The sequence below is a fragment of the Rhinatrema bivittatum genome, chromosome 6 (genome assembly GCF_901001135.1).
Source record: "Rhinatrema bivittatum chromosome 6, aRhiBiv1.1, whole genome shotgun sequence".
Lineage (NCBI taxonomy): Eukaryota > Metazoa > Chordata > Amphibia > Gymnophiona > Rhinatrematidae > Rhinatrema > Rhinatrema bivittatum.
In genome coordinates, this window is record NC_042620.1 from 96504177 (window position 1) to 96648355 (window position 144179).

Here is a 144179-nt window from a genome sequence, read left to right on the forward strand (position 1 = left end):
GGGAGAGAAGAGAAACTACTGATCTACTGGGCAGTTCAAATACTTGGAGAAGGGGAGGTGGAATATGTTAACTGGGCAGCATAGGGATTATAAATAGGAGTAGCCTGGGAGCACACTACTGGTACTGCTCCTATCTACCCTGCACTACAACAAAAATAACAACAAGCAAAAAAATCCCTATATATATATATATATATATATATATATATATATATATATATTTATTATATATAGCACAATGTAGCAATATTAAATCAATAAGGTAAAAAAAAGTGTTCTCAAAAGTGATAATATCAAAAAGAACATAACAGTGACAAAACTTCCTAATAATTTCAACAATGAATTACACTAAAAATAATCTAATCATGTTTAGGGAAATTATGTTTAGGGATGATAAAATCAGTTCATAATTTACTACACTAAGCAGAAAACATTTTACTTGCCATGTGTATGCCACCATGCTTTGCAAGTGTATTTAATCACTAGTGGCAAAAAAAATCCTAATATTTTATGCATTAATCACCCATAACAAAACAAACATAAAGGGGTAGATTTTAAAAGGTTGTGCTCGATTCCAAGTGTGCATGCTACCCGGCGCACGCACATGGACACCCAATTTTATAACATGCATGCGCAGATGCACACGTTATAAAATCGGGGGTCAGCGCATGCAAGGGGGTGCACAATTCTGCGACTTGCGTATGCCGACGCCCGCGGCCTTCCAGCCCCCTAACCTAACCTCCCTTCCCCTTCCCCAAATCCTCACGCCCCCTAGCCTTATCCTAACCCCCCCCCCCCCGCAACCTTTATTTTACCTGTTGCGCGTATCGGCAGCCTGCCAGCAAGCGATCCTCTGACACAGCAGCAAATGCTGCTGTGCCAGAGGCCTCTGGCCCCACCCTGACCCTGAACCGCCCCTCCTCACCCCTTTTTCAAAGCCCCGGGACATACACGCGTCCTGGGGCTTTACACACATCGCCGGGCCATTCTAAAGTAGGCCTCGCATGCATAACCCCACCTACAAGCATAAATCCAATGGATTTACTCGCATAGGCTTTATAAAATCTACCCCAAATTGTGAAAAATACTGCACATGACTCAAACTTTGCTCAGCATCTACTATTAACAAATTGTTATAGGGCTTTATTTTCTAAGGCTATCGCAGGCTTGCGCTGTTAGCGCATGCCTGAGATAGCGAAGGTAGCGCATGCCTGCACTACCTACATCGGGGTAGAATCGGCCCCGGAAGAGGAGGAGTCAGGGCTTCACCGGGGCCGACTCTGCGAGGACGGCACAGACAGCGAAAAGGTAAGGAGCCTTTTTGCTGCCTATTTCGCGCCTATTTCGATGCCAGCAGCGATCGCACCGCGGAGGTGTGATCGCTGCCGGCTAGCGCAGGACCACCCCCCCATTTCGGCCCCCTGCCCCTCATTACCGCATTTTTCTAAAGTACCGCAATCCTGCGATACTTTAGAAAATGAGGCCTATAGTCCCAATAAAAGGACAGGCCTTAGTTTCGTTATTAAATATAGCTTCTTCAGGAATTGTGTATAGAGTAGAACTACTGAACTTCACCAATGTTCATAGCACTATCAAAAATCAATACTGTACAAACTGTATGCTTTAAAATTATCTTGCAATTTTCATGGCAGCTTAGATAACTGGCTTACTAGATTTTTAAGGTGTATAGCTGTGGTGGACGATTTGCTAAATAAGATCTTCATGGAATCTTGTATATGTAAATGTTCGCAAATATAACTTTGAAAATATATACTAAAATTATTTTAACTAGTATTAAGTTTCAAACTCACATACCTTATATGCTCATTCAACTTCTACTGGCTGTATGCAAGCCGGAATCCCTGACCACAAAGACACACTCCACGGTGGTAACTACAAGAACAAAATCTTAAGCATATCTGAATGAAACCCTAGTAAGTTATATAATGAAGGAATTTTTTGATAAAGCTGAGGCCATGTTCTTATCTATAAATATGAGTCATGTTTTACCAGAAAATATGGGGAAAAGGACTTGAATGGGGGGAGGGGGGTGATGGGAGATTGAGAAAGAAGCAATGGGGACTCACAGGTCCAGCTAGACAAGGTTAAGAAAAGCTACACAGTTTAGGGTTTTTCCAGGCATTTTTTAAGTTTCATACTGCAGAAATGTTCCTTAGTTTGAACTTCAATGTATATGGGTGTTCTGTTTTGTGATTGGTTCATTTTCTTGTCATTCATTCTGTAATTGGTGCTTGCCCGCTGACATCATTTTCAGCAGATTTATAATGGATGTCAGTGGGAAAGCATTGACATTTACTCAGTGTAATCACTGCAATAAGGACATCAGTTGAGGGAAGGTCCTGAGAAATCTGACAAACTTTGGTATCTAGCATTACCTGCAGAAGCTGCACCTAAAGCATTGGCATCAAGGGAGGGAGGCAACACTAACCTGCCCCCCCCCCCCCTGCCACTCAAAGGAAAAGCCAAAGGAAAATGGTTGAAAAAGAGATTTTTCCCCAAGCTGATCCTACAGTCCCTTCCAACAGTCAGGTGGTAGACCGGAAGCCTCCTGCCATGCATCAACAGCAGCAACCCAACATAGAGGAAATGGGATGATGTTCTGCATCACTGTTCTGGAGAAAGAGATAGGCAGCATTGAAAATAGTAAGTGCATCAGGAAAATGATTTCTCTGGATGACCAGCCCCTGCAGATAGTGGAGAACCTGGACTTTAAGCATCTGCTACATCTGTTAGCTCACAATTACAAAGCACCATCCAGGACTACATTCAGTAGGCAGGATGTCCCTACTCTATACAACCAGTGCTATAGTCGTACGCAGGCGCAGCTGGCTAAAGCAGTAGCGTGCTTTTCACCAGTGACATCTGTACCAGCATGACCACTATGCATGCTTTCCTCTCCCTGATGGCCTACCGGGGGGAGATGGCTGAGGGAGGTGCAGGCAGCATCTCTAGTGGTATTTTGTGACAGAGAGTGGTATAAATATGATAACTGTGATGGAGGATGGGTAGTAGCTCCAGTACCGTGCTCCCTTGTTTAGTGATATTAGATCTGGCACAGAACCCCTTTATGTCTCATGCTGGCAGGATTTTGCCATCCACAAAATTTGAACTCTAGGTAACTGCCTAATATGCCACATGGAAGCACTGGCCCTGCCCCTGCCATACAGACATGCGAGCAGGCTGCCCCAGCCCTAAACCATCATGAGTGAAATTGACAACTTTTATTACAGCTTTAATGGATAATTGCATAAGACATAGTTAAAACTAACAAGCCCAGTTGAACCCCCAGTTTCCAGCAGATTTTACAGTTCAAAGCTGCAATGAAGGAGCACCCACTTCTCTCTCCCATATGCCTCCCCCTGTGACAAATGAGATATGGGTGGGAGGAGGGATGCAGCAGAGCAGTGATGTAAGAGGCTGTGCCCAGATTCACCCGGGCCTCTTGTACTCCACTGCTGGTCCTGCGCCAGCCATGCAACTAGAGGCCACCCCACCCCAACTCATACAGCACCCTTCCTCATTCCAGGCCCCAGCCAGAAGCCCTCTTACGACATGGGTGGAAGCCATACTTTTCTACCCAGCCACATGACAGAGTGGCCTCTGGTCTTTATACTAGTAGAGCAGTTTCATCTCCTTTATCCATTTTATCCTTTTTCTACACTTCACTGAATCTCTACTTATTCCACCATATACTTTTTGAGATACAGTGACAGGAATGACACATAATACTCAAGGTATGGTTACACTATGGATTGAACAAGTGACAATTTGATATTTTCTGTTTTATTTTCCATTCCTTTTTGGATCATTCCTAATATTTTATTTGCTTTTTGGACTCCTGCCTCACACTGAGCTGAGGTTTTCAATGTATTGTCCACAAAGACTCCAATGTCTTTTTTGTGGGTGGTGACTCCTAATACAGAACCCAACATTTTGCAACTGTAATTGGGATTCCGTTTCCCTGTATGCAACACTTTGGAGTTTTCCCACATTAAATATTATCTGCCATTCAGTTGCCCAGTCTCCTAGTCTTGTAAGGTCCTTCAACAATTCCTCATAATCTGCTGCTGCCTTAACAACTTTTAATAATTTCTTGTCATCTGTAAATCTGATTATCTCACTTATTTTTCCCCCTTTCCAGATCATTTAATTTCCCTACCTTATAATTTCCCTACCTTATAATTAATATTCCTACATCATAAACACAATTCACTAATGCCTTAAGCACATTGACTGGCATTTACATTCTTTCGATTTAATCCCCTGCTTCTTTTCTATGCTCCAAGTTGTATTACTCCCTTGTTTTATTGTAACTGCATACCTTAGCCTTCTCTTGTTTAATGTTTTATTATTATTATTATTATTATTATTATTATTAATAAGATAAATATTAGTTTTTACCTTTTTTGTTACCTATCCACTTGTTAATTGTAAACCGACATGATGCGATATCTATTGTGAATGCCGGTATAGAAAAACTTAAAATAAATAAATAAAATAAATAAATTTATGAATATGCTAAACAGCATAGGTTCCAATACCGATTCCTCTAATGACCTTTCTGTATTTGGAAAACTCACCATATAGTCCTAACCTTTGTTTTCTGTCTTTTAACCAGTGACCAATCTACAGTAGGGCACTTCGTTCTATCCCATGATTTTATTTTTAATTTTCTCAGCAGTCTCTCATGGAGGACTTTGACAAATGTCTTCTGAAAATCCAATTACATGATATCAACTGGCATACCTTTAACTACATGACTATTTGCCACTTCAAAATATCTGTTAGATTTGAAAGGCAAGACTTTCATTTGCTAAAACCATGTTGACTCTTCCCATTAAATCATGTCTATCTATATGGCCAGTAATTTTGTTTCTAAGAATAGTTTCTATCATTTTGCCCTGCACAGATGTCAGACTCGCTGGTTCCCGTTTTTCTGGCTCACCCTTAGAGCCCTTTCTAGAAATTGCCATTACATTGGCCACTCTCCAATCTTCAAGCACTGTTGCTGTTTTAAATGACAGGTAGGGACCTTTGTTTTCAGCTTTTATTTTATTTTACCCTAAAATTTATCAGAGTTTACTACAATAAGAAAAAAAAAAAACAGGAAAAATCAGTGAAAAGAAATGACTAATCATTTTTTGAGGTAAATATTTTTTTTTCTTGTAATCAATACTGATAAATGCCTGAGAAAAAATATATAATAAAAACTGAAAATGATGGTCTCTAATGATAGGTTACAGATTACTAGTAATAGGCATGCAATTTCATGCTTGAGTTCTTTCAGGAGTCTGGTGTGGTTATAATCCATTACTAGTGATGTTACTCTTTCTTTCTTTCTTTTATTTATTTAAAATGCTTATAGACTGCTCTATCCTATGATCTAGACAGATCACAAACTAAAACATTCATAAAAAGTTTATAAAAATTCAGAAATAGTCATGGACTTTACATACATATTACAACTCCAGATCTTATTATTCTTTGTAAAATATGAAACCATATAGATCAGACAAGAATCACCTTTACTTCCTTATAGTTTGTCAATTTGATGCTTCATCTTCTATTAGCACAGAGATTTGCTTTAGTTGCTCAGAATCATCACCATCAAAACTGTTTCTGCTGTAGGTATTGTTCCCAATATCTTTCACGGGAAAGACCAAGGAAAAAAATGTATTCAGTTTTACTTTGTTTTGTTTGTTCTTCCTGAGCAGTACTTTACCACCTGGATCATCTAGTAGCCAAACTGATGTACTTAAAAATAGGTTTTTATTATTAGATTTAGACTTTATGGCAAGCCTCTTCTCAAATTCTCTCATGGCCTGTCTTACTACTGTGTTTACATCTAACTTGCCATTGCTTATGCTATTGGCTATTTTCTTCATTTGGGTCTGCTTTAGTTTCCATGTTCTGAAAGGTGCCTTTTTGTTTTTAACCGCCTCTTTAATCTCACCGTTAAACCATGCTGACAGCCATTTGATCTTCCTTTGGTCTTTTTTATTGCATGGAATACATTTTATCTGGCTATCCCCGGGGATTTTCCTCTTCGTGCTCCCGCGGCGCTCCGTGACCGTCCTGAGCGAAGGCCTGCGCAGTCGGCGCCCAGACCCACCAGGGTAAGGCCTCCAACACCGCTCTTACCTGCGCTGGGCCCGGGCTCGACCACGCGGCTTCCTGCTCCGTCTCCCGGCCGTCCCGACCGCCGAGAAGGTCCGCCCCCAGCGTGCTGCCAGCCAATCAGACGCGGCCCTGAGGCCCCTTAAAGGTGCCTGAAGCTCCGGGGATTTTCCTCTTCGTGCTCCCGCGGCGCTCCGTGACCGTCCTGAGCGAAGGCCTGCGCAGTCGGCGCCCAGACCCACCGGGGTAAGGCCTCCAACACCGCTCTTACCTGCGCTGGGCCCGGGCTCGACCACGCGGCTTCCTGCTCCGTCTCCCGGCCGTCCCGACCGCCGAGAAGGTCCGCCCACAGCGTGCTGCCAGCCAATCAGACGCGGCCCTGAGGCCCCTTAAAGGTGCCTGAAGCTCCGGGGATTTTCCTCTTCGTGCTCCCGCGGCGCTCCGTGACCGTCCTGAGCGAAGGCCTGCGCAGTCGGCGCCCAGACCCACCGGGGTAAGGCCTCCAACACCGCTCTTACCTGCGCTGGGCCCGGGCTCGACCACGCGGCTTCCTGCTCCGTCTCCCGGCCGTCCCGACCGCCGAGAAGGTCCGCCCCCAGCGTGCTGCCAGCCAATCAGACGCGGCCCTGAGGCCCCTTAAAGGTGCCTGAAGCTCCGGGGATTTTCCTCTTCATGCTCCCGCGGCGCTCCGTGACCGTCCTGAGCGAAGGCCTGCGCAGTCGGCGCCCAGACCCACCGGGGTAAGGCCTCCAACACCGCTCTTACCTGCGCTGGGCCCGGGCTCGACCACGCGGCTTCCTGCTCCGTCTCCCGGCTGTCCCGACCGCCGAGAAGGTCCGCCCCCAGCGTGCTGCCAGCCAATCAGACGCGGCCCTGAGGCCCCTTAAAGGTGCCTGAAGCTCCGGGGATTTTCCTCTTCATGCTCCCGCGGCGCTCTGTGACCGTCCTCAGCGAAGGCCTGTGCAGTCGGCGCCCAGACCCACCGGGGTAAGGCCTCCAACACCGCTCTTACCTGCGCTGGGCCCGGGCTCGACCATGCGGCTTCCTGCTCCGTCTCCCGGCCGTCCCGACCGCCGAGAAGGTCCGCCCCCAGCGTGCTGCAGCCAATCAGACGCGGCCCTGAGGCCCCTTAAAGGTACCTTCATCTCCGGCGCCGCGCGCCGAGCATCGCGCGCCGAAGGAGCGCGACAAAGGGGCCCGCCCCTTTGTGCGCCCCTTCGGGCAGCCCCTTCAGACCGCCCTGAAGGATCCCTGAGGACCCCTGAGGACCCTTGAGCCTCCAACTGGACTCGTTTCGTCGTACCACTGTCCTCTGCCCGAAGTACAGCTGTCTGTCTGCCAGCCCTCAGCCAGGACCCACTTGGACCCTGGAACACTGGAGTGAGTAGGCACCACTCCAAATAACGTATCTCCTCTTCCACAAGAGTTAGTTTCCAGCCCCCAGCCATCGGTCCACCCCCCCTCCCCTGCTATAGTAGCCAACCCTTCTCCTTCTCCCTGCTTAACTAGTAAAGTACGTACCGCATTGTACAACATTTTAGTACCACCTGTGCCTCTTAGCTCTGTATAAACTGCACTATTTATCTAGCACATTTCCCTCAACATACCTCCCAAGTTGCTCAACCCGCATCTGTACCATATGCATTATCTGTACTGTTTAATCCACGTTGTTTAATCTGCATTAACCCGCATTGTCTAAACTGCATTAATCTGTTTTGTTGGTATCCCACCTGTACCATCTGCACCTTCCGCACTGTTTTCTCCAACCTGCATCTAGTTGCTCTATTTAATCTGCACTGTTTAACCTGCATCTAGTTGCTCTATTTAATCTGCACTGTTTAACCTGCATCTAGTTGTTCTATTTAATCTGCACTGTTTAACCTGCATCAAATTGCTCCATTTAATCTGCACTGTTTAATCTGCATTGTGCTCTCCCCCCCAGCAACACACACTAACACCCTAATCCCCGTCCTCTATTCGCCTACTGCTACTCTGCTTCCTTCTTGCCCACCCCTCTCTCTCTCTCCTTTCACCCCCTCCATCTTCAACCACAATGACCACACAACAAATCCGCCGCATTCACCTCCCCCACAACAGATGCCCCCATTTCCTCCCCCTCCGACCACCCCCCTCTTACAAGTCCCTTCTCCCCATCCTCTCGACCCTCCTCAACCAATTTCTAGGACTCACTACCCTCTCTATCATCTTGTTCAATGCCCAATCACTCTCTAAAAAAACCCCCATTCTAAATGACCTCCTCACTGATGCCAACCCAGACGTCTGTGCGATCACGGAAACCTGGCTCAAAGAAACCAACATAGTCCTCTTGAACCAGCTACCGACCCACTCCTACGAATTCCTTTCCATTCCAAGACCTAAGAAAAAAGGAGGCGGCATCCTCCTAGCCTTCAAGAAGCACCTCAATCTCAAACTCACCCACTCCACCTCTCCCACCAAATTAGAAATTGGCCTCTTTAAGTCTCCCTCACTACAGATTTGTCTTATTTATGCCCCTCCTGGCTCCATTGAACGGGACCCCTCCCCCTTAATCGAATTCTTATCCACCAACATCAACACTGAAATTCCCTCCATCATCCTAGGAGATTTCAACCTCCATGTTGATGCCACCCCCCTTACCCCCTCTTGTGAGACACTCCTCACAGCACTCCAAGCAATAGGCCTCAGACAAATCATTGCCTCCCCCACCCACCAAGCTGGACACTCCCTGGACCTCATATTCGTCAACCACTACTTCCTACCTTCCCACCCCCCCCACCTGCTCTCCAGTACCCTGGTCAGACCACTTCCTCATAGAAGCCTTGCTTACCCTTAACTTCCCCACCACCCCTACCCACACAAACAACACAACCTTTACCTTTAGAAAATCCTGCTCAGGAGATGAACTAGCTCTTGCTATCTCCAACGTCTCTACTATCCTTGACTGCTCCACTCCAGAAACTGCCATCACATCCTGGTTCAGTACAACCCTAGAAATCGCTGACAAACTATGTCCCATCACCAGACGTAACCTACCCCAATCCACAAAAAACCATCAACCATGGTACACGACTGAATTAAGATCCTTAAAACATACCCTTAGGCAGCGGGAGAGAATCTGGCGTAAAGCCCCCTCACCCCAACTCGCCTCAAGCTACAAATCCGCCCTTCACCATTATAGAATAACCACCCTTAAAACTAAACGAGATTTCTATGCATCCAAGATCCACCAGTACATGTACAACCCTAAAGCCCTCTTCAATTATGTTGCCAACCTTACCAAGTCCTCCCAGCCCGCTATCCCCGAAAATGAAGCCTCCGCCAAAAGCGAAGAAATCGCCCAATATTTCCTCGCAAAAATCACTAACATCCTCCGTAGATTTCAACTCCCATCCCCTTCAATCCCCCTTTCCCCTCCGCTCCAACCTTCCCCCACCACACCCACCCTCCAAACCCTCGAACTGACTTCTTCCAAAGAAGTGGAATCTATCCTTAGAAAACTCAAACCTGCATCCCACCCTTCAGACACTATCCCTACAAAATCCCTCCTCTCCATCCCTAATTCGATATCCAAACCCATTGCAGACATTATAAACTCCTCCCTCTCTTCAGGCTCTGTCCCTGATGCCCTCAAACAAGCAATTGTTAAGCCCCTCCTAAAAAACCCAGCATTAGACCCCAAAGACCCCGCCAACTTTCGCCCCATCTCTAACCTGCCCTTCCTCTCCAAAATTATGGAAAAGATTGTGAACATCAACTTACAGAATATCTAGAAAACAACAATATACTACACCCAGCCCAATACGGCTTCCGTAAGTACCTCAACACCGAAACACTCCTGCTCTCCCTCACTGACCACTTGCTCATAGGCATGGACCAAGGCAACTGTTACCTCCTCGCCCTTCTCGATATCTCAGCTGCCTTTGACACCATCAATCACAACCTCCTCATCAACCGTTTGACCGAAATAGGCATCTCAGGCCTAGCCCTGCTATGGTTTAAATCCTATTTATCCAACAGAAAGTTTTCTGTCAAGATAGGAAACGCCAATTCCACACTCTACCCCCTGGCTCAAGGTGTCCCCCAAGGTTCCTCCCTCTCCTCTACCCTTTTCAATATATATCTTACACCCCTATGCCAGCTCCTCACCGAACTCGGTCTCAAATTCTACCTCTATGCAGATGACGTGCAAATCATCATTCCCATTCACAACTCTCTCTCAGACGCCCTCGCTTTCTGGAACACATGTCTTGCCAACATAAACGATTTCCTCACCAACATCCACCTCGCCCTAAACTCCGCTAAAACAGAGCTGCTCCTTATCTCTCCCCACCTCCCCCCTAAACCCTTGATCTCCAATGACCCAGCTTTCAATACTATAGTATCCCAACCTACTGTAAGAGACCTTGGGGTAATTCTCGATCAACAACTCAACCTAAAAAAACAGATCAACTCCATCCTCAAAGCAGGTTTCTTCAAGCTCAATATCCTGAAGAAGCTCAGACCCCTCCTCCACTATCATGATTTCCGTACTGTCGTCCAAGCTACCCTTTCCTCAAAGCTTGACTACTGTAATGCCCTCCTCCTCGGTCTACCCTCCTCCACTACCAAACCCTTACAATTGCTCCAAAATGCAATTGCCAGGGTTATCACCAACACTCGGAAAACCGATCATATCACCCCCATACTCAAAGAACTCCACTGGCTCCCCATCGCATCCCGTATTCTCTTTAAAGTCTTAACTATATTACACAAATCTATCCACTCTCACAACTCTAACTGGCTGGATGAACCCTTCTGCCCCATACATTCTGACCGACCTATTCGTTCTGTCAACATAGGTACCCTCTCCATTCCCCCTTTGAAAAAAGCCCACCTCTCCGCCACCAGAGATCGCGCACTATCCATTGCAGGCCCTAAACAATGGAACGCCCTCCCTACCACGCTCAGGCTTGAGCCATGTTACTCCAAGTTCAGAAAAAAACTTAAAACATGGCTCTTCCAACAAGCCTACCCTGTCTAATCTCCACCCTCCCTCATTGAACCTTTTGTATATAGACCCTTGGGCCCTTGTAAGTATATAGACCCTGTAAGCAACACGTTTAAGCCTGTATATCCAGACCTGTAAATAGCCTGTTACAGTTTTAATGCTTCTTTTTCATTGTCTCCTGCACTATGTATATTCCTCCCTGCTTCCCCTCCCTGTTGATTGTAATTTCAGCCTTTCAGTTACAATGTGAACCGGTATGATGTATGCTTACTAATGCCGGTATATAAAAGTTTTTAAATAAATAAAAATAAAATAAAGTGATATTTTAAACAATATCCATGCCTTATGCTGACTTAATTTTTGCAACTGGTCCTTGTAATTTATTAAAATAGATTTTTACTGTGTAGGGGTTCAGTGTTACAATGTTTGTGCACCTTAGTGTGGACTCATACAGAGAGCAGACTAGGTTAGACAGTGTATTAGAAATAGAGCACCAGGAGTGAACTGATGAAGCTTGCTGAGTGACTATATACATAAAGAAAGTAAGTCAAACTTTGTGCAAGAGGCATACACACAAGAATCCATACACTGTTATGTTGACTCTTTTACACAGAGAAAGCAGGAGGGTGTCTCTTTCACTGCAGTGAACATGCTGCAAGAAACAGATTGCCTCTCTGTATCTTTTCTGCAGTCACTGTAACAGTGTTAACTGTAGTGGTATTTTACCCTGATAATCCTCACTATAACCCTCTCACAGAGATTACAGACTTTTTCCTGCTGCTAGGTAGCACACACTAAACAATAGCTAGGCAGTGAGTGAATCTAACAGCATACTTTTCTTTCTCCTGTAAATTAATCTAAATAGTTTTTCATTAACTCAAATTTCAAGCAAGGAGCTTCAGAATCTCTACTTTTTCTGACTGAGATCCATCAGAAGAATAACTGAGATCAAAATGGTCACTGCTCATACTCTTCTTAATTTCCCCATAAAAAAAACACGTTGAAGTTATAATATACAGCTGACAGAATAGGCTGGATGGAAAAGCATTGAAAAATGATTAGGCTTCTCCTTTCTTATCCCATCCCTAACTAGCTCCTCTCTGTCTAGCTTGGACTACAAAAATGTATTGTTTTCTAGGGATGTGAATCGGGCTTCGGACGATTGAAAATATCGTCGATATTTTCAAAATCGTTAGAAATCGGGGGCTTCCCCAAAACGATAGGAAAACCCCACGATATTGATCGTGGGGGTTCCCTTATGATTTTGGGGGAGGGCGGGAAAAACGGCACACAAAAATAACCCCTAAACCCATCCCGACCCTTTAAAACTAACCCCTTAGCTTCCTCCACCCTCCCGATGCCCCCAAAAACATTTTACAGGTACCAGGTGGTCCAGTGGGGGTCCCGGGAGCGATCTCCCGCTCCGGGCTGCCCTCCCGCTCCCGGGCCGTCGGCTGTCACTAATCAAAATGGCGCAAATGGCCCTTTGCCCTTACCATGTGACCGGTAGCCCCTGTGACATAGTAAGGGCAAAGGCTATCGGCGCCATTTTGATTACTGGCAGCCGATGGCCCGAGTGCAGGAGATCATTCCCGGACCCCCGCTGGACCACCAGGGGCTTCTAGCAAGTCTTGGGGGACCCTCCTGACCCCCAAAAGGCTTGCCAAAAGTCCAGCGGGGGTCCGGGAGTGACCTCCTGCACTCGGACCATCGGCTCCCAGTATTCAAAATGGCACCGATAGCCTTTGCCCTTACTATGTTACAGGGGCTACCAGTGCCATTGTTCAGCCCCTGTCATATGGTAGGAGCACAAGATGGCACGAGCCATCCAGTGCTCCTACCATGTGACAGGGTCCAGCCAATGGCACGGATATCCTGTCACATGGTAAGGGCAAAGGGCCATCGGCGCCATTTTGATTAGTGGCAACCGACGGCCCGGGAGTGGGAGGACGGCCTGGAGCGGGAGATCACTCCCGGGACCCCCACTGGACCACCAGGTACCTGTAAAATGTTTGTTATGTTTTTTTTTTTTTGGGGGGGGGGGTCAGGAGGGTAGGGGAAGCTAAGGTGTTAGTTTTAAAGGGTCGGGTTGGTTTTTTTGTTTATCGGCTCAGGCGCAGCCAATAAACAAAACTGCGATCGGGCCTGATGCAAAAAAACACACATGTGAATCGGAACCGGAATCTGAACCGATTCCGGTTCTGATTCACATCTCTATTGTTTTCCTTCCCTCATAGATTTTAATAGGACTGAATCTAATGAGCAAACAAGGATTTGGATTTTTAAGGGGATCACAATCATTTACTTTGGTTGACTCAAACTGAATTGAAAATTGATTCATTTGTCTAATTTTTCTATTAGGATCTCAACAAATGCACATTCCTATCACAACCTAGAAATAATTTTTACCCTATGTCACCTTTGACTAATTGTTGGTCCTATACATATTATAAGAAATTAGAGATGTGCATTGTTCTTTAAGTTCATTTCTGCCTTCGTTTTCAGGCCTCCACAGAAAACTTTGGTTTTCCCGCAGTTACTTTTTTTTTTTTTTGTGGGCCCCCGATTTTCGGGTTAGCATGCACATCTCCTCGCGTACACATCTCCTCCACCCTTTCTGTGAAGAAACACTTCCTGACATTCAGAGTTTACCCCCCATGGAGCTTCATATTATGACTCCTTGTTCTCATTATATCTTTCAAGTGCAAGAGATTTTTTTTTAATTGTGAACCATTTATACCTTACATGTATGTGAAGGCCTGTTTCTTATCCCCTCTGCATCTTCTTTCTTCCAGTGTATAGATGATTAGGGCCTTTAACCTGTCCTTATAAGTCATTTATTTATTTATGTATTTATTTATTTAAAGTTTTTCTATACCGGCATTCGTGATACAATCACATCATGCCGTTTACAGATAACAGGGGGTGTAAAAAACAGAACATTGAACATGTGCATAGAACCGTAAAGTTACATTAAAACAAGGTTTATCTAACAGGGGGAGGAAAGAGAGTTCGATGAACTGAGCAATTTAAGATTAATTATTTACATTATATTACATAATTATTTTCATAAGTCATGTGATGGAATCCTACCACCATCTTGGTCTGAACCTCCTCCACTTTATTTTTGTGCCCCTTAAGATACGGGTACCAGAACTGAACACAGAACTACAGGTTGGGCCTCAGCAAGGATCTGTACAAGGGAATTATCACTTCTTTTTTCTTACTAGTTATCCCTCTTTCTATGCAGCCCAGCATTTGTCTGGCTTTTGAAATTGCCCTGTCAAACTGTTTTGCCATCTTCAGATCACTAGACATTATGATTCCTAATAGGGATGTGAATCGTGTCCTCGATCGTCTTAACGATCGATTTCGGCTGGGAGGGGGAGGGAATCGTATTGTTGCCGTTTGGGGGGGTAAAATATCGTGAAAAATCGTGAAAAATCGTGAAAAATCAAAAAAACGTAAAATCGCAAAACCGGCACATTAAAACCCCCTAAAACCCACCCCCGACCCTTTAAATTAAATCCCCCACCCAAATGACTTAAATAACCTGCGGGTCCAGCGGCGGTCCGGAACGGCAGCGGTCCGGAACGGGCTCCTGCTACTGAATCTTGTTGTCTTCAGCCGGCGCCATTTTCCAAAATGGCGCCGAAAAATGGCGGCAGCCATAGACGAACACGATTGGACGGCAGGAGGTCCTTCCGGACCCCCGCTGGACTTTTGGCAAGTCTTGTGGGGGTCAGGAGGCCCCCCCCCCAAGCTGGCCAAAAGTTCCTGGAGGTCCAGCGGGGGTCAGGGAGCGATTTCCCGCCGCGAATCGTTTTCGTACGGAAAATGGCGCCGGCAGGAGATCGACTGCAGGAGGTCGTTCAGCGAGGCGCCGGAACCCTCGCTGAACGACCTCCTGCAGTCGATCTCCTGCCGGCGCCATTTTCCGTACGAAAACGATTCGCGGCGGGAAATCGCTCCCTGACCCCCGCTGGACCTCCAGGAACTTTTGGCCAGCTTGGGGGGGGGGCCTCCTGACCCCCACAAGACTTGCCAAAAGTCCAGCGGGGGTCCAGAAGGACCTCCTGCCGTCCAATCGTGTTCGTCTATGGCCGCCGCCATTTTTCGGCGCCATTTTGGAAAATGGCGCCGGCTGAAGACAACAAGATTCAGTAGCAGGAGCCCGTTCCGGACCACTGCCGTTCCGGACCGCCGCTGGACCCGCAGGTTATTTAAGTCATTGGGGTGGGGGATTTAATTTAAAGGGTCGGGGGTGGGTTTTAGGGGGTTTTAGTGTGCCGGCTCACGATTCTAACGATTTATAACGATAAATCGTTAGAATCTCTATTCTATTGTGTTCCATAACGGTTTAAGACGATATTAAAATTATCGGACGATAATTTTAATCGTCCTAAAACGATTCACATCCCTAATTCCTAAGTCCCTCTCTTGCTCCGTACTTATCAGCTCTTCTCCCAATGCATACAGTTCCTTTGGGTTGCCTCTCCCCAGATGAATGACTGCATTTCTTTGCATTGAAGCTCAGCTGCCATGTTTCAAATCATTTCTTTAGCTTAAATAGATCACTTCTCATTCTCTCCTTCCGGTGTGTCTACCTTGTTGCAGATTTTAGTATTATCTACAAACAGACAGACTTTACCCACAATATCTTCTGTTATGTCACTCACATATATATTGAACAGCACTGGTCCCAACACTGATGCCTGTGGCACCCACTTAACACCTTCCTCTCTTCAGAGTAGTTTAGAGATGTGAATCGGAACCAGAATCGGTTCAGATTCCGGTTCCAATTCACATATGGGTTTTTTTTCATCGGGCCCAATCGCGGTTTGTTTATCGGCTGCGCCCGAGCCGATAAACAAAAAACCCACCCCGACCCTTTAGAACTAATACCTTAGCTTCCCCCACCCTCCCGACCCCCCAAAAAACTTTTTACAGGTACCTGGTGGTCCAGTGGGTGTCCCTAGAGCGATCTCCCGCTCCCGGGCTGTCGGCTGCCACTAATCAAAATGGCGCCGATGGCCCTTTGCCCTTACCATTTGACAGGATATCCATGCCATAGTCAAAGAAATCTATCAAATTTATCAGGCATGACTTCCCCCCTGGTGAATTCATGTTATCTCAGATCTAACAATCCTCTGGATTCCAGATAGTTTACTATCCTTCCTTTCAATAGTTTCTCCATTAATTTACCCACCACCGAGGTGAGGCTTACCAGCCTGTAGTTTCCCGCCATCTCTCTACTACCATTCACTGCTCTTCTCCAATCTTTTGGTACCATACCCAAATCTAGTGATCTATTAAACAGGCTATTTAGGGGTCTCACCAGCAAATCTCTGAGCTCTTTCAGCACCCTGGGGTAAATTTCATCCAGCCCTTTGGCTTTATCCACTTTTATCTTTCCTAGCATCTCCCAAATATCTTCTTCTGTAAATGGCTTGCTGTCTAGTGACAGTCTTGTTAATCAGCAGTGGTCCCTCTCCTGGGGTTTCTGTGGTGAACACTGAACTGAAGTATTTGTTTAATATATACGCCATTTCTGAGTCCTCTTCCACATTTTAAACCTTATCATCTCTTAATCTCAGAATGCCTCTTTGGACTTTTCTTTTTTCACTGATGTATCTGAAAAATGATTTGTTTCCTTGTATAATCTGTTTGTAAATCCTTTCCTCTGCTTGACTTTTTGCTTTCCTAATTTCTTTTTTGTTTCTTTTAGTGTTCTTCTATTTGGGATCTTTTGTATTTCTCGAATGCCATTTTCTTTATTTTTATATTATCGGCCACTTCCTTTGTGTACCAATTTGGCTTTTTCTTTCTTCTACTTTTGCTTACTTTATTACCATAAAGTTTTGTTGCATTTTTTGATTAAGTCTTTTATCTTTGCTCATTGTAGTTCCACCTCATTTATTTCCTCCCAATCTTTTAGCTCTGATTCTAGGTACTTTCCCATTTCAACAAAGTCTGTATTTTTGAAATTCAAAACTCTGGTCTTTGTGTGACTGATACTCCTCTTGTTAGCGATCTCAAACCATACCATCTTATGATCACTGTGCTTAGATGGGGTCCTACTCAAACATTTAATCTATTTTCTTCATTAGTGAACATAAAGTCCAGTATGACTCCCTCTCTAGAGGGTTCTTTTACCATTTGTTTGAAATGAACTCCTTGTAGGGTATTCACAATCTCTTTACTTCTGTTAGTTTCTGCAGAAAGGATTTCCCAGTCTACATCTGGCATGTTAAAGTCTTCAACAATCAGTATCTGTTTCTTCTTCCCTACTTTTTGGATGTCTCTAACAAGATCTTTGCCCAGTTCCTCTGATTGGTTGGGAGGTCTGTAGACCTCCTCAGTTAAAATGGGTGTACCATCTTCTTTTTTTAGGATTACCCACTGTGCTTCTTCTTTGCCCACCTTCCCATGCAATTCAGTAGCTTGAATATTGCTCAACATAGAGTGCTACTTCCCCGCTTTACTGCCTTATCTGTCTCTTCTTAATAAGTTATACCCTGGCATCATGTCCCCTGGTAACATGACCATGTCCTAATTATGCAAATCTGTGAACCAGAGATGCCATTGTGGCATATAGTTCTGGAATTTTCTTGCCCAGACTTCAAGAATTTATGCATATAGCCTTCCAATTGTTCTCATTTAAGTATTGCTCCCCTTGGCCTTATTTTGAGCAGTGTTTTGTGTTTACCTATTTCCTTCTGTTTTGGATTTGGATAAGGATATGGATTTAAATTTGGATATGGGGAGTGACTACCTAGAACTTTGCTGCAACCCCAATTAACTAATTTAAATGTCTGATGGCGTAGGATCTGAATTTGTCTCTTAGGATCCTTTTTCCTGTCACTAATAGATGCAGTCCATCTTTGGCATAGAGCAATACCTTGTACCCTGAGGACTGGCTTGCACCTAGGTAGTTAGGTTTTCAGGGTAGTCACAATTACTATGCATGAGACAGTCTGACATGCCCAGCTGACAATATCCCTTATTCATTAGCATGCATGTTCCTAGGGGATGAATAGAAAACCAGCATGCCTAGGTATGGCCCAAAGAGTGTCTTGAGAAGCACAGATATTAGGAGAGTAAATCATTAACAAGGCATTGTTAAAGTTTGTGGGTATGTGGACCCTTGGCCCGAGCTTTGAGTTGACACCACCTGTGAGGAGGAGCTCCACAAACACACCGTCCGGTGGCGAGGTCAGGCATGGCAGGGAGCTCTGGGTGAGACTGTGGAGAGATCCCGAGGAGTCAGGGAAATTCTCCAGTAGACAAGCAGGCTGAGGAAGTACCTGGAGTGAGGTCCCCGAGAGGGAAGGCGCCAAGTAGACAGCAGAGCGGGCAGGCATGAGGCTGGTATGCCGGAGGTATACCGGAGACACATCCCCAAGGGGCAGAGCTGTGGAGCAATGGTGATGCCACTGTAGTGACGTAGGCCAACCCGCGGAGCAAGGAAGCCCGAGTCAGGTCTCCGGTGATGATGTAGGTTGAAACCCGAGGAGTGGGGAGCACTGACAGTATGATAGAGAAGCACAGCCCTGAGGAGCGAAGTGCTGGCAGTCTTTAGTAGAATGTAAGCACAACCCCGAGGAGCGGGGAGACACGGACAGTCACAGTGTAGCACGAGAGCATGGCCCCGAGGAGTGGGACAGTGCTGAGAGTCTCTGGTATCGTATAAGGGCGCAGCCCTGAAGAGCGGGGAAGCGCCGACAGTCCAACACAGCACGTAGGTACAACCCCAAGGAGTGGGGAAGTTCAACAGTAAACTCCTGAGTGGAAAGGTGTTCCAGGGGGCAGCCCCGAGGAGTGGGGAGCTTTGCAGAGCAGGACTCCAGGAAGAGCAGGGCCAGCCCAAGAAGTGGGGGAAGCCAGGAAACAAGGTTCCCTTAGAGAGCAGCCACTGGCCCCCAAGGAGTGGGTACCAGACAGAGTCCAAGGTCCAACAGAGTCCAATAGCGTAGCCATAGGAACACAAGCTGTTTGATGATGTCATCAGATCAAGATACTTAAGCTCCACAAGATTCATGTTACTCCACAGCTATATGACTAGTGAAGTGGGGCACCATGGTCCCTCATGGAGGCTAAATCTAGTAATAGCATTCACTTACACATACCAGTATGGAGGTCCCATTACCAGCTACAGAGCATACTCAATGTTGTCTTTCTATTTCTTTCCTATAGATAGAGAACCTGAAGAAGAAGGCCCAGTGGCTGTGCCTCAAGAAGAAAAGGAGGTTCAATCAGCTGTGTGCCGATTAGGATAGGGCTTGTGGTAAGTGAGAGAGGGAGGTGGGAGAGGTGGAGAGGGAGAGTACCTAGTGAGGAAATCTCCCCTGCCAAACAAAAAACAGGGTGCCAACTTTACAATTGCAGACATTTATTATCAGTTCAGGTATTTTTTTGTTGTTTTATTTCACCTTCCCCAAATGTTCCAATAGTCAAGGAGGGACAGCCATCTGCCAAGCAAAGAGGTATGTAGCTCTCAGAAGTGTTACGCTTGGGCTGAGTTCAGGGGTAGTGAACACCACCCAAAAGGGTGGCTCCAGGTGGAGAGAGACAGGGATGGATGGAAACCGTGTCTGGGGCCCGGCTGGGTCAGGGCAGACAGCAAGTAGCAGTGTCTGGGTCCAGGCTGGGTCAGGGCAGGAGGCAGATAGCAGTGTCTAGGTTCAGGCTGGGTCAGGGCAGGCGGCAGATAGCAGTGTCTAGGTTCAGGCTGGATCAGGGCAGGCGGCAGATACCAGTGTATAGGTTCAGGCTGGATCAGGGCAGGCGGCAGATAGCAGTGTCTAGGTTCAGGCTGGATCAGGGCAGGCAGCAGATAGTGTCTAGGTTCAGGCTGGGTCAGGGCAGGAGGCAGATAGCAGTGTCTAGGTTCAGGCTGGGTCAGGGCAGGCGGCAGATAGCAGTGTCTAGGTTCAGGCTGGATCAGGGCAGGCGGCAGATACCAGTGTATAGGTTCAGGCTGGATCAGGGCAGGCGGCAGATACCAGTGTATAGGTTCAGGCTGGATCAGGGCAGGCAGCAGATAGTGTCTAGGTTCAGGCTGGGTCAGGGCAGGAGGCAGAGCAAGGCAGGTCAGAAGGCCTGTAGGCCACACACACACAGAAGGCCCGTAGGCCAGACACCGTAAGCGGGGCAAGGCAGGTCAGAAGGCCCGTAGGCCACACACACACAGAAGGCCCGTAGGCCACACACCGTAAGCGGGGCAAGGCAGGTCAGAAGGCCCGTAGGCCACACACACACAGAAGGCCCGTAGGCCACACACCGTAAGCGGGGCAAGGCAGTGTGCTGTGGCAATCAAAAAAACAAACAGAATGTTAGGAACTTTCAGGAAGGGAATAGTAAATAAAATGGAGGCTGTCATAATGCCTCTGTATCTCTCCATGGTGAGACTGCACCTTGAATACTGTGTGCAGTTCTGGTCACCACATCTCAAAAAGGGTATTGCTGCACTGGAGAAATTGCAGAGAAGGGCGACCAAAATGATAAGGGGAATGGAACGGCTTCCCTATGAGGAAAAGCTAAAGAAGTTAGGGCTGTTCAGTTTGGAGAAGAGACAACTAAGGGGGGATACGATAGAAGTCTACAAAATCATGAAAGGACTTGAATAAGTTAATGTAAATAGGTTATTTACTCTCTTAGATAATAGAAGGACAAGGGGGCACTCCATAAAGTTAGCAAATAGCTAATTTAAAACAAATCAAAGAAAATTCTTTGTCACTCAGCACTTAGTTAAGCTCTGGAATTTATTGCCAGAGGATGTGGTTACAGCATTTAGTTTAACTGGATTTAAAAAAGATTTGGATAATTTCCTAGTGGAAAAATCCATAAACTTCTATTATGGTAATTAATAGGGATGTGCATTCATTTGCAACGAATTAGGAAACAGAGACGGTATTTCCTATTTTGTCACATTTCGGGGGGGGGGGGGGGCGACAAAATGATAAGAAAACCCACAAAAGTTTGTGTGGTTTTCTTATCGTTTTCGGGGGTGGGGGGTGGGAAAAAGGGCACATTAAAAAAACCCAACCCAAATGCACCACAACCCTTCAAATTTAATTAATTGCAACTCCCCACCCTCCCATCCCCCCAAGACTTGCCCGATCCACAAATTTACATGGGTGACAAGGTCTGAGCTGGTTAATGTGGACCCATTTAAGGACATCTTCACCATCAGGATTTGTCTTAAGTTGAATAAGATATGTGACTGGTGAGACTTTATCCACAATGACAAAAGGTCCTTTCCAGATAGGCAAAAATGTGCTTTCTTTAGCTTTGTTTTTACTATAATTATAGTAAAAGACCTTGTCTCCAATTTGTACTCTTTATAGGTAGCTTATACATTATAATAGGCTTTTCTACCTTTGACCTTTGTCTCAAAATTCTTTTGGGCAAAGGCAAAAGTGTTTTGCAAATGTTCTTGCAGATGGGTAGCATATTCATGTGCAGTTGTGGCACTCGCCAATTAGCATCCTGTGTCCTGTAAAGCAAATGCATAGGTAAGGTCATTTCTCATTCTGTCATCATTTCAAATGGGGAGAACCCCGTAGTATGGTGTGGTGTGGCTCGGATAGCCATTAATACTAGGGGTAATTTGATATCCCAGTCCTTACCTGATGTGGACTCATACTGCTTTAGAATTCTGTTTATTTATGTATTTATTTATTTAAGGTTTTTATATACCGGCAATCATGAGAACATATCTTGCTGGTTTACATGAAACGGGAGTGCATTAAATACATCAAACTAGAACTCAGGTGACCGAAAGTACAGTTACAATTAACAAGGGTGGCAGAACTTGGTGAAGAGGAAGAAAAAGGAAAGAATAAATGGTTAAACGATATACAAGTCACATTACAAGTTATGTACAAATGGCATGATTAATGGCTGAATGTTTTGAGGAGTCCTTGGGTTGTGTCCTTGGATTGTGTCATTAAATTGTGTCTTGGAAAGCTTGCTTGAATAACCAAGTCTTAAGTCTTTTCCTAAAAGTTGGGAGGCAAGGTTCCAGTCTGAGATCTGTGGGCAATGAATTCCACAGAAGGGGGCCAGCTGTGGAGGTGGCGCGATCTCTTAGGGTAATGTGTCTAGTCGTTTTTGCAGGGGGAACTTGGAGTGTGCCTCTATAAACATCTCTGGTAGGTCTTGTCGAGTTGTATACTTGGAGAGGAAATTGAAGATCGAGGGAAGTGCATTGATGTATAGTTTTGAAAATGATACATATGGTTTTGTACATGATACGGAAGTATACGGGTAGCCAATGTAGCTCTTTCAGGATGGGAGATATGTGGTCTCTTTTTCTTGTGCCTGTTAGTAGTCGGGCTGCTGAATTTTGCACCATCTGTAATGGTTTGGAATAGGAAGAAGGCAGACCTAGCAATAGGGAGTTGCAATAGTCTAATTTTGAAAAAATGACTGCCTGGATGATCGTTCTGAAGTCTTGAGCATGGAAGAGAGGTCTTATCCTTTTCAAAACCTGGAGTTTATAGAAGCAGTCTTTGGTTGTTTTGTTGATGTGTGCCTTGAAGTTTAGCCGGTTGTCCAATAACACTCCTAAGTCTCTAACTTGTGCAGTAGGTAGGTTGGTGGGAAGAGTAATGTTAGGTGTATTGTTCTCGGGAGAGATGAGTAGGATTTCTGTCTTGGAGGAATTTAAGATGAGGTGAAGGCTGTTGAGAAGTTGTTTGATTTTTTGGTGGCATGATTCCCAGTAGTCAAGAGTTTTAGAGTATGTGTCTTTGACGGGGATGATGATTTGAATATCATCTGCGTATAGGAAGTACTTTAGATTGAGGTCAGTGAGAAGTTGGCAAAGAGGAAGCAGGTAAATATTGAATAGAGTCGGAGATAATGAAGAACCTTGTGGGACTCCTATGGCAGAGTCAAATCTTGAGGATTCCTTGTTTTGGAGTTTAACTTTGTAACCTCTGTTGTTGAGAAAGGTTTTGAACCAAGATAAGACGGTGCCGCAGATTCCTATGGACGATAACTGGTTTAAGAGGATGGTGTGGTTGACCGTGTCGAACGCTGCTGATAGGTCTAACAAGATCAATAGAAAAGAGTTTCCTTTGTCGAGGCCCAGTAAGATATGGTCTGTCAACGAAGTGAGGAGGGATTCTGTGCCTCGATTTTTACGGAAGCCGTGTTGTGGGATGAAGAGAAGATTGTTGTCTTCGATGAAATCTGAGAGTTGAGAGTTCACTAGTTTTTCCATGATCTTGGCGATGAATGGGAGGTTAGCTATGGGGCGGAAGTTGTTAGGGTCCTTCGGGTCTAGGTTGGGTTTCTTTAGGAGCGGTGAGATTGAGGCCATTTTAAGATCATCTGGGAAGGTTCCTTGGGCTAGAGAGCAGTTGATGATATTTTTCAATGAAGTGGCTATTGTGTCTGGAATAGCTAGAAGAAGTTTGGAGGGGATGTGGTCTGCAGGATGAGACGAAGGTTTCATTCTTCTCAGTATGGTTTGTATCTCCGTGGAAGAGACGGGTTCAAAGGTGTTTAAGCTGACGTTTTTGTGGGCAGGTTGTTGATATGTCTGGAGGTCGGCTGTATTGGAAGGCAGTTGTGTTAAGAGATTGGTGATTTTATTTTGGAAAAAATGATTTTCTGTGTTCTCTCCTCTTGTCCTGATGACTGGGGCTGATATGATATATGGAGCTTATTTTTCACACCCAACAGTTTCCAAATGCATTTCATTACCTGTCCAGTAAAATGTGGGCCTTGGTCTGAGTTGACTTTCATAGACAAACCCCAACTGAACACACGATTCAAGAGTAGGGTGGCTGTGGTCTCAGCAGTGTTGTTAGGGGCAGATATGCGCTCTACCCACTTAGTAAACAGGCAGGTCACAGTGATCATATATTTGTTACCTCTAAAGGATCTAACAACAGGCCCAACCCAATCTATTTAAATATCAGTCCAGGGCATGGTGATACCTCGGGTCCATAAGGGCGCTCTGTGTGCTGGTGAAGTGGGCTGGAACTTGCAGCAGGTAAGGCAACCTCTTGTGTATGATTACATGTGCGGCCAATATGCTACTTGTTTCAGCACATCATAAGTGATCTGATCACCACAGTGTCCTGCACATGGCTCATCAATGGCATGCTGTAGCATGATACCCCTATAGGACTGCAGGACTAACCATTGTGTGATTTCCTTTTTACTGGTCCTTATCAATAAGTCTTTTACTATCTGAAACTGATTTCTAGAAGCATAGAAGAGTCATAACTCCTCATCTGTTGACAATATGCTTTGGTGAGGGGATTCACATCAGGAGCCTGAATGAAGGCAAAGACCTTTCCCAGGGTAGGACCTCCTTTCTGGGCATTCACTAGGTCAAAGGCGGGTATTTCACTACACCATTCGGGTGTAGGAATAATGGCCTAGTGACTGTTTTCACTTCTACTGTGGGAGATTCCTTCATTTGTCAGAGCCTATCTGATTTATATATTTAAAGTTTTTACTATTCTGACATTCATTAGATACATCACATCGGTTTACATTAAAACATAACAATAGCAAAATTTGCTTTACAGAGAAAACAATGGAATTAAACAGTGAGCTGTTGTGGCACCCTCTGATGTGGCACCCTCCTTGACAAGTTCATCTGCAAGGTCATTGCCTGCCTTGTCAGTATCTGTGACTTTAGAATGACCTTTTACCTTTTTCCAGTAGACTGTAATTTATTTTTCTTGCACTAATTGATCAAAGGCTAGAATTAATTCTCAGTGTTTGATGGGCTTCCTTTTAGAATTCAGCATTTGATTTGCTTTCCAGTTAGGCAGATGTGTCATGAGATGTGTGTACCACTGATGTGACTGTATTTACAATTAAAGTATTTCATCAATATATATTGACCAGTGAATTATGTTTGCCACACATTAACTATGTTGCATGAAATTATGTCTGATATAGTCAGAATCTGTGCATATTACAATGGTCTATAATCCATGCTGTACAGCGGTTTGCACAGCTATCAGTGCTGAGGTGAGCTCTGCATACTGATTTGATTTGGATCCCAGAGCACAGCTGAGGGGACAACTGGGGTAATTCTCCTCCAAAGCTATTCCTATTCTGACTACTAATTTGTGGTCTCTATTCCTGTGGAATGCACAACCATCAACATAGGCTTTAGGGAAATGGTTGCACATTTTTTTGTCATAGGCGTAATGATGATGGGATTCTGTTATCTTGGTCTCAGGTTCTGAGATCAAATCCAGTTCTTCTTCAGCAGTGCAATTGTGTAATTCAGCTAAATTTTGAGCCACGACACTTTTATGTCCTTGAGCATATCACACTTCGAATGGCCAACCTTGAAGAGCGAGTGTCCAGGAAGTGATTTTGCTGCTGGAGACCTGACCAGCTTTGAATCAGTCGTTAGCTAGAAAATTTATGGACTGATGGCAAGTCTCTTCTATTAGTTTCTCTTCGTGCACATAGCTTTTAAAGTGTTGGAGTGCCCATACTGCAGTTAGCAGGGATTTCCCACAGTCTGAGTATTTCCTTTCCACTTCTCTCAGTGCTTTACTGGCATATGCAATTACCCATTGGTCAATATCATATTTCTGGTACAAGTTTAGCTCCTGCTGCCTACTTCTGGGCCAAAACATGATCAATCTCTTGCATGTGCTCCTGGAAGTTGGTACTCTTAATTAGGATGCCATCCATGTACACTAAGGTGCCCCTAGCATCTGCCTCAGGTAATGCTTTGTGCAGGAAACTGTTGAAGTCTGCTGGTGAGTTTAGATACCCAAAGGGAGTTCTGCTCCAGGTGTATTGTTTCTTCCCAAAAGAAAAAGCCAATTTATACTGATCTTTAGGTTCTACATGAACTGTCCATAACCCTGAGGCTAAATCAAGGCTGGTGAAATATTTGGCTCCCTGAATTCTGGTTAAATTCTGATCCAGGTAAGCCATGGGCCAAATGAAACTGTTAAAGGTACTATTACATTGTCTGATAATTCCTCTTTCTTCTAGGGTGTTTAAGATTTCTTGCACTGACTCATAGGAAGCTAGCAGTATTTTGTATTGGTGCATGAAAACTGGCTTGCTTTTGGGGTTTGTCGGCACTTCAGTAACATGTAAGTCAGTCAGACCGCAGTCATAGGCATCGATGGCAATGATATCTTTATATTTTATTCGCAATTCATTTAACTTATCTCTTTCTGCTGAGCTCTTATAAGCATCTGCTTCCATGAGCTGATTGTTTACCTTCTCCTCGAATTTGGGGAAGGGTTCATTCTGAGCTATCTCCACTCACTCTTCTATCTCCTCCAAGATGGAATGTGTCTGAACTGAGCTAACTGTTTGGACTCCTTCAGCCTGGACTTTGCCTGTCTCACTCTAGTCAAGTTCCCTTGACAGTAGGAGGCAGTTGTTTTCCAGCTGAACTTTGGAAGCTTGATCATCATATGGCCAAATAAACTGTAAGCTGATAAGGCCTTTAGGCAGCGTTTTGTAACACTCAGGTGGATCTTCTCCAAGGCCTACCTTGGGGTTCCCAGATAATTTGCTTATGAATGGCAGGTTTAGCTCTAAATCAGGGAAGGATTCACCAATTAAGAAACCTAGGGGTTCTTCGTCTCTCAGTGCAATTCAGCTCTGGCTGGAATTTGTCACTAACAGGTACAGTATTGTATCTGACACCTCCATACAAGGTGTAGCTCCCATAGACAATCCAGATTCTAAAAATCTGGTGTTTAGTGAGAAGAAAGCCAATATATCTAACATTTGTTGACCTTTGGCTATTCAGATTTTTAAGGGGATAATTTTGCACACTGCTAGGGATGTATACTTTCTCAGCGCTCACCACTTTGCATACTTGTGGGACTACTTGGCCAGACCTGAGTGATTTGGGAATGTCTGGGCTACGTACCAGATCACCTTCCCATCTGCTCCAAACAACATCATCCACTAGGTCTACATAGGCTCCCAGTCTGAGCCCAAATACATAGGTGAATCTAAACCTCTAATTATGGAGAAGTTGTGTTTGAAGGTCTTACTACCTGTCTTCAGCTCTAAGTTACACGCTCCCACTTGCAATTTAGTTTCATGACCAGGTAACTCTACAAGAGTGTTATGGTATTTTACTGCATCCAGTTCTATCTTACCTTTCACCTTATAGAAGAGAGACTCACTCATTAAGGAGTCCTCACTTCTGAGCATCAAGGGTACCTATATGTTTTGTATATTTGATAGCTGGACATACACTGAAATGGCATCTCCATTCCGGTGTATGTCAGTCAGCTTCCTGGAGTGTGCCAGGTGGGTGTGTTTGGTTACAGGTGTGCTTACCTTCAGAGCTCCTGAGTCAGTCAGCTCTGGTCAGCTGAAGGTGAGTTTTGGTTGAGGCAAATCTGCATTTGATTAGTGTCTAGGACAATGATGAGTATGGTCTCCTTTTTTAAGAGGATAACATTGCCATTATTATTTCCCCCTTCTTCAGGCTGTCTGTACTGAAGTACCAGTAGGGAGGGGTCTGCTGCTCTCTAGAAATTTATTCTGAGAGTAGTCTCTTTCTGCTCTATGGAGCAGGAACTAGGGAACTCCTTCCCCCTTTGAGCCACACTTCCATATGAGAGAGGGTACCTGACCTGAGTCCATATGACCTCATTTACATAATCAAGGATGGGGGACAGTCTCATGTGGAGTTCATTTCCAATTTGGAATTCCTCACCAGGGGTCTTGGTGATCAGAATTGGATGTGTAACTTTCATCTTCCCTATCTGAAGGGTGAGTCATGCTTTACCTCTGACTTCTACAGGCATTCCTCCATATGCCCCAAAGTCCACTTGGCATGGGACTACTCTTAGAGTGGACTTACTCTCTGAGGAAGCAAAGAGTCTATCAAACAAGTTCTAAGTGATCAGGGTGACCTCAGAACCCATATCTAGAAGCCCCTCCCAATTGAACACATTTTGTATTCTGATAGGGCTAGTGTAGCAGAATCCCTGAGGCTTTAATTTCCCTAAGAAATACTTATACTACCTGACAGAGTCTACAGCCAAAATGGATGCAGGACTCTCTTGTGACTGGATATCACCTGGTACTGTAGAGGTATGCACACTGAGGGTAAAGTCTATACTAGGTTCTCTCTATGTATATAATTACATCAACATAAGAGAACTCATGAATATAAACATATGGTATTTGTATAATTTACATTCTTTATTCATCAAATAACATATTAAAACAATCCTAACTAGACAAAAAATTACTATCTAGCGCAAACATACATACCTCACCCCACCATTCAGTCTCTCACTTTAAAACCACCCACCATAAATTGCACCAATCCCATGTGATACCAATAAAACCTAGGATTGGTACAATTTATGGTGGGTGGTTTTAAAGTGGGAGACTGAATGGTGGGGTGAGGTGTGTATGTTTGCGCTAGATAGTAATTTTTTGTCTAGTTAGGATTGTTTTAATATGTTATTTGATGAATAAAGAATGTAAATTATACAACTACCATATGTTTATATTCATGAGTTCTCTTATGTTGATGTAACTGTAGAGGTATGGGCATCTCTGGGTTTGAACAGGGAAGGCTCCTAGGCAATTATGATGGAGACCTAGGGAGGAAAGGTTAGTCATTGTGTGCTAGACTAAGACCCAGAAGTACTGGGCCTTCTTTTGGTATACTAGGCCTGGTGCCACTCTAGATTTCTCAGACTTTTTCTCTTTTTCCTGAGTAACTTTTTCTGGCAGAGCTGGCACACTGTGGCCTTGGTTGACGAGCTTCTGGATGATGGTTGTCAGCTCAGCCAGCTGATTCTCCATAGGAGGTCTCTGTTATATTTTTACTGTAGCTCTGGGTTATGCCTTCCTCTTTCCACTCCCACTGTTCTTTAAGGAGGTGTGGAGCCAGGGGTGTTTCCTGCATTTGCTGGGATATTTTGCTGCCTGCATGCTCTGCTTTGGAAAGTCAGGATTTGGCATTACATTACCTGTTTATGTTTTAATAATTGAACCATACTTTGGGACAGTTACAATTAGTACCTAGATTCTTTTAGATCAGATATCAACTCTTGATTTTCTTGCTCTAATTTTAAATTATCTTCTTTCAACTTTAAAATGCCTTTCTGCAGCTGAGAAAGATGACTTTGTGTCTCTGAAGAGAGATGTTTACTTTGCCTTTCTACCAAAAGCTGTTGGGCTAATATTCTACTTTCAGCCTTTATCAATTCAATCTCATTATGATGTGTCTCCTGAAGGGACAAGTTATGAAATTCAAACTGTTGGATTCTTTGATTCTTTTCCCTATTTTGACTATTAATCCCAGCTAATTGTATTTGTAGTTCTGTCAATTGATTTTTCAAAAACTTAATCTTTTTGTCTGACTGTTCTTCCTACATTTTAATAGCCCTTTCTAACTCCTAAATCCTATCTGATTTATCATCAGAAACCACCTTAGAGACTCTGTCTGTTTCTTCTTGCTACCTGACCCTTTCCTGCAATGCCAGGAGCTATTAAGGGTATCAAGTTAGTTTATCTAAATGAGGGTCTATAGGCTGGGCTTCAGCAACCTGCTTTTCCAAACATTTTATTTTTTCTGTTAACTCCATATTTTGTTTTGCCATTAGCTTATGATCTGCTTCTTGCAGGAAGCATTTTGGAATGATATGATCCATCTCTGCCCTCAGCTGGCTAATGTCTTTTTCCAATACCTGATTAGTTGCCTGTAGATGTGAGTTATTAATTTGCAGTGATTTTCTTAGTAGGTGCAAAGTGGTAGCATATTCATCTAATGTCTTAAGGATTAATTTAGATTCACTGACCAAGAACTGCAAGGTCATTATGTATAAATTAGTAACATTATCTAGCTGCAGATATGTATGTTTCAAATTCTCTCTTACTCCAGAGATCTGGAACAGTATATCTTTTTTAGGGAAAACTTGTGTGACCTTCACTAGCGTTTCATTTTATAGTTTTACTAAATCTACTTGTGCATCTGACAACATAACTGTGGATGGGCATGGTCTATCCCATCTCAGTGGAACCTCCAAATTGTAAGCAGGTTTAGGGGGTGAAGGGATCTGTCTGCTATAAGACACTGCAAGCTGCCCTTCCACCTTACTTGTGATCCTAAGTCAGGGAAAAGACAATGTGTATTCTCCTCAGAAACAGACTTTTATTTATCAGATTTGGCAGGACATAGCATTTAAGAAATAGCAACAATTCCTATGTCTAACATCCTAACAATTCCTATCTCTAACATCTGGGCCATTAAGCACCAGTTTTCCCTAAAGAAAGTTCTTTATCATGGGTGATAACAAAACATACCATAAACTTTAGCCTGCTTAAGATATTAATAATTGTGGCTAACTTACTTACCACTGATTCCAACTTCAGGTGATACCTCTGTTCACGTCTGAAGCAGGTTCCAGCTGGAGAGCTGGAGAATGTGGGCAGGGGATAGTAGGGGTGTGCATTCGTTTTCAACGCATATGTAAAACACAACTTATATTTTTAAAAGAGAAAAAAAAGGTTTGATGTGCAACGCATCGCGACTTCCAACTTATTCAACATAGCTATGTTGAATACGTTGAACCTAAATAAACACTTAAACCCCCCACCCTCCTGACCCCCCCCCCCCAAGACTTACCAAAACTCCCTGGTGGTCCAGCGGGGAGTCAGGAAGCCATCCCTGCATTCCTTTGCGATTTCCTCACGGCGCCGATAGCCTGTGTCACAGGGGCTGCCCGTGCCATTGGTCAGCCCCTGTCTCATGGTTATGGCACCATCTTGTGCTTCTACCACGTGACAGGTAGGTCATGTGGCAGGAGGTCGCTCCGGGACCCCTGCTGGACCCAACCGGAACTTTTGGCCAGCTTGGGGGGGCCTCCTGACCCCCGCTCCGGGACCCCCGCTGGACCCAACCGGAACTTTTGGCAAGCTTGGGGGGGCCGATGTCATGTGCTCCTCTGCGCCTCCGCTCCCGGACCCCCGTTGGACCCAACCTGAACTTTTGGCCAGCTTGGGGGGGTCAGGAGGCCCCCCCAAACTGGCCAAAAGTTCCGGTTGGGTCCAGCAGGGGTCCCGGAGCGACCTCCTGCCACATGACCTACCTGTCACATGGTAGGAGCACAAGATGGCACCGGTGACCATGTGACAGGGGCTGAGCAATAGCACGGGCAGCCCCTGTGACACAGGCTATCAGCGCCGTGAGGAAATTGCAAAGGAGTGCAGGGATGGCTTCCTGACTCCCCGCTGGACCACCAGGGAGTTTTGGTAAGTCTTGGGGGGGGGATTAAGGAGGGTGGGGGGGTTTAAATTTTTATTTAGGGAACCGGGAAAAGTATGGACAGATCCTCAACTTATGGAATTCTCCATAAGTCCATATTGAACGAAATTGACACCCCACGAAAACTTATCAACGATTCAACGAAAACGTTTTGTCTGCACATCCCTAGGGGATAGGCTTGATGCTAGCAGAGTGGGCAGAAGGCTAACTTCTGGCTCTGGTGCTTGCCTGCTGTCTGGGCTGGTTCTCACTCTTCTTTGTCTATGACTCCGTGTCACTCTCCACACCTGAGCCAGGGTCTTCTTTCTCTGATCACTTGGCCATACCTAGTCTTCTCCCTTCTCAATAGCAGGGAGGGCTGGTTTGCTTCTGGCCCCCCTTTCACTTTCAGGGACACCTCAGCACAGGTTCTAGCTCTCTGGGTTTTCTCCCTGGGTTTGCATTTAGGGTTTATGCCTCCTCTTCCTCTGGGGCTCTGTTGCTTGCCTCCCTTCTCCCTTTTGGATTCAGGGTTGCTCTCCCAGGGGTCTGTTACTCCCTTTTTTTCCTTTAGAGCTCTCCCTCCCAGGGGATCCTTTACTTCCTTTTTCTTTCTTTTCTCTTCCTTGCCCCCCAGTCTTATACTTCCCAGCTGATAAATATACATAAGCTCATGCATAACCTCGTGGTGGGTGGAGGATCTTTTGCTGCATTTCAGGTCTACCCCCCCCCCCCCCAATTACTTCAGGAGGGTTCCTGCCATGTTGTAGGTCCTTTTCCTCCCCCCATTTCTTTGGGGGGAAAACTACCATGTTGGTATGCCAAGCTGTATGTCAGAGTGTCAGCATTGTCTCAGGCTGCCCCCCCCTTTCTTCCAAGGGTGGGGGTCTTCATAACCTACTGCACTCTGCTTTGGCCAAACCATGACTCATGCTTAGGGCTTAAGTCATATTGTTTCTTCTGTCTTGTTTCTTTATTTGCCCAGGAACTGACAAACAGGACCATCTGATAAGGATATCCTTCAGTGTACCAAGACAAAGCCTCTTGTTTCCACTGATGCAATGCAGTTTAAAGTTCACCTGGGTAAAGTTCCTTCTCTTGCAGGTATGACAGCACATGGGCCTATCAGAATTTGGCCTGTACGTGGCTATTATAATTCATAATTGGTGCATCATTGGTTATCAGGAGATATTGCCCTACAGCATGACCCTTTTTAGGTGGTAAATTGTTGTTCTGGCTCTAATAGTTGGCATTACTTTCTCCTTGGACAGATGCAGTAACTGTGTCCAAGTCCTGTAAACTCTTTGTAAAAAGTACCTCTTTCTCCTTCTTTTCATTCTTCTTCTCCTCCTCTCTCTTTCTCTTCTGCGCCATATTGATCTGAATACCCATGCAGCTATTGTAATCATAATGTTGAAATGATACACCAAGAATGAATATCCCCTGAATAGCTATAGCTACAACACAGTCTCCTAGCCTCCTGTCCTGTCTAGTCCCTATGTAATACTTAAAGCACTAGCGCATATATGAAAATCTGATTCTCTGCCTTTCCCCTTTAAACCCGCATTCAATACCTGCTAGTCAGGTGTTATTACCCTAATAAGTTGCCCAGCCTCCATCAGTAAGTCCCAGTCTGCCACTGAAACACTCCTTCCCACTTCCTGCCCTGCTACTGCGTCCCCCGACCCAAAGCAACTAACCCATCCATGGAAAACACCCAAGCCAAAATGAAACTTTGCACTGCCTCATGTAAACCGGCAGTAGCAAATATATGTTCATGTGTGTGCCTGAATGCGCTGTCTCATAAGCACGCAGCCCTTATCATATATGTGAAATGCGCCCATTTTCAAAGTGTGCATGTTTGTATACACAAGCATATATACAAGGACAAATACCGCACACACAAAATAACATATCTGTGGGTCGGCAAGACATGCGCACATAACCCCTTGATTTTGTGCGTGCAGCCCTTTTAAAATTTGGCCATTAATAAATCAGGCCCTAAGTTTGTATCTGAGGCAATGGATGGTAAATTGACGTCCCAAACTCAAAAGGAGCTAATACAAGCTAACCTAGGCTCTGCAAGATCTCAGTCTATGGAACAATGATTGGAAACTTGAGTTCGACCCATTCCTTAGAAAGATGATTAGACTCTGGGCACATGATTTGCTTTCTTCTTACATATGTGTTGTAAATCTGCTAGGGAGTTAGCAATCTGTTGAGAATCTGCTAGGGAGTTAGCAAACTGTTAGGGTTCTCCGTGAGGAGATAGCAATCTGTTATATCTGTTAAGAAAGCTGAATGTTAGATGGGAGGAGCAATCTGAATGAATGGCTCCTAAGAAGGAGGAGTCAGCTATCTTATAGTGTCTCAGATTCTGTTATATTCCGCTATGCTGGGAATTAGCAATCTGTTATGAATCTGAGATAGTAGTGGTGAATCCCTGGGCCGGTGGCAGATGACCATGCCCCTGGGAGGATATCTCGAGAGGGACCACCGGCTAGGCTTGAGTATGGAGACAGACACACATTAGTTCTTTTATTAAACAGGTTTTGGAAACCACCAGAGTTGGCAGTAGTGAGCTGATATGCCCGGAAGGGCTGTAGTCCCTCAGGCACTGGAACCACAATCCAGGATGGCTGAGCTGTTGAGAACTGTAGAAAGTGAGTAGGTAGCATAGGCAAGGTTCATGAACAGAACTAGATGACAAAAACTCACATACGGTCTCAAGGAAGCTCAGGAACTGGAAAAGTTTAGGCCCTAGAGGAGCGAGTACCTGGTCCCAGGGAAAGCTCTGAGAGAGCGATGGTAACTCACAATTGTTTATAGCAGCGATAGCTTCCAGGCAGTAGAGAATCTTCAGAGTGTTTAGGAACATGGGCCCTCGAGGAGCGAGTACCGGTTCCTATCTGTAATCTGAAAGTAAAGAAAAGAGCGAGGTCCCTGAGGAGTGGGTACCTCTGGTAAATCCGAGAAGGCAGAGTAGCTTGGGAGAAAAGCCGAAGCAATCCCCTTGCTAACTCAGTTAGATAGTGAATTAGAGACCTTTAAATATTGGAAGCGGATGACATCATCTCAGGGGGACGCCCCTGAGGTTCGCTCCCTTGCTAGTACTTCAATCAGAGTGCGCGCGCGCAACCTAGGTCATCAAGCAACATGGCGGATCTGCAACGTCGAGCCGGTCCGGGGACGCCGGAGGGAGACGGCATTGAGACACCGCGGCAGCCAGCCATCCATCAGACCCTGAGGGAGTCGCCACAGAGGTAAAGAGAGCGGAGTGAGGGCAACAACATGCACCCATATCAGTTACCCATTTTCACATAACATGCTTCTCCATAGACATCAATTATAATGTATCTTTCTTTTAACTTTTTTTATATAATAAGTTTGGAAAGCAAAGTCTTAATATTTTAAACTACAGAAAGGAAGTTTCTCTAACCACCCAGGAAGACATTTAAAACTCATTTTTTAATTGATTTTATATGGAAATTAAATAAGGATTGTAATATTCATATTAATGCCAGAATTATTTCTTTGATAAATATTAATATAATTTGATTTTTATTTCTAAAAAGTAAACAAAAACTTTCATTGCAGTGGTTCGTCAACATAGATTTATTTTAAAGATAAAGTGATTAAATATATCTATGTATTCCTCAAATCAAACACTCTTTTATCATCTAGCCCTCTATACTGACAGGAAGTTTAATGAACTAAGCATTGATAAAAAAAACAACAACAATCAATATCATTGTCTTCATATACAGTAAATATTGCAATTTGTTTTTAGAAAATTAACTTGAGTTTTATAAGAAATGTAGGGGGTAAAATATTTGGTCACTGGCCAGATTGCAAAGTTAGCTGGATATTCAATAGTATGACCAGACTATTGAATATAGCTGACTCTCTTAAAAATAGTCAGGTTTATCCAGCAATCTTAAGAACTATTCTATGGCACAAACAGACAGGGTTATTCATCAATTTGCAATACGCCGTATCGCAAATCGCGTATGCAAATTTCACATTAATATTAAAATGGGCGGAGTGTGGGTGGGCTAAATGTAAAATAGGGCTGGTTAGTGCTGCCTGTACATTATCGCAGGTTTTTATTGTGGCAAATAACTGCACCTATTTTCTTGGCATTACAGATGCAGTACGGTATTATTGTGGTGCATATTGCATGTAAAAAATCCTCCAAATATAACACACATACCTACCAAGACTTCCTGGACCAATAAAAATGCCTGTTTTTACCAGGTCAACTCTACTAAAGCCATTTTGCCTGTGTCAAGTATACTTGTAGAGGCATTCATGATACCTTGCCAGGCTCACTACAGATGAGAACACGTGGAAGAAGAACAATGTGAACAACAGCCAAGGATACTTCCAAGACGTTTCATGAAAGTACCAGCACCGCAGTCAGAGGCTGTTAGGAGTTGATGGACTTGAAGAGAGGTTTCTATGCCTTTGCATATGTTCCAAATGTTATCATAGCTATCGACTGCACTCAGGTGGCCATCATTCCACCCCGTCAGAGGGAGAAGACATACAGCAACAGAAAGCTCTTCCACCTCATCAACGTAAGAGTAATCTCTGATGCTGGAATGCTCTTCCTGGATGTGGTGGCCAGGTACCCGGGAGCCACAGATGATTATTTTATACTTAGGCAATCAAGCCTCTTTGACAATTTTGAGTCTGGCCTGTATGGTGACAGTTGGCTTCTAGGTAAGACATACTTTTCTTTGTAAGTTACATGTCTGCCTATGTGTATGTGCATAATGGCACCAAAATGGTGGGTGGATGTGGGAGAGGACAGAATCAGTGTCCTGTCAAGTGCCTTGTACTCATGAATGGTGGCCATTTGCCCAGGCCATGCTTTTTTGACCCATGTTTCACAGGCTGACAAAATGAGTCAGGGCAAACAATGCATGTGACATAAAGATTGCTGAATGAGGAAGCACTATACACTTAGCATGTCTACATTATACAAAAGATCCCATTCATATCCTACCCTTGGAAGGTTTTACAATGACACTGGTTAATCTATAGCTTCACCCATCCATACTGCCAGCACAGCACCATCATGTCTGGGCCATTATTGATGCATCTGAAAGATTGTTGCACATTGTTTCTGAACAACCTGAAATACCGGTTCCACGACCATTATCTTGTGCATGTTGGTGGGTTGCCATATTCCCTATGTGTGGGCTTACTAATGGGTTTCTATGGAGGACAGAATCCACAGCTGCCAAATTCACATGCACAGCATGAGGTATGAATTTTGCTGCTAACACAGGTGTGTATCTGTGCAATACTGGCAGCCAGCTACACACTAGTAGCCTTTGCTGAGTTGGGAGGCATTTACTGCTCATGAAGAGATGAACTCCTTTACCCTACAGCTAGCCAGCACAAATATTGTCTAACAACATTATGAAAGGCATTTAGGGCATGCCAATCACCCTTTAAGGCTCAGCAAAGGTACAGGCTATGGTTTAGCAAGTCACATCTGCAAGGGACAATGCTATGATTCATGTGTTTGTTCTGTCATTGGTGCAGGAAATTCAGGGTATGGTTGCAGGCCCTGGCTTCTCACCCCCATTGCCATTCCCAACACTCCAGCAGAGATGAGGTACGACGAGACCTTATGTGCTACCCGCTGTGTCATAGAACACACCTTTGGACTTCTGAAAAGTCATTTTTGCTGTTTGCACAAGACGGGTGGAGCTTCAATGTATGCCCCACACAAAGTTGCAAGGATTGTGTTGCTTTGCTGTGTATTCTATATTCTGGTTGTATGCCATGGAATACCAATGACCGTACATTCCAATTTTCCCCAGGATCACCCATGTCTCCCTGCAGGAGCCCAGGAGAGCACACTGAGTGGCAGCCAGATTCGGCAAAACCTTATAGAAAGACACTTTGCCTGATAGGCCTCACCTACCAGTTCCCCTTCCAGGGAAGGTGTGCCAGAGGCCAGTTAGCTGCTCCTCTCCTCGCTATCCCTTTTCTTCCTCTCAGTGGTTGGCTGAATAGGACATTCTGTTGTCTAAACCATGTATGGCTATTCAGCATTCATCTTCACAATGCACCAGTACACTGTACTTGAAATACAGTATTGAAAGTAAACATTACAAGAAAGACATGTCACATCCACCATTTGTTGTGCCTGATAGTGATAGTAAAAGAGGCTTGTGTGGCATTAAAGTTTGTTGCCTGCCTAGTATGGTATCGCCTGAGAGCCATCACTAATGGACTGCATTCTACCACTCATATGTGAATGACATAGTGCCATAACTGTGCTGGTGGCCCACATTGACCAGATCTGGATAGCTACACCTATACAAATTCTGTTAAGCTCAAAGAGTACTGAAGGTGAACCACACATGGGAAAGTAACAGGTACACAGTTTAATCTTTGAGTGACAGAAAATAATGGGCCAGATTTTAATACCTATGTGCAGGCATAGATTTGTGCGTGCAACCCGGCATGCACAAATCTACGCCCGATTTTATAACATGCGTGCACATGTTATAAAATCTGGGGTCGGCACGCACAAGGAGGTGCACACTTGTGCAACTTGCGTATGCCGAGCCCCTAGGGGAGCCCCAATGGCTTTTCCTGTTCCCTCTGAGGCCGCTCCAAAATTTTTAAAGATGGCGCCAGCCATCCATTGCCCCTACCATGTGACCGGGCCGGCCAATGGCACCAATACCCCTATCACATGGTAAGGGCAAAGGGCCATCGGCGCCATTTTGATTAGTGGCAGCTGATGGTCTGAGAGCGGGAGATCGCTCCCGGGACCCCCGCTGGACCACCAGGTACTTTAGAAAAGTTTTGGGGGGTTGGGAGGGTAGGGGATTCTAAATAATGAGATTTACAGGGTCGGGGTGGGTTTGAGGGTTGTTTTTGTGTGCCCTTTCTTCCCATCCCCCTCCACCAAAATGATAAGAGAACCCCATGAAAATTTGGGGCTTTCCTATCGCTTTCAGGGACCCCCCGATATTTGACGATTTGGAAAATATCAGACGATATTTTCAATCATCAGAAAAACGATTCACATCCTAATCATTTATGTCATAAACAGCACAGAGATGATTACCATGAATTATTAGAATTGACCATGACCTTCCTCGGGGGTACTCCTCTAAAAGGAGTCTCATTTCACGTTCCTGGAGCTGTAAGCCATGCTCGGTGGATGGCAAAGGCTATTTATGCCTTTAAAATATCTTTCTTCCAAGATCAATTTAAACTGACCAAAAAAGAGAATGATTCAATCAGAAGAACATGCATTTTTCTTATCAGACTCTATTTACGAGCCTGGTTCCTAGCACCACTGTCTCTGAAAGCTCTGTATCTAGATTACAATTTTTACTGAAATTAATCTAGAAATTAGTAGTGCTGCTGTGAAAAAATTTGCAAACATTTTATTGTATCTAGACATCAAGCAAAAAATGGCTACTATAATGATAACTACAGAAGACAGTGATGCAGAAATTCAAATAAAATGATACATTGTTAGTAGTGTAGACCTCAACCGTTTTAAAGAAAAACACTTCTTTGATTTTATTTCTGCAGAATCAAAGATGTACTTCTCAAGAATTTCAATAAACATACATTTTCTAAAAAACTGCCCATCTAATTGGAAAGATGATGTCAACTTCCAACATGGGTTGGAAACACTGAAAAGCACTGTAGTAGTTAACGACGTGACAGAGAGAGAGGAGTGAATATCAGAATATTCTGACCAAGAATGAAAAATAAAAGCAATACATTGTGCAGATTGTTAGTAAACACAGAAAAAAGTACCCAGATGCTACCAATACTGGCCTAATGAAGCAGTAAAATCTGGTATCTTATTACATTTTTATTGTTATTATTTCCATTTTAGATGTTATTTTGTGAAGTATGTATTTTTATTTTGGTTTCAATTTTTGCTCAATATCTTGGCTAATTTTTATTTCATGTAAATTACTGTATGAAGAAAATAGTTATAAATAAAATTGTCTTTCAATTATACTTGACTATTATTTTCCCAAAGAAAGTTTGAAAATGAAATACAAACGTTTTAAATAAGAAATACTAATTTTCGATTAAATTTGAAACTTTGAGGTCTTTGGGGGTCACCTTAAAATAGTTCAATTGAGCTTAAATTTGACAACTTTTTCATATATTGGTGCAAGATTAGGGGTTGGGAGCAAAGAATTTCAAAAGTTGGAAAATAAGGGCCACCCTAATGCACATTATATAATGTGTTGGCCATGAAGGTAGTGAGCAGGTAACATACAGGTGCATCTAAGCAGGAGTAACCAAACGAAATGCTGTGCTAAGAAGGCAACAAGAGGCAATAATGAAGGTCCCCAGTAACAAGCTTTTTCTTTATCTCTGCCTGTCTTCCTTACCAGCAGACACACAGCTTTCATTTGGGGGGATTCTGTAAAATGTTCTCAGCTGAAAGCACTGTTTAACATTCCCTCGACCACGCATTTTCGATGTGCGTCCTCTACCTCTTATACAGTAAGGGGTCTGGCGCGTCAAAAACGCCCAGTCAACCTCCCCCAGAAACTAATAGTGCTCATCACATGCAAATGCATGTTGATGAGGCTATTAGTTATTCACCTGGGATACTGAAAGTAAAATGTGTGACCAATCTGCACCTTTTACCATTAGAAATTAATGCCTGCCCAATAGGGATGTGAATCGTTTTTCGACGATTAAAATTATCGTCCGATAATTTTAATATCGTCTTAAACCGTTATGGAACACAATACAATAGAGATTCTAACGATTTATCGTTATAAATCGTTAGAATCATGAGCCGGCACACTAAAACCCCCTAAAACCCACCCCCGACCCTTTAAATTAAATCTCCCACCCTCCCGAACCCCCCCCAAATGACTTAAATAACCTGGGTGTCCAGCGGCGGTCCGGAACGGCAGCGGTCCGGAACGGGCTCCTGCTATTGAATCTTGTTGTCTTCAGCCGGCGCCATTTTCCAAAATGGCGCCGAAAAATGGCGGCAGCCATAGAACAACACGATTCCACGGCAGGAGGTCCTTCCGGACCCCCGCTGGACTTTTGGCAAGTCTTGTGGTGGTCAGGAGGCCCCCCCCCAAGCTGGCCAAAAGTTCCTGGAGGTCCAGCGGGGGTCAGGGAGCGATTTCCCGCCGCGAATCGTTTTCGTACGGAAAATGGCGCCGGCAGGAGATCGACTGCAGGAGGTCGTTCAGCGAGGGTTCCGGCGCCTCGCTGAACGACCTCCTGCAGTCGATCTCCTGCCGGCGCCATTTTCCGTACGGAAAACGATTCGCGGCGGGAAATCGTTCCCTGACCCCCGCTGGACCTCCAGGAACTTTTGGCCAGCTTGGGGGGGGCCTCCTGACCCCCACAAGACTTGCCAAAAGTCCAGCGGGGGTCCGGAAGGACCTCCTGCCGTGGAATCGTGTTGTTCTATGGCCGCCGCCATTTTTCGGCGCCATTTTGGAAAATGGCGCCGGCTGAAGACAACAAGATTCAATAGCAGGAGCCCGTTCCGGACCGCTGCCGTTCCGGACCGCCGCTGGACACCCAGGTTATTTAAGTCATTTGGGGGGGGGTTCGGGAGGGTGGGAGATTTAATTTAAAGGGTCGGGGGTGGGTTTTAGGAGGTTTTAATGTGCCGGCTCACGATTTAACGATTTTTCACGATATTTTACCCCCCCAAACGGCAACAATACGATTCCCTCCCCCTCCCAGCCGAAATCGATCGTTAAGACGATCGAGGACACGATTCACATCTCTACTGCCCAAGGGCAAGCATTAATTTATGAGCAGCCCTAAAAAGTGTACGGAAAAGCAGAAAAAACAGTGATATTAAATCGGAGGAACCAAAAATGTAAAAAACAAAGATAAAAATTTAATTTAAAAAAATGTGCTGACTGGTCAGATTATTTTTAGCGGCATCCATTTTCTTAACTGATGGCTGTCAGTGGGTTTGGAAAAACCGCGCTCGGAAAATTGAGCATCAGTTTTTTTAACCCGCTGACAGCCACCTCTCCTGAGTTTCCAATAAAAAGGCACTAGGGGCGCACTATTGTCCCTAGCACCTCCCTTTTAGTGCAACCCCTCATTTAAATATAGGATTGCATGCCCAGGCAGGGCTCATGTGGGGAGAATAGGCACTCAACACAGAATGCCCTTTCTCCCACACTTCTTAATGAATTGGCCTGATTGTTATGCCATAGCCCATATGGTCTTGCAAGCTCGATCAATGCCCAGTTGGAATGAGGCAGGCCATTGTGGCCTGCACAGCCATGTGGAGAGCAAACTTTAAAACTTCGGTACCATAATCACTTAAACCACACAATGAAAGGACATAACCATAATTTTTTGTTTTCAAAACAGTGAGCACTTTATTAGCAAACACATGTAGTGCACTGTTTGAAATATAGACAATGTCTTAGGTAATCAAATTGTGCAAGGACTAGATAGCAAATAGTAAAAAACATTGAACATTTCATGAACAGCACATTCTGTGTACATATATACATTAACAGATTGAAATGGCATCATGACATGTTATCCTTTATGCACAATCATCCACAGCCAGGCTATTTTATAACATGCGTGCAAGTTAAAAAATGGCTGCTTATCTGGCCATGTACAAATGCACAAATTTGAAAATTGCTGTTCCTATGTACAAATATGAGTATTTTAAATTTAATTTGCCACTCTATTGGTAGCCAAAAAACAATAAGATGCAGTAATCTATGGTTGATAAGATTAAAGCATGTACCATGAATCAGAATTTATAATGACCATGCAAAGACTTTAGAGTTCACAGTAACCACAGTTTAAAGAAACCAGCCCTTGCCATCATTCTAATCTGATTTTGCATATGTAAATTCTTATACAAAATAACACCTAGACTTTTGCTTAAGCTACCACAAGAATCTCTAGATTCTCAAAAAAGAAGCAAGGTGGAACAAGGACTGTCTTTGACCTCTGTAAGAACATTATTTCAGGTTTTTTTTTTAAATTAAATGCAAGCTTGTTATGTAACAACATTATTTTATAGCAGACAGTCAAATAGACACTTTATTAAAGGTAGTAGTCCATGTAGATAAGAAAGGTACAAAAAACTATATATCATCTCCATAAGGTCTGTATCCAGTACAGAGCCCAGTCAATAGTCTTCAGATTGGATTCATGAAAATTTTAAACAAAATGGCAGTTAAGACCAAGCTCTGTAGGTTGCCTCTTATCAAAATATCCCAAATAAAGATCTTAGAACCAACATGCACCCTATGTGTTCTTTCAATGATTTAAGATTAAAACCAATCAATGACCACCTCAGATATACCACACTCCCTCAAACGATACAGCAAAATTTGGTAATTGAGAGTATCAAAGGCAGTGGAAATATCGAGAAACAATAATACATAACTTTGGCCGCTGTTAAATCCTCTTCTGAAAATATCAAGATAAACACAGTGCTTCAGTACTCAAATATTTTCTAAATCCAAATTGAAACTAATTGAGAACCTGATAGGCCTGCATAAAATTGTCCAGCTGTTTCAACACATACATTCACATTCACTTGAGATTCATTAATTATATACTACTTCTTCAGATTTAAACCTACACTGTATCAGTGACTACAGATTAACATTAAAGATTCACAAATTCTTTCAGACTTAAAATTAATGCTAGTCAGCAGATGATATATGATGCCTGTTTCCTCAGTGATCTGCTTACAATTTCTCATAAAGAAGCTTTTACCAACTTCGCTATAATTAGAGGATACATTTCAAACAACTGCACGTGGCAGCATATATGCACGAATATGGTTGCGAGCACATCTATGCTGATATTTTATAACCTGCACATATGATACACATGCATATTACAAAATATGCATATCTCTACCCCGCAACATACACCCGTATGGAGGCTTAGGAGTAAATACATGCAATGCATTAAAACAGCTTATAACAATGCATTGAACATGAGTACTTTTCCTACCTATTTTTAAAATATACGCATATATATTTTTAGCACAAAAAATAAAGTAGAACTTACACGCATATATCCAAATATACACACATAAGTCTTTTTTAAAACATATGCGTGTCAAGGAAATTACCAGTTTTACCAATTGGTCCACTAGTTGGCCTGGTTTTTCTCTATGTCATCAAGACCCTTTAGGTTATTCAGCCTGAATTCACACACCCCCCCCCCCCCCCCACCCCAGTTCACTAGACCTCCTAACTGTTAGTACTCCACAATAAACCCATTTAATGTAACACTGGGCAACAATGAAAGTGTTACTGACCTAAAAAGGTCCTATTCTGTAGTATCTTGATGTGCTGAACACAAATATGACCATGAAAAGTTTTTATTGGCTCTCGTTTTGAAGATATTTAATATAGTTCACTTTCTATGTTTAGTCATGTAAATTTATCCAGTAGGACTGTAAATAAGCCTAGAAAGATGTAATATTGCATCATATTGCATAATACCATCATGTACACATCATCCAGAGTTTATTACATCATTTTCTGATGCAATGCAGTTCTACTGCCATGCTGCTGCTGAGTAAGCTGACGTCAGCAGTGTACTATATGAAGCCCAGTCAGAAAGGGTGAGCATTTGAAATATTCATGCTGGCTGACTACTGCTGGACACTCCACAGAGATGCTCCCGAACAGGTGTACAAGAGACAAGCAAAGAAATCTAAGACGTAGCCTATGACTTCATTTTTCAAATGGTATTAACCGTAGGTCTCCTACTATTAGCATACAATTCAAGATATAATTATATTATTGCATATTACAAAAAAACTAGAGCCAATTTTGCATTTTCACAGTCACATTCATGTTTAGCACATGGAAATGTATAAGAATTGACTAATTTCATTTCACTAACATGACTTTTGTGAAAATTTGTTGCCCAGTGAGCTATTGGCATACAGTTCACGATGTAATTATATTATTGCATATTAGAAAAAAACTAGAGCCAATTTTGCATTTTCACAGTCACATTCGTGTTTAGCACATGGAAATGTATAAAAATTGACTAATTTCATTTCCATAACATGACTTTTGTGAAAATTTATTGCCCAGTGTAACTTATGAAAGATAATTAGCAGGGGTAAAATTATATGAGTTAGGGGGTCATTTATCAAAGGCTTATCGCATGCAATATGGCTGTATTGCATGTGACATCATGAAAATTAGGGGGAGGGGGGAGTCAGGGTGGGGAGGGGAGGAGTTGGGATGGGGAGGGGGCAGAGTCAGCGGTGTCTTCGCTGCCAGCGATAATATTACTAACATAAAAGGTGGTGCTATTCTGTGTGAAAGCCGGCAGCCAGCATACCACCATGGTGTGAAGACTGTGGGTTTTCACAGGCTCCCCCCTTCGCCCTCCCACCCCCCTTTTTCGCAGAATTCATCATCAGTGGGTTTGGAAAAACTGCGCTCGGAAAATTGAGCATCAATACAGGAGTTAGTAAAACTACCTGAAAAATTCACATAAAAGGTGTAGTTATTCGGCGCAAAACTGGCGGCGATAAGGAATCTTACCTTTCGCCGCCAGCGATGTGTCCGCAGTGTCGGCCCTGGTGCCGCCCTGATTCCTCCTCTTCCTGGGCTGACTCTGCCCCGACTCCGCCCCAAGCTAGCTATCGCACGCAAAAAATCCCTTTTCATGTGCGAAGCATTAGAAAAAGGCCCCCTCAGTCTGTCTCCTAAAATTTTGGAAAAAAAACCTTCAGATCACAATTTAACAGGGAAATCAGTTGGTAAGAGGCAGGGGATAGTGGGTCTTTACCCACCTTAACCTACACCAAAATAAATGCTGTATTAAAGCCCAGTGGGAATTGATCATCCTTAAGAGCTCTCAGGAAAAAAATCTCCATAGGGGCTGCCACTTGTTGACTCATGATCTTATAGAAATCATACAAAAACCATCATACTCTGGTGTCTTGCAAGATTTGCTAAATTTAATAACTTGTATAAGTTCAAACAATTATATTGGCATATTCAAATATTCTAATTGTTGTTCTGAGAGAGAGGGAATTTATAAATCTTGATGGAATATTTTTCCTTCATTACTACCCCATTCTATCTTCTCAATACAGGAGTTAGTAAAACTACCTGAAAAATTCACATATGTCCACACTTTTTGACACTATTTTGCCTTTATTATTTTTAATCTTTTCAATATATATCTTCCCTTTACACACTTTCACCATAATTGCTAAAAATTTACCTGCTTTATTCCCAAAATGGAAGAAATTATACTCCGATTTCCTCAGCATGTGTTATGCTCTTTGATGTAGTACCATATTCAAACTCTCACAAATACTCATAGTCCTCCTCATGTTTTTTAAATCTTTCTGCACCCATCTAGCTTTTGCCAATTTCAGTTTCTCTTCTAACTGTAGGATCAACCTTTTTTTTCTGCTTATTCCGAGCAATCAAATAAGAGATTATATTTCCTCTAAGTACTACCTTACAGGTTCCCCAAAAGAGAGTGGGAAGTTGCTTATGTTGGGAATTATGGGTTTCAAACTCCTTCCATTTCTTGCAGAGGAAAGATTGAAAATCTGGATCTTCTTTCAGATGGCTTGGGAATCTCCACAATCACTCTCTGGGACTGACATCTTCCAATTGAAAGTCAAACCATAACATGGAAATAAGAAATAACTGGTAAACCTATATCCGCTCTTGATACATTGGCAAAGACATTTTGGGATACTAGTATTTAATCAATCCTAAAGAAGAGCTGCGTGCTCTAGAGAGGTGAGTGAAATCTTTGACTTCTGGATATAAAATCTACTATACACACATGAGATGAAGTTCAGTACAAAGGTAGTCATCTCCTTACCCCTCATTTTCTTATGACCTCTAACCTCTGAAGATTTATCCAACAAAGGATCACTCACACAGTTGTAATCTCCAGCCATGACCAAGAGGTCTTGGGTATTAACTAAGAGAATACTTACCAGATGATTAAAGAAACTATGAGCGTACTCGAGGGTCATACAAATTACAAATTATAGATTCTTGTCCATTTAATTTACCAATGAAAATGACAAATCTCCCATCTGGGTCTTGTATCACCTCTGTTTCCTGTACATGTAAATTCTTATTTATTAATATAGCCACCACAGCTTTTTTTGCCTACCACACCCATTCTCTTTTAAGCCTGGAACTCTCTATCACAGTAAGGTGGGTTTCCTGTAGGCAAGCAACTGTAGTATGATTGCTACTCAGTGTATGAAAAACGTTTTTCCTCTTTATGGGTGACCCCAACCCATTAACATTCCAAGAGATCATTTGTAAGTCCTTACTCATTTCATTGGTATAATGGTAATATATAAATGGTACCCATATAGATCTTAAGCGGGACACCCAGCCTTGCCCCGCTTTTGCACCCACTATACAATGGATATGACAGTATGCTTCCAACAGATTTTAAAACTACCTAATCCACTAGTGTTAAATATTTTGAAGAATATCCCACCCATTCCAGCCCTTTTATCCCTTCTCACCCCTTTGAATTCCCATCCTTCTCATTCCCTAGTAACCCTTCCCTTTTATCCTGTTAACCACGTCCTTTAAAATCCCGCTCATTTCCTTACTTTTTTGGTTTTCTAACTTATATTCCATCCATAGCAGAAGTAAAGTTACATGCAGAGGACCCCAGTGCGCACCTGTGTGCATAATTAATTATGCATACATCTATTGGTCTCACATGACACTCTCATGCCCTGCCCTTTTTTTGGACTTTTCATTTGTGTGCATCCCAGGAGATATTTTCATACAAGGGCAGCTTTTAAAATCTGCTTGGTGTGTGCTAGCCTGACATATTTGCCTATCTCCCAGTTTTGGAGCATGCCAGGCTTTTAAAATTCACCTTTACATATTCCAGTTCCCAACCCTAATTCACCTTTATATATTCTAGCTCCCAACCCCAAATGCTTCAGAATAGATGCTACAAAGCCTAATGCAGATCATTCCCCTGTGCAGATAGCTTGAACCGGATGCTAATTTCTTGTGGAGACAACATATGGTTTGCTGCTTATCTATTGGAAGGAAGATAAGGGATGTGAAACCTATAATTTAGTGTGTTGTTGTAATATAGTCTCTTTTAACCCAGGAAGCCATGACTGCCAGTCTCTGGGAAAAGGGTGGTGGGAAACAGTAATACACACTCATGAACACAAAGTACCATAGAGACCAAATGTGGGATATAATGGGCTGCAGCTTTATTACAATAAACAGTGAACAACAAATTTCATACCCAAGCCATAACATAGAAAAGCTATCCCAGAGCATCCTTCTCTGTGCAGGCAGCATGTTATCACCAGCCCTGGCCCACCACAAACAAGTAAGGCTGTGTCCAATGACTAGGGACTCTTAGGCCAATGACTATAGACTCACCAGGACTCTGTGCATGGCCCTTTTCAAGTTGCTCCAGAACAAGTCTTGTCCCATATCTGAAAGATGCACCCCGTCGCTATGAAAATGGATCTGCCAGGACTCTGTGCATAGCCCTTTTCAAGTTGATTCCAATCAAATCCTGTCCCATATCTGAAAGATGCACCCTGTTGTTATGAAACAGCTCCAAGTAATCCATGTCATCATGTGTCATGTGCATGCCACCCCAGAGCTCAACAAATGTACCAACTTGTTTGTTTTGTTTCTTCATCCAACATGCCCAGAGTGGCAAGTTGAACAATGGTAATGTGAGATGATCTGTGACCAGGTCAAGTGCAAGGCATCCAGGACAAGATGACAATGATATCACTCCTCATATTGTCCAAGAGCAAGTGTCCGAGTGTGGTTTCCAAATCATTGCCTCCAAGGTGTCTTACTAATACCTCTGGATTGTCAAATCTAGTCAACTGTGTCTTATCAGGGGACCAGTTGAACCCAAGAAATGCCCTTCTGAACCAGCCATCGCACTATGCCATCTCTTGGTGTAACATCCAGCTGTTAGCCGAAGGAATACCCCTTTGCACACTACTCTGCTAAAATACAAAAGAGTGTCCTGTGATCCATATCAATTGATGCCACCGGTGAGAGCCTGAAGGACATAAGATATTAACAACATTGTCGCAGGGGAAAAGGGGAACTACTGCTATTATGATCCATATGTCCCTGTTAAGGTCTACATAGGAATGTGGGAATCTGTCCACCTGCCTGATATAGGATAGGTACACCAGGGAGCGTTATCTGCTGATACGCTGGATGGTGGTGCCTGGAAATCCAGATGCTGCTGCTCTGGAGGCCACTCTGATTCAGAAAGAGTGAGACAGAACTGCTCCGACTTCAGCTCAACCACATCCAGGGCATGCTTGAAGATGGCGTGACTGGTACTTGCACCTGATAATGCACTGCATTGGCCACCAGGCATGTAAGCAGACCCAGAACTTGGGCTAACGCAACCGATTGCCCAGTTGCCCCCAGCCAATCTGATCGGTCTTTGATCTCATTATCCTGATAATGAGCTTTCCCTCTGTGACTGAAATGTCACAAGCTTGAAGACTGAAGTGGTTGTGTTTGACACTGGCCGCAGAAACCAGCTTGCTCATGTGACACATGGCAAAGAATGCAATTCCAAAGGTGGTTCGGAACAAGGTTAGCTCAAGGTGGTCCATAATGACTGAAGGTAAGCAGAACCAAAGAGCAATGTTTGCCCAACCTTGGGTTGGGCAAACATTGAGTCTTAACATAGCCTGCCAAATTGGTTTGGACTGTGCCTCAGAAGCACCACACCACATGGCCTGTGTGATGTATTCCATCATCTTGTGTGAAAGATGGAGGTCCTCAGGCAGGGCGAAGGTGTCCAAGAAGTCCTGGACATCATTGTATCCTCTCAGATATACTTGCCAGGAGGATAGTACGATTGACAGACCAGCAGGTTGAATGCATCCTGGCTCCAATGCTCCATAGGTGCAGGGGGATCAGCATCGCCTGTTCCTCAGCGTCCAGAGCGAGTTTCTGAAAATCTTCCCACTTAGAATGAGAAAGATAATCAGCAATCTCGTTACAAATGCCGGGAACGTGCCTCACCCACGCCAACATGTTTAACTGTAAGCACCTCAGAACCATAAGATTCAAATTCATCTTGCAGACTGCCAGTTGATTACGTGTACTACTGCTTGGTTGTCACAGCAGAATATCAACCTGCTGTTCTCAACTGTTCATGCCAAAGGTGGAGCGCTACCACAATCGGGAAGAGTTCCAGAAAGGTGATACTAGCCATTATCCCTGATCCCATCCAATTGCTTGGCCATATCTCAGCATACCAGATTCCTTGAAAGTAGAGTCCGAAGTCAATACCCCCAAGATGTTGGAGAACAGCTGCAGATCAAATCTGGAAACTAGAGGGGATAGCCACACCACCGAGACATTGAATTCAGCCAGAATTTCTCTCAGACTGTGAGATCCTCATGTAACAGGTAGGTAACTCACAAGTGGAGGAACTTCATTACTGTCAAGGAATCATTAATCAATCGGTGTAGGAATGCCTGCTCCATTGGGATGACCCAGTAGGCAAAGGCCAGGCTACCTATTAGTGACTGTACTGTGGCCAAGTCACCTTCAGACTGAAACAATGAGAATCACAGGAGTGGGCACTCCTTGTTGAGCGCCTGTTCTCCCAACACATGCCCAGCTACCTCTCCTGGACATGTGAATATTTAAATGAGGAGTCACACTAATAAGGAGGTGCTAGGGACAATAGCTGGTCCCTAGTGCCTTCTTATTAGTGTAGAGGTGGCTGTCAGCGGGTTCTGACAATGATGCTCAATTTTACCAGCATTGGCTTTCACTCACCACACAATTAAGCTCTGGAATTTGTTGCCAGAGGATGTGGTTAGTGAAGTTAGTGTATTTGGGTTCAAAAAAGGTTTGGATAAGTTCTTGGAGGAGAAGTCCATTAACTGCTATTAATCAAGTTTACTTAAGGAATAGCCACTGCTATTAATTGCATAGGTAGCATGGGATCTTCTTGGTGTTTGGGTACTTGCCAGTTTCTTGTGGCCTGGTTTGGCCTCTGTTGGAAACAGGATGTTGGACTTGATGGACACTTGGTCTGACCCAGCATGGCAATTTCTTATGTTCTTTTGTTCTTAACCTGCTGACAGCTACGAGTTAGAAAAATGGACGCCGGTAAAATTGAGCGTCTGTTTTTCTAACCTGCTGACCGGCGGGCAGATTTTTTTTTTTTTAATTTTTGGTTCCTTCAACTTAATATCCTGTTTGGGACAGAAGGAGCTTCATGCCACTTGTGATTCTTGTGTGACCCTTCTGCCTATCTATGCCCTTCCATCAGGCTGAAAATGTCAACATACTGGCAATGGACCACCCCTTCCACAACTGACAGTTGACTGGAGGAGTCTCCATCCCTGCTGCTGAAGTGACCCCTTTAGACTCACCTTTGGAAGTCACCAGTGCTGCAGATTGTACCCTAGGGGAGAGAGCCAGACTCACATCTGTGGTATTCTGCAGGTTCAGGTGGCTTGGGACACAGATGCTCTCAACAAAGCACAGGTTGGGACTAGAAGAGAGGAAACCAATATCGTGGGCTCCTGTGTCTCTGACATGTTTTTGCCTATGGTCTGCAGGCATGTAATGTAATCAGACTTCCACTGGCTGTTACCAGGAGTAATACTGGTTGCCAATGCGGTTGGGCCAAATCAACATTTCAGCTCAGTATTGATGCATTGGCTGGGAATTGACACATGCTCACCATGCTCACCAGTAAACCACCACTGATGGTGCCTGCTACAAACTTGGAGGCTCTGTGTATGGCCACATGGGCCATGGTGGAGGGACTGCCTCTGCGGCCCTATGGCCTGGGACATGTGGGCCATACGGGAATGCAGGGAAGCTGTACGGCTGGGCTTCCCCAGCTGCAAGCCATGCTGCTCCCAAGGGTGTGAAACCACATGGGTGACTGGCTGCTTGTTCCATTTCCCAACCCACTGGCTGGAGAGCCGGCACACAAGGCATGAGGATACATCCATCCCCAGCAGGCAAACTACCCCTTGGCTGCCTGGTTCCCATCCCCTACGCTGCACTACCACTCACTGGCTCACTGGCTTGGCTGCTGGCTCCACAGGACAGGACTGGGGGTCTCTGCCTGGCTCTTCCCTGGGATGTCTTCTGGGTCCCTGACCCTGAGCCCCCCCCAGGGGCTACTGGTCAGCAGAGTACCTGGATATTCCTCCTCAGGTGGTACTGGGCCCTCTGGATCCCCCCGTGTGACTGGATGATGGATAGGAGCTCTAGCCCTGTGACCGCATCCGCATGTCATGGCTGGTACGGTATAGTGAATCCTTACAGCCCCTTGGGGAGAGCCAATATGGAGCCCAGCATAGTATCCCCCAAGGGGATTATTAAAGAGCTGGCCGGATCTCCACTGCAGCTCGAGTTGGGCTGACTTGGGGACCTGTAGCAGGGTGACCTTCTGGGTCACAAGGAACACTCTCTGGCTGGCTAATTATAACCACTTCATTCCTGCCATTGAGTGGGGAATGTTGTAATACTATTGCAGCCTTTTCCTCTTTGTTTTATTTTTTTCATTTTAAATTTTGGGTGGATTCAAACCTCATATGTATAAGGCAGCTGTTTTGAGCTGCTTCTGCCTGGGGATCTTTCCAGAGCAGTAGGGACCTTTCCTTTGAGAGGCAGCCATGCAGGGGATAGGAAGCAAAAGGAGCCTGGGCTCTGCTCCAGCCAGGTAATTCCCCCCTGCATGGCTGCCTCTGCCCCTTGGGATGGCCCAGAACTTCAAATCACCCAATGAGCCATCCCAAGATGCTTGGCCTTGCCTCACCCCGACTGAGTATCCTCGCCGACCTCCCCTTCTTCCCCCGCTTTTGCCTGTGGATTCCGCAGCGAAGGGCCGTGCATGCCCACGATGGCGGGGGAGGGGTGAGGGCAGCGTTGGCATACTGGCCGCGTCAACGTACTGGCGGATGTCACATGTCAGGTAACAGCATCACTCTATGTGTTGGGAGAGAATTCATCCCCCGCCCCCTCAACTCTGAGCACGCGTGGTGCCGGGTTATCGGCTGTGTCCGTGAACGCCACAGCACTGCACCTTTATCTCATTACTGTTCTATACATAAGAATGTTACTAGCATTAGTTTTGTTTTTACTCTAATATTTATTATATGCACATATACTATAGTCTCTGATGTTTTTCCTGTGCCACTTATTATATATTTTTGTACTGAAATCCTGTTTTATAAAATAAACTTTTCTACTGATCTCCTGTGCTTATGCTATCTGCTTCCCCACACAATTTACTTCTGGGAAACTGCCCATTTCAGCCAGCTCTCTCTCCAGAATAGGAACTTGAAAATGGAAATACCCCCATGTAGTTATCTCATTTTGGGGTTTCAGATGGCCCTAAGGCTGGTGCCCTGAGGTCATTGCAATTTTGCTTTACACATATATGCTATATGACCATATAACAAAATGGTGCTCTCCTCAGAACCTGTTGGTTCTTTGCTCTAATAAAGGGCCTCAGGTCTGGCAAATAGAGGAAGTACTGACAGAAGAACCACGGACTCCTACTTGTCATCTTGGGTCCTGTGCTGTTTCTCCCAGGTTCATTCTCTTCAGGAACATGATGGGATTCACAGATGGCAGGATGGTGTCTTTCAGTGGTGGGATGAGGACCCAGATTGGGGTAGCCACTAGAAGTGGTAGCAGGAGGATGGGGTCTGTGGTTCTACCATCTCATAGATGGGGAGGGAGATGAAAGCAATAGGATGGAGTCAAAGATGGCACTTCCTTCCAGACTGAGGCAATCTCCATTGGCAATGGAATGACATCCACAACTTATAGCAGAGGCACATCCATTCAGAAATCCAAGCCTGCAGATACTGAACTGGTGGCCACACTAACTCTCACTCTCTTCTGGCATCCTGCACTGATTTAAGTATGCATGCAAGGCTACTTTGCTAGGAGTATATGACTGCCCATACACACCATGTATATGTATGGATGGTCACAGCCTTAACAATGATACTCTCAGTTTTTGTGAAATACACCTAAAAAGGGGGATTCTTGAGAAAATTTACTGGAAAAACATTTAAATGAGATTTACACATTCAAAGGTGAATTTTAAAAGCTCAGCACATGCTTCAGTTAGGGGATGTGTGTACAAGTCTGACTTATGCATGCTGACCAAATTTTCAAAGTCCTGAGATGCACATACATCATCCACTGTACTCACATCTCACTCAGATGCTTTCACCATAAAGTAACTAGTAAGAGGCAAACAAACAAATCAGGGAAATAAATGAAAACCATGCTTATTCTTATGCTCAGCTTTATGTTTAGTACTGTTCAAATATGACCCAATTGAAAATGACTTTATCCTTTTCAGATCAAAGTCATTTTCATTGGGGGTAGGTACCAGGCCTTTGTTCCATCTTCTTCCTTGATTAGTGAATTTTCAAGGAAGCTATCATGCTTACGAATGGATGGATAGACTGATAGACTGAAACAGGCTTTAAGCATATATTTTAGTTGTTGAAATACACTAAACATTTTACTAAAATATATTTCCAAGACCATAAGTAAAAGCAATAAAAACCATTAAAAGCCTCATAAACATCTTGCAAAATCTATACACCCTGAAACCTTGGAGTTTGCCTTGTGAAACTGTGAGATATTTCTTTCACACAAATTTTAAATTTGGTGTGATTAAAAATGCTATTTCTGTCATGCAAATATACAGTTTTCCAATCTTTATTTTGATACCTTGCCTGTTCCTTAAATATCTGATTTTAAAAAGCATTTACATGCTTAAAACTGGGTTTTACGTGTGTAAATGCACTTTAATCAAGTAAATGGGCTTTTGAAAATTGCTACAATATATGCCATTGAATTGTCCATAAGATTTACTCACCTTAAGTGCACTTTACTCAAAGTGCTCTTGAGAACTGCTTAGGTAGTACAGTATGTTACATTTACTTGTGTAACTCATTTGAAAATCACCTCCTGTATTTTTACCTATATTTTCATATATTTTTAACTGTTTAGAATTAGAATGAGTAAAAAAAAAATAGTGATGCTTCCAAACAACTCATTTTTAGTAGCCTAATGAATTTGTTTTCTGTAGAAATTTACAGCTTTTCAATTAGTGATTATTCTTATGTTTTCCCAGAAGTAGGAGGAATAGAATCTACATGTATAAAGCAGTTCATATACTTTGTAAGTTACTCTACAAAACCAGTAAAACATGTTTCTCATATCATTGATACAAAACTATTGGAGGCTTATGGGAACAAAGATTGACTGTAAATGATTATTTGCATCTACTGTGCTTTAGGGATTTTTCTACCCATTTTATATTTGTCTGGGACTTTAATATTTGCATAACTTGGAGCTGTTTTATAGTACATTAGTCAATGTGACTGTTTATATGGTGCTTATTCCAAACTGCAGGCTAAGCATTCTGAGAGGGCAGGGACAAATTCACTCAGCAAAAAAATAAATTCATTGAAAAACACACACAATCTGCTCTGCGTTGTCTTCTTGATTCAGGACACTACCAATAGACTTATTAAAAAAGTCAATCTTTTTAAAGCCAATATGTAGGTAACAGTGAGAGATTCGTCTAGAATATATGCAGTTGACATACATGGATTGAAAATTCCTGAGATCTTATGGTGTACTATAATATTGTAAATGTTTTAAATTAATTCAGAAACGGTATACAGTTGAAGGTATCTGTACTTGTTCTGTGGAAGCAATATTTAAACTATAAGGCATCCTTCCAAAGGTGGTTGTTTTTTTTCTAAAACCAAAGAAAGTGACAATTTCAAGGATGGCTAAGACTGATTTGTTTCCTCAGTTGAAACTGCTGTAATCCCTCTTGAACTAGAGAAAATATATTGAACTTTGATAGCTGAAATAATAATAGTCTAGCTCAGACATGATTATAAAGGAAGTAAATGTAATTGGGATAAGGTTTTGATGTACCTGAAAAAGTTATTTGTCTAATTTCGTATACTGTATTACTAGAGGAAGGATAACTGAATATTCAAAGCATTACTTTAACAGAAAAAACTGGGATAGGGAATAAAGCATGTCATGGTAACTCCCTTCAGAAATCCATGTGTGTAGCATGCTACATGCTATGAATGTGTACAATGCTGCATGAATACATTTCTGTAGAAATATATTACTGTAATATATTATAATGTTTCAGACACATGCCCTACTTCCCTTATGAAAATGCTGGAATAGTTCAATTATAATATGCCTTACTGCAAACAATACTTTATAAAACTCAATAGTATGGTGATTTCAGGTAGTAATGGCATGAATCTTCTGTTCTACATTACACTTTCAAATGGAGCAAAGGCAGACACTATCTACATGGCCCTCATAGTAGTTAAGTATTTAAATCTCTACAGGAGGTGAGGTGTTAGTGGTGGTTTTGGGTTTAGGGGCCAGTTTCGCATGTACAAACAGCACAATACACCTTGGTGAAGATTTGACATAATTTGGAGTGAGGAAAGTCTCACAAAGATGAAATTTTGTACTATGTTTTCTCACCCTAGCTTGATGGACTCTATAACAGGGTACCATCATGCTAGGGTGAGAGAACATAGTACGGTGCAATATGTCCCCTTATTTTACTAATTCCCACCCAAAACTCCTCTCGATCCTGCCCCCCAACAATTTGCATTTGCGCCATGTGCTACAACTCTTTTTGCATGCGTTATGCGTTAATGCATTATCATATGTGTTAACGCCATAACACATTTTGAAGAATGATGTGGATAGCCAGATAAACGTATCTGGCTAACATTTGAGATATATTCAATAGTGCAGTCACACTAAATTTTAGCTGGATATGTTCCAAGTACCCAAATATTCATTTAGCTGTATAACTAGTGAATTATCTGGCTAAATGCTTCTGAATATGGAACTCTATAAGGATATCAACTGAATAAGGTTCAAATTCAAGAAAATAAAAAAAAATGAAATACTACAATCTTGTTAATTATTCTTGAAATCTTATTTTGACTTTTTGAAAAGATATAATTTGGAAAATAGTGTCTGATGACATCCAAAATGCTTTGTGATATGAAAGACAGAAGCTAGTGCTGCCAAACTTCCACTTTACATCACTCCCTCGAAAATTACTAGGTCTACTCTTTTAGTGTCATTTGATTTCAAAGATGATCTGGACTCTGTTATGCAAACTTACTGTTAGAAAAATTCTGAAATGATTATGGGTCAGAGAATTTGAGTTTTTCCTGACGTCACTAAAGTTATGCAAGATAGAAGGAAGTCTTTCTTGACTATGAGACAAGAAATTAGAGCTCTGAGGGCTACTTTTTATCTTTGTAATCCTTGTTAATGTCTTGTCTCACATGCACAAGTTAATTATGATTTTTATGAACCAAAAGAGCTTTGTGTTTTTCTTGATTTAAGAAGTTTTTCTGGTCCTGTAAGTCCTGGATTGACAAGTGGAGGGAATTTGGCTGAGAGTGTTACATGAGATCTCCAGACCGTTAGTTATTACTTGTTTTACAATTTCTACTTGATATTTCTTCTTCCTTGGTTTGCTGAAGTGTTCCTCCCCACCTTAAACTGTTTGGTGGGCTATAGATTCAATATTTCTTTTCTTATTTCCTTGATATTATGTTTCCTATATAATTTTTCTTGAGTCATAATAATGCTGTTGCAAGATTTTTCCTCTCTTTTTGTAGAAATTAAAATTTATAAATAATGGGGTAAATTTTAAAAGATGTGCGCGTGTGGCATGTATTTTAAAAGATGTGCGCGGGTGGCATGTATTTTAAAAAGTTTGTGCATATGTGCACGAACTATGCAAAATACACACATGTTTTGCTCACGAGTTGTGTGCGTCCATTGTGCGCAGCGCGCATATTTGTGCGCGCTGTAGCGCACGCTGCTATGCACACATATTTGTGCATGCCCTGCATTCGTGCATGCCCGTCCGCACGTCGACGCAAGGGTGGACTTCCTGCACCTCCACTGCATGTGAAATGGCTGGCAGGGGCAGGCAGCCAAACCTCACCCCCAGGGATGTAGCTCTGCTAGCGTCCCATGTGATGGAAAAAGAAAACCTGCTATTCCCCATCAGGGATCGCAGAACCCATTACCGAAGGCTGAGACGGGCCTGGAGGGAGTTGCAAGCCAGATTCAACCAACTAGCTTCCCACCCCCTTGGAGTAAGTAGACAGTCTTTACAGTTATGTAATTTACTGCAGATGGGGGCACTGTGGGAGCGTGAAGGTCAGGTTAGGCCTGGGAGGAGGAAAGGGAGTGAGAATCAGAGTGTTATAGTATAGGGTTATGGATGGGGAGTGTAATGTAAATCCCAAAGATTATTTGCATTGCTTATTTGCTCCATGTATCATGATTCTTCATGGTTGCAAAATGTAGTTATAGCACTCATTGTCACATACCAGTATGCAAGTCCTATTAGCACCTACGGAGTACACTCATGGCACTCTTTCCATTTTTTCCAATAGATAGAGAACCTGATGAAGAAGGCCCAGTGGCTGTGCCTAAAGAAGAAGAGGTGGCTGGAGTGGCTGCGGGCGGAGTGGGCTGGTGGTAAGTGATCCTGGTGGTAAGTGATCCTTCTATGCTATTCTATGCTAATGAAATGTTCTTACATGTTTTTCCATATGAATGTACAGTTTATTCTGACCCCTCCTTTTGTTTAACTTTTTAGATCCTGCTCATTGAAGGAATTATTTCTGGATGCCCCTTTTTACATATCTTAGTTAACTAGACCCAAATATGGTATAAATATGGTATAAAAAAATTTGCAAGTAATTAAAAGTATATGAAAAAATGTTCCACTTCTGGGACGTTGGTACCTAAAAGGTCAAAATGCTGCAGAACCTGAACAGGAACAGGAAAGGCCAGGCCCAGCTCCTTCACCAGAACCAGCTGCAGCTCTTCCGGGGGGAGGGAGATGGATTCTCCACCCCCCCCCCCCCCCACGAGGCAATATTGCAGGCAGCAGACACCTCCAAATGAAGAGGCACACCCCGGGCCTTTCCCTAGCCTCCCCCACATAGCGCATCCTCCCCATTTTGCCTGGGGACTTAGGAATGCAGGGACACACACATGGGCCAGCCTTTGCTGCCCAGGAAGGCATACACAGACCCCTTGTTCCTCTACATCCTCCCTCACGTCAGCAGCACCTGAGCCTCTGAGTAGGTGGGAGTTTTGTGCTTTCATGAGGGGGTATGAGAGGAGCTGAGTGGCGTGCATGCCTTCCAGGAGAGGATGGTCAGGAACATGGATGAGATCTTCATGGCTGTACAGCTGCTGGGCGCAGCTGTAAGGGCCCTGGGTGTTCTCATCCACATGTCCTGACCATCCTCCCTTGTCCCTGCCTCCCTAACTCCCTGTTTTTTTTCTGTAAATAGTTTTGCTTCCTAATTTTCCCCTTCCCATCCTTTATTTTTAAGAAGAAAAGTACATATTCTTAAAAGATTTAACAATTTTTGAAAAATGTTGTAATAAAAAAGATTGCTATTTTAAACAGCTGTGTTTATTTTAGATACAAGCAGGGTGGTTGAAGGGAGGGGGTAATGGATGGAAGGGGAGGAGTCATGGAAGGGGAGGGGTCATGGAATGGATGGGTGGGGATCACGGATGAAAGAGAGGGTCATGGAAGGGGGTCATGGATGGAAGTGTGGCTCAGGTAAGGGGGAAGGAGGTCATGGAATGGATGGGTGGGTCATGGAAGGGTGTGGAGCTCCTGGAAGGGGGGTTATGGATGGAGGGTGTTGGTAGGGGGTGGGAATGAAGGAAGAGGGGTGAAGGGGTGTACAGCTATAAAAAATACCATGCACAAAGAAAATGAGTGGTTTCTTTTATGGTAACACTTCAACAAATTGTCCAATGGTCAAGGAGGAACAACCAGCTGGCAAGCCAAGGAGGTGTGGCAGAGTCAGCATCATCAGCGTTGCAATGAAGATTGGCAGCAGCATCACCAGCTACTAGAGATGGATGGCCGGCGCCATCTTTAAAAATGGCGCGGGCCATCCAGTGCTCCTACCATGTGACAGGGGTCGGCCAATGGCACGGATACCCTGTCACATGGTAAGGGCAAAGGGCCATCGGTGCCATTTTGATTAGTGGCAGTCGATGGCCCGAGAGCAGGAGATGGCTCCTGGGACCCCCACTGGACCAGCAGGTACTTGTAAAAGGTTTTGGGGGGGTTCAGGAGGGTGGGGGAAGCTAAGGGAACAGTTTTAAAGGGTTGGGGTGGGTTTAGGGATTGTTTTGGTGTGCCGTTTTTCCCGCCCTCCCCCAAAACGATAAGAGATCCCCAGGAACAAAATTGTGGGGTTCTCTTATCGGGGGCCCCCGATTTCTGACGATTTTGAAAATATCGTCCAATATTTTCAATCGTCCGAAGCCCGATTCACATCCCTACCAGTTACACATACAGCTGTGATGTCCAACTACATGGACATGCAACACATATAGAAAAATACATTATTTCTTTACAGCTATGGGCCGCAGAGAGGCATTCAGAGCTGTGTAGCAGAAACATTTTTTGGTTATATTTTGGTTAATGTGTTTATTTATTTTACACATTGTAACTGTAATACGGCTAACAGAGGAAACATTAAACACTCACAGGGGGTACTTGTAGTGTACATATGAATCATTAAGAACATATGGTGAAGGAGGAAATGCTGAGGGACAGAATACCATTGTACTTACCAGCCCTATACCTTTTCCTAGACAGAATGCTGTTGTGCTTCTCCCATGGCTGGAGCCATGGGAGGCGCTTACCTGTGTAGCCCAGAGGCTGTAGAAGCCGGGGACTTGCCTGCTTCTTCCCCAATGCCGGGTGTTCCCGCGGCCCGGCCGCCATATTGCCGGCATGGCAGGAGCCGTACCAGGACTCTCAGCAGGAGGCCGCAGACATTCCCTGTTCCCTCTGGGGGAAGGCGCCCTCACCCCCGTTCTGTTCTGCAGCAGAGAATCCGCTCCCGAAGGCCTTCCTGCGGCTTGAATGCCACCGTTCCCACGACGAGGCCTGCTCTGAGGCCTAACTCCTCCTCCTGCAGGGCAGCAGCAGGCTCACTGCAGTCCAAGGTCCTGGACCCTCTTCCTGCTCCTCCTAGGGGACAGGCCCACAACTCTCTTCCCTTCTTATAGGGTTAAGCGGAGGTGGGGCCCTCCTGGCTCTCCTGTGGACTACTCACTGGGCGTAGTCCTCTTCTGGTACAAAAGGCTCCTGCTGTCAGTACCAACTTGCCTTCTCAAGGAGTTAGTCCTGGAACTAGTCCTCCTGGAGTCAGTTCTCCTTAGGACTCTCGTCTTCCAGCTTCTCAAGGCTTTCCATTCCATGTGAGATCCCGTGTCTTCGTCTAGATGTTCCAAGTTCCTTGATGTTCCTGTTCCAAGTTCCTTGATGTTCCAAGGTCCATGATGTTCCAAATTCCTTGATGTTCCAAGTTCCTGTTCCAAGCTCTGTGATGTTCCAAGTTTTTCAATTCTCATATGGCTCCACAGTCCTGTCCCTGCGTGGTTCATGACCAACCCAGTGGAGTTGTATGGGGTGCTCAGTGGCCGAGTGTTCCATGACCATCCCTGCTGGGGTGTGTAGGGCACTCAGTGGGATTCCAGTGGTTGTCGCCAAGGAACCTCCATGTCTCTGATCTCCTCAGCAGTGCAAGTCTCCGAGACCTTGTTTTAATCCTGAACCTGACTCTGAAGCAGAACTCTGCACTCTCTCCTGGTTCAGAGTTCCTTGTGTAACATACCTCTAGGAACTAGGGCAGAGAAATGTTGAATCATCATTGTGACATGAAAAGACTGACAATAGAGTGCTGTCTCTTTAAGAGCTGAGGGGGGGGAAAGGAGATTCAAAATTTGATTGTATTGAGCGTGTGCGAACAAATCACTGCTCAGCTTGAACAGAGTTCCTGCCCTGCTCTGAACTAAGAAATATTATCTGTGCTGATTAAGGTGAGCAGCCCTCTATAATTGTATTCATGTGTAATGTATTTTTGTTAGTTAACATTGTTTTGAGATGTATTGAAGTTGTTTTTTACTTTACCTAAAGAGATGTATAAAAATTTGATTGTATTGAGCGTGTGCGAACAGATCACTGCTCAGCTTGAACAGAGTTCCTGCCCTGCTCTGAACTAATAAATATTATCTGTGCTGATTAAGAGATTTATAAAAATTGGATTGTCTGAGCGTGTGCAAACAGATCACTGCTCAGCTTGAACAGAGTTCCTGCCCTGCTCTGAATTAATAAATATTATCTGTGCTGATTAAGGTTCTCTTTTCTGGAACCCTGCTGTGGACGACTTGGGAGTAGTTGAACTGTGCCCTGTCAGGATTTGAAGCTCTTCTTTCGGATAGAGGCTGCTGTATTGTGGATTTGGCAGTTGAAGCAGCAGTACTGATGCCCTCTTCAGCTCTAAATTCAAATGGACACACAGTAGGATACAATCTGGGACTTTGCTTGTTCAGAGACTGCTTAAGGTCGGGTGCTATATCACATGCTGATTCTGGTTGAAATACTTAACATGAGTTATGACAAAGTTGAGTTTTCTCTTGTACTATATACATGTGTTTATATGACAAATGCAGATGCTTAGGAAGTGAACAGATTTATTTCAGTCATTCATTCCAGTAAAGATAAAACTGTTACTCACTAAAGAGCGTGTGGATTCATTTCTGATACTGGGTTGGGAATCAAAGTGCAGGTTTCAGACACAAGAAGTCATAAAGAAAATTGAACTTCAAGGGTTACAACAAATTCTGGCGCATCAACGTGGGGCAGTGTTTTTTTTTTTCTCTTCTCTCTGTCTGACCTGCTACTGAGCGACCCAGCATCAATAGTGAAGTGAGCACAGTATTCTCTTTGTTTCTTTCTCATACAAAATGGAGTATTGCAAGTACTATGATTGTATTCCTGATAGATCTGTTATTCTGAGTTCTGTAAATCCTGAAATATCTTTAGCAAGTGTAGAAGATGCCTTAAGCCCAGCGGGTGTAGTTACAAAATTGAAACGTTTAAGAACTGAGTCATCTGATCAAGTTTTGTGTGAGTTTGAAGAACCGCTTTCTATAATTATTTTAGAAAGAATGAGCTTAAAAGGGGAACTGGACAGTCAGTGGATAATTTTACCTGTCTTAGATGAGACAGTATCAGAACAGGATGTTGAGTCAATGTCCCCTGAAGCATGCACTGACCCACTAGTGAGTGACATACTTTTAGATATGACAGATCGACTTCAAGAAGAATTAGCATATATAGCTGACAGTCATAAAATCAATATTCAAGATCTGAGAAAAAGAACATCTGCTCTCATGATTGAGAGTTTGGGGTCACAAGAAAAAGAAACACGAGATATAGATCAATCACCCCAGAGTATATTGCAGACTCCAGTTAAAAGCCGAAAAAGAGTCCCCAAGTGCTTGGATGCTATGCTAACCCAAAATCCTGTGGCAGTCAATTCTTCTCAATATTCCATTCCACCAATTTCTATTCCTGCGGATGTTTCAAAGGTTATAGTGGAGCATGTGATCAAAACTCCTAAGGAAAAGGGCGCAGAGTTGAATCATACGTACTACAAAATTAAAGTCTTCTCTGGAAATGTCCCTAAACCTAGTAATGAAGGAGACTATGAAACTTGGCATATTCAAATTAAGCAATTACTGCAGGATCCAGATCTCACTGCAGGTGCAAAAAAAAAGGAAATTAATTGAAAGTCTCCTTCCTCCAGCTTTAAATATTGTCTCTTACATAGATAAAAGCGCCACAGCAGAGCAGTGTTTAGAGGAACTGGAGAAGGCATATGGCAGTGTAACTAATGGAGAGGAATTATTTTTTCAATTTATTGAAACTTTCCAGAATGGCAAAGAAAAATCTTCAGACTATTTGAGAAGGCTTCAGGTCCTGTTACAGAAAGTCGTGGAGCGGGGAATTTTCTTTGGGCTCGCCCCAGACAGGCAGTTACTACAACAGTTTGTACGTGGGTGCTGGGAGGAGACCCTGATTACCAGACTGCAATTGAGGGACTTATTAGAGAGCCAGTCGAAGAAACTGCCACAGTACTCGGAGCTGCTATTTAAAATCAGAACGATTGAGGAAGAAAGAAACATGAAAGAATCTAGGAGGATACGTCAATTGGGAGTTACCCAGATTAAACCTGTAAGCAGGACTTACCTAGCAAATGACATAAGCATTGCTCAACATATGACACCAGAGGCAAGTGAGTTTAAGGTGGGATCTGAGTTGGGAACATTTTCAGGAGAAGATAATGTTTTGCTCGCCCCATTGATCACTCATTGTAGAGCTGCCAATTCAGAAATAGTAAATAGCCCTGTTGCAAACAGCATGATGCGAAGAAACTCTTGGGTAGAGAAGATGCCTCAAAAAGGGAGGCATCATCCCAAGATACTTTCATTTTGCTATAACTGTGGAGAGAATGGACACATGATGGGAGAATGCATCAATTCTGTAAATGCTGCTCTAGTCCAACAGAAATTGCGGGAAAAATTTGAAAAAAAAAAAATACCCAGCATTAGGCAGGTTTCAAATACTCCTTTAAACTAAAAAGGTGCTTTTGCGAGGGGCAGACAAAGGCACCAAATACAATTCAGATAAGTCCCAAAAGAAAAATATCCAGTGATCATATCCCACCATGTCCTCTACCAGATGATGTTTTGAAACGCCTCGTGGGAAAGGTTTGTTCTGCAACCGCTTATTTGGATGGTGTGCAGTGCCCTTGCTTAGTGGACACTGGCTCTCAAGTGACGTGCATAACACAAACCTTCTATGAAGACTATTTATCACATCGGAAGCTATACCCGCTAGAAGACTTACTTTGTGTTATGGGTGCAGGAGGTCAACCTGTTCCTTATCTGGGGTATATTGAAGTTGAAGTACAGTTTCCCAAGGAGGCCTGTGGAAGTGGGAACAAATATTCTGTCCTTGCTCTAGTCTGTCCCGATCAAAAGAACAAACCCCTGCCTTTAATAGTGGGAACAAATATTCTCAGACATCTAATACATGACTGTAAAGAACTGGCTGGCCCAAATTACCTTAAGGAGTTAGCCATGGACAAAAATTGGGTAACTACATATCAGACCTATGTTTCTCATCAAAGTTCCAATCAAAGAGTTACTAGGCCAATGATGGCTAGATTGACCAGCACCAGACCAATAGTGTTCGAAAGGGATGAAGCGAAGGAAGTGGAATGCATTCTGAGAATGCCCAGACATGGTCAGAGTTTGTCCATATTGCTTGAGGCTTCAGAAAATTATCCTCTACCCGGAGGCTTACTAGTACAACCTCAACTCATCCGAACTGGCAGTAAGTCGCACACAAAGGCTAGGGTGCTATTGAAGAATATATCGGATTGTAGCATCAGTTTGCCTCCTAGAAGGACATTGGGTGTAGGTGAGCCAGTCGATATAGTGAGGACCATGAACGTTACAGGCTCGACCTATAAGGATGGTGCTAAACTAGAATCTATTGGAGAGGGTAACATGGAGTCTGAGAAGGTGTCGCTAGACTTCGGAGATTCTCCAATATCTGAAGAGTTTAAACAGCATATAGAAAAGAGAATTAATCAAGAGGCAAAAGGAGCATTTTCCTGTCATGACCTTGATATTGGATGTATTCCAGGAATAATGCATAAAATCACCCTGTTGGATCCAACTCCATTTAAAGAGCGCACACGTCATGTATCCCCAGCTGACTTTGAGGATCTCAGGCAGCACCTGAAGGAGCTATTAGCCACAGGAGTGATTGAGGAGTCTGTTAGCCCTGTGGTATTGGTTAGAAAGAAGAATGGTACCTTGAGGATGGTTGTTGATTATCGTAAATTGAACAACATAACCAGAAAAGACTCCTATCCGTTGCCTCGAATTGAGGAGACATTCACTCTCCTATCAGGTAGCAAGTGGTTCTCAGTACTAGATCTCAAGAGTGGGTACTATCAGATTGAGGTAGAAGAAATGGATAGGCCTAAAACTGCATTCACCACGCCCTTTGGAAACTGGCAGTTTAAGAGAATGGCTCAAGGACTGACAAATGCTCCAGCAAGTTTTCAAAGAATGATAGAGAAAGTAATGACTGATATTAATCTACATGAAGTTGTGGCCTTCTTGGATGATCTTATAATATTCTCGGACACACTGGAAGAGCATGAGGACCGATTGATGAGGGTGTTACAACGACTGTTGAAATGTGGATTGAAGCTCTCTCCATCTAAATGTAAATTCTTTCAGAAGTCAGTGAAATATTTGGGTCATCATATTTCAGAAAAGGGGGTGCTCCCCGATGAAGAGAAAATTTCAGCCATTACTAAGTGGCCACAACCTAAAAACATTAGAGAGCTGCAATCTTTTCTAGGATTTGCGGGCTATTACCGAAGATTCGTGAATCAATACTCACGCTTGGTGAAGCCGCTCAGTAATCTGTTGGTGGGACTAACAAACAGTCGAAAGGATAGGAAAGAAGCCCGGATTCAAAGTCAGCAGCTATTGGGTACGCGGTGGACCTCAGAATGTCAGAAAGCATTCGAAATTATAAAGGAAAAACTCACGGTTGCCCCTGTGTTGGCTTTCGCAAATTGGAAGCTACCTTATGTATTACACACTGATGCCAGCACTACAGGGCTAGGCGCTGCACTTTACCAAATTCAAGAAGGAAAACTGCGAGTGATTTCATATGCCAGTCGTGGGCTCACTAAAAGTGAACGGAATTACCCTATCCACAAATTGGAATTTTTAGCCCTTAAATGGGCAGTTTGTGAAAAATTTCATGATTATCTATATGGTGCAGAGTTTAAAGTAGTGACAGATAATAACCCTCTGACGTACGTCCTGACGACTGCTAAACTGGATGCCACAGGTCATCGATGGTTAGCATCCCTCTCCCTGTACAACTTTGACATCGGATACAAATCTGGTAAAGCCAATATAGATGCTGACGGGTTGTCTAGGAGACCACATGATCCTGAAGAAGATGATGAAGAATTTTTGAAATATGAGGAGAGGGTTGCCAAGATGCTATCTCGTGTGAAGACAGATCTAGAAGGAATGGACACTCTATCTAAGGTAATATGTAAGGCGGCATTCCAGAAGCATGATGTCTCTATTTTGACACATATTTCAGAAGATTCGGGAGACTACGACACTCCCATTACACCTCATTCTACTTCCAAGTTTGAGTGCAGCCCTGGTGCCTTGGTGGAAATCTTACCTGCAGGAGGAGATGCTGTTCCAGATGATTTTGATGACCCGGACCTGTGGCCTGGACAACCCACCCTACCTGGGTTTACCTTGGGTGACTGGAGAGTGTTCCAGAGGGAAGATCCATGTTTATCCCGAGTCATAATGATGCTGGAGAGAGGTGAGAAATTTGAAGATCGAGACAGGAATCGGGAGCATCCAGAATTGCGATTATTCTTCAGAGAATGGCAAAAACTATGTCTTCAAGAGGGAGTACTTTTCAGAAAAGTGATGAGGAGTGGAGGACCACACCAACAACTTGTGATTCCAAGAAAATATCGTCAGAGAGCTCTGGAGGGGGTACATGATGAAACTGGCCATCTGGGTTGTGAACGGACCTTGGACTTAGCACGTGCACGTTTTTATTGGCCGAGAATGGCACATGGGGTAGAGCAATGGGTGAAGACATGCGAAAGATGTGTGCGGAGAAAAGCTAGAGCAGAAAAAGCAGCCCCCTTGGTAAATATAAAAGCTTACGCCCCCATGGAGCTAGTTTGCATTGACTTCCTTACCTTAGAGCCTGACGACAAGGATACACGAAATGTTTTGGTAGTCACGGATCACTTTACTAAGTATGCTCAGGCATATCCCACTAGAGATCAGACTGCAAGAACTGTTGCTGTTACCCTGTGGGAGAATTTCATCTGCCACTATGGATTTCCAAAACGAATCCATAGTGACCAAGGAGCCAATTTTGAATCTGAACTCATTTCAGAGCTATGTAGAATAGCAGGCACTAAATCCAGAACCACTCCATATCACCCTCGAGGAAATCCAGTAGAACGCTTCAATAGAACCTTAATAGAAATGTTGGGTACATTAGAGGATAAGCGTAAGGAACATTGGAGAAAATATGTTCGGCCACTAGTACATGCCTATAATTGTACTCGGAATGACAGTACTGGAATTTCTCCGTTTTTTCTCATGTTTGGAAGAGAACCTCGACTTCCAATAGACTTATGCTTCGGCATCAGTCCAGTGGGTCATAACGCTAAAACTCATCACCAATATGTACGAGAGTTACGTCAGAGGTTGAAGTATGCATACGAGCTGGCTACTCAGGAAGCTGAGAAACATCAACTAGCCAACAAACGCAGATGGGATGCGAAAGTAATGCCATCCTCAGTGGAAGAGGGTGATAGAGTATTGGTCAAGAATGTGAAGTTGAGGGGCAAGCACAAATTGGCTGATCGGTGGGAGTCTTCAGTGTATATTGTGGTAAAACAAATTGAAGGTATACCAGTCTATGTGGTGAAGCCAGAAACAGGGGATGGACCCGAAAGGACGTTACACAGGGATCTACTGCGCCCCTGTGGATTTATTTCTGGAAGAGAAGAGGCTGATATTCACTGTGAACCATTCAATAGTACCAAGCAATTGATGAAAAAGCAGAAGGAGGATGCTGAGGATAGTATGGATGGCTTTATCATGGAGAGCGGAAGTTCAGATCCAGCTGAACTGGAAGAGAGTCCAATTACTGGTGAAATTCAGTCAAATGGAACATTAAATCCTAATGCGGAGGAGTTTCATCCAGAGTCATGGGAAGAGGATCCTGTGGAAGTTAGTATACCAGTAAATCATAACAATTCATGCGATTTGAACAGCTCAGTCAATGAAGAACAGCGTGCATCCTCCTCGGGGAAGAGGAAAACTCTTGATGAATCAATGACCAAAATAGGACTTCTACCGTTACCTCAAAGATCGCAGAGACCAAGGAGACTGCCTAGTAGATTCGATGACTTTGAAGTGCAATTGCCCAAGGGGTTGCACAGCCACAACATATTGAGACAGTCATATTCAAGGAATCCATTGGAGACGTGTATATCCATGCAGCAACTAAGTAGTATGATGCAAGAGATATTGAGCAAACAAACAGAGTTAATATATAAGCTGTGGACATAAATACCTGCCGGGGACGTCAGGTTTTAGGAGGGGACCATGTAACATACCTCTAGGAACTAGGGCAGAGAAATGTTGAATCATCATTGTGACATGAAAAGACTGACAATAGAGTGCTGTCTCTTTAAGAGCTGAGGGGGGGGGAAAGGAGATTCAAAATTTGATTGTATTGAGCGTGTGCGAACAGATCACTGCTCAGCTTGAACAGAGTTCCTGCCCTGCTCTGAACTAATAAATATTATCTGTGCTGATTAAGGTGAGCAGCCCTCTATAATTGTATTCATGTGTAATGTATTTATGTTAGTTAACATTGTTTTGAGATGTATTGAAGTTGTTTTTTACTTTACCTAAAGAGATGTATAAAAATTTGATTGTATTGAGCGTGTGCGAACAGATCACTGCTCAGCTTGAACAGAGTTCCTGCCCTGCTCTGAACTAATAAATATTATCTGTGCTGATTAAGAGATTTATAAAAATTGGATTGTCTGAGCGTGTGCAAACAGATCACTGCTCAGCTTGAACAGAGTTCCTGCCCTGCTCTGAATTAATAAATATTATCTGTGCTGATTAAGGTTCTCTTTTCTGGAACCCTGCTGTGGACGACTTGGGAGTAGTTGAACTGTGCCCTGTCAGGATTTGAAGCTCTTCTTTCGGATAGAGGCTGCTGTATTGTGGATTTGGCAGTTGAAGCAGCAGTACTGACGCCCTCTTCAGCTCTAAATTCAAATGGACACACAGTAGGATACAATCTGGGACTTTGCTTGTTCAGAGACTGCTTAAGGTCGGGTGCTATATCACATGCTGATTCTGGTTGAAATACTTAACATGAGTTATGACAAAGTTGAGTTTTCTCTTGTACTATATACATGTGTTTATATGACAAATGCAGATGCTTAGGAAGTGAACAGATTTATTTCAGTCATTCATTCCAGTAAAGATAAAACTGTTACTCACTAAAGAGCGTGTGGATTCATTTCTGATACTGGGTTGGGAATCAAAGTGCAGGTTTCAGACACAAGAAGTCATAAAGAAAATTGAACTTCAAGGGTTACACTTGTACTTGCTCATCTTTTAAAGTCTGAGTCTTCCTAGCACTCAGAGTCCTTCCAAATCCTCGTCTGAGTCCTTGTCTCATCGCTTCTTCAGTTACAGTCCTCGTCTCATCGATCTTCAATTCAATTCCTCATCTTGTCGCCTGTGTCCTTCCCAGACTTTGGACTTGTCTCATCGCAGAGGCACACACCACTTATCCCATGCTGGGGAGCATCCCCTAGTGATCCCTTCCAACACAGCACAACAAATGCCTACTCTGCAGTATTATACAGACCATGAAGACATGTATAGGGGGCAGGCATAGGCCAAAATATATCAGCAAATCACAGACTCTTCAAATATCACAGCACGTACATAGTCATTTATAGAAATGGAGAACTCATTGTTACCTATCAATTTACTATTCTTTCATATCCACATTTTTCATTTTGTACACCCCATCCACATGCTCATATTGTTTAGGACACAAAAGACAAATGTGGTTTTGTTACCTCACCACTTTTATAGAGCTTCAGATCACTCTTTAGGTTGCCAGTTGTGAAAATGTCACAAATTTGTTTTTATACAGCTCATAAAGTGAAATTAAGAGATGGTCTTTCTTTCCCTAGGCCAGTCACCTCTGGCATTCCCCAAGGCTTGGCATTATCATCTATGTTGTTCAACATTTATTTAAATCCTTTATTTCACTTGTTGAGTATGATTGGTTAATAAAAAGCAAAATCAGGACAATATTGTGCCCCTTAAGCCAATTGACTCCAAGCAGCTTTTCAGTTTTGCATGATTATAATTTATCAAATGTAGCAGACACATTAAGAAGAGCTAGAATCACTGAGTTCCCTTTGTCAAATAAACAGGGGAAAAATCAGCTACTGAGATTGTCTCCGTGCTCTGCCCTACTCTAAATCTGCTTTGGAAAGTACCTAAACATTGATACTCTTCTCAGAAATCCTGCAGTTTTCAAAACACATTTTTTTTTCACTATTTTGGTGAGATAAAGAAGGTTGGAAATAGGTCTATGATTTCCAGGATCGAGTGGGTCAAATTTGTTGCTAGAAGGTGTAATCAAGGCATTTATTTATATTCTTTGGGAAACTCAAAACCACTTTTGGTGTACATGGAGAATATATGTGGATGATATGCAACTTTTTGAACCTACTAAATTAGACAATTTCATAGAAATTGTCTAATTCGGCATGGTTTGGGCAGCAAAAAATGAACAGAATTTTTCCAAAATTTCAGAAAAATTCATAGTTCATATTAGCGCACAGTAGCGGGAGTTAGCGCATGCTAACTCCTGTTATCGTGCACTAACCATGGTTAGCGAGCGCTAACACAAAAATTGGGAGCCTAAGAAAAAAAAATCCCGAACTGCGGGAAAAATGAAATTTCCCACGGCGGCCCAAAAACAAAGCCCAAACCGAAAAAAAATCCCCCCAAATGCACATCTCTACCTACTGGTTCTTCATATTAACCAATTGCATTTGGACAATTGAAATGTGGATGCATTACAATAGACTAATACAAAAGACTAATGTTAAACCTTACAAATACTGATGTATTTTGGGTCAATCATGACCAGATTCTTCTTATTTACAAAACCTTCAAATAAAAAATTATGTTTGCCTCTTTCCACTCAGGTACAAGATTTTGGTTTCCTTTGATTTTATATTGACTTTCAAGACACAAATTAGAGCAATGCAGAAACCTGGGTTTCATAAGCTATATTTAGTACAGGGGCTTAAATATATTCTCTCAGCTACTGATTTCACATCATTGTGCAAGCCTTGGTATCCATAGATTATTATAATTTGTTCTATGATGGTTTACCAAAAAGCCAACTACGGGCACTCCAGCTGCTTCAGAATTCAGTTGCCCTTTGATAACAGGCTGCTGCCAGAATGAGCACATTTCTCCATGGTTAATAGAACTATATTGGCTACCAGTGTCTTTTGGTTCACAGTTTAAACTGTTAATGATGATTTTTAAGGCACTCAGAAACAATGGTCTTGTATATCTGAAAGAACGTCTTCAGCTTTCAACCCTGTATGCTCATTATAGTCAAGTGATAAATCTCTATTCTGTATCCCCTCTTATAAGACCTGTCAACTCCAGAGTACCTGTAACTAAGCTTTCTCTATTATTGCCCCTAAATTATGGAACATGATCCCTTAGGCCATTAAGGAAGAAACTAACCTGAAAACATTCCAGAAAAAAAAGTGTAAACACATTTGCTCACATTAGCTTATCCCTCTGTATAATTTTTTTAGATGCAGTGATTCTATTACATATAGTAATTTATGGACAGCAGTTTAATTTTGGTGTCAGTATAATTGTATAATAGTTTTAATTGTGTCATTGTTTTTGTTGAGATTTTTGTTTCATATGCTTATTGTGTCTTGTCTAGAAAAAAATGACTATGTTTAATTGTAGTCTGCTTAGAAAAACATTTATTGTGCAAGCAGAATATAAATTCTCTAGCTTGATTGGAAAAAGTATTTTTTCATGCAATGCACAATTTGTTTTAATTCTACTTCCTGTTAATTTCATGGAGTATCTTATAGTCTTAATACTATTTTAAAGGGTAAATAACTGTTCCCTATGTATCTTTTCCACCCCTTTCATGATTTTTTAAACCTCTATTATTCTTCCTCTCAGACTTCCCTTCTCCAAGCTTAAGATCCCTAATCAACTTAGCCTTTTTTTCATAAAAGAGCTGTTCCATCCTCCCTATCATTTTTGTCTCTCTTCTCTGTAACTTTTCTAATTCTGCTATAACGTTTTTGAAATGTCGCAATCAAAACTGCATGCAATCTCGAGGTACAGTTTTTCTATAGATCTGTATAAAGACATTATAATAGTCTCAGTTTTATTTAAAATTCCTTTCCAAATAATTTCAAATATTTTATTTGCTTTCTTGACTGTCTCCATGCACTGAGCTTAATATTTCAATGTACTCTCTGCAATAACTCTAAAATCCTTTTTCTGGGTGGTAACTCACAATAAGGAACCCATCACCCACTGAGTACCTAAAATGAAGACTACTTTTCTTTTTGAGCATCAGTTTGCAATTTAGCCATATTAAATTTCATCTACTATTTAGATGCCCAGCCCATCAGTCTTGCAAGGTCTTTCTTCAGTTCCTCACAGTCCACATTCACTTTAACTATTTTGAATATTTTCATATCAATTGAAAATTTGATCACTTCATTTGTTACTTCCATTTCCAGATTGTTAATGAATAAGTTAAACAATATTGCCTATAGAGATGTACAAAGACAAGACTTTTGTTTCAGTTCATGTATTTGTTTAAATAGATTACAATCATTCATTTGGTTTATTTCAGATGAAAATAAATGTTATTTGTTCTATTCATTCATTTCCCTTTAAAGTTAAATAGGGGAAAGGAATGCAGCCTTCTTTTAGCTCCCAAATTGGTGATTTCTAAATATTTCTATTGAAACTTGTAGATAGATATCATCAGAAAGGTAAAGAGCACTCCAATACAGCAAAACCATGTCAATGTGGACAGAAAGTGGCATGAATAGCGCAAGGAAACTGAAATGGTAGATACTAGTTGGAATATATTTGAAATGACTTCCTCTATTGAAATTGAACCTCTCATTAACAAATTAAATATAGCTAAAAATCCACTAGACCAAATTCCCATAACTACGTTAATTAAAACAATAGCAAACACAATTGCAAAACCTATTACAACCATAATTAATCAATCTTTGACAGAAGGAATCTACCCTGACATATTAAAGAATTCCTTCGTTAAACCCATACTAAAAATTCCTAAACTTGACGCAACACAAGCAGATAGTTATAGACCAATATCAAATCTTCCTTTTATTGCAAAATTATTAGAGAAGGTTGTACAAAAACAATTAGATAATTACTTAGAGTCCAATGATATTTTATTTCCAAACCAATTTGTTTTTAGAAAAAATTTTAACACTGAATCTCTTTTAATTTCTTTATCCGATACCATTTTAAGAGGTTTTGACTCTGGCCAAAAATATTTTTTGGTATTATTAGATTTATCGGCAGCTTTTGATACCGTTGATCATCTCATCTTAACCACCCGTCTTAGAGAAATAGGAATACAAAGTACAGTTTTGAATTGGTTTATATCCTTTTTAAACAATCGAAGCTTCCAAGTACAAATAAAAAACAAACTATCTAAGAAACAATCATTAGAAACTGGAGTACCGCAAGGTTCTACCCTTTCTGCTACATTGTTCAATATTTACATTTTACCTGTTTGTCATTTTTTGTCAGGTTTAGGACTTAATTTTTATGTTTATGCAGATGACATACAATTCCTTGTACCAATTAATAATTCCATAAGCCAAGCGTTAGAAACAGTATAAATGTATCTTAATATGATTAATCAACTACTTATACCTTTAAAACTGATTTTAAACACCAGTAAAACAGAAATATTATTATTGGAATGGAAATCTAAACAAATGAATTTACAACCCATTCAAATCAAAAACAATATAAAAATAGAAATAAGTACCTCTGTTAGAGACTTAGGGATAATGCTAGATACAGAATTAGGTATGAAAAAACACATTGCAAAAAAAATAAAAGAAGGATATTTCAAATTACTCATTCTTAGAAGGCTTAAACCACTATTAGCACCGAGAGATTTTAGGACAGTCTTAAACTCATTAATATTATCAAATATAGACTATTGCAATGCGCTGTTTCGTCTCCCTAACAGCACCATGAGACCTCTGCAAGTCCTGCAAAATGCAGCGGCATGTGTTCTTACGGGTACAAAGAAATTTGAACATATTACTCCAGTCCTGATTTCGCTATACTGGCTTCCTGTATTATTCCGCACACAATATAAGGTAGCATGTATTCTGCATAAAATAATATATGGCGATAATACTGAGTGGCTTAATTATTCTATACGCTTGCATGTTCCGCAAAGGGACTTAAGATCTAGTAATAAAGGACTTCTAACCGTCCCAACAATTAAGTTGGCGAGACTCAGCAAAGTTCAAGACAGAGCTGTATCAGTTGCTGGCCCCAAGTTATGGAATACATTGCCGGCTGACCTAAGATTACAAGTAGACATAAAAAATTTAAAGTAGACCTAAAGACATGGCTTTTTAAATGCGCTTATGCAGAAGCACGAGAAGTTAAGATCTAGCTACATTTACTGTTTTGATATTCAGCTAATTTAGTATTTATTGTTTTATGAATTGCATTTAGTTAATTTTAGTACATTAATGTCTTAGGAATTATATATATGTTAATTTTAAGGTTATAGGTATATTTTATTGCTAGATTTAATAGTTTTTAGTACAAATTGTATTCATTGTATTAAAATAGATTGTATGTGAAAGAACTTCTTTTTGACTGATGTAATAGTATATAAAACCGAAATAAACTATAAACTATAAACAGATTCCAAAATCTAGCAATATATGTCAAATGAAGGAATCCCATGTGTTACACATAATAAAAAAATATTTTTTAATAATCTAATCAAACATTTAAATATTTATTAAACAAACATGAATTTTTACAATTGCATAGCACAGAGGCTACACTGTGGTATATAACTACACATGCAATTAAAATGGATACTGATCTAACTAATTAATATCATTTATTAAATGACAATACACATAACAGTACTCATTAACTGAAAATCTGAAGAAATTACTTATATTCATTAAATGACAATATACATGCAATGTGAAGTATAGAGTACACTTAGGCATAAGAACCACAAAGGTCTGAAAAAGACCAAACAAATTACCTACTACATTTGAAAGTGGTACTTGACATACGTTGTTGCAAATATAAATTGAAGGTATCTTTGTGTTTGTTACAAAGTTTAGATAAAAAGCTAGTTCTGTGTAACAAAGTATCAGATAGATGTATCTATAAGCTTTGAGCACACAAACTAATGAAAATGGACTATTCCAAAGGGTTTGATGTTATAAAGGACTTGTTTAACAAAGTGACCAACCAATCACATCAAATCATTTGCTCTCCCATCAGATTATGAAGTCTGGGATTAGATTATTAAAAATGATTTTTTAATATATGTATCACATGGGATTCCTTCATTTGATATATATGAAAAGCCCAAGGATCCATAAATAGGCAAAATGATACTAGCTGTGGCAGTAGTTCTCCAAGACACTGTGAGAGGAGAAAAGCAGCAGCAGGAGTAACCAGAATACCTCGTGGATCCAAAACAAGGGCAAAAGGCACCAACAACTGTGACATGAACCAAAAGGCAGCACAAGAAGGGCAAAATGCACCAAATAAGGCATGACTAACTAAATGCACCATGAAAAGGAACAAAATACTAAAAATGGCAGGAAAAGCCCTTGACCTATAGAGAGTCAAAGCAGCTAATAGTGTGATGATGACCCCAAAGCACCATGAGAGTTGCAAAGTAGTCATCTATAGTATCAGGAATACCCCAAGGTTCCAAATGAGGGGCAAAGGGAACCAACGATATTGGTATAAAACCCTAGGCAGAGAGAAGCCAGAGCAAATCCATGGAGGCCTGATATAATTTCCATATGATATCATTTGAGGAAAGGGCTGGCAGTACAGGCTTGGAGTTGATTATTCCCATTGCTGTGGTATAATCTCAGCCTTGTTAATATCATCTGTCTTCTCCACCTCCTCACTGGAGCCTAAGATATTACTGATCAGAGATCCCAAATTCTCTTCAGCCACTAGCTGATCAATATCCTGTGATTCAGGGAATACAGGACACAATTCTTCTTCTGAATTAATTTTTGTAAATATTTCCTTCATTACCTGGGAAGTGATAATCATGGAGGAGTATGCTGATGGTTTTGGGTGTTATACTTCTTTTGCCTCTGTCCTTGACTCTGCCCTCTTAATGTCAGCCTCCTATGGCTTTCCCTAAACTTAAAATAGACCTTTTTAGCCAGAGAAATGCTCCAAAGTAAGAGCGAGAGAAGCAGGCAGTTGTGACACATGTTCTTTAAATTTAAATTTTTTTACAGCTTGAGCTAGCTTTTATTCCTGCATTTCTGTGGCTAAAAAAGTATATTTTAGGGCAGGACTTGTTTTCTTCTGTTTGTGCTTCTGACAGGCTCAACTGGTTCTGCAGGATCATGAAATCCTCTCCAGTTTGTTCATAGTGGCATGGTAGAATTGGAAGTGATTACTGGGATTTTTCATGTCACAATAGACCTTATTAATATACTGTAACACTCACCAATACCACTCTAATATTGGATAAGTGACTATCACATACAAACACAATCAAGTTGACAGATTGAATTAATTTCAGTGCTTAGCAAGCACTGCCAAGCAGAGATAGCAGCTTGCCAGTGACACAAACCTGATGTTTGGCTGTCCCTTACAGTGTATGCAAAATGTCTGTCACTTTTGCACACATGCAAATACACAGTGTATATGTTTTCCCTGCTGACTGACTTCTTTTGCACATACAAGAAATTGAGATAGATAAGAACCTAACAAGGCTCCAGTGAACAGATAGAAGGTAGTGTCTCTTTCTCTCACAGTCAAGCTGAAACAGAACAGTGTGCTTGGCTTAGCACACCATTTAACATGAGATTGGCTGCACATTTCCCACCGGTGTCTATTACCCCTTATACTGTAAAGGGTAATAGCACGTGAAAAATATGCATCCAACCCCCCCAAAACTAATAGCACTCATCACATGCAAATGCATGTTGATGACCCTATTAGTTAGTCGACTTGAATACTAAAAGTAAATGTGTGGCCAAGCCACATATTTTATTCTCAGAAATTAATGCCTGCCAAGGGCAAGCATTAAGTTTGAAACAACCCTGAAAAGTGTATAGAAAAGCAGAAAATTCTGCTTTTCTGTACACCCACTGACTTAATATCCCAGTGATATTAAGTTGGAGGAACCAAAAATTAAAAAAAAAATCTGCCCACCGGTCAGTGGGTTAAAAAATGGACACTCAATTTTGCTGACATCCACTTTCCAAACCTGTGGTTGTCAGCGGGTTGTAAAACTGACACCAGTAAAATTGAGCATCAGTTGTTGGACCTGCTGACAGCTGCCTCTTCTGCTAATAAGGAGGTGCTAGGGACATGCTATTTTCCCTAGCACCTCCCTATTAGCACCCAGCCTCATTTAAATACAGAATTGCATACTCAAGAGAGGTGCCTGGGTGTGCATCAGGAGAATGGGTACTCAACTTGGAGTGCCAGCTCTCCCACACCTTTTATTGAATCAGCCTGAGTGAGAGCACTGCAGCAGTGCCAGTAAAGATAACAAAAATCCCTTCACCAAAAATCTTCGCTTTCCTTTTCAAGAACTTTTCTAAACCTTTTCTTTCACTCAAAGAGAACTTCTAAAAAGATGGAATTCCCTGGTGAAATCAAACAGAGAAAATGGAGTATTTTTGCATATGCTCAGACTTTTCAGTGTGAGAACATCAATGTCATTTAATCCAGCTGCCAGCTACAGGCTAGTTAAAAAAAATTGCTTCTCCTTGCTTGGTCATCCATCCTGTCTACTTACCTACTTCTCCTGTCTCAGCTCCATCTAGAATATTACCTCACTGGTATTGCTTAGGGGTGTGCATTCATTTTGAACTTAAATGTAAAACGCAACTTTTTTTTTTTTAACTTAAAAAATTGATGAGGCGAAAACGATCGGATTTCCAACTTATTCAACATAGCTATGTTGAATACGTTGGAAATCACGATTGTTGATCCAAAATAAAAATTTAAACCCCTCACCCTCCTTAATCCCCCCCCAAGACTTACCACAACTCCCTGGTGATCCAGCAGGGAGTCAGGACGCCATTCCTGAACTCCTTTGCGAGGAGCACGTGACGTCGGCGCCACGTCGGAGTGACGCAGCATCACGTGATTCCCCGCGGGTTCCCTCTGGGACCCTCGTTGGGCCCAAAAGGAACTTTTGGCCAGCTTGGGGGGGCCTCCTGACCCACCCAAGCTGGCCAAAAGTTCCTTTTGGGCCCAACGAGGGTCCCGGAGGGAACCCGCGGGGAATCACGTGACGCCGCGTCACTCCGACGTGGCGCCGACGTCACGTGATTCCCCACGGGTTCCCTCCGGGACCCTCGTTGGGCCCAAAAAGAACTTTTGGCCAGCTTGGGGGGGGTCAGGAGGCCCCCCCAAGCTGGCCAAAAGTAACTTTTGGGCCCAACAAGGGTCCCGGAGCGAACCCACGGGGAATCACGTGACGCCGCGTCACTCCGACGTGGCGCCGACGTCACGTGCTCCTCGCAAAGGAGTTCAGGAATGGCGTCCTGACTCCCCGCTGGATCACCAGGGAGTTGTGGTAAGTCTTGGGGGGGGGGGATTAAGGAGGGTGAGGGGTTTAAATTTTTATTTGCACGTATGGACATAGACTCAACTTATGGAATTCTCCATATGTCCATATTGACCGCAAATGGGACCCCCTTTCGACTTATAGACTTATGAACTTAAACTTTTGCTCTGCACATCCCTAGTATTGCTTGGTTATTATGGTTACCTTCCGGAGAAAACCACCAGTCTTGCTGCTACAGTTTTACATGGGCGATAGACTTGAATGGGAAATATAAGATGATAACTTTCAAAGGGGCGGTGGGCACACATTGATGTGTGTGTGTCGGTGCATCCCAGGGAAGCGACTATTTTATAATATGCATGCAATACATCCATATGTTATAAAATAGCCTGGGCGGGCATAAACGGTAACTTTTAAACAGATGTGTGGGCGTATATGTATGTGCGTATGCCAGCTCACATCCAGATATGCATCCACTTTATAACATGCACACACCTATGTGTGTATATTATAAAACCAGCAGTACGCATGTACATGTATTCATAATTTTATATGAGTGTGTGCAAATGCTGGCTCTGCTGAATAAGTTGGGAGATTTTATTACATATCCGTGCTGATGCAATTACCAGTTTCCCCAGTCTGTTCCCAGTTCACCCAGGTAAAGGCTAAGACTTCCTAACTCCCTAATTAACCTGTCTCCCTTTTACCCTTTTAGCCCCAGCCCTTCAAATCTCAGTAACTAGCCTCAGTTTTTTTAATTATACTAGCTATACACTATCCATACCAGAAGTAAAGATACATGGATAAAGACCCCAACATGCATTTGTGCGCATAAATAGTTATGCACTGTTTTAATGATAAAATCTGGGAATACCCATGCCCTGCCAGACTACACCCACACCCCACCTTTTTATCACAAAACATTTTTGTGCATGTACCAGGAGATCTCTCAACTTTGGTACACGCAGAGCTTTTAAAATTTACCCCATATGCATGTACCCTATTTCGCAACTAGAAATGCACAGCTGAGCACATTCATGTATGAACCACGCAAGTGGGGCAATTTATAACTGGCACACATCCATACCATGACAAGTTTCACCAGTTCGTCCAACAGTTCACCCAGTGTAGATCTAGGTCTTCAAACTCTCCTGGTTTAATAGCCTCCCCCCCCCCCCCCCCCCCCCAGTTATCAAAGACCCTTAAACCCCTAGGGGATGTTTTTTGTTTTTGTTTTTTTAAATTATTCCTTCTCCTTAGCAGAAGTAAAGTTATGCAGCACTGGACCTGGGCATGCACCCAGGTGTACAAGTATTTGTATGCACATCCCTTGGTTCCAACTCAGAACACCTACACCCTGCCCAAACCATGCAAAAACCGCACCCCTTTTTGAATTGGAGTGAGATATTTGTGCATTGGAAGATGCTCATATGTAGACAGTTGTTAAAATCTGCTGAGTGTATGCATGTCCTACATACACACGTATCTTCCAATTTTGGCATGCGTCGGGCTTTTAAAATTCACCTCTAAGTGTAACAGGGTGTCATTCTGCCCCCTGTAGCTGTGTTTGCCCTTAATGGAATGGCGATCGTGACCTCAACAAGTCATCCTGCCAGAAGTGTGAGTCAAGGTCTCTATCCAGACCTTGCCCCTATGTGTGATGTCAGTATATTATAAGTGTGTTAGTGCAGTGTACCACTCCCCATTGGGAGGATTCTATGGTTTGACAAAACTCCTGTGTCTGTGTGACATAGAAGGAGTGGAGAATCAGCCTTATTTCAGGGATGAGAGAGCAGGTTTTTCTCCAAATGGAGGTGCCTGAGGGGCCTTATTCCTTAATAGGGATGGCCTGGGGAGTGAGGAGAGGACTGTAAGCACTGGGATCCTATAGGAGTGCAGGAGAAGGATTGGAGGAGAGTAGTTCCTGGATGTTCAGAAGATTGGAGTTTTAAAGAGGGTCCTAAAGAGCTGGAGATTAGTATACTAGAAGATGTCAGAGGTTGGACAGTCTTCCTGGGAAAGTATGGCAGAGTGAGTTGGGAACTCTAAATAGAAGAAGATTGCCCTGGAGGTTTGGTGGATGGGTGGACTGGGAGGTACCAGAAGAAGAGCAGCCTGCCTGAGAAAGTTCACCAGAGTCAGAGACTGGTTCAGCTACAATCAGCCCAAGACTTAAAGGAGAGAGAAGGATCATGGAGAAAAGATTTCAGCTACCAAACAAGTACTCAGATGACCTAGGATGGAAAGGGGTATCTGTCCCAAACAACTAACCTATGTTGGGGGAAAAAGTATGAAGTGACAAATGAGACTATTTATTTTTTGTGACACTTTTTCTGAATTGAGTTACAGTGTGGGTCTGTACTTTTTGCTTCCTATCTTTTTACCAGTTAAGAACCCATAATAAATCATTGTCTTCTATCTGATGACTTTTTAATTTCCTCAGGAGTCCCTCATGAAGAATTTTGTTAAATACTTTCTGAAAATCCAAATATACTATATCAACTGAAAAGAAGTGAAAACAAACAAAAATAACATTTGGGTTGCACATCCCTATTACAGAATACTAGTAGAAGGATTGTAGTTTTGTATGTGTAGGATATGATCAAATTTGCAATGAAGCAATTGTGCAAAGTTGTTAAAACAACTACAGATTTTGAGGTACTGCATAGGGATCCTGTGAGACTAGAAGACTGGGCAACTGAATGGCAGATGACATTTAATGTGGAAAAGTGCAAAGCAATGCACATGGAGAAAATTAATCCCAGCTACAGGTGTACAATGCTGGGTTCTGTATTGTGAGTCACCACCTATGGAATCCTTGAGGACAATACATTGAAATTCTTAGCTCACTGGTAGATTTGAAAACCTAAGTGTGCCAAAGCTGGGAGATAATGCACGACTTGGCTTGGCATGCGGGTATGTGCGTATCTCCCACTACATGTACAAATCACAAATATCCAAAAAGGGGAAGGCATGGGTGGGGTCTGAATGGGGCATGGCCAGATCATGGCTGGGCTGAGTCTGTAAAATGAAGTCAGCGTGTAAGTATTTATGCACACAAGGGTATGCCGTGTTCCCCTACCGTGTAAATTTACTTCTGCTATGGACAGCATGTAAGTAATGGAACAAAAAAATCTAGGCTGGTTTTAAGGATCGATGCTAATAGGATAAAAGGGAGGAAAATTAGCTAGGGAGTTTAGCAAGTCCTCTCCTTTAGTGGGGAGAACTGGAAACAAACTGGAGAAACAGGTAATTGCATCGGCACACGTATCTACTAAAATTCCCTTCACTTATGTGCTCAAGTCACCATTTGCGCACAGATGCTTGTGTCAATATAAAATTCTGCACACATGTACACATGTATAGCCAATTTTATAACGTGCAAGAACATGCATATATATGCACGTATGTTATAAAATCACCTCGTCCCTGTTCACTTTTGGCATATGTGCATACATGTGGGTCTGAAAATTTAGCTCTTGGTGAGCAGTGGTCATAAAAAAATCAAATAGAATGTTAAGTATGATCCTAAAGGGAATGGATAATAAAGCAGAAAATGTCCTAATGCCTCTCTATCAAGTTATGATGTGACCACACCTTGAGCATTGCATGTAGTTCTGGTCATCCCATCTCAAAAAAGACATAGCAGAACTAGAACAGGTGAAAAGGAAGGCAACAGAAATGATAAAGGGGATGGAATTGCTCTCCTATGATGAAATGCTACCTAGACTAGGACTCTTCAGGTTAGAAGAAAGATAGCTGAGAGGTGACATGATAGAAGTTTACAAAATCATGAGAGAGGTGGAACAGGTAAATAAAGGTTATTTTCCGTTTCAAAAAATACTAAAACAAGGGGCATGCTATGAAATTAACAACCAGCAGATACAAAACAAATCTTAGACCTTTTTCACTCAGCGCACAATCAACTGTGAAATCTGTTATCAAAGGATGTGGTCAACGTGACTAGCATAGCAGGGTTTAAAAGATGTTTGACAACTTCCTGGAGGCAAAGTTCATAACACATTATTAGCCAGGTATTTATTTATTTAATTGTTTATTTAAAACATGTATTATTTGGGGGTGCTGGGGAGCAACATCAAAGTGGGTGCTGATTTGGTTGCTCTTGAGCTTCCTATTAATATTCATCTTTCTCACCATTTTGCTGCTCTTTTCATCTCTGGTTCTTGGGCCGTGTTATTGGAATGGTATGGAGTCATGGTTACATCAAAATCAGCGAGTTTCAATCTCCTGTCACAGTTTCAGCATAATGCTAAATGGGCCTAGCAAGATCCTACATCTCCCTCCAAATAGTGCCTGACAAAAATACAGATATGTCACTACAGTCTATAATGACGGAGATTCTACAAGTTAAAGAGCTGGGTCAAAGAAAATACTATGACCATGGGGGAAATTAAGTCTGAATTGATAGCCCTTAAGTATGATCTTCCCATGCTGAAAGATAAGATGGAGTGGCTGGAGGCTAAGATGGCAGTTAACTCTGAATGCTTTGCTAATCTAAAGTGGCAGGCTGAAAAGATCTCCTTACTAGAATGAAGCTTAGAGGACCTCATTAATAGATGTCAATGAAATAATATTTAGATCCTTGGGATACCAGTGAGAACAGAAGGTTCAGTAACCCATTTGAGAACAAGAGGGCTCATAGGTTCCCATCGTATGAGCCGATGGGCTAGTTTCCGTTTCTGATCAAAGTTCTTCAGTGCTCTCAGGCCTTATTGATCCTGCAATGAGCCCGCTTATGCATGCCATTTCAATTTGAGGGGAGGAAGATTAATATCCTTTTGGATTTGAACAAATCTACTGTGCTGTGCAGAAAGCAATTCCTAGCGCTTTATGGACATCTTAAGGCTTTAAATGCATGCTATGGGCTATTTTATACATATGAGAGTAATTATAAACAATATGAACAAAATCTTGAGGATCCTGCTCTGCTTCAGGAGTTTTTGTCAAAGTTGACAGCAAGAAATGGAGGCAAAATGAGATGCTCTAAATGGATGTCTTTACCTTTTCTCCCATAGTTTGTGCTGTGTGCCTATTTGGCAAGACTGATCCATGGGAAGAACTGTATATGCATGTTTTTTCTTTCTCTCTCTTCTTTTCAGAGCAGGTATACCTTGGAGAGTGGGTATCCCAGACTTTTCGACTTTCACTTGTGGATCTGCATGGCCAAGTCTTACTCAAACATTAGCTTAGATTTTGCAGACTATAAACTAATTTGCTTATTATGTCCTATATTGTTAGACTTTTATTTTTGTCTTTCTTAGGTTGGGGAACTAGATGGATGTAAGGGTGTGCAAGCATATCATATGTTGATTTAGCAATGGGTGGTTGGTTTGTATTGTTCTGCGCTCTGTATAATGGATGTTGCTCATTGTTCATAAAGTTTGTTTTGAAGATGCGGCTTCTGCGGGAATATGGTGTTGTATATGTTTTCGATCTTCCAATTTGCGATTTGGTGAGGAGACAGGGTTCCCTAGCCTAACTGGGTTGAAAACCTCAACAGAAATTATTGTTTAATGCATAATTAGGTTCAAGTATGATTTAAATTTTAATGATTTGAATGAAATTATCTCTGATATATGATTATTTCATCCTAAAGTTTTACTTATGAATTAAGACAGATTGAAATCATTCTTCTGAAATAACCAAGTAAACTGTAACCATGAAAAGAAAAAGTTAAGATGCACCTATTTGAAATTATTTATCCTTTGTTAATGACTAACTTCATATTACAAAGCAATAATATAAATTATTCTTGAGACATTTTTACAGATTATTACAGATAATGTTCTGATGCTCTTCTAATCTGAAGTCACCTCCAAACTAAAGTTCAAGATACTAGCCTGGGAGAACACAGATGAAATGGCCAACTATTGGACTTTGATATGAACTGTTTGATATTTTTTATTAAAATAAAGAAAAGAATAGAATGAGTTCTTCTTTTAACATTGAAATGACTTGACTTTATTAATTAAGAGGTTATTTATCAAATCATGTTAGGATATTATCACAGGCGTTAGGGCCCTGATGCCCATGATAACGCCATAACACCTGCGATAAATAACACAACGCAAGATGTGTATGCATATGTAAATATTTTTCCCAAGTGGGTGGAGTAAATTAAAATGAGGGGTGTTTAACATTATGTGCGATAGTGTAATGCATGCTATTGTGGGTTTTAATGCTGGAAATGACGACATCTTTTTCCCTGGTTCAAAAAAATGAGATTTGTACAATGTATTCTCAGCCTAGTTTGATGCACTCTCTACCTAGTAGGGATGTGCAGACCAAAAGTTTAAGTTCATAAGTCCATAAGTCGAAACGGGGTCCCATTTGCGGTCAATATGGACATATGGAGAATTCCATAAGTTGAGTCTATGTCCATATGTGCAAATAAAAATTTAAACCCCTCACCCGCCTTAATCCCGCCCCCCCCCCCCAAGACTTACCAAAACTCCCTGGTGGTCCAGCGGGGTCAGGACGCCATTCCTGAACTCCTTTGCAAGGAGCACGTGACGTCGGCGTCACGTCGGAGTGACGCGGCGTCAAGTGATTCCCCTCAGGTTCGCTCCAGGACCCCTCATTGGGCCCAAAAGGAACTTTTGGCCAGCTTGCAGGGGCCTCCTGACCCCCCCAAGCTGGCAAAAAGTGCCTTTTGGGCCCAACGAGGGGTCCGGGAGCGAACCCGAGGGGAATCACGTGACGTCGGCGTGACGTGATTCCCCTCGGGTTCACTCCGGGACCCCTCGTTGGGCCCAAAAGGAACTTTTGGCCAGCTTGGGGGGGCCTCCTGACCCCCCCAAGCTGGCCAAAAGTGCATTCTGGGCCCATTGAGGGTTCCGGGAGCGAACCCAAGGGGAATCACGTGACGTCGGCGTCACGTCGGAGTGACGTGGTGTCACGTGATTCCCCTCGGGTTCGCTCCGGGACCCTCGCTGGGCTCAAAAGGAACTTTTGGCCAGCTTGGGGGGGCATCCTGACCCCCCCAGCTGGCCAAAAGTGCCTTTTGGGCCCAACGAGGGTTCCGGGAGCGAACCCGAGGGGAATCACGTGACGTCGGAGTGACGCGGCGTCACGTGATTCCCCTTGGGTTCGCTCCGGGACCCCTCGTTGGGCTCAAAAAGCACTTTTGGCCAGCTTGGAGGGGCCTCCTGACCCCCCAAACTGGCCAAAAGTGCCTTTTGGGCCCAATGAGGGGTCCAGGAGCGAACCCGAGGGGAATCACGTGACGTCGGCGTCACGGTGGAGTGACGCGGCGTCACGTGATTCCCCTCGGGTTCGCTCTGGGACCCCTCGTTGGGCTCAAAAGGAACTTTTGGCCAGCTTGGGGGGGCCTCCTGCTTCAGCATGAATGTATGAGCTTTATCATAAATATCAATTTCCTGAATCTTGCTGGTTAATCACCAGCAAATTCACTGGATTATCTAGACTGGAAATTCTGCGTCTTCTGAAGATTATATCAAGCTAAACACTTTGTAAATGCTATTGCATTTCATTTATTCTAGGTTTTTTTTTTTTTGGTTTTTTTTTTTTGCTAGGAGAGGTCATAGTAGTCTGTAAAGAAATACATATTAGACCCCAAGGGGAATCGCGTGACACGGCGTCACGTGATTCCCCTTGGGTTCGCTCCGGGACCCCTCGTTGGGCTCAAAAAGCACTTTTGGCCAGCTTGGGGGAGCCTCCTGACCCCCCCAAGCTGGCCAAAAGTGCCTTTTGGGCCCAACGAGGGTTCCAGGAGTGAACCCGAGGGGAATCACGTGACGTCGGCGTTACGTTGGAGTGACGCGGCGTCACGTGATTCCCCTCGGGTTCGCTCCTGGACCCCTCGTTGGGCCCAAAAGGCACTTTTGGCCAGCTTGGAGGGGCCTCCTGACCCCACCAAGCTGGCCAAAAGTGCCTTTTGAGCCCAACGAGGGGTCCGGGAGCGAACCCGAGGGGAATCACGTGACGTCGGCGTGACGTTGGAGTGACGCGGCATCACATGATTCCCCTCGGGTTCGCTCCCGACCCCTCGTTGGGCCCAAAAGGCACTTTTGGCCAGCATGGGGGGGTCAGGAGGCCCCCCCCATGCTGGCCAAAAGTGCCGTTTGGGTCCAACGAGGGGTCCGGGAGCGGAACCGCGATGGACCACGTGACGTCGGAGTGACGCGGACGTCACGTGATTCCCCACGCGTCCGCTCCCGGACCCTCACGGAACTTTTGGCTAGCTTGGGGAGTTTTGGTAAGTCTTGGGGGGGGGGGGATTAAGGAGGGTGAGGGGTTTAAATTTTTATTTAGATCAACAATCGCGATTTCCAACGTATTCAACATAGCTATGTTGAATAAGTTGGAAATCCGATCATTTACGCCTCATCATTTTTTTAAGTTAAAAAAAAAAAAAAAGTTGCGTTTTCCATTTAAGTTCAAAACGAATGCACACCCCTACTACCTAGCTGCTATCAAGCTAGGTTGAGAGTACAATGAACAAATCTCATCTTTGTATACCTTTCATCATTTCAAATCACATAAAAATTTTTACTGATGGTAACTGTGCGGTTCATACCTCTGACTGTGCATGTAAACTGCCCCCCAAAACCTAGCACATCACCAAAACCTCTCCCCGAGTTACTAGTTGCCTCTCTTATAGTGGTATAAATAATTAACTTATATGAGAGCCTTATAGAGAGTCTCTCTTTATCTCTTTCTCTCTCCAATGTGCCATGAAGTGGACTATTTTATATTAGAATAACAAACGATTTATAGCTTCATGTATTCCTGTTACAATTTTCTACTTAAGCTAACATATATTTAAGATTTTTTTCATACCCAAATCACAGAATTCCCAAATTATCTTTCGGTCTGATTTTAAGGTGGAAATTTCCCAAAAGGCCTTGATAAATAATATTAATTTTTGTTTAACATATTGAAGTTATTTAGGCCTGGATTTTCCAACGTTGCAAGCATCTCTGAATTAGGCGTTAATGGGGGGGGGGCAAAGCGGGGGGCGGGCCTGCGAAAGCCAGCAGTGATCGCACCTCCGCAGTGCGATCGCTGCTGGCTTTCGCCACTGTGAAAGGTGGTGCTATTGGTCGCGCTACTGGCGGTGATAAGGGTTCTTACCTTTTCGCCGTCGGCGAAGTTTCCGCAGTGTTTGCCCCGACACCGCCCTGACTCGTCCTCTTCCGCTGCCGCCCCAATTTAGCTATCGCATGCGAAAAGTCTCTTTTCGCGTGCAAAATCAATAGAAAACAACTTACTGCAAATACAGACGAGATCTATTGTAAATGAGGTCATTGACTCTGTATTTTTGTGATTGCAACCTCAGAGCAAGCTAAGCTGTGTCCCTAGGCATGTTGAGAAACCAGTGGTTTTGGAGCCAAATGCTGCATTATATGCCAGTCTTAATGCTGTGAAAAATATACCTGGATCATCATACGGTGAAGAGGGCAGCAAAGAAATGCAAGCATTTGTTATAGTACCACATTTTACTTTAGAATTGATGATATTTTTAAAAACAAAATGAGACCGTTTTGGAATTGTTTTTTTTTACTGAAGAAAACAGACTAAAATAATTATGATAACAAGATTAAATTGCATGAATAATTAAAATGACTGTATTAATTGTGATTACTACTACTACTACTAATTGTGTACTAATTCAGAGTAATTAACTTTTGAAAACTGCTAAGTAAAACATGCTTAAAATGTATTTCTCAAAATTAAGTCAAAGAAAAATGGAATAATTTGTTTGGATTTTGATATGAATTGTACAGAGAGTACAAGAGGGAGCACTGTAAAAGCAAAAGGTTTTAGTGTATCACTTTGTTCAATTCAATGTAAAAGGTTCATTACCTAGTCCTTTTATAAATGCTATTTCTTACATAAAACCATATGTATTAGTTGTTGCAAAACTTGATCCCTGCACTAGATAAAACACTGAAGTATTAAGCAAGCCTTAGATAGGCATAATACCACTATGCCAAAGTTGAAGAATTAATTATGTGTGGTAGAAAATAGATATAATGTTAGTTATCCTTGTTTGTGAAGAAAGTGTGCTACACTGGTATGTAACTGTGATGAGTACCTGGGTCATGCTGACCTGTTAATTTAAAAAAACAAAAATTACAGAATCCACTGATGCCAGGAAACAACCAATGTAGACAATTAATAAACTATTCCTGAAGAGAATATAGGGTGGGAAGCTCACCGAGACCTCATATATCGCATACCCTGTGTCAGGGTTTAATGAGAGCTTATAGTGGTGCAAGCTTCTTGCACCACTATAAGCTCTCATTAAACCCTGACACAGGGTATGCGATATATGAGGTCTCGGTGAGCTTCCCACCCTATATTCTCTTCAGGAATAGTTTATTAATTGACCTGTTAATTTAGCCATGATTTAGAATGAGATGATGAAACAGAATGTTAGAAGTGAAATTATGATTAGCTCATCTGAAATTTTTTTTAACCATGATTTTGTAATAGATAGAGCACATATAAGCTTGGTTGTATGCATTAGCTTTTCAAAAGTACCCTGAATGTACTTCTTATGTAATATTACATTGAATAAAAATAGATACTTATACTGTTTTAATGACTTGCCTATTTCTATTTTGGGGTAACAGAGGGAAATTGATTTTAAATTCTACAATTGATGAGTATTGTTACCACATTTTCACAAGTGTCAGGCTACAAGGTCTAAGTCAGAGGCATTGCCCTTATTTTGAGTCACAGTGCTAGCTAATTTAGAGGAATTTCCTTTCTCTGGTTTTCTCATGATATCATGGGTACTATTGAATGGAACATTGATTATCTGTTGTCCATTGTCCCCTATATAGTTATCCTGGTGAGGTCACTTACAGACCATCCAAATGGTGATTGCTCAAAAAATAATCTATGTTTTTAGCATGCTCCCTTTGCTGGTGGATCTTTGGGTCTAAAAGAAGCTGGAAAGAATTTTAGTTAAGTTGTTTTGGAATGGTAAGCCCCCCAGAATAACACTCCTTAAGCTCAAACAGCTTAAGGACTCTGGTGGAGTTAATTTTCCTGACTTTAAAGCCTATATTAGGGTGCTTATTATGTACCAGGGTAGTATGTAGTTTCAGGAGCAGGCCAATGAGCAGTAGGGATGTGAATCGTTTTTTCACGATTTAAAATATCGTCCGATATATTTTAAATCATCAAAAATCGTTAGAGGCGATATTTAATAGGAATTCCCCCGATTTATCATCAAAAATCGTAAATCGGGGGAAGGGGGAGGGGAAGGGGGAGGGCGGGAAAACTGGCACACTAAAACATCCCTAAAACCCACCCCGACCCTTTAAAATAAATCCCCCACCCTCCCGAACCCCCCCAAAATGTCTTAAATTACCTGGGGTCCAGTGGGGGGGGGGGGAGGGTCCTGTTGTGATCTTCCACTCTCGGGCGTCGGGCGTGTTGATAGAAAATGGCGCCGGCGCCATTTTGGTTCCTGTTCTCCCACGACACGAGCGTAGGAGATCGCTCCCGGACACTCGCTGGACCCCCAGGGACTTTTGGCCAGCTTGGGGGTGCCTCCTGACCCCCACAAGACTTGCCAAAAGTCCAGCGGGGGTCCGGGAATGACCTCCTGCACTCGAATCGTGTTGCCGTACGGCTGGCGCCATTTTGCTGTACGGCATTATGGCCGGCCATTTTAAGCAAAATGGCGCCGGAACTTTTGGCCAGCTTGGGGGGGCCTCCTGACCTCCCCAAGCTGGCCAAAAGTTCCGTTTGTGTCCAAGGAGGGGTCCGGGAGCGGAACCGCGGTGGACCACGTGATGGCCGCGTCACTCCGACGTGACGCAGATGTCACGTGCTCCTCGCAAAGGAATAGAATAATGGCTTCCTGACTCCCCGCTGGACCACCAGGGAGTTTTGGTAAGTCTTGGGGGGGATTAAGGAGGGTGAGGGGTTTAAATTTTTATTTAGGATCAACGATCGCGATTTCCAACGTATTCAACATAGCTATTTTGAATGTTGGAAATCCGATCGTTTTCGCCTCATCACTTTTTTAAGTTAAAAAAAAAAAAAGTAGCGTTTTACATATAAGTTCAAAACGAATGCACACCCCTACTATATACCTCTCTGTCTGTTTCAGCTCCTCCATGTCTGCCACTCTAGAAATTAGACTCATTCTCTGAGAGTCAGGATCTCTTTGCATCAGATGCACACATACAGGCCCGGATTTTAAAAAGGTTACGCGCGTAAATTCTATTGTATGTAATAGTTTGATGAATCCTGGCCTAAGATATATTTAGATGGTCAGATCATGCCCTTATTTGGCTAGACATGCTTTTCAGTAACTATGACATGGGACGTAAGCTTAATGAGTCTTTATTAGCAGATGATGACTTTGTAAATTAACAGACACCACTGGAGAGTTTTTAGCAATCAGTGATGTGGAAGACACCACCAGTGGTTGTGTGAGAGAGCCTAAAAATCTTCACACAAGGACATTTAATCACTAGAGCTTCTTATCTGAAAAAGAAAAAAGAAAAATATAGACTAACTCAGGTAATACAGTCAACGGTCTAGAGCTCAAACATCAGAGTACTGGGTCTAGTAGGATATTAACGCAATTAACCAAAGCTAGGAATGACCTTAAACACTTGGAGCTAAACAATATTGCATACCTAGCTTGATGTTACTCAGGTAGAGAGTCCATCAAGCTAGGTTGAGAGAACATTGTACAAATCTCATCTTTGTGTGAGTTTCCTCACTCCAAAGGACATCAAATCTTCACAAGAGTGTACTGTTCGGTTTGTACGTCTCACTCTGAATGTCAAAGTGGCCCCTATCCCCTACACTACTACCTAAACCTCACCTCCAGTTACTAAGTGGGCCTCCTATAGAGATATAAATACCTAACTACTAAAAGGACCTTATAGCTAGGTTTTCTCTCTTTCTCTTTCTCTCTCTCTCTCAAAATACTGAAAACACTATTTGTGAAAAGATTGCAAAGTGTGATATAGCCATATTGCATACCTTAATGAAAAAGGTGTAGTTATCTCTGGCATTAAAATTGTGTAATATGGCATTTCAAAGCCAGCTCACTTGGACAGAAATCCCACCCCAAACTCCTCCCCCTTTTCCAAATTAGCATTGCACCATGTGTTATGGTGCTTTTCACATGCGTTAAGGCATTTTTTGCATGCAAAAAGCCCATAATGCGGCTTGGAAAATAACCCTATTAACTAACCTTTTGTCCACTATTAAGTAATCAATCTTAGAATAAGTGTTGTGTGGGGTAGATTAAAAAGTATAAATCCTAGAGGAGGGAAAGCTAGTCCTCCATACATCAACTAAATTCCAATCTTCCATTAGGCTTTCAATTTTACCCTATGTGGTTCAGCTGAGGGAGTCCCTCCCTGAGATGTGTCTAAAGTTGGTACTCTGGCTAAGTTAAAATCCCCTCCAAGAATAAGGTGATCATCCACATTTTCTATGAGATCCTTCTAGGTTTTAGCAAAAAACTCCCCTGGCCTCTATTGGGAGAATATATATTAACAAAGGTATAACATGATCCACTAACCACTATTTTCAAAATTATATATCTCCCCAGTGGATCTCTTGTACAACCTTTGAATTAAAAAATAAGGTTGTTATCAATGAGAATGCTCACACCCATATATTTTGCCTGTTTGGAAAACAGTGTAAAGAAATGCTGAGGATATCTGTGGGATTTCATCAAATATTCATAAAATCATTTCAGGTGTTTCTTGCACAAATACTATGGAGGCTTTAAGAACCTCCAGCCTCTTATTTAGGAGTTGCCTCTTATGAAGTATAACAGAGAACAATGCTGCTTTTGTATATGCCACATATTAAAATCCATATACCTCATGGAATATATGTTAGAGAACTAAGTAACATCAGTATTAAGACATTTATTTATTTATTTATTTTTAATTTTTATATACCGACATTCTTACATCCGATGTAAATCATACCGGTTTACATTAAACAGAATAGTAGGAAATAAATTTCCATAGTCTAATACAATGAACATTTCTAATTAAAATTGTTAACAAGTGAAAATAAAAGATAAAGAATTGGAATAAAGGTTAAATAACAGAAAAATATAAAAGATATTTTTTTTTTAGAAGCACAAGGGTTGCACGAAGGGGTGCACAAAGGGGAGAGCCCCTTTGTCGCGCCCCTTCGGCGAGCGACGCACAGCACGAGGCGCCTGATGGTGAGGCACTCTTCAACCGTCGCCAGAGCTCCCAGTGACGTCAGGGGGGGGGGCGTGGTCACACATCGTATCACAATCATTCATTTCACTCACCTCCTGCTGTTAGTTCCATATCTTTTTTCCCCCTGCCATTCAGTTTGATGTTCAGTTCTCGCGGGGGCCCAGGATGGAGGGTGGTCTCCCCGCTCGCCGGCGCCTGATGGTGAGGCGCTCTTCAACCGTCGCCGGAGCTCCCAGTGATGTCAGGGGGGAGCGTGGTCACACATCACATCACAGTCATTCATTTCCCTCACCTCCTGCTGTTAGTTCCATATCTTTTTTCCCCCTGCCATTCAGTTTGATGTTCAGTTCTCACGGGGGCCCAGGATGGAGGGTGGCCTCCCCGCTCGCCGGCGCCTGACATAACATGTATAAACCTCAAAAAATAATGGTAGTGACTCAAACATATCACATACATATAGGGATGTGAATCGTTTTTTAACGATTACAATTATCGTCCGATAATTGTAATATCGTCTTAAATCGTTATAGAACACGATACAATAGAAATTCTAACGATTTATCGTTAAAAATCGTTAAATCGTGTTAGTGCGCACTAACGGGAGTTAGTGCGCACTAACTCCGAGTTAGTGCGCACTAACGGGAGTTAGTGCGCACTAACTGAAAATGATACAAATTGACACTTTCCAGGTCAGTAAAGGTCAGTTAGGAATGAATATGTGTTCCTATTGGCTGGCTGCCCTCTTATTTATTGATGTTAACCAGGTTCCCACTGAGGTGATGGTTGGGGGGATGGGAAATGGAAATGGAAACTCAGGAACACTAACAGAAAATGATACAAATTATTGACACTATCCAGGTCAGTAAAGGTCAGTTAGGAATGAATATGTATTCCTATTGGCTGGCTGCCCTCTTATCTATTGATGTTACCAAGGTTCCAACTGAAGTGATGGTTGGGGGGATGGGAAATGAAAACTGTTGGTAGTATCAGGAATAGGGCACTGTGTGCAGGAAGATCACAACACTCCTGGTATTAATAGGGATAGGGCACTGTGTGCAGGAAGATCACAACACCCCTGGTGCCAGGGTTAGGGCACTGTGTGCAGGAAGATCACAACACCCCTGGTGCCAGGGTTAGGGCACTGTGTGCAGGAAGATCACAACACCCCTGGTGCCAGGGTTAGGGCACTGTGTGCAGGAAGATCACAACACCCCTGGTATTAATAGGGATAGGGCACTGTGTGCAGGAAGATCACAACACCCCTGGTGCCAGGGTTAGGGCACTGTGTGCAGGAAGATCACAACACCCCTGGTGCCAGGGTTAGGGCACTGTGTGCAGGAAGATCACAACACTCCTGGTATTAATAGGGATAGGGCACTGTGTGCAGGAAGATCACAACACCCCTGGTGCCAGGGTTAGGGCACTGTGTGCAGGAAGATCACAACACCCCTGGTATTAATAGGGATAGGGCACTGTGTGCAGGAAGATCACAACACCCCTGGTGCCAGGGTTAGGGCACTGTGTGCAGGAAGATCACAACACTCCTGGTATTAATAGGGATAGGGCACTGTGTGCAGGAAGATCACAACACCCCTGGTGCCAGGTTAGGGCACTGTGTGCAGGAAGATCACAACACCCCTGGTGCCAGGGTTAGGGCACTGTGTGCAGGAAGATCACAACACCCCTGGTGCCAGGGTTAGGGCACTGTGTGCAGGAAGATCACAACACCACTGGTATTAATAGGGATAGGGCACTGTGTGCAGGAAGATCACAACACCCCTGGTGCCAGGGTTAGGGCACTGTGTGCAGGAAGATCACAACACCCCTGGTGCCAGGGTTAGGGCACTGTGTGCAGGAAGATCACAACACTCCTGGTATTAATAGGGATAGGGCACTGTGTGCAGGAAGATCACAACACCCCTGGTGCCAGGGTTAGGGCACTGTGTGCAGGAAGATCACAACACCCCTGGTATTAATAGGGATAGGGCACTGTGTGCAGGAAGATCACAACACCCCTGGTGCCAGGGTTAGGGCACTGTGTGCAGGAAGATCACAACACTCCTGGTATTAATAGGGATAGGGCACTGTGTGCAGGAAGATCACAACACCCCTGGTGCCAGGGTTAGGGCACTGTGTGCAGGAAGATCACAACACTCCTGTTATTAGTAGGGATAGGGCACTGTGTGCAGGAAGATCACAACACCCCTGGTGCCAGGGTTAGGGCACTGTGTGCAGGAAGATCACAACACTCCTGGTATTAATAGGGATAGGGCACTGTGTGCAGGAAGATCACAATACCCCTGGTATCAGGGTTAAGGCACAAGTTCTAGTCACATTAACTGATCACATTACTTGTTTTGTCAAGCTACCAACTGTTTCCATTTCCCATCCCCCATATACTGTCAGTGGGAAGCTTGGTAACATGAATAAATAAGAGGGCAGCCAATAGGAATACATATTCATTCCTAAACTGACCTTAACTGACCTGAAAAGTGTCAAATTGTATCATTTTCAGTTAGTGCACACTAACTCCCAGTTAGTGCGCACTAACTCGAGTTAGTGCGCACTAATCGGAAAAAACGATTTTTAAACAATTTTTTAACTAAAAAATCGTGCCTAACACGATTTTCTTGACCTACCACATGATTTCTATCGTTAAGACGATATGGAAAACGATTCACATCTCTAATACCTAACTTTCTTCTCATAATCCCCTAACCCTCCCGCCCTACCCATGACCCAAATAGATTTGCTAGCCTCTCCATGCAGATCATCTTCTCTATCTGGAGGAAGTAACTTCAGCAGGATGATGGATACCTTCTCTACCTAAGAAAAGCTCAAATAAAAATTAAGTTCCAAACAATCTGAATCAAGTTAAGAGAAAATAACAATATTAAGCCATCTTTGACTTTTCACTCTTTTGAGTTTACAAAGGAAGCAATTTAAACCAGAAAGCAAAAATTTGCCTAATACTTTAGCTTGTGCCACAATGCAAACACTAGCAGAAGAACTGAGCCCCCAGGTATACCAAAAGGGTTCATGGAATTACAGAATCATACCAGCTAAGCTAATGCAGTCAGTAGAGTCATGTCTGTTCCTTGGAGGAAGAGGATCTCCCTAAATGCCTCCAAAGCTGCCTACTGCCTTTACCAATGTATTGCCATTTAGGAAGATCTTTGACATGCAATACATGAGCTGCTGCTTGTGATCATTGAGTGCCAGAAAATTCATGCTTTCTGAGTGTTGTGACTACTTGTTACATAGAGAGCATTTTGGTAGAAACTCCATCAGATGGAGATCCAAGATGGTGCCATAAGCAGAGGTCGCAGTTGAATCGGCCTTCTTTAGGTTGCTTGTTGCCTTGTTCCTTTATGCCTCATACCAAGAGGAAGGGAAGGATTTGGCTGGAATCCTCTGCACCAGCCTTGTCTATACCCTTCCAGCCTACTATAGAGGGTTTTTTTTGCTCCAAGAAGCATGTCAACTCCGGGAGGGAGGTCCGCGGAGTCGCCAGGTGAAGAACACACCTTAGCGCTCTAGGATATAAAAACATCTTTGAGCCCTGGAGCACCCGAAATCACCTCTCCCCTGTCCCGTAGTACTAGCCAACCCCAGAGCTGGCCCCCACAGCAGATGGAAATTGAGGTGGGAGCGATAGCAGAGGCAGGGATTGGATTATGTGCTGTGAGTGTGCATGATGAAGGCATTACGGATTTGGAAATAAGATCAAAGGAGGTGAAGGCCGCCATGGAGAAGCAGGCCAATCCAGACCCGAGTGCTGTATGTTCCATCTAAATGAGGGAAGGGGACCCAACCAACGAAACTGCAAGGATTTCAGAGGTTTGTCGAGGAAGTGGGGTAAGCACAAACCTCAATTTGAAATTGGTTAAACCACAGGAGATAACTCTTGAAACTGTTTGGAATGCATTAGTTATACTGGAAAAATCGATTTCCTCTTTGACTTTGGCCTTAACAAATTCTCAGAGAAGTATTCAAGAGATTGAGTCTTTAGTAAAACAACATGAAGTTAAGATTACAGATTTGGACACAAAAATTGCATCAATACAAGAAGTTCAAACAAATCTGGTACAATCTGAAATGGTTACCTCAAAGAAATTGGAAAATATGGAGAACTCTCAGAGATACCTGAATCTTAGAGTAATAAATTTTCCGCATGTGAGATTGGTCTCCTTTTAGAGATCAATTAAAAAAATATATGACAGAGGTTCTTCAAGTTCCGCCTGAAGCGATTCCTTCAATATCAAAAATTTACTTTGTATCAAATACAGCACTAGCTAACCTGCCTCTAAGTGTGAGTACAGATCTTACAGCATTCCTGGAGACATCTATGGATGAGCAAATAGACTTCCGAGGAACAATTTTGATATATTTTGTATTTCCTGTAGATAGAGACACTATTTTGAAACTTTGTGCAAACAATATCTTGTTTTGAAAATTGTACAGTGCAGATGGTGGTATCAATTTAAAAGAATATTTATCTCCATCGACTTTACCAGAGATGAAGAAGTTTGCCATTGGAACACTGACTAAAACAACTTTGGATGTGTTTGGTATATAGGGCTGGATTTTAAGAGGTCCGCACGGGCGTACATTTGTGCGCACAACCCAGCGTGCACAAATATATGCCCGATTTTATAACATGTGCACCCAGCCGCACGCATGTTATAAAATCCAGGGTCAGTGCATGCAAGGGGGTGCACAATTGTGCAACTTGCGTGCGCCGAGCTGCGCAGCCTTCCTCCGTTCCTTCCTTTCCTTCCGCCCCCCCATCTTCCCCTCCCTTCCCCTACCTAACATGCCCCCCAGACCTACTTAAACCCCCCTTACTTTTCTTATAAGTTGTGCCTGCCTCCGGGCAGGCGTAGGTTGCACGCGCCGGCTGCCGGCCAGCCTGCGATCCCACCACTGTGCCTGGAGGCTCCGGCCCCACCCCAGGACCGCCCCATCCCACCCCACCCACATCCCGCCTCTTTTTTCTAGCACCGGAACATACGCGCATCCCGGGGCTTGTGCACATCGCCGGGCCTATGCAAAATAGGCTTTGCGCGTGCAGGAGCGGGTTTTCGCGGTTACGCACGTAATATACGTGCGTAACCCTTTTAAAATCCGCCCCATAATGTGAATGTCCAAGTTAAATCTTTTGTGAATCCTACACCAAAAAACAAATATGAACTAAAGACATTTTCTAATTGTTCCACTTCTCCTGTGTTTATATGATTAAAGGTCCATCTCTACTTTTATACATTGGAAAAACAAGCAGAGTGTTTCAGACCAGATTGATAGAACACAGAAATTATCTTCGGCTTAATAAAATGACTGCACTGATGGTAAGTTATTGTTATAAGGAAAAACATACCTTTGAATAACTACAATGCCATATTATTGAAGTGATTAAGAAACATTCTCGAGGTGCTAATACAAAAATCCAATTATTAAGGAAAGAACAAAAATGGATATACCATTTGGAGACTGATGATCCAAAAGGGCTGAATGCACTTCCTGAATGGAATTGTGTTTAATGCAAATGTAGCCAATAGGAACATGATGATGTGAGATACGTATGGGTGGATTGGTAGGTTTATTTTTTAAATGATTGGTTCTTTAGGAGCCATTGATAGTGTATAAATAAAGTTTTAATGCGTTGAAGGAATGTATGCAGCCATTAATCACAGATGTTTGTGATGCCAATAAATGTGCTGATGACTATAAAAAAAACTGGTTTTGAATTGCATACCCATGCTTATAATTGCATTATATTCTCATAGAGTTAACCCTGAAGTATCTAAGAAAAGGAAATGCTGCCAGCGTCAGAACTTTAGAACGGGCGGTACAATAGCCATTGTTGGAATTATCTTGTGAAAGAAACAACTATGACAAAGGTAAGTACAAAGATAAGATATGGCTGTTTCTAGTGAACAAATGAAGCTTGAATAAGTCAACAATCGTTTTTAAATAAGAAAAGGACAATATTGATTGGATTTGCATGGATATGCATTAAACTTTTTTTTTTTTTTTAAGTTAAAAGTATAAAAGTATAAATTAACATTGAAGAATAGAAAATAGGGAGGATGGAGGTAGTTGGGACTGATGATTAAAATTACAGGACTTTAAGAGGTGTAATGCCCTATTGAGTTTAAAAATCTGTTCTGAGGTCCTTCCTCCCTTTATAATTCAGTGCATATAGGTGGGAATTATTTTTGAGGGAATTGTGTTAAAAAACATTAACAAGTCATATTCTTGCAGTATTTCATCCTCATACTCTTTTGCACATGCTCTTCCCATTCTCTCCCAGGATTTATGCTGGAGAACAGCAAGTTTTTTTTAACTATATTCTGTTATGAGAAGAGGCAGTGTGGAGAAGTTGATTTTTATAAGGGCAATTTTCAAAGCCACTTATGCATGTAAATACTGATTTACAAGTGTAGATTGGCAGTCAGAAAGTTACCCTCTCTCAATAGGGTTAGAAGTATGAGCACTGTTGCACAGCACACATTATTTTAGCCATATTTAGCAGAGACATTCCCAAGGACAAATTTAGGTCAAGGGAGGAATATAATACACATAAAGTGCATTTTCAATCCTTTGGTTATTATTTTCTGTAGAAAAACTACCAGCATGAAAAGCAGTTGCAAATGTCTGTGGGTATATTGTGCCCATGAAAAGTTTCAAAGAGAAAGTCTATGCATACCATCCCTTTGAAAATTGGTGTAAAGTCTGAGGGCAAAAAGTATCAATTGTTTTGTCCCAGTGCAGCTAGTTTGAATATTCCCCCTAATAAAAAAGCTCCATCTATATAAATCAAACTGCTTATAAGCCTCATTGAAATAAATATCTCACAACATTAGTGTGCCTGGTTTGGTGGTGAAAGTCAGCAGTACATTTCTGTCTTGCTTTATTTGCCTTTATTATAAGAATTCGAATCAGGTTCAACATTTGTTGAACTGTGATCCATGAATCCATCAATGTTACTTTATAGCTGTGAGTAAGCAAAATCCTCTGCTTTCATCCTTATGTAACATCAAGTCAAAGACAAATTGTTCTCAGTTAACTGCTGTTACGGCTAAACTGATCCAAAGAGTCACTCTGCTCATAGTGGGTTGCAAAATACTGCAAATGTAAACAGTTTAAAAAAAAAAAAGATTAGGGCTTTCAAAATGTGTCCTGGTGACCCCACAGCCAGGCATGTTTTCAGGATAGCAAAATAAATATGCATGAGGTAAATTGGCAAACATTGGCGACCCATTGCAGGCATATTTATCTCATGCATATTCATTGTGGATATCCTACAAACCTGACTGGCCATGGGGTCATCAGGACAAGTTTTGGAAGCCCTGAGTTAGATAGATAGATAATTCTCTTTAGATAGATTTTGTTTGGAGTAAAATAGTTGCTATAAGAGAAATAAAGATGGAAATAACCGGCCTCACAAATTATTTAAATTACTAACTCAATTTTTGGGTAGGTCAATCAGCAATTTGGAATGTAACTTGAATATTTTCTCTGCTGACATGTTTGCCAACCATTTTTTGACAAAAGATTGAGTGGAGTGCCTCAGGGATCTGTACTTGGACCAGTGCTTTTCAATATATTTATAAATGATCTGGAAAGGAATATGACGAGTGAGGTAATCAAATTTGCAGATGACACAAAATTATTCAGAGTAGTTAAATCACAAGTGGATTGTGATAAATTACAGGAGGACCTTGAGAGACTGGAAGACTGGGCATCCAAATGGCAGATGAAATTTAATGTGGACAAGTGCAAGGTGATGCATATAGGGAAAAATAATCCATGCTGTAGTTACACGATGTTAGGTTCCATATTAGAAGCTACCACCCAGGATCTAGGTGTCATAGTAGATAATATATTGAATTCATCAGCTTAGTGTGCTGCAGCAGTCAAAAAAGCAAACAGAACATTAGGAATAATTTGGAAGGGAATGGTGAATAAAATGGAAAATGTCATAATGCCTCTGTATTGCTCCATGGTGAGACTGCACCTTGAGTTCTGTGTACAATTCTGATCGCTGCATCTCAAAAAAGATATGGTTGTGATGGAGGAGATACAGAAAAGAGCAACCAAAATGATAAAGGGGATGGAACAGCTCCCCTATGAAGAAAGGCTAAAGAGGTTAGAGCTGTTCAGCTTGGAGAAGAGACAGCTGAGGAGGGATATGATAGAGGTCTTTAAAATCATTAGAGGTCTAGAATGGGTAAATGTGAATCGGTTATATACACTTTCGGATAATAGAAGGCCTAGGGGGCATTCCATGAAGTTAGCAAGTAGCACATTTAAGACTAATCAGAGAAAATTATTTTTCAGTCAATGCACAATTATGCTCTGGAATTTGTTCCCAGAGGATGTAATTAGTGCACTTAGGGGCAGATTTTTAAAAAGTACGCATGCGCGTACTTTTGTTCGCACAACTGGCACAAAAAAAAAAGTATGCTAGATTTTAAAAGATACGTGCGTAGCCGCGCATATCTTTTAAAATCCGGGGTTGGCGCACGCAAGGCTGCGCAAAATTGTCAGCCTGCGCGCGCCGAGCCGCGCAGCCTGCCTCCATTCCCTCTGAGGCCGATCCAAAATCGGAGCGGCCTCGGAGGGAACTTTTTTTTTGTCTCCCCCCACTTTCCCTCCCTTCCCCTATCTAACCCACCCCCCAGCCCTAACTAAATCCCCCTCCCCTACCTTATTTCGTTGAGTTACGCCTGCCTCTGGCAGGTGTAACTTGCGCGCGTCGCCAGCTCCCTGCCCCGGCTCAGGCCGCTGTGGCGTAGCACTCGGCCCCACTCCCGGACCACCGTCACGCCTCTGGGCCCTCCCACGGACAGCTGCCATGCCCCCGGACACACCTCAAATGCCGCGCCACCCCCGACATGCCCCCCAACATGCCCCCCAAACAAATCCCCAGGACTTACGTATCTCATGGGGCTTTGCACATGCCAGCGGCCTATGCAAAATAGGTGTGCCGGTGCGCAAGTGCCCTGCGTGCATAAATCCGGCAGGATTTACGTGCGCAGGGCTTTTAAAATCTACCCCTTAGTGTAGCTGGGTTTAAAAAAGGTTTAGATAATTTCATGGAGGAGAAGTTCCATTAACTGCTATTAATCAAGTATTAGGGGATCTACTTAGTGTTTGGGTATTTGCCAGATACTTGTAATCTGGATTGGCCACTGTTGGAAACAGGATGCTGGGCTTGATGGACCCTTGGTCTGAACCAGTATGGCAATTTTTTATGTTCTTATTAATGATATTCAAAAGGAGTTTTTTGACCATAATCTGTTTCATTTTAAGGGCCTCATTTTCTAAAGTATTGCAGGCCTGCAATACTTTAGAAGATGAGGGGCGGGGGGCCGAAACGGGGGGCGGGCCTGCGCTATCCGGCAGCGATCACACCGTCGCAGTGCGATCGCTGCCGGTTTTGCACCCAATAGTGCCACCATAGGAGGTGCAGCTATTAAGAGCGAAATAGGCAGCAAAAAGGCACTTATCTTTCGCTGTGCGCGCCATCGTCGTAGAATCAGCCCCGGTGACGCCCCGACTCCTCCTCTTCCGGCTGCCGTAAATTCCCTTCCAAACATTGCCACAGCAAATGATGCTTTAATGTTAAGCACTGTAGCCTTGGCTGTCCTTTGCCCAGCAGTTACACCCCTGGAGTTTTTCTAGTGCCATAAGACCATTGGTGCTGATCTCTGAAGTTCCCAACAGGGCAGTGCCCCAGTGTATCCATGTGTGTGGAAGCGCTTAACATGTGAAACCTTTTTCCAGGCTTCATTGCCAAACTGCATGCAGCATGCTAGTGCCTAGGGATGTGCAGCCAGAAAGTATTCATTGGATTTGGGATACGTATTCGTTGGGGGTCATTTCCGTTGCATTCGGACGTATGGCGCCCCGATAAGTCGATACGTGAATTTGTTTACCGGTTCCCATTAAAGTCAAAGGGGGAAGGATTTCCAGCCTATTTTTGGCTGCAGAATTGTGGTTTTATTATCAATTTTGATGAAACTTCTGGGGAGCAATCATCAGAACAACAAAAGAGCTCCAAGGGGGAACATAGCAAGCAGAAAGACTAGCAACAACACACTGAGGAACCAAGATAGTGGCAATAATACCACAAGGAGTTGAGTAAGTCATCTGGTGACTGGCAGCAAGGCAAAGTGGCAGAAAGTTGATAGGGGCAAGACAGGCTGGCAGAGCCGAGGTAGTCAGGTCACTGTGGTTTAATAAGGGAAAGACAAGGAGGCAAGACAAGACGAGGCTCAGCATGTGGCAGGACTGTCAAACTGGGTGTACTGTGCACCCGACCCATCTTGAAACAGGGACCAGGGAATCCAACACGAGTGCTAGGACCTAAACATGAACTATGCCTGGGTGGAGTGGAGTATCTGTGGGTGCCGATTTTGGTGGTAGTAGCAAATATTCAAACAAGAGCCCCGGGGAGAGTTCCCTTTCTTATGAGCAGGAAAGGGCTCCCTAGAATGGGTTCACTCCTAAACAGTGGTTCAACATGGGTCGGAGGGTAGAAACAGGCAGGCTATACCTAGGGACAGTTCCCTTTCCTTTGCATAGGAAAGGGCTCCCTAGAATGGGTTTGCCCCTAAGCAGCGGTTCAACATGGGTCGGAGGGTAGAAACAGGCAGGCTACACCTGGGGAGAGTTCCCTTTCCTTTGTGCAGGAAATGTCTCCCTAGAATGGGTTCACCCTTAAACAGCTGTTCAACATGGGTTGGAGGGTAGAAACAGGCAGGCTACACACGGTACCCCGAGGGACTTTAGTGTGAGAATATCCTTGACAAAAGACAGGTATGCCGGAAAGCAGTCAGAGTACTGCTTGGCATAGAAAGAGGCTGATTTCAAAATGGAGGAAATGACCGGAGGTAAAACACTAATAAAAAGGACGTCATCAAGTGAAGTAAAATCCCAAATGCCAGCTGTTGTGTTAGTAGAAACAGAGGCTTTGAAGAACTTTACTATTCCGAAGCTAAGAAGAAGTACTAATAAAGTGTGCTTGCACCTTGCAACACAGATAGAAGAGAGTACATACAGATGAATTATACTTTAGAAGAATCAAGATTTGATATGTGCTATCATCTGCACTCTTTCTGGCATTTTCGTGATATGAAAACTTGAATATACAAACGAGAGTTTTAAAGGCTGAGGCGGATGAGGGTGCCATGTGAACAGCGGTTCAACATGGGTCAACAGGTCCTAAGAGATAGGCTGCAACACCGGGGAGAGTTGATTTCCTAAGAGCAGGAAAGTGTTTCCTTGGAATGGGTTGGCCCCTAGAGTGGAGCATGAGCCTTCAAAGCGTGGTGAAATGGAGCAGGCTGCCATGTGAACAGCGGTTAAACATGGGTCAACAGGTCCTAAGAGATAGGCTGCAACACCGGGGAGACTTCCCTTTCCTAAGAGCAGGAAATGGCTTCCTTGGAATGGGTTGGCCCCTAGAGTGGAGCACGAGCCTTCAAAGCATGGCGACATGGAGTAGTGTGCTATGTGAACAGCGGTTGAACATGGGTCAACAGGTCCTAAGAGATAGGCTGCAACCCCAGAGACAGTTCCCTTTCCTAAGAGCAGGAAAGGGCTCCTTGAAATGGATTGACCCCTAGAGTGTATAATGGAACAAATTGTTAGGATTTAAGCATTTGCAAACAGATCATGACATCATAAGCAAGATGGAGGAAGTTCTCTTCTCTGCCCTGAAAGTAAATAAAACTGTTTGTTTAATTTAAGGATCAATGCTGTGAAGAATTACTAATTTTAAATTGCCAGAGACTGAGGTTTCCATTTGCAACGAGGGTTCAGCCATTAAGACTGGGCATAAGGCCTGGACAAACAAGCACAGCAGTCGAGGACAGAGTCAATCCCACCTAGGAACATAAATCCTGGACGGACAGGCACAGCAATCGAGGTCAAACACTTGTAGGAACATAAGGCCTGGATGGACAGGCACAGCAATCGAAGCCAAACACTTGTAGGAACATAAGGCCTGGATGGACAGGCACAGCAATCGAGGACAGAGGTCAAGCCCACCTAGGGACGTAGGGCCTGGAGGGACAGGAACAGCAATTGAGAACAGAGGTCATGCCCACCTAGGGACATAAGGCCTGGACAGACAGGCACAGCAGTCGAGGACAGAGGTCAAGCCCACCTAGGGACATAAGGTCTGGACAGACAGACAGGCACAGCAGTCGAGGATAGAGGTCAAGCCCATGTGGGGTCATAAGGCCTGGACGGACAGGCACAGCAATCCAGGCCAAACACTTGTAGGAACATAAGGCCTGGATGGAAAGGCACAGCAATCGAGGACAGAGGTCAAGCCCACCCAGGGACGTAGGGCCTGGATGGAAAGGCACAACAATCGAGGACAGAGGTCAAGCCCACCTAGGGACATAAGGCCTGGACAGACAGGCACAGCAGTCGAGGACAGAGGTCAAGCCCATGTGGGGACATAAGGCCTGGACGGACAGGCACAGCAATCAAGGTCAAACACTTGTAGGAACATAAGGCCTGGACGGACAGGCACAGCAATCAAGGTCAAACACTTGTAGGAACAGAAGGCCTGGATGGACAGGCAAAGCAGTCGAGGAAAGAGGTCAAGCCCACCCAGGGACATAAGGCATGGACAGACAGGCACAGCATTCGAGGACAGAGGTCAAGCCCATGTAGGGACATAAGGTCTGGACAGACAGGCACAGAAGTCGAGGTCACACCCTTGTAGGGACATAAGCCCTGGATGGACAGGCACAGCAGGTTTTTTTTCTTAATTAATTTATCTTCCTATTTTCAAACGTTTCTAGCACTTCATAGTCGATTACACTCAGGTACTATAGGTATTTCCCTATCCCCAGAGGGCTTACAATCTAAGTCAAACCCTTGTAGTAACATAAGGCCTGGACGGACAGGCAGAGCAGTCGAGGTCACACCCTTGTAGGGACACAAGCCCTGGATGGACAGGCACAGCAGGTTTCTTTCTTAATTAATTTATCTTTCTATTTTCAAATGTTTCCAGCACTTCATAGTCGATTATATTCAGGTACTGTAGGTATTTCCCTATCCCCAGAGGGCTTACAATCTAAGTCAAACCCTTGTAGTAACATAAGGCCTGGACTGACAGGCACAGCATTCGAGGACAGAGGTCAAGCCCACGTATGGACATAAGTGGATGCCAGCCCTCCAGCATCTATCTGATGCATGCTAGAATATTGGCTGCGGTATGGACCTGGTCCATCAGGTGGGTGTGAAGTAAAGCTCACCTCCACCCTGATATTTGTTCAGTAATAGAGCTGCTGGATGCCCCTGCCTCAGCAAAGTCCCGCCAGTGTGCTGTCAGGAAGAGGTAAGAGTGTGCAGTGGACAGTCAGGCACAGCATTTCAGGTCAGGCCCTTGTATGGATGTACAGCCTTGACAGTGGACAGACAGGCACAGTGTTAGAGGTCAGGCCCTTGTAGGGACGTACGGCCTTGACAGTGGACAGTGAGGCACAGCGTTTCAGGTCAGGTACATGTGCTGCAGTGCTTATATTATCTGGAGCATAGGAGGCTGTTGGAGCTGCTGCAAGGCTTTCAATTGCTTTTATTTATCTTACCATTCACAGGGGAAATTTGGAAACCCAAGCAAAGGCAGGTTTACTTTCAAAAACAATAGCATTTCCATCAACTCTGGTGCCAGCCTTGAGCGGTGAGGGCTCATGATATCCCCTGTCATTGAAAAGACGTTCACTGGGCACACTGGTTGGTGGACATGACAGATATCGCTGAGCCACCTTGGCTAGATGTGGCCAGACAGTGGACTTGTGTGCCCAATATGCCAGCTGATCTGTCTGCATGTTCTCAATTGGCTCTGAGAGATACCATGTCACTGACATCTGTGATGGTGTCTCCTTTGCTTGGGCAGGCTGAGAGACACTCATGCCAGCTGATTTCTCTCTCACCCATCGCACAACAGATGAATTTTTATGGGCAACATGTCTTCGGCGTTCTGTAGTGGAGGAGGAGGTACTATCTGTTGCTGACACAGTGATGCTCCTGCTTGGGCTAGCAGCACAACTCTCTGAAGTGCCCGCTGTTTCCACCTCTGCTTCAAGCCTAATCTGTCTCTTCCTATGGTGCTCCGGTTCACAGACTTTGCTAACAGCAGGTCCTTCATCAATAAGAGACAATCATACTATAGGGCGAGTTTCCCTTTCACACGGGGATCACAGACTGTGGCGATCATGTATGTGTGGTCTTCTGTTAAAGGCGTTAATCTCTCTTTCACCTGCTGCTGCAAAACATCTAGACAATCCAGCACCTCAACTGTCATTCCCTCTTCCTGTTTAAAGGCCTCCAAATGTTCATCCAGGAGATGAACTATAGGGATAATGTCAGCCAAGGTAGCACTTCTGGAACTCAGCTCCTCTGTGACATCCTTGAAGGGCTGCAGGATTTTTACCAGCTGAATCATGACTAACCAATCATGATGCCCTAGGGGATTCTGCACACCTATGTCCATTGTACCAGAAAGTTCATGAAGGGGTGTCTGCAGCTCCACTAACCTCTCCAGCATCATAAAGGTGGAATTCTACCGGGTGGCAATGTCTTGAATGAGACGCTTGTGAGGCATCTCCAAATCGTAAGAACATAAGAACATAAGAACATGCCATACTGGGTCAGACCAAGAGTCCATCAAGCCCAGCATCCTGTTTCCCAATCCAGGCCATAAGAACCTGGCAGGTACCCAAAAACTAAATCTTTTCCATGTTACCGTTGCTGGTAATAGCAGTGGCTATTTTCTAATTCAACTTAATTAATAGCAGATAATGAACTTCTCCTCCAAGAACTTATCCAATCCTTTTTTAAACACAGCTATACTAATTGCACTAACCACATCCTCTGGCAACAAATTCCAGAGTTTAATTGTGCGTTGAGTAAAAAAGAACTTTTCTTCGATTAGTTTTAAATGTGCCACATGCTAACTTCATGGAGTGCCCCCTAGTCTTTCCATTATCCGAAAGAGTAAATAACTGATTCACATCTACCTGTTCTAGACCTCTCATGATTTTAAACACCTCTATCATATCCCCCCTCAGCCGTCTCTTCTCTAAGCTGAAAAGTCCTAACCTCTTTAGTCTTTCCTCATAGGGGAGCTGTTCCATTCCCCTTATCATTTTGGTAGCCCTTCTCTGTACCTTTTCCATTGCAATTATATTTATTTTATTTTATTTATTAAAGGCTTTTATATACCGACTTTCTTGATACAAATCAAATCAACTCAGTTTACATCGAACTAAGCAGTAAATATAACTAACCAATCAACAAGAGACAATTTAAAGGAGCATAAAAGTTACATTATAACAAGGATGCCTTAACTGGGAGTAGGAAATAAAGAAAGGGTGAAGGAAGATGAGTACTATATACAAGGGAGGGAGGCAAGGAGCTGACCTCTTGATAGCTAGTAAACTTGATTTGGTGATTGTTTGTTTACATAAGTGAGTAATGGAACAATTCTAAGTCAGGCTGTGGAGCTTGTAGTGGGGAAGGCTTGGCAGAACAGCCATGTCTTTAGTTTCTTTTTAAAAGTTAGTAGACAGGTTTCTCGTCTGAGGTCCAGAGGCATGGCGTTCCAGATGGAGGGGCCTGCGGTGGTTCTGGAGGGGACTTTGTAATTTGGAAGTGCGACCTTCAGAAAACGCTTGAAACCCACATTCTCCACTAACTGCAAGGGCTGGTCATTAAGGGCAATCATTTCCCCAATGGTCCTGATAATAACTTTTGAGGCTGCCTGCCTCCTACCCCGGGATAGCGTTACCACACTCCACCCCATTTCCTCCATGGTGGGTTGTCGCTTCTGCCACATGTCAGGGGGTTGCTAGCCTGCCACCTGACTGCTAGAAGGGATTGAGGGCATGGGCTGACTCTGCTGCTTTTGAACCACAGCACACTGCTTGGAAGGGGTCCCTTGACTGGTACTGCCACCATCCCCAGATGGCAGTAATCTTATTGGGTATTGCCTCTTCAAATGATGGTTCATGCCAAAATTAGATAGATGTCCCAATTGCTTGCCTCTGCTAATATCCCTGGCACAGTAATTATACCGAGCAAAACACAGGTCTTCCGTAACTTTAAAGTGGCTCCAGATCGCAGATGTCTTTTGTGATCCTCCCCTCTCTAAAGCCTTGGGGATGGAAACTGCCACTGGAGCTGAGGTAGTAGGTGCACCCTGAGAAACAATGCCAGGGGCCTCAGTCACCCTCTGTGCCTGTGCTGACTGCTCTTCCTGCTCTTCCTCCTCATCAGTTTCATCTCTCCCCTGCTGCACTGAAGTGGAGGCTAAGACAGGACTAACTGATCCTCCTGAAGATTCATCAGCTATTACTTCTTCCATTTCAGATGAGAATCCCACACAAGATGATTATTCATCTGAATCAGAAGCAAACAGTGACTGCGCTACCTTGTCAATGCTAAGTGTTAGTTGAGACTTCTGTCCCCCTGCTGCTTTTGGGTGTCAAAATTTTGTCTGGCATGACTCTGCATCCCCTTCCCTCACCTCCAAAACTACAGCACCAGAAACATGTGGTGGCAATGGCGATGCATCATGATCAGATTCATTTTTTCGGGATGAAACTGCTGGCCCCTACAAAGAGTTGAGATTGTGACAGGTGCCTTTTAACTTTAATGGGTGGGGGGGGGGGGGGGGGGGGGGGGGGGGGGGGGGGGGTTTGCACTAATGTCTTTTGAGGTGCCTCCTCTGCCAGTCCCAATCACTTGACTACATCTAGCTTTCCCTGACATTATGGATTTAATGTCACTGAGTAGTGCCTACCGACTGCCCACTGTCACGGTGCCTTGCTGTGTACTAATGTAAGGTGTGTGGTGCGCACACAAACGCTGCTTGCTTGTAAGCACAAAAGAGGCAGACTGGGCACTTGACTGCACAGACCGACCCAATAATAAGGTTCAGTCTGTTAAACTACCCACTGCCCACTGTCACGGTGCCTTGCTGTGCGCTAATGTAAGGATTGTGGTGTGCATCACAGACGCTGCTTGCTTGTAAGCACAAAAGAGGCAGACTGGGCACTTGACTGCACAGACTGACCCAATAATAAGGTACAGTCTGTTAAACTACCCACTGCCCACTGTCAGGGTGCCTTGCTGTGCACTAATCTAAGGTGTGTGGTGTGCATACAGATGCTGCTTGCTTGTAAGCACAAAAGAGGCAGACTGGGAATTTCACTGCACAGGGTCCCAATAATAAAGTTTAGTCTGTTAAACTACCAACTGCCCACTGAAGCCCAGTGTACAGAGAGACTGTGACTTTAATTTAAAAAACTCAGTTTAAAAAAGCAGGAGTTTTTTGTCACACCAGGAAAATGGATGAAAATATATTTCTACCAGCCAGCCACAACACCCTAGCAGCTTCTCTCCCTGGCACAGCGTGTCAGTCAGATCACCTAAATAAACTGCTTGAAGCAAACAGAAACAGGACTAGCTGGCACTGCAGCAAAATAAAGAATAAATAGATTTTTCTTTCTCTTTAGTCTTTACTAACTACTACTAGCCTATCTTTCAGTGCAGCAGCCTCCTTACATCAACCCTACCTCCCCACATCACTGCTGTAAAGTAAGTGCGTGGTTCTCCTCGTGCTGATGTATATATAGTGCTGGCTCATCAGTAAAATCCACAGAGAGCACTGAATGATAGCGCGATTGGCTGCATTCAGTGCATTCGCAAAATATCAGCGCTGATATGCTGCATTCCGGTATCCATGCCGACCTGTCCGACCCTTTCCTGTGAGTCAGAGGTTGGCATGGATACCGGAATGTAGGGTATGGACGCTGCCATTTTGTGAAATCATAGCTAGCTAATGGGGGCGAAGAAAAGCGCGAGCCGCAGGGTGCACCGAATTAGACAGATAATAAATTATATATGTGGGGAGTTGCGATGCATTTTACCTCCCCACGTATATAATGAAAAGTGCAATATACGTTGCAGATCGCCAATACGGCGAAAACGAATGCACACCCCTACTAGTGCCTGTACCTAGTTAATGTTGCACATGTACCCTGGTTGCCCTTGCAGACCTCCTGCATGTTGAGGGAGTAGAAGCCCTTGAGGCTCCAGAAGGTGACCTTGTTGCCTGCAGGTGTTAGCGGCGTCGGCCGCGGCAGGCTGCGACCGGGACCGGGTGTCATGGCCGCCAGCCGTGGCCGACCGCGACTGAGGCAAGGCCGACGGGTGCAGCAAAACTAACTCACCCGGATTGCCGGGTATGGTTGAGGGTGCCTGCGGGGGCAGGCAGCCCTTCTTCTCTCTCTCTCGGCTGCTGCCATCGCTGAGTCAGCAGTGTGGCTCCGCGGCGATCCGGCTCCTCCTCCTCTGCTCTTTAGAGCCACACTTTAGAGCCGGATCCTCCTCCTCTTCTCTTTAGAGCCGCTCTTTAGAGCATTCAGTCCTTGCCTTGGTATTGAGGTTCCTGCCTGAGTGTGTTCCTGGCTCCTGGTTCTTTGTTCTTCATCCCGCTCTTCTCCCCTGCTCCGTGGATTGATTCTTGGCTTCTGACCTCTGGACTGGTGGACGTGTCTTCTCCTGGCTTGATCCTGGTACGGCGTTGGACCTTCTTCTGGCTTGACCCCGGAATGGCGTTGGACCCTTCTCCTGGCTTGACCCCAGTACGGCTCTGGACCCTTCTCCTGCTTTGACCCTGGACTGAACTCAGATCCCGCTGGTATATTGATTCTCGGACCGGCTTTGAACTCTTCTTCGACTCCGTCCTCAGACTGTCTCGACCTGCTGGAGGCGCCAGCCATCTGGAACCCACGACCTGCAAGAGACGCCTGCATCCAGACCTTCTACAGTCTTCAGAGGAGTTGCCTAAGTCCTAGCGGCTGGACCCCTACGGGCTCCTCCAGGGGTGGTTGCCTGCTTCCAGGGTGAAGTCTTCTAGCAAGTCTCTTCAGTCCAAGATGACTGCCCTTTGACGGTAGTCATCTACCTCAAAACAAGGGTCCACTGTCATAACAGAATACCAAGGCCATGGACCCGGCAGAGGCATCGGCTCGGCAAGCCATTCCAGGACTGGCTCAGAAGGTCATGGAACAACAATGTATTCTGGAATCCATGGCTTCATCTCTAGAACGACTCCATGGCAGCTGCTCAGGCTGCCTCTGCCGCTGTGCCAGCGTTGGCGTCAAGCACCGCCCGAACTACAATTCTGCTACCCATACCTCCACGCTATGCAGGGGATCCTCAGTTGTGTCAAGGATTCATCGATCAGTGCAGCATGAATTTTCAACTCCAAGCCTCTTCGTTTCCAGACGATCTCACTAAGACTACTTACATTCTGTCCCTCTTGGAGGGGAAGGCCCTGGCATGGGCTTCTCCCTATTGGCGACGATCAGATCCAATCCTGCAAGATCTTCAAAAGTTCCTGGAACTTTTCCTCGCGGTTTTCGATGATCCTGGGAAGCAGGTAGTAGCCGGTTCTAAACTTTTGCAACTGCGACAAGGAAACCGTGCCCTCGCAGACTATACCATTGAGTTCAGAACACTGGCTTCGGAACTTCACTGGGAGGAGAACTGCTTGCGTTCTATATACCTGGAGGGTCTGTCGTCGAAGATCAAGGATGGATGACATTCTTATTTTCTCGGCCAATTTGCAAGCACACAGACAACGCGTCATTCAGGTATTACAGCGGCTAAGGGAGAACAGACTGTATGCTAAGCTTGAAAAATGTATGTTTGAAAAAGAGTCTTTACCTTTCCTGGGTTACATTATATCTAAACAAGGATTTGAAATGGATCCCACCAAGCTGAAATGCATTAAAGAATGGCCTCAGCCTAATGGACTGCTGCGCTTCAGCGTTTTCTGGGTTTCACAAATTATTATCGCAGTTTTATCCAGAATTTTTTAAACTAGCCGCCCCTCTGACTGCTCTGACTCGAAAAGGAGCTAACATCAAGGCATGGCCTGTGGAGGCCGAGGAAGCATTTCAAGCCCTTAAAGACTCCTTTCTTCGACAACCCTGTCTTTGGCATCCCAACCCCAAGCGCCCATTTATCATTGAAGTTGATGCATCGTCTGAGGGAGTTGGAGCTGTTCTGAGTCAGATGACCACATCAGGAGCAGCACATTCTTGTTAATATTTCTCCAAGAAATTCTCAGCGGCAGAACGTAACTACTCCATTGGAGATAAGGAGCTTCTTGCTATCAAGATGGCATTAGAAGAATGGCGACAGTGGTTGGAGGTAGCCCAATATCGCATAACCATCTTTACCGACCACAAAAATTTAACATATTTACAACAAGCTCAACGGTTAAACCCACGTCAAGCCCATTGGGCCCTTTTTTTCACTCGCTTCGACTTTGAATTACGGTATCGTCCTGCCGACAAGAACATTAAGGCTGACGCCTTATCTCATTCATTCTCCACAGAGGATATTGAGGATCCGGAACAACACATCATTGATCCGGCCCGTATCATCCTGTCTGCTACCTTCACGGTACCACTTGGGAAGACGGTGGTGCCTAAGCGGCTTCGCAATAAAGTTTTGGCTTGGGGCCATGATTCCAGATTGGCAGGACACCCCGGACGACTGCGAACACAGGCGCTCTTACAGCAGTATTATTGGTGGCCAGAGATGCATAAAGATATAACCTTTTCTCCCTAACTCTGTTAAATGCCCAATCACTCACCAAAAAAACCCACCTTCTATATGACCACCTTATAGACGAATCGCCAGACCTATGTGCAGTTACAGAAACCTGGCTCAAACCAGAAGACAAGGCACTACTGAATCAACTACCCATCCACATATACGACATATTCTCCATTCCTAGAAAGATGAAAAGAGGAGGAGGTCTGCTCCTTGCTGCAAAAAAAATCTGGGGATTACACTTCAATCAACTACCTTGTCCAGCTCCCTTGAATCCACAGTTTTCAAATCGGCTCAACTTCAAATAGGTCTCACATACGCCCCACCTGGATGCCTAGATTCCGACCCATCTCCCCTGATAGAAATTATAGCTAAACTCATCAACGCTGATGCCCCTGCCATCCTGTTAGGCGACTTCAATCTCCATGTGGACGCCTCTCCGCTTCCCTCCAATTGCGAATCCTTCCTTAATACTCTTTCCTGTATGGGCTTCAAACAACTCATAAAGGAACACACCCACAAAGCAGGGCACACCTTGGATTTAATCTTTATTAACCAAAGCCTATCCCAAGCATCCCACATTGTCTGTCAGCCAATTCCCTGGTCTGATCTCAAACTTATCTCCACTTCACTCCTCAACAAACTCTCCTCGCCCTCCCCCTCACAGAAAGCCACAATACAACTCAGAAAATTATGCAATCAGGAAACCTTAATCTCTCACCTCTCTCCAGAGCTCAACCTTCTGGACCTCTCAGACGCAGACACTGCCTTATCTTCATGGTCCAAAATAACGAGTAAGGTTGCAGACCTGACCTGCCCCCTAAAAACTAAGGTCATCTGTTCTAATAAGGACATGAAAAAACCTTGGTTCTCTCCAGAATTAAAATCCATGAAACGTGAGCTCAGAAAAAGGGAACAGAGCTGGCACAGAAATCTTTCCTCCTCAAACCTAGAATCCTTCAAATCGCTCATGCACCATTACAGGATCAAAATTCTTCAGACAAAAAAAGATTTCTATGCCCAAAAAATCCATAATTTCATCTTTGATCCAAAAGCCCTCTTTTCACTGGTTTCTTCTCTTACTAAACCTCCAGTTCCAGCTATCCCAGATGACAAAGCAGCTCTCAAATCCATTGAACTTGCCAACTACTTCAAAGACAAAATACCTAACTTACTGGCCGCCCGTACAACACCAACAGCATCGGGCCAACTTAGTCCTCTTCCCACGGCAGCTCCCCTCTTCTCACTTACTCATCAACCTCTCACAGCCTCATCCCCTCATTCGCATGCTTGGAAGAATTCGAATTAACCTCCTCACTTGAGATTGAATCACTACTGAGGAAACTAAAACCAGCCTCCCATCCTTTTGATGCTATCCCTTCTAATCTTCTCATAGCATGCGCCTCTGAAGTTTCTAAGCCCATCTCGCTTATCATCAATGCCTCCCTATCACAAGGTCATGTCCCCGACCCTCTCAAACTGGCTATCTTAAAACCCCTTCTAAAAAAAACTAACCTCTCCACAGACAACCCAGCAAACTTTTGTCCCCTTGCAAACCTGCCGATCATCGCCAAGATCCTAGAAAGAATTGTCAACAAACAACTCTCTGAGTTCCTTGACAATAACAACATTCTCTCCCCAGCTCAACTAGGATTTCATAAAGCTAGAAATACTAGGGATGTGAATCGTTTTAGGACGATTAAAATTATCATCCGATAATTTTAATATCGTCTTAAACCGTTATGGAACACAATACAATAGAGATTCTAACGATTTATCGTTATAAATCGTTAGAATCGTGAGCCGGCACACTAAAACCCCCTAAAACCCACCCCCGACCCTTTAAATTAAATCCCCCACCCTCCCGAACCCCCCCCCCCAATGACTTAAATAACCTGCGGGTCCAGCGGCGGTCCGGAACGGCAGCGGTCCGGAACGGGCTCCTGCTACTGAATCTTGTTGTCTTCAGCCGGCGCCATTTTCCAAAATGGTGCCGAAAAATGGCGGCGGCCATAGATGAACACGATTGGACGGCAGGAGGTCCTTCCGGACCCCCGCTGGACTTTTGGCAAGTCTTGTGGGGGTCAGGAGGCCCCCCCCAAGCTGGCCAAAAGTTCCTGGAGGTCCAGCGGGGGTCAGGGAGCGATTTCCCGCCGCGAATCGTTTTCGTACGGAAAATGGCGCTGGCAGGAGATCGACTGCAGGAGGTCGTTCAGCGAGGGTTCCGGCGCCTCGCTGAACGACCTCCTGCAGTCGATCTCCTGCCGGCGCCATTTTCCGTACGAAAACGATTTGCGGCGGGAAATCGCTCCCTGACCCCCGCTGGACCTCCAGGAACTTTTGGCCAGCTTGGGGGGGGGCCTCCTGACCCCCACAAGACTTGCCAAAAGTCCAGCGGGGGTCCGGAAGGACCTCCTGCCGTCCAATCGTGTTCGTCTATGGCCGCCGCCATTTTTCGGCACCATTTTGGAAAATGGCGCCGGCTGAAGACAACAAGATTCAGTAGCAGGAGCCCGTTCCGGACCGCTGCCGTTCCGGACCGCCGCTGGACCCGCAGGTTATTTAAGTCATTTGGGGGGGGGGTTCGGGAGGGTGGGGGATTTAATTTAAAGGGTCGGGGGTGGGTTTTAGGGGGTTTTAATGTGCCGGTTTTGCGATTTTACGTTTTTTTGATTTTTCACGATTTTTCACGATATTTTATCCCCCCAAACGGCAACAATACGATTCCCTCCCCCTCCCAGCCGAAATCGATCGTTAAGACGATCGAGGACACGATTCACATCCCTAAGAAATACAGAATCTCTCCTTATTTCTCTGTCAGATATCATTCTCATGAACTTGGAAAAGAAACGGCACTGTCTCCTCATCCTCCTAGTCTTATCAGCTGCATTCGACACTGTGAACCATCAGTGTCTCACAGACAGGCTAGCGGAGATCGGCATCAAAAATACCGTACTAAATTGGTTCAAGTCTTTCCTTCAAAATAGGCATTACAAAGTCAAGATCAACAGTAAAGAATCCCCCCCGTTCTTATCTTCCCTTGGAGTTCCTCAGGGTTCATCCTTATCCCCGACACTATTCAATATCTATCTTCTCCCCCTTTGCAATCTCCTCGCTGAGCTTAAACTGACATACTACCTTTATGCGGACGATGTCCAAATCCTGATACCGATCACCGACTCGCTGCAAAAAACTCTTCTCCATTGGAATGCCTGTCTCATCCTTATCAACAACCTCCTCTCATAGCTCAATCTGTTACTCAACACCGACAAAACAGAATTCATACTATTCACACAAAACGGCAGCGTACCACTAAATATGGTTCAACAGCCGTCTCCCATTTTCTCACCCAAGGTAAGAAACCTCGGGGTAATCTTAGACAGCCAAATGACATTCTCCAGCTTCATCAACAACACAGTAAAGGAGTGTTATTTCAAACTACAAGTTCTGAAACGCCTAAGACCCCTTCTCCATTTCTACGATTTTAGGTCAGTTTTACAAGCCATTATATTTTCCAAAATTGACTATTGTAATTCACTTCTTCACGGCCTGCCTGATGTCTCACTCAGGCCTCTCCAGCTTCTACAAAACGCCACTGCCAGGATCCTTACAAAATCCAAAAAGACGGACCATATAACTCCAATTTTAAAGAATCTACATTGGTTACCAATAAAGTTTAGAATCCTTCACAAACTACTAACAGTCACCCACAAAGCCATACACAACATCACTCCTCTAGATCTTTCAATACCTTTGCAACTCCACACCTCGGTCCGTCCAATCAGACTTGCCCAGAGAGGATCTCTTAAAACACCACCATCAAGACCTCCTTCAGTAAGAGAGCTATATCCGCCTCGGGCCCCAAGCAATGGAACCTGCTCCCTCCTGATCTGAGGCTGGAACAATGTCCAATCTCCTTTAAGAAGAGACTGAAGACTTTGTTGTTTGAACAAGCCTTCCCATAACCACTCACTTCAGCCTTGGCTTTATCCGCATCTTAAGGACACTATCCAACTTTAGACCTTCATAGTGCTCCCCTATTTATCTTCCCTGTTTTCCCGCACTAGTTATACAGACCCGATTCTCAACAATTGCTCCTCCCTTATTATATTGTTCAGAATATGTTCTTTTCCAGATTATTTCTACCCTGTTCACTGAGTTATCGAGGTTACTTCTATCCTGTTTATTGTAAAACAAGACTTTGTCTCTGTTATTTTTGCTGGTTGTAATGTAAACCGAAGTGATAATTAACTTTGTTAGTTGAACTCCGGTATATAAAAGTTATAAATAAATAAATAAATAAATAAATATATGAGCCTATGTAGATTCCTTTTCAGTCTGCGCACAACATAAAGTCCTCACCGGGAAACCTTGGAGCCTGTTACAACCCTTACCCATTCCCACTAGACCATGGACACACATCTCCACAGATTTTATAGTGGAACTTCCTCCATCTGATGGCAATACAGTGATATGGGTAGTGGTAGATCGCTTTTCAAAAATGGCTCATTTTACTCCACTCCCCTCCCTCCCATCTGCTCCACGACTGCCTCAATTATTCATGCTGCACATCTTCCGTCTACATGGACTGCCTCAACACATCACCTTGGACCGGGGCCCGCAGTTCACGGCTCGATATTGGCTCAACCTCGGCAAGAAATTCCAGATTTCATTGGATTTCACTACGGCTTTCCATCCTCAGGCTAATAGTCAGGCAGAGTGCACTAATCGAACACTAAAACAGTTCCTACTTTTTTACGTCAACTCTCGACAAAATGACTGGGCATCACTTCTTTCCTGGGCGGAGTTTTCTCATAATTCACATGCTGGGACCTCTATGGGAGCATCCCCCTTTCAGATTGTCTTCGGTCGTCAACCCCGTCCACCCTTTCCTGTACCCCTACCTGTGCCATCGCCAGCAGCTCAGTTAACAGCTACACAACTGAAACAACTTTAGGCTCATACTCAAAAGATGATACAGAGAGCAGCCCGCTCCGCTAAGAAATTCACTGATCCACATCAACGCCAGGCTCCTCAGTTTCATCCCGGGGAGAAGGTGTGGCTCAGCACCCGACATATCCGTCTGAGGGTCCTTTCCATGAGACTGGCTCCTCGGTATATTGGTCCGTTTCCGGTATTGAGACAATTAGGTCCAGTAACCTACCAACTTCGATTACCTGCTTTATTGCGCATTCACAATTCTTTCCATGTGTCTCTTCTAAAACCATTGATCCTCAGGTGGCCTAGTCGGAAACCGCCTGAGCCTGCGCACCATCAGGCTGTGGATGAGACTATTTATCAAGTGCGTGAGGTGTTGGATGTCCGGAAACGGGGCACCATTTGGGAGTACCTCCTGGCTTGGGAGGGATTTGGCCCTGAGGAGAACTCTTGGGAACTGGCAAAGAATATATTGGATAAATCGTTGCTCAAACACTTTCATTCAAAACACCCTGGTAAACCCAAACCTTCTAGGGGGAGGCCTAAAGGAGGGGGTACTGTTAGTGGCGTTGGCCGCGGCAGGCCGTGACCGGGACCGGGTGTCATGGCCGCCGGCCGCGGCTGACCGCGACTGAGGCAAGGCCGACGGGCGCAGCAAAACTAACTCACCCGGATCGCCGGGTATGGTTGAGGGTGCCTGCGGGGGCAGGCAGCCCTTCTTCTCTCTCTCTCAGCTGCTGCCATCGCTGAGTCGGCAGCGTGGCTCCTCGGTGATCCGGCTCCTCCTCCTTTGCTCTTTAGAGCCGCATGCGCGGCTGAAGGAAATTCTTAAAGGAGCCATGACAGGAAGTGTCATGGCTCCCCCTGAAGCTCCTCCCCTGGCTTCCTGTTCTTAAGGCAAGGGCTGAGCATTCAGTCCTTGCCTTGGTATTGAGGTTCCTGCCTGAGTGTGTTCCTGGCTCCTGGTTCTTTGTTCTTCGTCCCACTCTTCTCCCCTGCTCCGTGGATTGATTCTTGGCTTCTGACCTTTGGACTGGTGGACGTGTTTTCTCCTGGCTTGATCCTGGTATGGCGTTGGACCTTCTTTTGGCTTGACCCCGGAACGGCGTTGGACCCTTTCCTGGCTTGACCCCTGTATGGCTCTGGACCCTTCTCCTGCTTTGACCCTGGACTGGACTCAGATCCCGCTGGTATATTGATTCTTGGACTGGCTTTGGACTCTTCTTCGACTCCGTCCTCAGACTGTCTCGACCTGCTGGAGGCGCCAGCCGTCTGGAACCCATGACCTGCAGGAGGCGCCTGCATCCAGACCTTCTACAGTCTTCAGAGGAGTCGCCTAAGTCCCAGCGGCCGGACCCCTACGGGCTCCTCCTGGGGGGGTTGCGTGCTTCCAGGATGAAGTCTTCTAGCAAGTCTCTTCAGTCCAAGAGGCCTTGCCCTTCGACGGTAGTCATCTACCTCGAAACAAGGGTCCACTGTCATAACACAGGTGGCCTTACAGGGATATGAATGCAAATGATAGCCCTCAAAACTGATGGGAAATGTGCAATTTAATAGAATTCAGTCATATTTATTGTTGTTGTTGCTGTCTGCTCTGAGGAAAAAATATATACTGATGCTTTTCCCTGAGAAATGCAGCTAGAAGCATTTATGCATATGGGCATGGCTGACTGACATTGCAGCAGTGACCCTTAGATGTGTCTGTAAGGAACAGGTTGCAAAAATGGCCAGGACTGCAGATACTTTGAGATATACTGGCAAGACCTTTCCTTGGAGTAAAAGTGTGAATGCCCTGCTCTAATGCTGGAGTTGATACAGTATGGTTTCCTTGTTGGACCTGAATCTGTGCAACATTTGATACTCAGACAGATCTAAGAAATGACCTAGTTAAATCACATGTGGATTGTGATAAATTGCAGGAAGACCTTGCAAGATTGGAAGATTCAACATCCAAAGGTCAGATGAAATTAAATGTGGACAAATGTAAGCTGATGCATATAGGAAAAAATAACCCATGCTGTACTTACTCAATGTTATGTTCCATATTAGTCGTTATCACCCAGGAAATAGATATAGGCATCATAGTGGATAAATCATTGAAATTGTCAGCTCAGTGTGCTGCAATGGTCAAAAAAGCACATACAATGTTAGGAATTATTAGGAAGAGAACAATGAATAAAGCAGAGAATGTCATAATCCTCTGTATCGCTCCATGGTGAGACCATAACTTGAGTATTGTTTGCACTGGAGAAAGTACAGAGATAGGTGACCAAAATGATAAAGAGGATGGAACGACTCCAGTATGAGGAAAGACTTAAAAGGTTAGGGCTGTTCAGCTTGGAGAATAGATAGCTGAGGAGGGATATGATAGTGGTCTATAAAGTCATGAGATGACTAGAGCATGTAAATGTGAATTAGTTATTTACTCGTTCAGATAATAGAAGGACTTGGGGGCACACCATGAGGTTAGCAAGTAGCACATTTGAAGCAAATCGGAGAAAATTCATTTTCACTCAGTGCACAATTAAGCTCTAGAATTCATTGCCAGAGGATGTATTTAGGGCAGTTAATGTTGTTAGGTTTAAAAAACGTTTGGATAAGTTCCTGAAGGCGAAGTCCATAAACAGCTATTAATCAAGTAGATTAATTGTATCCCCTCCCCATTCCCCTGTTTTTTGTAATTTTCCTCTCTATAGTTCGATGTAAACCGATATGATGTCTCCACTAATATCAGTATAGAAGACTCTTAAAACAAACAAACAAACAAACAAATAAATAAATAAATAGATGTATTTTATTCTTTATTTATTTACAAACATTTATATTCCACTCCCTCATCAGATATACTGATATAGGCAGACTTAGGGAATAGTCACAGCTATTGCTGGCATTAATAGCATGGAATCTATTTACTGTTGGATTCTTGCCAGGAACATGTTCCCTGGATTGGCCACTGTTGGAAACCGGATGCTGGACTTGATCCCCCTCAGTCTGATCCAGTACAGCAACTTATGTTCTTATGGTCTTACCTTCTTTCTCTAAGGGGTACCTCCACTTCACCCTCCTCCTCTTCCTCTGTCCTCTCTCCCTCATCAAATATCTCTCTGAGTACAGGCATGGGTATTTGGGAGAAACAAGATAGGGAATTAGATGAAATTTCCTATTTCATTTCGTATCATTTTCAAAATCGAATGAGATAAATTCCAACAAAATATTGTGTGAATCTGGTTTTGTTATGAAAACCTATTTAAAAAATCAGTCCTAGGCCTGTAGCCTCCCGTAGGGAATAGGCCAAAACCCAAAGCAGGAATGCTGTCCTATGCCCGAGCATGACTCTGGTGCCTTGGCCTAGGCCTAGGCCCAAGGTCTGGGCCTCACCTATAGGCTGCGACCCGTCGATGGGGCCGTAACCTAAGCATGAGTGCAATGCCAGGGTCTCAGCCTAGGTCCTGGCCCATTGTCAAGTGTTGGGCCTGGATTCAGGCCGAGGCCCAGGCATTGGTCTCCTGGCTTCGAGACTAATTCTTTGTGCTGGGCCATGGAATTGAGGCTGCGTGCAGGACCTGGCCTAGGACCAGGCTCAGGTGTCAGGACCCAGCCTCCAGGCCAGATTCTGGAGTCATACCTGAGTCTGGGCCAAGGCTGAGGCCCAGGCATTGGTCTCCTGGCTTCAAGACTCATTGTTTGTGCTGGGCCATGGAATTGAGGCTGCGTGCAGGACCTGGCCTAGGACCAGGCTCAGGTGTCAGGACCTGGCCTCCAGGCCAGATTCTGGAGTCATACCTGAGTCTGGGCCAAGGCTGAGGCCCAGGCATTGGTCTCCTGGCTTCGAGACTAATTCTTTGTGCTGGGCCATGGAATTGAGGCTGCGTGCAGGACCTGGCCTAGGCCCAGGCTCAGGTATCAGGACCCGGCCTCCAGGCCAGATTCTGGAGTCATACCTGAGTCTGGGCCAAGGCCCCAGCATTGAGACCCAGGCTCTGAAGCCTTGGCTTTGTGCAAGCCTAGGTCTTGGTAGGTTGTGGAGACCTTAACTTATTCCCCATGCAAGGCCCCATCATGGGCTGAGGCCTAGGCCTCGTCTGCTGATCCCCTGGCCCCAGCCTTTTTTTGGGTGGACGGGATAGGTGGGGAGAATGGAAGACCCTTGGAGGTGCCATTTCTTTTTTTTTCCTCCATTTTTGCTTTGTTTTCCATTTTTATTTTGTTTTTTTTAAACTAAAGAAACAAAATCAACATTACATAAGAACATAAGAAAATGCCATACTGGGTCAGACCAAGGGTCCATCAAGCCCAGCATCCTGTTTCCAACAGTGGCCAATCCAGGCCATAAGAACCTGGCAAGTACCCAAAAACTAAGTCTATTCCATGTTACCATTGCTAATGGCAGTGGCTATTCTCTAAGTGAACTTAATAGCAGGTAATGGACTTCTCCTCCAAGAACTTATCCAATCCTTTTTTAAACACAGCTATACTAACTGCACGAACCATATTCTCTGGCAACAAATTCCAGAGTTTAATTGTGCGTTGAGTAAAAAAGAACTTTCTCCGATTAGTTTTAAATGTGCCCCATGCTAACTTCATGGAGTGCCCCCTAGTCTTTCTACTATCCGAAAGAGTAAATAACCGATTCACATCTACCTGTTCTAGACCTCTCATGATTTTAAACACCTCTATCATATTCCCCCTCAGTCGTCTCTTCTCCAAGCTGAAAAGTCCTAACCTCTTTAGTCTTTCCTCATAGGGGAGTTGTTCCATTCCCCTTATCATTTTGGTAGCCCTTCTCTGTACCGTTTCCATCGCAATTATATCTTTTTTGAGATGCGGCGACCAGAATTGTACACAGTATTCAAGGTGCGGTCTCACCATGGAGCGATACAGAGGCATTATGACATTTTCCGTTTTATTCATCATTCCTTTTCTAATAATTCCCAACATTCTGTTTGCTTTTTTGACTGCCGCAGCACACTGCACCGACGATTTCAATGTGTTATCCACTATGACACCTAGATCTCTTTCTTGGGTTGTAGCACCTAATATGGAACCCAACATTGTGTAATTATAGCATGGGTTATTTTTCCCTATATGCATCACCTTGCACTTATCCACATTAAATTTCATCTGCCATTTGGATGCCCAATTTTCCAGTCTCACAAGGTCTTCCTGCAATTTATCACAATCTGCTTGTGATTTAACTACTCTGAACAATTTTGTGTCATCTGCAAATTTGATTATCTCACTCGTTGTATTTCTTTCCAGATCATTTATAAATATATTGAACAGTAAGGGTCCCAATACAGATCCCTGAGGCACTCCACTGTCCACTCCCTTCCACTGAGAAAATTGCCCATTTAATCCTACTCTCTGTTTCCTGTCTTTTAGCCAGTTTGCAATCCACGAAAGGACATCGCCACCTATCCCATGACTTTTTACTTTTCCTAGAAGCCTCTCATGAGGAACTTTGGGCCTCATTTTCAAAGCAGTTTACCGTGTGCGATAAATTCGCAAATCGCGTTAACAGCTGTTAACGCGATTTGCGAATGCAAATTGGTATTCAGGGGGCAGAGTATATGCAAAGCGGGAACCAGTTTATCGTGTGCGGCGAAACACGGTCCACGATAGTTCCAGACAGCCCGTTTCAGGCTCCGGGGGGGGGGGGGATTTGGGCTACGTTCTCTCCACCTAGCTTGATGGACACTCTACCTGGGCAACAACAAGCTAGGTGGAGAGAACGTAGCCCAAATCTCTTCTTGGAGTGAGTTTCCTCACTCCGACGGCCAGCAAATCTTCACTAGAGACCACTGTCCTTTCCGTAGGTCTCATGTGGAATGCGAAAGTGGCCCCCAACCCTCGACGCTCATACCTAATCCCCACCCCGAGTTAGTAGGTGGCCCTCCCATAGGGGTTAAAATACCTGTCTAGGGCATAGGCACTATAGTAAGGCACTCTCTCTCTCTCTCTCTCTCTCTCTCTCTCTCTCTCTCTCTCTCTCTCTCTCTCTCTCTCTCTCTCTCTCTCTCTCTCTCTCTCTCTCTCTCTCTTTCTCTCTCTCTCTCTCTCTCTCTCTCTCTCTCTGTCTCTGTCTCAGTGCAGAAACCAGCAAATAATATCGTGCACTGCGATGAAACACCAAAAGAATCATTGCACACTGGGAAAACATCGCGTGCGGTGCTAATGTTTTTGCGAATGGCGAAAACATCGCCGCACGCGATGTTTCCCCACTGCACGAAAGAAGACTCATTTGCATTGGTAACGCCCCCTAATGCGTTACCAATGCGATATTGGAAACTGAGGCCCTTTGTCAAACGCCTTCTGAAAATCCAAGTATACTATATCTACCGGTTCACCTTTATCCACATGTTTATTAACTCCTTCAAAAAAGTGAAGCAGATTTGTGAGGCAAGACTTGCCCTGGGTAAAGCCATGCTGACTTTATTCCATTAAACCATGTCTTTCTATATGTTCTGTGATTTTGATCTTTAGAACACTTTCCACTTTCCACTATTTTTCCTGGCACTGAAGTCAGGCTAACCGGTCTGTAGTTTCCCAGATCGCCCCTGGAGCCCTTTTTAAATATTGGGGTTACATTTGCTATCCTCCAGTCTTCAGCTACAATGGATGATTTTAATGATAAGTTACAAATTTTTACTAATAGGTCTGAAATTTCATTTTTTAGTTCCTTCAGAACTCTGGGGTGTATACCATCCGGTCCAGGTGATTTACTACTCTTCAGTTTGTCAATCAGGCCTACCACATCTTCTAGGTTCACCGTGATTTGATTCAGTCCATCTGAATCATTACTCATGAAAACCTTCTCCATTACGGGTACCTCCCCAACATCCTCTTCAGTAAACACCGAAGCAAAGAAATCATTTAATCTTTCCGCGATGGCCTTATCTTCTCTAAGTGCCCCTTTAACCCCTCGATCATCTAACGGTCCAACTGACTCCCTCACAGGCTTTCTGCTTCGGATATATTTAAAAAAGTTTTTACTGTGAGTTTTTGCCTCTACAGCCAACTTCTTTTCAAATTCTCTCTTAGCCTGAAATGAAATTTGTGGGAAAAAAGCCCCCCCAAAACAAAACAAAATTTCCCCCCTTGCCACTCTTACCTAAGGCCTGGATTCACCATTCTTTAGCAGAATGGTGAATCCTGCAAAAACAGGGGGCGTGGGGCGAAGGGGGGGGCAGGCCTGTAAAAGACCACAGCCTTCGCACCACTGTGATGCGCCAACTGCTGGGTTTCGCACCGAATAGCTACACCATAAAAGGTGTAGTTATTTGGTGTGCTACTGCCAACGATAATGTTAGTAAAATTATCGCCAGCAGCAAAAACACCGACGACTCCTCCCCTCCCTGCCCTGACTCCTCCCCTCCCCCTAATTTGTATCATATCACATGCGAAAAGGCCCTTTTCACATGCAATATGGCCTTATCGCGTGCATTAGGACCCTAACACATGTGATACAGGTTTAGAAAATAACCCACTAAGTATGCATACATTTATTATACTCATTTTGTTCATCAATTCACCACCAATGCCCTCCCCCCCCCAATTACCTCCTTTGACACATATGTACACAGACACACACACACACAGTTAACAATCCTACTCACCAGAAACATGTGCGCATGTACACTCACACTCACACACTCTCTCAGAAATCCTGTGCCATCCATTTAAAGGTTACCACAAAGGATGGAAACAAAGCTTGGACCAAATAGGAGAAACGCATAGATAAATCTAACATGAGATGCTAACCAAACTTATAGGCAAGGTCAATGACTTCCCAGTTAACCTCCCACACTCTCTCCCTCCACTCCTAGCAAGCTGCTCTTTTCACTCACCATGAGAAACCAGCACACCAAACACCAGTTAAGAGAAAAACAATTAAAGATTGAAACTGGCACATTATATAGCAGGCATAAAAGTGCTTGTGCATTCTTAATGATGTTCACATGTACGTTGTTTATAAAATAGCAAATCACTTGTGAATATCCTAACCATATCCTGACATGCCTTAAACATACCCACTTTGTATGCACATACTTTTTCACATGAACATGAGAGTTTGCATGTACTCTGCTTGTTTTTAAAATGCTTGTGTGTGTGCATGTTAAATATATACAGGTACAAGGCATTTTTCTGCATGGAACCCCTTTGAAAATTTACTCCATAGTTTTTCACAGGTAAATCAACCATCAGAAATTGTAGTTGCAAGTATACACAACTTTCTTATAACTTCAGGTGAATATTCAACATCGGTCAAGTATATTAATAAAATTATCCTGGGTCTACCGCAGGTATTAACACTGACAAGTATTACAAACAATATACCCGTGTATTTCACTGAATTTTATCTTCAATTTTTATTATTTAACAAACCTTTAAAAACATAACACATATCTATTCATATCACCCATACACACCACATTCACTCACACAGCAATAAACTCTTAAAAACTAACAATACAGACTTATTGCACTTTAACAATACTATTGCAACATTCCCTAATTTACAATGTAAACATACTCCTCTTTTATTGATTACCCCAATTTTTAACACCAATATTTAACACAAAATTCCTTTGTTAATGTAAACATTCATTTATAATTAAAGTTCCTTATTACATTTCATCAACACAATCAATAATTGCAATTTCTTTAATGTTATCCCTAATTGCAATTTCTTTAATGTTATCCCATTACATGTTTACATTAACAAAGGAATTTTGTGTTAAATATTGGTGTTAAAAATTGGGGTAATCAATAAAAGAGGAGTATGTTTACATTGTAAATTAGGGAATGTTGCAATAGTATTGTTAAAGTGCAATAAGTCTGTATTGTTAGTTTTTAAGAGTTTATTGCTGTGTGAGTGAATGTGGTGTGTATGGGTGATATGAATAGATATGTGTTATGTTTTTAAAGGTTTGTTAAATAATAAAAATTGAAGATAAAATTCAGTGAAATACACGGGTATATTGTTTGGAATATTCAACATCAACAGGTAGTTTGTGTCTGGAAATTCTTCTAAAGTTTTGAGAGGAAAAGTATGCATTGAGCAGGTTTATAAAAATTGCTCCCACAATTATGTTTCCATAAATTTAATTTTGCAAATGACTACAAAGACAGTGGGTGACAGTGCATAGCAAAACCCTATTTTTTTTTAGGAAATAGTAATAGAAATAATATTTATTTACTTACTTATTTATTCACTTTTGTATACCGGTATTCGTGGGAACATTATATCGGTTTATATCAATACAATAAAAATGTAACATGATCAAATTAACAAACATTCGTAAAATATATAATCATTAAAATTAAAATAATAATCATAATAATGACCACTGCCCCCCCCCCCCCACCCCACACACACACACACATACCTTATAATCAATTTTTGGGAGCCCCAACTCCGACAATCAAATCTCAAGGCTGGGCTCACATCTCATCATTCTAGCTGCCCTCTCCAGCCATTGAAGTTCAAAGGTCAAAGCAACTTCTGTCCAAGGGGAGCCCCATCCCTAACCACTGATGTTTGTGGTTGGGTGCATGTGTTCTTGCAACATCTTAATTCTGAAGCCTCAGCTTCCTGGCTGTGGAAGTCTGGGGATGAGTGTACATGCCCATTTCCTATTGCCCATGTGTTTGTCAGCCCTCTAAATAAAATTCTACCCCACTCCCTTTATCTCTTTTGAAACTTTCCTACCTGCTTGACAAGGAGGGGATGGGTCAGTTCAGGGTGGTACTTCAAGTCTAAAGGAGAAAACATATGTCTTCTCCCTCAATGGAGTTTTAAGCGCTACCCCATTGTAATTGTGCCCACACACTGGGAAACTTGCCTACCTCTGATTGGCCATTCCCCTTTCTTTGTTTAACAGGCAACTAGGGGCTTGAAGAGGGAAAAGGGAGCCCTTGATGTTGTGTGATATTGACCATGATTTTCTTCTGGGGCAGCAAATATGCGGCAGGACTATTTTGTAGTAGCTTGAAGAAAATTTTCTTATTTTTTACCAGTATCCATTTACATTACCATCTGAAAGATATTCTTGTGGGGTTTTTTTCAGCCCCAACTATTTTTCTGCTTTTGCTTTCTTTAACTATAATAATTATTTTTCTATCATAAACATAACAAGTTGTAGATGTGTACATTTCCAGTTTAACATAAAGCAAGCATATTTCAATCTTCTTGTGTTTCAGTATGTTTAGTGATTCTCCAGAAAGTTCAAACAGTATAGTACTTCATGTAGGTATGGCCCTGGTCTGAATGGGAGGGGTTAATATTGTGACACCAGTAATTTGTAAGCAGCCTTGAGGACAGCGAGGGTTACAGCAATAACATATGCACTACTCTTTATTTTCAAAACATAAACAAATTATCATTTTAGATATATGTTATGAATATGAATGGTCTCAATATGGTTTCAAATTTTACTATTAGATTATCTTATTAAACTGGTGTAAATCTATTGAAGAAGAGTGAGGCTATGGACAGACGGACAGTTGAAACAATCATACCAAAATGCATAGAAGCTTCACAATGGATTAAATGCACCTAAAAACAAAAAATGGTTGTAAAAAAAGGGATCATTTATTTTTTTTATTCAGTAGATATGAAATGCACATTTCACTGAAAAGCAGAGGGACCTTATACACAGCTGGGAGGGAATATTCCGGAGTAGGCATCTGACTCCACAGCAAGCTAAAGAAACTGTTCTGTTGATTGTTATGTTGTTCCTTCTGGTTCTGTCAAATGTTGAGTCTGTTAATCCGATGAGTGGTTTGTCTTGCACACTTCATTGCCCCTTGAGGAACTGATACAGTTTTATCTGTTTAAGAACAGAGACCTGTTCTTATCTCTCAAAAAAATTCTTCCACATTTATGTATACAAAAATGTGTTGCCTGCAATTTTTTATTCTACTTGCAAAGCTATTGTGGAATTCTCTTTTTGTCTTTGTGAATAATAGACAAATGCAGACTTATTACCTTGCAATATAAGAACCCATTTTTACCCTAGGTGTATTTAAGTTATTTCTTTGTGGATGAGGCTCAGATAAGTTATTCAAAAAGATAATCATTTTAAAAGTTTGTTTTCTTCTATATTTGTGCTGGTTGTACTGTAGATAGAACTGTAAAATATTCCTTTCTTCATTTCAGCAAAATAGTAAGTTTAGTCTATACAAAAATAAGGTTCTTGAATAATACCAGATTTAGAAAGAAATCTGCAAATATTCTCACATTTTATACAAATAACAGAATAATATTTGCATATAATAATCTGTTCTATCAGATCAGCCATTTTGGTGAAAAGTAATAAAATTGAAAAATAGAAAAATAGAAAAAATGTAAATTCTCAGTTTTATTTATGTATTTTAACCAGTTAAGTTTATTAGAGCAGAAAATGGAGACAGTTACTCTTAAACTAATTAATAGATATTATAATTGATATGGTAATAAAGCTACTGCTTTTGCAATAACCTGCACACATACACTCTCAAACACACAACAATGTTCATTTGCCTTATCCAGCTGAAACTGTCCTTTGGAAAAGCCAAAGACTTGTTAGTACCCCTAGCAGCAGTGTGAACAGATGTGTCCCTGACAGGCGATGGATGGTCAGGGTCCATCTGGCCAGTGCAGCCAGGACAGAAATGATGTACACAGCTTCATCAGTGAATGACTGTCATCAATCCACTGTCATGGATAGCGTAAATGACAGCTACACTGCAGTCGAGGCCCCAGGTGTGAGACTGAGAAAAGGACTGATTTAAGTTTGCTGGGTAATCAGGAATGTATAGTCTCTCAGACTGTAATTTCTATCTTTAACCTCCTATAAATATCAGAGAATAAGGTAGCAGGTAGGTGTTTTTAAGAGCCTTATCTTGGAATTAGCTTTAGGGTGACAGGTTTTTTTCTTTTCTTTGCCTTTGCTTTCCTTTAACTTTTGATTATCTTGGATGATTGTATACAATAACAAATGCAAGCAAAGCTATGACCACTGTACTCTGAACCCGCAGTGCAATTATTACCTCATTGATTTTTCATGCATCTCAGTTTTTCTGGTTTTAGATCTGCCATGACTGTCATGTGGCCAGTGTTTGTTTTCAGTCTATAATTCTCTTGAAGAATTAGTTTGATTACAAATTTCTTCATTTGGAAAACATAATTGTTGTAGCCTTGTGTGCATGCAAACACAGAAAAAATGTGCTGAACCATGCAATTTAGCACACTGTAGTAAGCCAAAGTAATAATGCAATGACAACTCATCAACAAAAGGTACTTGGGTTTTAAATGCTGCCTCCTTAGTATGCATTAAAGATTATGTATAATTTGCATGTATTAGCATTTTATTATACCACTGGTAAGGAAAAGAAAAACAATTACTGTATCCTCAAAGGACATTTCTTTACTTACAACTATTTTAATGAAGCATTTGTGTTCAGCAGGGTATGTGACATCTAAAAAAAGGCAAGGTATTATTAAAAATGCATAATACATAATCATATTTCATTGGGAGTTGTAAATTCATTTGTAATACCTGAAAATAGAAAATAAAACTATGCAGATTATTCTAGTGCAGTTTTATAGTTAAGTGATCCAAATAAAGACCCACAAATATTGCAAACTGATGTCACTGGAATCTTCATAGCATGTTTGTCAAAAGTAATGGGATATGTAGTTCCGAAAGCTCTTGAGATCCTGAAAATTGTGTCCTTCAGAAATTAATTTGCCATAATGATTAGCACTGTTAAGATATTCATAAAGAAGAGTTAGAACTCATAGTGGAGATGACCTGCTATGAGTTATTGATAGTACAGCTGAGAACAAAAAGGAGAAATACTATAAAATATGGGATAAACTGTAAAAAAAAACACACATTGAGAACAGAAATTATTTTTATTTGACTCTTCTTTGCATATATTATACATTATGTCAGAGAAAGATGGAACAAGAATTAGCATACATTTAGTAGAGAAGAACATATATTCCAGAATCTGCTTTGTAGCTATTAATACTGTAAATAAGAGGTGAAAATAGTGGTAAATAAAATTGCAAAGTAAGTGTTCAAAATTAAACATTAACTTATCTGGCTAACTTATATGGCATATTCAGTAGGGATGTGCAGACAAAAAGTTTATGTTCATAAGTCCATAAGTCGAAAAGGGGGGGGTCAATTTCGGTCAATATGGACATATGGAGAATTCCATAAGTTGAGTCTATGTCCATACGTGCACCGGTTCCCTAAATAAAAATTTAAACCCCTCACCCTCCTTAATCCCCCCCCAAGACTTACCAAAATTCCCTGGTGGTCCAGCGGGGAGTCAGGAAGCCATTCCTCTATTCCTCTGCGAGGAGCACGTGACGTCCACGTCACGTCGGAGTGACGCGGCCGTCACATGGTCCACCGCGGTTCCGCTCCCGGACCCCTTGGACACAAACGGAACTTTTGGCCAGCTTGGGGGGGCCTCCTGACCTCCCCAAGCTGGCCTTGCGAGGCCAGCTTGGGGAGGTCAGGAGGCCCCCCCAAGCTGGCCTCGCAAGCTGGCCCCCCCCAAGAATAGAGGAAGCCATTCCTCTATTCCTTTGCGAGGACCACATCACGTGGTCCTCGCAAAGGAATAGAGGAATGGCTTCCTGATTCCCCGCTGGACCACCAGGGAGTTTTGGTAAGTCTTGGGGGGGATTAAGGAGGGTGAGGGGTTTAAATTTTTATTTAGGATCAACGATCGCAATTTCCAACGTATTTAACATAGCTATGTTGAATAAGTTGGAAATCCGATCGTTTTCGCCTCATCACTTTTTTAAGTTAAAAAAAAAAAAAAGTAGCGTTTTACATATAAGTTCAAAACGAATGCACACCCCTAATATTCAGTAGTAAGGCTATGTTGCTGAATATCCCCCTCAAAATTGTCTGGCTAAGTTAGACCTGCTTACAGGTCTATCACTTGTCTGGCTAAATTACGGCTGCTGAATGTAGCATGATATTCTGCAGCCACCACTTAGCCAGATAGGTCACTACTTATTCAGCTAAGTAGTACTGAATATCAGGATCCCTAAAAGTTATATATCAAAACTTTTGTGAATATAGGGGTTTATTTTCCAAGGGCTTAACGTGCGCGGTAAGATCGCAAACCGCGATAAGAGCTGTTATCGCGGTTCGTTAATGCAAATTTTAAATTTAGTATTCAGGGGGCGGAGTTGGGGTGGGACATATGTAAAGTAGGGAGGACTTACCGCAATATGCGAAATGTCTGCGCTGTTAGCGCGGCTCCTAACGCTGCCAATAACTACACCTCTTTCAATTGCGATATAATGTATCGCTGCGTATAGCGCACCCCGCGATATTATTGTGGTGCACGAAAATGGTTAAACCCAATCCCCACACACCAAAAAGCTATTGCTACCCAATAAAAAGGCTTGTTCTTAGTAGGCCTATGTTCCCAACACCATATACACATTCCCTGTGTATGGGGCAGGCTCACTCCATGGCTGAGCAGGCCCAACGCAGACGCCGTGACTTTGGTCACCATCGCCGCAGGTACAGGCAGCGGATCTATCATCCATGAACCTCATTGCTGGTTATGCCAGAGGACGTTGTGATCACCAGATATCGCCTCAGCTCTCGTGCCATCCTGATAATATATGAAGACATACGAGGTGCCCTTGAGCCTCGAACCCGTAGGAGCCGTGCTGTCTCTAGCCTCACCAAACTCTTGGCCGCCCTGCACTTCATAGCAAGTGGCTCCTTCCAATCCACAGTAGCTGTTGTGGGTGGGATGACACAGAGCACTTTTTCACGGTGTCTGGACCAGGTCATTGAAGCAGTTATGGCCTACATGCCTCAATACATAGCTTTTCCGCACAACAGACAGGACCTGATGGACCTCAAGCATGGTTTCTATGCCATTGCCCGCTTTCCGAATATCATTGGAGCAATTGACTGCACTCATGTGGCCATCATTCCACCCTGTCAGATGGAGGCAGCATACCGCAACAGAAAGCAGTTCCATTCCCTCAACGTGCAAGTAGTGTGTGATGCTGGAATGCAGATCCTCTCAGTGATGTCCAGCTTTCCGGGATCAGCGCATGATTCCTTCATACTCAGGCAATCATCTCTGTGTCGCAAATTCGAAGCTGGCCTGTATGGTGATTGTTGGCTTGTAGGTAAGAAACACGTTTCCATACATCGACCAGATTTGCAATGTTTATCTCTGTAATGGCACACAAATGTGATGTATATGCCTGTCCGGATGGAGTGATATGTCCCCATCACAACAGGCCTCAGTGGCTCAATGTGTAACCTTAAGTGGTGGAATGGCTCATACACCCAACCAGTTGCCATGGGCTGCCAAGCACGAGGTACAAAGCAGCCCCAGTATGGCCTGTATGTGGCATGGTTTCCTCACTTTACTGCACTAGTGGACAGCCTACACATATTAGGTATAGCCATGGATATTGCCATTGTCAAAGGTGATTCTACAACTGTGATGTAAGGGCAGCTCACTTCCACATGTGTTCCTGAGGTCCTGACATTCATGATACTTCTCATGATCACTTCTAGTCAGTTGTGCACATTCAGGGGCAGGCAGATTACAACATGTCTGTTATTGGGAATGCGTACCAACATTACAGCTCAGGTTGAGCCGATATGTCTGTACACAATGACTCAAGTGCATGATGCATACGATCCAAACACAGGGATATAATCTTTAAGGACCGTGAGGTTACAGACCTACCACATACACACTGCTGACATAAATGTCACTCTTTAAGGGACCTTCACATGCTATACGTCCTAATAGCAGCACACCTTCTGTGGGACAAAGCAAGCATGGAGCCCCACAAATAGGGTGTTAGGATACAAGAATGGCCTGACTCGTCCCATCCGGTTCTACTGCATGTATTGTGCACATACACCCATGTGACACAAACATCATAATTAGTAATGGCTTGCCTATTTCATTGCTACAGGAGACTCAGGGTATGGATGCAGGCCCTGGCTTATGACCCCAATCTTCCGGCCTGCCACGGCGCAACAGATGGCCTATAATGAGGCCTTACCTTCCACACGCTCAGTCATCGAACGTACCATTAGCCTTCTGAAGAGCCGCTTCTGATGTTTGGACAAGACTGGGGGAGCGTTATTGTATGCTCCCCCCAAAGTTGCTAGGATAATCCTACTTTGCTGTGTTTTCCATAATGTGGCTCTTCAGCATGGAATACCTATGGCTATAGATCCTGATCTCAGACTTGATCCCCCATGTGTGCGTGCACGACTGCATGAGAACACAGTCAGTGGCAGCTAGCTTCGCCAACACCTTATACAGACACACTTTTAAGGAAGGCATGGGACAGAACCCTGCCCCAGCAGGGCAGTTCGCACAATGATGGGTTAGGACATATTTTAATGTGCAGACCTATTTTTTAGTCTGCTACTTGCCTGACTTGCTAAGTCTGTCCACCCAACAACTGTTTGGGGGTGGTGCTCTACATCTGAGGGTATAGCCCATAACAGGGTGCCTAAGGGCTGACTCGAAGCAATGCTGAGGTGCTCAATGTGTGTTACTGATTCAGTGGCATTGGATGAAGCACTAGCTACATGCTGACGTGCCACCAAGGATGAAAGTACTGTACACACTTGTCCTCATGAGACACAACACACTCACAGGCCTCACCAGATTTGCTAAGACCTTACACCAATTGTACCTGTAATGGCCCTTACCTCTGTCAGTCCCTAATGCCATCACTGTGACATGCATATAGGTGCTTCATTTACGGCCATTAGGACTAATGAACGCTACATACGTCACATTTCCCTTATTTGTGAACCCTCAATATTATTGTCATGTGCGTCTTGCAGCAACACTAATGACCCTTCAGTTTGCAAGTGGTATCAGTGAGGGCCTAGGCAGCACAGCCTCAATACACAGCAGGGAACACATACCAGCCCTACAACATTCTGATGCCTCATGAACGGGTGCGTGAGAAACAAAAGCATCTGAAGGTCCCTTATCACTGTAGCATCCCACATCCACACACATCTGGGGTCATTGCAGCTGGCCGAAAGGAGAGCCATCTATGTTCTTGCATGCACATGGTCGTGCCGGCTGTATGCTGCTAAAAAAGGCAGCATGGATTCACCAGAGGAAGATCCTGTCAGACAAATCTGATTGACTTTTTTGACTGGGTAACCAAGGAATTGGATCGAGGAAGAGCGCTCGATATCATATACTTGGATTTCAGCAAAGCTTTTGATACGGTTCCGCACAGGAGACTGGTGAATAAAACGAGAAGCTTGGGAGTGAGTGCCGAGGTGGTGACCTGGATTGCAAATTGGTTGACGGACAGAAGACAATGTGTGATGGTAAATGGAACCTTCTCTGAAGAGAGAGCGGTTTTAAGTGGTGTACCGCAAGGATCGGTGTTGGGACCGGTCCTGTTCAATATCTTTGTGATCGACATTGCGGACGGGATAGAAGGTTAGGTTTGTCTTTTTGTGGATGACACTAAGATCTGCAACAGAGTGGACATGCCGGAAGGAGTGGAGAGAATGAGACGGGATCTAAGGAAACTGGAAGAGTGGTCGAAGATATGGCAGCTGAGATTCAATGCCAAGAAGTGCAAAGTCATGCATATGGGGAGTGGAAATCCGAATGAACTGTATTCGATGGGGGGGGGGAAGGCTGATGTGCACGGAGCAGGAGAGGGACCTTGGGGTGATGGTGTCTAATGATCTGAAGTCGGCGAAACAATGCGACAAGGCGATAGCTAAAGCCAGAAGAATGCTGGGCTGCATAGAGAGAGGAATATCGAGTAAGAAAAGGGAAGTGATTATTCCCTTGTACAGGTCCTTGGTGAGGCCTCACCTGGAGTACTGTGTTCAGTTCTGGAGACCGTATCTTCAAAAAGACAAAGACAAGATGGAGGCGGTACAGAGAAGGGCGACCAGGAAGATGGAGGATCTTCATCGGATGACGTACGAGGAGAGACTGAAGAATCTAAATATGTACACCCTGGAGGAAAGGAGGAGCAGAGGTGATATGATACAGACTTTCAGATACTTGAAAGGTGTTAATGATCAAAAGACAACGACAAACCTTTTCCGTAGGAAAAAAATCAGCAGAACCAGGGGTCACGATTTGAAGCTCCAGGGAGGAAGATTCATAACCAATGTCAGGAAGTATTTCTTCACGGAGAGGGTGGTGGATGCCTGGAATGCCCTTCCGGAGGATGTGGTGAAGACCAGAACTGTGAAGGACTTCAAAGGGGCGTGGGATAAACACTGTGGATCCATAAAGTCAAGAGGCTGCCAATGAAGAGTGGGTGACTCGCCAGAATGATGGCTACTGCCTGGAGTCAATACCCTTATTAAATAAACATACACATGCTTACTGTGACTCCAACATCGCTCTAAGCTTCAACAGCAAGAGGAAATGTGGAAAAAAGGATTTGCACTCACAAAGAGGGGAGTAGCTGGCTTGTTACGGCGGTTACTACCCCAAATCAAATAAGCCTGATACTTCACTTTCAATGCATATACAGCATAGTTCTCTGATTCAACGGCAGGGGAGAAGAAAAACTGATACTTCACACATCCAGCAGAGCTGTCTGCTTCAACGGCAGGGGAGAAGAAAAGAGGGTTCACACTCACAAAGCGGGGAGTAGCTGGCTTGTTACGGCGGTTACTACCCCAAACCAAATGTGCCTGATACTTCACTTTCAATGCACATCCAGCATGGCTCTCTGCTTCAACAGCATGGGAGAAGACTGATACTTCACGCATATCCAGCATAGCTCCCTGCTTCAACGGCAGGGGAGAAGAAAAACAACCAATAAGGGCTGTATAACATAGTCTGGGTAAAACAAATAAGCATGGGTGTAGCTTGCTTATTGTGGCGGCTACTACCCCTAACTAATCAAGCTAGATATTTCACTTGGATGCAGCTCCATCACTGCTCTCTACATTAAAGGTGGGGGTGGAAGGGAAATAGAACCAAGAGCTAAGAGAAACAGATAAGTATGAGAGAAAAAATGTGTGAAGCTTGCTGGGCAGACTGGATGGGCCATTTGGTCTTCTTCTGCCGTCATTTCTATGTTTCTATGTTTCTATGTTTCTATGTTTCTATGTTGTGAATGAAAGGAGATGCATGTATAGTTAGCTTTCCCACAATGCTATAGCAGTATGTAGCCCACTGTGCTGTCATGGGGACAATAATACTGTGTATCAGACTCCATAACCACATGTAGTACAGACATGAAACATCGGTCACAGTTTGTACAGTGCCTGCTCCCATGAGTCGGTGGTTGTATTTCACACACACCCTTCACTGGCCTCCCTCTAAGTGAATATTAGGGATGTGAATCGTTTTTGACGATTTAAAATATCGTCCGATATATTTTAAATCGTCAAAAATCGTTAGGGCCACGATACAATACCAATTCCCCCGATTTATCGTTAAAAAATCGTAAATCGGGGGAAGGGGGAGGGCAGGAACTTACTTACTTGCCCTAAACCAATGGCAGGAAAACCGGCACACTAGAACCCCCTAAAACCCACCCCCGACCCTTTAAATTAAATCCCCCACCCTCCCGAACCCCCCCCCAAATGCCTTAAATTACCTGGGGGTCCAGCGGCGGTCCGGAACGGGCTCCTGCAATTGAATTGTGTTGTCTTCAGCCGGCGCCATTTTGCAAAATGGCGGCCGCAAAATGGCGGCGGCCATAGACCAACACGATTCGACTGCAGGAGGTCGTTCCGGACCCCCGCTGGACTTTTGGCAAGTCTTGTGGGGGTCAGGAGGCCCCCCCAAGCTGGCCAAAAGTCCCTGGGGGTCCAGCGGGGGTCCGGGAGCGATCTCCTGCCGCGAATCGTTTTCCGTACCGTACCGGTCCGGAACCCCCGCTGAACGACCTCCTGCAGTCGATCTCCTGCCGGCGCCATTTTCCGTACGGAAAATGATTCGCGGCAGGAGATCGCTCCCGGACCCCCGCTGGACCCCCAGGGACTTTTGGCCAGCTTGGGGGGGCCTCCTGACCCCCACAAGACTTTCCAAAAGTCCAGCGGGGGTCCGGAACGACCTCCTGCAGTCGAATCGTGTTGGTCTATGGCCGCCGCCATTTTGCGGCCGCCATTTTGCAAAATGGTGCCGGCTGAAGACAACACAATTCAATTGCAGGAGCCCGTTCCGGACCGCTGCTGGACCCCCAGGTAATTTAAGGCATTTGGGGGGGGTTCGGGAGGGTGGGGGATTTAATTTAAAGGGTCGGGGGTGGGTTTTAGGGGGTTTTAGTGTGCCGGTTTTCCTGCCATTGGTTTAGGGCAAGTAAGTACTTCCCTCCCAAAGTTGATGAAGTATTAAGGCATTTGGGGTGGGGGATTTAATTTAAAGGGTCGGGGGTGGGTTTTAGGGGGTTTTAGTGTGCCGGCTCACGATTTTAACGATTTTCACAATATTTTTAACACCCAAACAGCAACAATCCGATTCTCTCCCCCTCCCAGCCGAAATCGATCGTTAAGACGATCGAGGACACGATTCACATCTCTAGTGAATATGCATGTACATGTGTTCAGGCCTACATATCCATGCATTACCACTTGACAATAATCGCTGCTCACATCATGTAGTTGGCTGTGACTGTGATGTGCAGGTCAATGACAGCCTGGCATAGCTGTCACAACAGGGCAGTTGGGGCTTTAAAGGCTGCAGCCACCATTTATCTTGTGTATGAATGTCAATCCTGAGGTGCACATATGCACATGGGATATGGTACGTGATTATTAGTAGAGATGTGAATCGTGTGCCAGATCGTCTTAACGATCAGATTCGCATGAGGGGGGGGGGGGGAATCTGATCGTTAAGATATGTGAATTGGAATCGTTTATGATTCCAATTCACATCGCTAATTTTTTTTTTAGGGAGGCCCGCGCCGCTAAAAAAAAAACAACCCACCCGACCCTTTAAATCGACCCCACCCTCCCGACCCCTACTTTACTCATCAGCCCCTATATAATAGGGGCTGATGAGTAAAGATGGCCGGCGCCATCTTTAAAGATGGCGCCGGCCATCCAGTGCTCCTACCATGTGACAGGGATCGGCCAATGGCACGGATACCCTGTCACATGGTAAGGGCAAAGGGGCATCGGCGCCATTTTTTTTTAGAACAGCTGATGCCTGGGAACGGGAAATCTCTCCCCGAAGCCCTCCTGGATCTCTCCTCTCCCTGAGGCCCCCCTGGATCTCTCCCCGAGGCCCCCTGAGGCACCCCTGGACCACCAGGTAATTTTAAAAGGTTTTGGGGGGTGGGGTCGATTTAAAGGGTCTGGTGGGTTTTTTCTTTTAGTGGCGCGGGCCTCCCTAAAAAAAAAGGGTCAGGAGGGTGGGGGAGGCTAAGGGGGGGTCGATTTAAAGGGTCGGGTGGGTTTTTTTTTTTTATCAGGCCATCGGCGCCATTTTAATTAGTGTCAGCCAAAATGGCGCCGATGGCCCGAGAACGGGAGATCGTGCCGCCCCCCCCCCCCCCCCCCACTGGACCACCAGGTAATTTAACATTTTGGGGGGGTTCGGGAGGGTGGGGGAGGGTAAGGAATTGGTTTTAAAGGGTTGGGGTGGGTTTAGGGGTTGTTTTGGTGTGCCGGTTTTCCCGCCCTCCCCCAAATAATTCCTGTGCCCTATTTAACGATACAATACAAATGCCCCTGATGATAAATCAGGGGCATTTCTATTGTATCATGCACTCTAATGATTTAGGACGATTTTAAAATTATCTGACGATAATTTTAATAGTTCAAAAACGATTCACATCCCTAATTATTAGTACAGTATGTTACGCCTTGACCATCATTTATTTATTTACTTATTTAACTTCTTTTACTATACCGATACTCAAGACGAGGTCTTATCGTACCGGTTTACAATATAAATGTCCCCACTAACAGTATGAACTGTTTAGTGACAGTTCAACTACTGATGGAACAGCAGCAGAGCTCAGCCTTGGTGTCTACGTAACACCTTGCATCCAATGCGTTCCAGACACCTGTTTCATGCCAGATATGGGACACATTATCTGATGGAGTCAGTGAACAACACAGTGTGTATGTGAAGCAAGGAAATAGCTACCTGGCCATGCATGTTCATGGTACGAGCACACGCATAGGCCGTCTGACTGTTCATGATATAGATGTCCCCTGTTGGGACACCCAGCCACCATTTCATGGAGGCCTTAAATGCTCCTGTTATCACATGTCACTTATTTTATTTATTTAGATTTTTATATTCCACTTTTCACACTTTTAAGCGGATTACATTCAGGTACTGTAGGTATTTCCCTATCCCCAGAGGGCTTACAATCTAAGTTTGTACCTGAGGCAATGGAGGGTGAAGTGATTTGCCCAAGGTCTCAAGGAGCAACAATGAGACTTGAACCCTGGTCTCCTGGTTCATAGCCCACTGCTTTAACCACTAGGTTACTCCTTCACTCTTGTAGAAACTAGCAGCAGTGCTGTCTGCACTGAGCTGCCACATGGGAGTACACACCCACATGTAACTTTTTCCACACAAAAGGTGATGGCCTGACTGTTGGCAGCCACCTCACAGAAAGGCTTTCACCAGCACCACAACTGATTGGCCAAACTGCCAAAGAGAGGATGCATGCATGTGTACAGTGCTGTATTGAGTGATAGATGGCCATTACTGAGGAGTGAGCCCTCACAAGTGGACTGACAGGTGGATGTGACAGTGATGCAATCCCCATCAATGTGGTGTCAGGTGCCCTTCAAATGTCTATAAGGTTCAGAAAGTAGCAGCCTGCAATCTAGACAAACATGGAGATCTGTGCACATTGCCAATGAGGGTGTCAGGACTGTAACAGAGTGCCTCTTCACCCAGGCCCTCAGCAGATGGCCTGTGCAACTGCACACAAATGGGTCAGAGTGCCACAAGGCACAGATCTGGGTGTGGCTGGTGCCACGTTACCCACTGCAGTTGATTCAATAGCACAGAAAGCATGCTATGTACTGTGGAAGCACCTCCGACCAGGCATTTGTACCCCTACAGCACGCTTCTGGTGAGCCGACACACAGTCATTCACACTCCTCCAAACAGAGCCCATCATAACCGTGTTGGCTCTACCAATGCCATTATCATAGCTGCATTACAGCAGAGTATGATGGCAAACTATTGTCCACAGGTAACTCATCACTAATGACAGATAATCATACAGCCTTCCAGCACATGTCCTGACGTCCAAATGAAGGACTTCCATACACATATGTGAATGTGTCCCTGGAGCATACGCCTTTTGCTGATCCCGCATTACCCATGTGTCGTCCATATGGACGTGGCAGAACACAAGACGAGGCTGCACAGGCCACTTGAGACATTTCCTGAGGTTGCCCCGGTAAGCCTCGCTAACCAATCTCTTTGCTAGCTCCGTTCCCGCTCTCAAGTGGGAGGAGTTTGGATTACAAATTTGCCGTGGCACTGCTGGGACGCTGCCACTTGAGACATTTCCTGAGGTTGCCCCGTAAGCCTCGCTAACCAATCTCTTTGCTAGCTCCGTTCCCGCTCTCAAGAGGGAGGAGTTTGGATTACAAATTTGCCGCAGCACTGCTGGGACGCTGCCGCTTGAGACATTTCTTGAGGTTGCCCTGGTAAGCCTCGCTAACCAATCTCTTTGCTAGCTCTGTTCCCACTCTCAAGTGGGAGGAGTTTGGATTACAAATTCGCCACGGCAGCGGCACGACGCGTTTGCCAGTGCGACGCCGAAGCCGCATGTGCCAAAGGGGCGCGAGGCTTTGCCCGGCTTAGCCCAGCTTAGCCCGGTGAATAACGGTGAAGGTACCTAGAAGATGGTGAGTTATCTTTTCTGGTAAATATCTGCGGTCTTAGAGACATTGTTGTATGAAGTTACATTGTTGTCTGTGATGAGCAATTTACTCCGTGGCTTATATTAGCTAGATTGAGATTGAATTCTAGCTTATTAGGCCACACACGAAAAGGAAAGCTCGCCTTAAAGAGATTGCCTCTACACCTATTCCATACATGAGTCAGCCACGGATTGAAGATTGTTTTGGAAGAGCTTCATATGGTACATTGGGTCAGCCCGCTGGAGCTATCAGTTTGGAGCAGGAGCTGAGCTCCGGGTAAATTGAAACATCTTTGAGTCCCAGTGTCCCTGAGAGACCAGAGCCTCCAACAGGTAGGATTGACAAAATTATTTCTGAATATTTGCCTCTATCTCCAGTTCCTGGTTCTCAGAGAGGAACAGATAGGATATCTGTATCCTCAGAGGACCCAGAAGAAGGGATTTCTTCCTACCAAGAAGGAAGGGCTTCTACAGGGAAAAGAGAGGAGAATATCCAGGTCAAAGTCCCTAGGGAAATACAATCTTTAACTTCAAAAAGGTTTTCTCTTGAAGAGATAGGAACTATGATCCTCCTTATGCAGAAATCTATTAATGATTTAACGCTTAAAATTCAAGATGTTTTAAATCAAAATAAGGAAACCCATCAGAAGGTAGAGAAATTAGAAACAACTGTGAAAGCTGCTGAAGTTAAGATTGTAGAATTTGAAAAAGTTCAATCAAATCTGATCAAATCTGAAAAGATTTGTTCAGATAAGCTTGAACTATTAGAAAATCAAATGAGAAATTTGAACCTCAGAGTTTTAAATTTTCCCAAAATTCATCTTGTTTCTCCTAATGAATTGTTTAAAAGTTATTTGATAAAAGTGTTGTAATTTTCTGAAACAGCTATTCCAGTATTTTCAAGGGTGTACTATCTACCTCAGAAGCAAAGGGGAAGGAGGAAAACAGTCTTCAGAGGAACAAGCTGATACAGAATTAAATCTAACTGATACACTAGAGAAATCTATTAAAGTTAATGTTTCCACTAGGGCTACCTTAATTGTTCAATTTGTATTTCTAACTGAACGTGATGCCGTATTAAGGTTATATTTTAGAAATGAAAAGATAAATTTCTATGGACAAAGTCTCAGAATTTTTCTGGATATAGCCCACTCAACGCAGCTTAGGCAGAGAATATGTATTTCAAAGAGAGCTGAAGCTGTGGAGAGGGGGGCAAAATTTATTCTTAGATTTCCTTGTCGATGTCTGATCTTATACCAGAATGCCAGATATATCTTTAATTACCCAGAACAGTTAAGACAGTACCTGGATTCTCACTCTTAAAGATATCCTATAGAAAAGGTTTTAAAATGAAATTAAGATGAAGTACAACATCAATGTGTTCCTACTGAGAAATTATGTTAACTTTAATCGCTGCTTGGAAATATTGTTATTTATTTATTTATTTAACAGCTTTTTTTTATACCAACATTAGAGGGCACATCATATCAGTTTACATCTGAACAAAAGGTGGAAAATACAAAAAACAGGGAGGGGGGAAAGGGGAGTAACAAGAGTAACAATTTGCATCAAAGG